Source organism: Mytilus galloprovincialis, chromosome 14 (assembly GCF_965363235.1).
Source record: "Mytilus galloprovincialis chromosome 14, xbMytGall1.hap1.1, whole genome shotgun sequence".
NCBI lineage: Eukaryota > Metazoa > Mollusca > Bivalvia > Mytilida > Mytilidae > Mytilus > Mytilus galloprovincialis.
Genome location: NC_134851.1, coordinates 42,415,103 through 42,548,201, shown reverse-complemented (window position 1 = coordinate 42,548,201; position 133,099 = coordinate 42,415,103). Strand labels below are relative to the sequence as shown.

At 32.2% G+C, this 133,099-nt stretch overlaps 5 protein-coding genes and 2 long non-coding RNA genes across 9 annotated transcripts; 2 read left to right on the top strand and 5 right to left on the bottom strand.

Annotated features, from left to right (window-relative positions):
* Nucleotides 1–8,855: 8,855 nt before the first annotated feature.
* On the bottom strand, nucleotides 8,856–10,448 carry LOC143058079 (uncharacterized). Its single transcript, XM_076231544.1, has one exon. The coding sequence runs from the start codon at nucleotides 10,383–10,385 to the stop codon at nucleotides 8,856–8,858; it is 1,530 nt and encodes a 509-aa protein (XP_076087659.1). The 5' UTR covers nucleotides 10,386–10,448.
* A 14,389-nt stretch (nucleotides 10,449–24,837) lies between these two features.
* LOC143058758 (protein meiotic P26-like) lies at nucleotides 24,838–27,124 on the bottom strand. The gene has a single exon (XM_076232205.1). It carries the CDS (start codon nucleotides 27,064–27,066, stop codon nucleotides 25,453–25,455), a length of 1,614 nt encoding a protein of 537 aa, XP_076088320.1. The 5' UTR covers nucleotides 27,067–27,124; the 3' UTR covers nucleotides 24,838–25,452.
* A 10,748-nt stretch (nucleotides 27,125–37,872) lies between these two features.
* LOC143058425 (uncharacterized) lies at nucleotides 37,873–42,637 on the bottom strand. The gene is made up of 3 exons (XR_012973056.1): nucleotides 42,504–42,637; nucleotides 39,771–39,864; nucleotides 37,873–38,385 (listed from the first exon to the last, which is right to left on the bottom strand). It is a non-coding gene; the product is annotated as an uncharacterized LOC143058425 (long non-coding RNA).
* A 4,168-nt stretch (nucleotides 42,638–46,805) lies between these two features.
* On the top strand, nucleotides 46,806–50,462 carry LOC143058424 (uncharacterized). The gene is made up of 3 exons (XR_012973055.1): nucleotides 46,806–46,931; nucleotides 48,981–49,068; nucleotides 49,700–50,462. It is a non-coding gene; the product is annotated as an uncharacterized LOC143058424 (long non-coding RNA).
* Nucleotides 50,463–57,074: 6,612 nt separating this feature from the next.
* Nucleotides 57,075–76,953, top strand: LOC143058238 (protein Wnt-10a-like). Of its 3 annotated transcripts, none has more exons than XM_076231711.1 (6): nucleotides 57,075–57,422; nucleotides 58,453–58,729; nucleotides 64,566–64,831; nucleotides 73,821–74,089; nucleotides 74,755–74,895; nucleotides 75,931–76,953. In XM_076231711.1, the coding sequence occupies exons 2-6, from the start codon at nucleotides 58,518–58,520 to the stop codon at nucleotides 76,243–76,245; spliced, it is 1,203 nt and encodes a 400-aa protein (XP_076087826.1). In that variant the 5' UTR covers nucleotides 57,075–57,422; nucleotides 58,453–58,517; the 3' UTR covers nucleotides 76,246–76,953. The 3 variants fall into 3 exon arrangements, with proteins under 3 accessions (XP_076087826.1, XP_076087825.1, XP_076087827.1); XM_076231710.1 differs by having other exon boundaries at nucleotides 57,076–57,422; nucleotides 74,755–74,901; XM_076231712.1 differs by lacking the exons at nucleotides 57,075–57,422; nucleotides 58,453–58,729 and adding an exon at nucleotides 64,060–64,181 and having other exon boundaries at nucleotides 74,755–74,901.
* A 7,741-nt stretch (nucleotides 76,954–84,694) lies between these two features.
* LOC143058078 (uncharacterized) lies at nucleotides 84,695–90,961 on the bottom strand. Its single transcript, XM_076231543.1, has 6 exons — nucleotides 90,928–90,961; nucleotides 88,466–88,563; nucleotides 87,833–87,913; nucleotides 87,062–87,152; nucleotides 85,611–85,661; nucleotides 84,695–84,906 (listed from the first exon to the last, which is right to left on the bottom strand). Exons 1-6 carry the CDS (start codon nucleotides 90,959–90,961, stop codon nucleotides 84,749–84,751), a joined length of 513 nt encoding a protein of 170 aa, XP_076087658.1. The 3' UTR covers nucleotides 84,695–84,748.
* Nucleotides 90,962–93,172: 2,211 nt separating this feature from the next.
* Nucleotides 93,173–127,709, bottom strand: LOC143058446 (uncharacterized). Its single transcript, XM_076231938.1, has 11 exons — nucleotides 127,589–127,709; nucleotides 125,744–125,797; nucleotides 116,786–116,913; nucleotides 115,151–115,225; nucleotides 109,100–109,217; nucleotides 107,581–107,681; nucleotides 106,837–106,914; nucleotides 105,310–105,400; nucleotides 95,358–95,405; nucleotides 94,626–94,790; nucleotides 93,173–93,452 (listed from the first exon to the last, which is right to left on the bottom strand). Exons 1-11 carry the CDS (start codon nucleotides 127,620–127,622, stop codon nucleotides 93,214–93,216), a joined length of 1,131 nt encoding a protein of 376 aa, XP_076088053.1. The 5' UTR covers nucleotides 127,623–127,709; the 3' UTR covers nucleotides 93,173–93,213.
* Between the last annotated feature and the right edge of the window lie 5,390 nt (nucleotides 127,710–133,099).

The following is a 133,099-nucleotide window of genomic DNA, read 5'->3' as shown; positions in this document are numbered from 1 at the left end:
TATTAATTTTACCTATTATGTCTGTTAGTTTTGCTCACACATTGTTGTCAATATAATGGAATTAAATGCGACTGTCACAGAAGTGATAGGTTAAGCTAGGTTTAAAAACAGATCTAATCCACCATTGATTTTCCCGTTTGAATGATTTTACACTAGTAAATTTGGGGCCCTTTATAGCTTGTTGTTCGGTGTGAGCCAAGGCTTCGTGTTGAAGGCCGTACATTGACCTATAATGGTTTACTTTTTTAAATTGTCATTTGGATGGAGAATTGTCTCATTGGCACTCACACCACATCTTCCTATATCTAATCCACCATTTTCTACATAAGGAAATGTTTGTACCGAGTCCGGAATCAATTCGTTTGATGTATTTAAGATTTTAATTTTGCCATTCGATAATAAAGGACTTTCCGTTTTGAATCTTCCTTAGTGTTCAGTATTTTTGCTATTTTGCTTCTTACAATAACATTTACACATTCTTCGAACGAATTTGTGTACATTTAAAATTTCATGACACAAAAATTGATAGCAATGCAAATAACGGTACATTATTGAATGTATTTTAGTTCGTGCTTGTTGATTGCTGAACGTCCAGCGGCAAATGTTCCATATATATTCTGGCTATGGGCAAATTAAATTGTTCAAGGGCTGTATAGCAAGTCAAGGTCTTTAAAAACTTCCATTTGTTGTTGTTAAACAAAAAAATAGTTAAAGTTTCGGCATAGGTTTTAGTAAATATTGAAGGCGGTGAGGTGACCAATAACTGACAATATCTTCTTCATTTGGATTCTGGGTAATATTTTTAAAAAGTGTACACCAAAACGTCGTGATTGGTTAATAATGTCATAAACAATGGAAATTCAACCAATGACGTGACGTTATTTTCATTTGGGGTACGAACAATGAAATTACCCATGATTCTTTAGATTCTGAAACGGCCAAATTGTCTCAATGGCAATCATACCAAATCTACTCATTTTTGTAATAGGAAAATGCTACACAGCGTTTAAAAGAACCTTTGAAATTCATTATCAGAATGAAAATCGATATAAAGGGATGTTAATAGTGTAACCTCTAATTTAAAGAGTAAGTTTTGATTGAAGAAATAGTGTCTGTTAATTTTTCATGTTCTGTTCTAAGCTAAACCGTGCTTGGTAGGATTAAACACCGTGTGCCCTCATACGATCGTACCCGTAGGACGTGTAGAAAAAAAAAATACATACATCGTTCTTCGGTCAGTAAATAACATGGGTTTATAGTGGTATTTTTAAGCAGAGTATTTTAAAAAAATATGAAATATAACCTTAAACTGAAACTATAGTGATTTCACGTCTTTTAATGTATAATTCCTGTCCTAAATTGAAAATAAATTGTTAAAGATTCAAACGAGATAAAAAAAAATGGAATTGCCTAAAATAGAATACGATCGGTTTATTTATTTCAAATACATTTAATTCGAAACTTATCAGTCATTCAAAGGGAGGTAAGCAAGTTATTAAAATTGCGAATAATAAGGCGTAATGACGTATAATAAGAAACTGCGAAGTTGGGGGTAATGAAAATGATTAAACCCCATTTAAAAGCAATTTAATTCGAAATCATTGAAAGTTCTATGCATATAAATTAATATTCCATTAGGATACATTTATTTATTAAATAAATCAAATTATATTTCTTAAGTTAAAATATCAGAAACATTTTATGCAATTAAATTTAAAATTTCTGTAATTTACGGAAAATGAAACAGGTGCGAGAAATGGAAACCAATTCAAGGGGTTAAGTATGGGTGAGAATTTGAAAGAAATTTGGGAAGTTATATTTGACTGAATTAAACATAATTGCTAATAAATATAAATACTTATAAAGGTATAAAGGTACCGAACAAACTCGTGAGACAAGAGTTAATGACAGATCCAAATTTTGAAGGAACTAACAAAAAAAAAAAAGAAAAGAAAAGGGGAGGCAATTCATTGGGAATAGCAGCTTCTTTTGTGCGTGCACAACGTATTGATTTGGCTGATCACGAGAATAAATTGAGAAAAAAAATTGACAGATATTTTAAATTGATACATCTCCATCGATTCGTGAGTTTTCTTGCTTTTTGTTACAAGACTTTGACATTTTCTTTAAAATTTAGCAATGTAAATCATTCTGGCATGATACGGGTTATGTTCTTCTCATATATGTTATGATGGTATGATACTAAACCCCTAACGGGAAGGATTGTGCCTGATGTTCATATGATGAAATCATAATCTTTCAGTCAGTTTAATTGAAGTCTGGAGCTGGCATGTCAGTTAACTGCTAGTAGTCTGTTGTTATTCATGTATTATTGTCATTTTGTTTATTTTCTTTGGTTACATCTTCTGACATCAGACTCGGACTTCTCTTGAACTGAATTTTAATGTGCGTATTGTTATGCGTTTACTTTTCTACATTGGCTAGAGGTATAGGGGGAGGGTTGAGATCTCACAAACATGTTTAACCCCGCCGCATTTTTGCGCCTGTCCCAAGTCAGGAGCCTCTGGCCTTTGTTAGTCTTGTATTATTTTAATTTTAGTTTCTTGTGTACAATTTGGAAATTAGTATGGCGTTCATTATCACTGGACTAGTATATATTTGTTTAGGGGCCAGCTGAAGGACGCCTGCGGGTGCGGGAATTTCTCGCTACATTGAAGACCTGTTGGTGACCCTCTGCTGTTGTTTTTTATTTGGTCGGGTTGTTGTCTCTTTGACACATTCCCCATTTCCATTCTCAATTTTATTAAGATTCTTATTTATATTTGTTAAGGGGCCAGCTGAAGAACGTATCCGGGTGCAGGAGTTTCCCGCTGCATTGAAGATCCATTGGTGGACTTCGACAGTTGTCTGCTCCATGGTTGGGTTGTTGTCTCTTTGTCACATTCCCCATTTCCATTCCCAATTTTATTTCGTTGTTAGGCATCAATTGTTTTACATATCAGGGAATTTGATATTTTTTTTTAAATTGAAAACAAGTCTGATTCAAAACATATGAAACACAGGTACAGCCATGAACATTTCACAATATTTTGCTATCACTCTACTAACCTTTTTGCCTCAAGGAAAGAACAATCTTAACAAAGACTGGTTCTGAAAATACGAAGAGAAATTCTCAAGCGAATAAAGGAAGTCAAACATGCAGTTTACCTCAACATACCCAATTCTAGAAGAAAATGATCGGATACTACCTTTTACAAATATTTGTTTTTAATTGAAGTCATTTTATTTTCAAAGATACTTCTCAGAGTTTTGTTGTAATTTTTCAATATATCTTTGTATAATGTTTAAAAATGTTTGTCCTCAGTCGTGTTTAAAGCGGGAGGTTTGGCATGCAACAAAACCAGGTTCAACCCACAATTTTTTTTTATTAAAAAGTTCTCCACCAAGTCAGGAAAATGGCTATTGTTATATTATATTATCGTTCGTTTCTGTTTGTGTTACATTTTAATGTTGTGTTTCTGTTGTGTCGTAGTTCTCCTCTTATAATTGGTGTGTTTGCCTCAGTTTTAGTTTGTAACCCGGATTTGTTTTCTTCTCAATCGATTTATGAATTTCGAACAGCAATATACTACTGTTGCCTTTATTTAAAGTACTCAAGAATATTGGCATCAGTTTTGTCAGTTAACAGACCATCCCAATTTCTGGTTGGGTGCGTGTTGCCTAGTCTTTGATGGGGTGTGTGTTGCTAAGTTTTCAGTTTTCTATGTCACGGTTTTGCCTTGTGTACTACATTTTTGTATTATAATTGTTTTTCTGTTTGTCTGTTTATCTTTTTATTTTTTGGCCATGGCGTTGTCATTTTTTTTTAGTTTGTATGTCTACCTAATATCTTTCGCCCCTCTTTTTCTGTTCCCAATAGTGAAATGTAAATTGATTCAGTAATCGCATGGCTGGAATGAATGTATCGTAGAATAGTTCATGCAATTTCTTCGGTATATTTTGTTGTTGTAGATTTTTGTGTCTTTTTTTTTTATCCGGACTTGAAAGAAAAAAAAAAAGACAGACAATCCACAGTCCGATAACAATTAGAACCCCTTCAAAAACCGAAAAGGGGATGAACTTATTGTTCATTAAATATCAGGCAGTATATGATTCCATTTTCTTACCGGGTCTCCTGTGGATTCATATACATTATATTTTCTCATTGTTGAAGGTTGTACGGTGATCTAAAATTGTTCTCATCTTCTTCAATTAGTGTTTATGGTTAGTCAAATCATTGACAATCATACCGAAATTCCTACTTTGTTGCGTTTATTTCAGTGTATGTTGCCTATTTTCATGTAACTATGTATAATCATATAGGACCCTCGAATAGCATCCATACTCAACGTGTGACTAATAGAAAAGGAATTATCTTTGATTGCACAAAAAATGATATATCAAATTCGAAACTATTCACTTTTTCAATGGAACTTTTCCAATAAGTTTCAAATTTCAATGACAACGATGACTCATTATAGAAGCATTTGACAAATTCCCTCTAGTTACCCAGCGACAAACCATTGATTAAATATATAAATTGACAACATCTTATTTGTAGCTGATAAAATCTATTTACATACGAAATTCATCGCCCTAAATATGATTTATGGTGTAAATTGTCATAATAAATTCGTTCTACCAATGCCGGTACAACGTGGTGTCTGCCCATTAACCATGGCGGTTTTCGCGCTCAATTTAATCACTTTCACGTAGCCATTTTGATTTTATTATCCTTATTTAAGTTTATGAAAAATTAACGAACACAAATTACAATATACATCTGCATTGGTTCCCAAAACTGTCTAGCATGATTATATAAGAATGGTATGCAATAAAGACGTGACAAAAAGCGGAACGCCGGGACCAAATTAAAAAGCAATGCCGTAAAATTAAATGTGTTTTCATTTGTAGAAGTTTAAAATTAATTCCTTTAATGTGTTTTAAATTATAAATATTTGAACTTTAGTGCGCTATTAGCAAACAAATAAACATACATTTTCAAATAATTGATAGAAATGAAATATTTAGTTAAACGACAACAACATTCCTATTTACGTTATTGAAAACGTCAATGCATCGATGGCTGTCTGCTGATCTATGTATATAAAGAAAGACAACTCTTGTGATTTCAATGCATGTACTTGTATATTTTAAATTGTACATTATGATGTTTGGTATTCTAGGTAAAAAAGTTTCGATTGTGATTTAAGCTTTGTGTGATAGGTCTAACAGATAACAAAAAACTAATATAATTATTTGATATAACATACAATTATTACATGAAATAAAGACTTGCCATGCACAGATTACATGCTTAATTTACAAAATACATCATATAATAATTTTTCTAATGTAACAAGAGATATGAGAGAGAATATATTGTAGCTGATCAATTAAGGTTGATAGATGATTTTAAAAAAAAAAAAAAAATTTCTTTTTCGGAGAAACATATACAATTGTTAAAAAGTCATTCCAAGTTTTAAATTCAGTTATATAAATTATATTGATAGAATGTATTGCAATCGACAAAAGGTTGATCTATTTTTCTTTTTGTAAGTATTTGACATAAGAGATAAATATAAGAAAAGTTACAACATGAATGATCTCCATAATGAAGCATAATCATACCATGTAATAGAACATGTACATAATAAGCAAATTATTAAAAAAATATATACCAGAAAAAAACCTTTTGAAATTACATACATTAGTAATATTAAAGAATTAGATTCAACTCTATAAATCATACACTCAAATTATTAAAAATTTACAGTATTTAAGAACAATATAAATGTAAATTAAGAATAAAAAAAAAGTGAATGAAAATATTGCTTGTGACCATTTAAAAGAGTAATCAAATAATGTTGTTTCACAAAGCATGAACATCAGTAAGAAAGGTTTTGTGTGTAAGGTGTGTAATGAATCTCTGTATAAAATGGAAAACAAAAAATGTAAATCGTTTTTGAAATAAAATGTTTTTCACTTTTGGAATTAATTATGGAAAAAATAATAATTAATTTGTGTACAAATGTACAAAGAAGAAAACGTAGCGTGTATATAATCACATTATTTTGAAGCGAAAAGTGGAAAGGGATATACGGAATATCGAAGATAATTCAAATTTTCCCATATCTTCATACCTGCCCATAGGGGTTTTACGTGCAAGATGGCTGTCATAATCCTACAAAACCTCCAAAGGGGCCTTCAAATATAGTTTAATGTTGTGTTTGGCTTCTTCATACTGTTACAAGCCTACAGCCAAAAAATGTAAAATTGTAGACGAATTTGCTCTTTCAATATTTCTATCATACATTGTAGGAGCATTCATGGAGAAAACCCTCCGCAAAAAGAGACAGTTGGCAGGTACGGATCTCTCCATTTTTGGCCGACAGCTTTGAAGGTATCCTATATGCTGAAAACCAGAACGAATTAGCATGAAAGGTAACAAAAATAAAAAAAAAATCACAACATAAACATTTCTTATTGTGACGGTTACCTTAAAACAGACGAGTATCACGCTTATGCAAATTGTATTGTGAGTGTTTATAAAAAAAACCCTCCAATATATTGTGCTGAATAAATCTTGAAAATAATATGAAATCGTTTTACTTAAATTCAATATAATACAATCTTAGTACACACAAAATATGCGATGACCACAAAATTCATACGGATTATGTAAGCCTAGTTTTTATTGAGAGCATACACTTATGTAAACATTTTAATGAAAGTGCAGAACAATTTAAAAAAAAAGCGAAAATTATTCCTCCTTACACTCAATCATATAAAATCTTAGTACACAAAAAATAGGCGATTACCCTTAAATTCATACGGATTGTGTAAGCCTAGTTTTTATTGAAAGCATACAATTATGTAAACGTTTTAATAAAAATGCCCACCACTAAAATAAAATAATTGAAAAGTAATCCTTCTTACACTCAATAAAATACAATCTTAGTATACAAAAATAGGCGATGACCACAAAATTCATAAGGATAATGTTAGCTTCGTGTTTTAGTTTTCTAGATATGTTTACTTTTCGGCTTTGATGCTACAAATAGTTGGAAGTCCCCGCCTTAAATATCAGCATGTTGATATGAGAGAGAATCTTTTTCATAACACAAACATATTAAGTGAATATTTACATAGAATTTAAAGAAGCAATCTGTTTACATTTACTTATAGATTATCCACAAATGCAAGCGTCTGTCTGAGTAGGAAGTTCAAAGAATACTTTTTTAAGATCACTGTAATGTTTTGGTCGGAGGGATAGTCCTAATGTGAAGGTAAGATTATACAAGAGGTATATAGCAGACAGCATACTAGTGTATGATACATGTAGAAATTGACAACTAAGACTATTTTACTATCAAACATTTAAATTATTACCCTGTGACAGTGAGAAATTCTTTTTATAATTTTTCAATTAGTGTTTAAATATGAACATTGCGTGCTAATGCGATTAAGGGATCTCTTAATGTTTTTTGCATCCCAATGTTCGAAAATTGAAGGGTACATTTGTTCTCAACACCAAATAGAAACATCTATAAAAATATTAAATGAATATTAAATAAGGCTTTTGCCAACTCTAACAATAACATACACAGCAGATATGTATAACAAGAATCTGTAAAATTTACAAATAAAATTCAAGGCGAAATTAAGTATATGATATATTCTAAACAAAGTACAGTAACACTTCTAAATATTTAGACAATTCTTTAACCAGGAAACAACATGAAATGGAACATTCATCTGGTCAACAAATTTTAATCAAATCCTATACATGTTGATACCAGTATATTTTTATACTTTCTGCAGTAAAAAAAAAGGCGTTATTTTTTTTTTTAAATCTTTTTAAATTGTATTTTCCTAGAATTTTCACTTTATCTCGCAAAATATTTACTTGATACGTATCATTTAAGATACTTTATGAATATAAAAATTGTTACCCATGGTCAAAATCATCCCTCGAGCCTGTTGGTTCTCGGGCTGATATTATGACTTAAGGTGGATAAGGGGTCTGATATGAAAAATGCCATGTGATAATCTATATATATCAAAACGTGTTAAACTTAAGCCTGACACATAGCATCCACTATAAATTCATTATATAAAAATACAAAATACAAGCATGAATTTCCCCATAAAGTGGAATAATAACGTTTGAAAGGTACAGGTAACGAAAAGGATATGAACCATCAAGAAAGACTTGTGAAATTTCCCCCTACTTTAAAAACCAGACAAGGAATGATGTAAAAAAGGGTGATGGGTTAAAAAATACATGTAAATCATAAATTGTTGTTTGCCTAACTTTATACAAAGACAGAATCCACAATGCTTCCGTATTCAGATTCTGACAGTTTTGTTCAATTCGTTCAATCAACTAAAATATCTGGTTTTGGTTGCATGTCGTCTACTTCTTATCTTTTTCGGTTTATGGAAAATCTGCTGCCTATTGTTTATTAGTTCTGTCTTTTTTTGTTGCCAGTCTGTTTTCTATTTTAGTGGGCGTTTCAGTTACTGTCTATTGTTTGATCTTGTTGACTGGAAACTACAATCTTCTCTTGCAGTCACAAATCTTGTTTTGTTTGCATTCGTGCATATGATCCTGATGTTTGTGGTTTAATACTGCCTGTTGTCTGTTTTGTATCTAAACTTGTTGTCATTTGAATACTACATGAAGTCATTTTTCCTGGTGGCTGGTTTTTCACATTTCTTTTTATTTTTCTTCTTTTTAGATACATTACTTAATGTAAGAACCTGATGATCACTGTCTGAATCGGAACTACTGGAGTTTAAAGTGGGGGTTTCGACTTTTAAACTTTTTTTAAATCGAGTACTACACGAAGTTATATTTCCTGTTGCTTCATGTTTTTTCTGTGCTGTTTTCTGTTCTGCTTTGCAATTGCTCCTTTATATTTCCTTTTAGTTTCCTTCTCGTCAAATGTGTTACTAAACGCTAGAACCTGATGATCACTGTCTGAATCGGAACCTCTGGAATTTGAAATGGGGGTTTCGACTTTAAAACTACTTTTTGTCAATCGAGTACTACATGAAGTTATTTTTCCTGTTGCTGCATGTATTTCCTGTGCTGTTTTCTGTTCAGGTGACTGCTTCGCTCCTTTATATTTCATTTTAGTATCCTTCTCTTTAAATGCGTTACTAAATGCTAGAACCTGATGATCACTGTCTGAATCGGAACTACTAGAATTTGAACTGGGGCTTTTGACCTTAAAACTAGACAATTCTAATGTCTTTGATTTTTTGCTACAGTTTAAGTCGCAAATATTTTCTAGCATTTTATATACTTCATCAACATTTTTTTTAAACTGAAAATTTATTTCAGAAACAGTTAGTTTTCTCTCTAAAGTGAGCAAGTGTTGATCGATTTGCCTTTTTACTTTCTGAACTTCAATCATCACTTGAACATTCGAAGCCTCTTTTACAGTTATTTCCAAAATTTGCTTTGTATTCAGAACAGTTTTCTTTTTATTTTCGAGATCGGTAATAGAGGATTCAAGTTTTGACTTTTCCTCTTCAAAATGCATTTGATATTGTTTTGTCTGATTTTGCTTCATTGCATCAACTTTTTCTTGAACATTCGTCCAGAAGTCGTTATATGTTTCCAGTTGAGAAATGTTGTGTGCTTCTAAATTTTTAAGTGACTCTTTTTCCAGTTGAATAACAATGTCTATATCTGTTAGTAAAGCGCTGACATCCTTTTTCGTCTTGTCTTCTGAAGTCGTTTCTCTGAATCTCAAGGCGGCATCATCTATTGTTAAAACGTTTTCACACTTTCGATGATTTACGGATACACATGTTGCACAGCATGGAATATCGTGATCACCGCAGAACAATTCAAGATCTTTACTTTTATGTTCAGGGCACATATTTTTGAAAGATTTCAGAACGATGCCCTTTCTTGAAATATCAACGATTTCATGGTTGGAACTTGATTTATTTATACGATGATAGTTTACACAAGTAGAACAAAGAGTATCCGAGCAATCAATACAAACAGAATTTGCTTCAGATTTTTTATTTGCGTCAAATCTTTCGCATGACATGCATATCTTTTCTGGCCTTTCTACTTTATGTTTTTCGATTAATCCCACAAGAAGAAAATTCAAAGGCAGTCGCTTTGCCCATAGTTCTGGTGTTATACTTAACTCAGGGGCGGGAAGTCTAGCCCTACAGACAGGACAGTCAATACTTGTTTTATCTTTTTCAAACGAGGAAGTAATATATGTCCCGATACAACTTTCACAAAAAGTATGTAAACAAGGTAGATACTTCGGAATATTAAACTGTTCTAGACAAATTGTACACGTTGTTATATCGTTGACCTCATTACAACAACTTACTTCAGCCGTTGCCATTTTATCCGCCGTTCCAATGTTCAATTTAGATCTGACGTGGTTTTTAATACACGAATTTATTGATTGATCACATGCTTCATTATATTATCACTCCTCCTACACACATATATATTTTTTTAAAGGAATACAAATATGGGAACGGAGATGTTGAAATCCGTTTTTTCCCCATCGAGAGATCAACGTTTACCTTGCAGTGAATACTACGGGATAATTTCATTTATAATATAATAATTGTATATAACTCGGCATGAAGGATACCGCATGATTATAAATATATATATATTTTGAAATTTTGAATACTAGTAAGCAATGAAATGATCATTAAAGTAATAGGAAGCATGTTAAAAAGAAAAAAAGTAAAAGCACAAAAATACTGAACTCCGAGGAAAATTCAAAACGGAAAGTCAAATGTCAAAATCAAATGATTAAACACATCAAACGAATGGAAAACAACTATCATATTCCTGACTTGGTACAGGCATTCTCAAATGTAGAAAATGGTGTATTGAACCTGATTTAATAGCGCTATACCTCTCACTTGTATGACAGTCGCCTCAAATTCCATAATTTCAAACTACTAACATAATGCACGACTTATACTCTCACTCTACATTACACAACAAAAGAAAAGTAAATAGCTTGATAAATTTGGGTATACATGCGCACAGACATATATCATCCCTAGTTGGTTGACCGTTATGCAATATCCGTTTCACAGATGATATCGGGTATGTTCCTTATGTCGCAACTACTATCCCGTTCCCTTTTTACGTGAGTGTCTTACCGAAATTAGACTATTTACAGGGTTTGCAATAACTTGAGCAAAATGACGGATGCCACATGTAAAGCAGGATATACTTACCCTTCAGGAGCACCTGCAATCACCCCAGTTTTTGTTGGGGTTCGTGTTGCTTAATCTTTAGTTTTCTATGTTGTGTCTTGTGTACTGTTGTTTGTCTGACAGTTTTTCTTTTTTTCTTTTTTAGCAATGGCATTGTCAGTTTATTCTCGATCTATGAGTTTGACTGTCCCTCTGTTTTCTCTTTTTCATATTCCTTTTTTAATACTGAATAGGAGATATAAGTACATATCTATCTATTTGAAAAATTTCCTAATTGGAATATATTTAGTATGAAACATGTATTCCTACTAATCGTAAACATTAATGTGTATTTTTTCGACCCGTTTAGTGCTTCGGTATATTTAATTCCGGTCTTGTACATACATGAGCAACATGATGGGTCCTACATGATGACCAAGATCTGTGTACCCTTCCGAAGCACCAATGATGACCCCAAGGTTTTTGTTTGATTAGTGTTTTTCATTCTGTAGTTTCTATGTATTTCTTGTTTACTGTTGTTTATTTATCTTTTTCATTTTAGCCATTACGTTGTCAGTTAATTTTAGATTTTGGGATATTTGTTGTACCTTGTAGTGCATCGTATCAAGTGTCTGTGTGAGTCTTATGATTTTCAAGAAGATTGTTATTCTTTATAAAGAATACGATACTTTTACGTCTTAATTATGTAGTTGATATCGTTCTCTGATATAACAATACAAACATAATGTTTAATCCAAAGGTTACCATTATATAATGTGTTATTGAGCTAGGGAAAGCGCGTTTGAAGTACAAAAAAAAAGAAAAAGAAAAGAAGTAGAGGCTAGTAAAACAAGTCATTTTCTCGTAAACTTTAGTTATGAGTGTCATGTACTTTGTAGGCGACATAGAAAGATGATAGATGTACATAGTAACAAAAAATTATTATACAAACTATTTGAAAATATCTTCACAAATAATAAAGTAAATGTATGATTCATGTTGAATAAAAATAAGGAAATGAGAATTTGTTGCAAAATGAAATTAATATAAACAGAGTTCAACTTTGAATACTTCTTATTAATATTATGAGAGAAATATCCAACTTAGAGTACAGGAGCAGGTACAGTAAAAAATATCTGCAGCTGTCTTTTAAATATTATTTTTTTTTTACAGAGAACTATAAATCTACATGAATTTGATTTCATATATTAGTAGCACTATATTTGAGTTCTGTCTGATAGCATTGACAACACGAACTTACAATACATCGTTCCTTAATGAAATATTATTTTAAAACCCCGTACTTTGCTTGCTCACTAGTAATGTTTCAAAATTTCACTTGTCAAGAAGTTTTCGGAGAGAGCTGAAAATTATACCTGTTTAACAGGTCGAGAACTCTAGATTTCTTTACGTCAGAATATATTTGCATAGTAATTTCCCAAACACAAGGCCAATACGGCCTTGGAAAACTGACCAATCGACTCAATGAGCTACAATACATTGTGGGCTACTACGAGTTTACTACAACCGAAAAACACGTGGAATTAGTGGAAGAACTGTCAACTAATATAGTGTCTGGGATTCTCAAAATGTATGTTTTTGTTCTGCGAATGTGATTATTGTAAAATATATAACATAATCTTTAATTTGCATGCTCAGAATAAAAAAGTATAGTTTACGGGCTTCACTATTCAACTTTTTTTTCGCCTTGTTGAAGTTGTTGAACAGGTTTTGTCCATTGTTATTCATTGTACCTGTTCAATAATTTTACGACCTGAAATCGGAAATAAAAAAAAATAATATTTATAATATGCATTGCCCAGCGTAGATCAGCGTATCCCTTTAATTAAGCAGTACACCCTGTTTGGTGTTATCATATCTCTTCTGTTCTGATTGATATATACGTTCAACTAAATTAATAGTACACATTGACGATTTTTCATTAAAAAACCTACCTGCTTAGGGATTTGAACAATTGTGGCCATTACACGCAGATCTGATAGTACTCAAAATTACTGGAAGCCATTTTATTGATTGATTTTTAAACATCCAGTGTCAAATATTTATGCAAGTTCAGGACAAAAAAACAAATTTTACAATAAATACAACTTGGAACTAGGTCCTGTTATAGCGTCCAGGACGAAGGTCTGGAAATTTAAAAATGCCATGCATTAGAAAATGAGGGATTATTGGATAGAAGCAGAAATTTTGCCTTTCAGTAGACCAACTACGATCTCCACATAGACTTGCATTCTTTCTACAACGAGGCATCGGATTTTAATGTCCCCATTGATGATTCTGACCAGACGTGACTGCGTATTTATACATCCTGCACAGCCAAACGGACGACCAACATTTGCAAGTCCGGTGAAGACCTAGTGGAAAGCTAGTTCAAAATTAACAACAACTATAATTAAAAAACTCATGTCTCTAAGTTGAGGTTCATTCAAGTTTTTCTTGGTAGAAGTGTAATGATCTGAACCAAAATTATAGTTTATAGTTTCTATATAAGGTACAATCGTAAAAACATATAAATTCTATCCAATATTCCATTCACTAAGGACGAGAGACTAGTGGACACATGACATTCGATAATTTAAGAGTTTTGACAACTTCACTGGCTTTCATCTACAGATAACGTTGTTTATTATTTTTTTTGATAAAAAAAAATATTTGTGAAAAAATTATGTGTAGGCACGTGCCTAAAGTGCCTAACGGCAGCTACGCCCCTGGCCGATGTGTAAAATTTATCAGGACCTGAACTAAAAGTAAGAACATCATAATATGCATTATGCTAAAAAATAAGTGTTATGAAAGCGGCAGGGCGGATCCAGCCATTTCAAAAAGGGGGATCCTAACCCAGGACAAAAGAAAGGGGGGTTCCAACTACATGTCCCCATTCAAATGCTTTGATCGTTCAAAAAAGGGGGTCCAACCCCCGGACCCCCCTCCCCCTTTGGATCCGCCACTGAGCGGGTACGGTATATAGCTTAATACATTTTCTATAGCTTCATCCATCGATAAAGTCCGATATTTGCTAATTTTATCACAAAATATACCTTTGAGGTTTTTTATCGTTCGGCTGCTGTCATGTTGACCTATGTGAAATATCTCCAATATTTAAAGCCTTTGGATCACATTTGGTGCCATATTACCTATTATTTTTATTAAAAAACGTGCTTTGTATATAAAATAAGAAGATGAGGTATGAGTGCCAAATGAGACATCTTTTATGGCTGATTATGCAATATTGGCTTTGCTTATTGTTGAAGGCCGTACGGTGAACTATAAATGTTAATTTCTGTGTCATTTTGGTCTCTTGTGGACAGTTGTCCCATTGGCAATCATATCACATCATTTTTGTTATATTATATCCAACGCTGCAATTTTCACAAAACATATCAAATTTTCCACCTCGTCGCACATACATATAAGGATAACATCCTTACAGCTTATTTCCTAATGCATGTAGAGCAAAACTTTGGTTAGCTTGCTTGCTTTGTTTGTATATTGTACAATCATATTAGGATAACAACAAATTAAATTCAAATATAAAATATACAAGTTAAACTATGCCTATATATATTGTTTAAACAACTATACACACAAAGCAAGCAAGCCAACCAAAGTTTTACTTTGCAAGCGTAATGATTTTATTCAATTTGGTGAATGTCCGAGCCCGTTAAAAAACGAAAACAAAATGAAACTACAGTTGCTAACTTCACTACCTTCAAAACAAAGGGAACAGTTTGGAAGTCTCTTCGCCTTTTTTACGAACACAAAATTTAAGGATCACACATTTGCCTTTAATCATCTATACGGAAATTGCTGTACTCGTGAATATTACATGTAGCACCGGCTGTTATCGACGGCTTACTTTACACTAGTAAGTTTGTCTTATGGGTAATTGTGTTTTTCGCTGTTGTTTCGTTGCTGTCTGGTGGACGAATACATGAAATATCTGTGCCATCATCAAACATATTAATGGCTATATATCGGGTAATTCAAACCCTTTTTTCTTCGCATAGAAACAACTCTTCGTTAATCTGAGCATGGAAGGATTACTTTGTACCACAAACTATAAATGAGGATACACAAAATGAAAAACTAAGCGAAATTGTGAATCCCGCATTGCACGAAAAAATGTGTTGTATTTCAATAAATAACACGTGTTCTCGGTTGATTGTAAACACGTAGTAGTCCATCATGCATTGTTACTCATTCAGTGGATTGGTAAAAAAACTAGGTAAAAATAAATTGCGTCACATGTAAATAAACAATTACATGTGCGAGAACATAAGTATGCTAATTTATGCATTTCCATATAAGGTAGTGGTCCCGACCTGTTTAATACCTCACAAATCTATCTGAATCTTCTAAAATATCAGTTACGAAAATGCATCTCTACATATGAACAAAAATATTCTACAAAACTTGTAAAAAGGAAGTATTTACTAAAGCCCTAATCAAAAATTGTTAATGAGCAAAAAACGTCATTAAACTATTATTTCTTTTTTGGACGTCTTTATCTGGTTTTTTTTATTTTGTCTATTCCAAATTACTGTCTTCACATAGTTTGATACTAAATCATGACAGATACTTTTCATTGCTATTTTTGTATCTGCTATATGATTGGCCCTTGGTCAACTTTGACACTTAATAAGTTCTTTCCACAGCAAATTTTACATTTTCTATATTCATGTGAACTGTAACAAGGACTGTAATGGGACTAGTGCATTTTTGTTTTGCCTTTTACCGAGACCATTTTTATTCTACACTTTAAAAATCACTTTCTGAATCTAAACTATGAAAGATTACACTTGGTTTTTTCTTCTTCAAAACTTGGCTAATTTAAAGTATGTGACTTTCTTTTACAGTTTTATGAGCAAATTTTGTCTTCAACTTTTTAAACCTTCGTTTTAAACTGAAACTTTATTTCGGAAATAGTAGTTTCACTTTGTAATCCGCGCTTAAGTTGACAAATGTGCTGTCTTACTTTCTGAATCTCGATAATGGGCGTTTGAAGCCTTTTTGTCGGCAACTTTTAAGATTTCCTGTGTATTTGCCAATAAATTCTTTTTATTGCCAAGGACCTCAATAGTTGATTCATTTTTTGCATGTTCTGTGTCAAAGTGTATATGATATTGTCTTGTTTATTTGTTTGTCATTTCTTCAATTTTTGGTTGGACGTTCGACCAAAATTTGATGTATGTTTTCAACTCAGGTTTTTTCTTCTTCTAACTTTTCAAAAGCCGTTCTTTCAGACTGAAAAACGCTATCCATGCCAATAAGTAAAGTGCTGACATCGTTTTTAACTTTTCCCTCCGAAGCCGTCTTTGTAAATTTATTGGCATCATCTTCTTTTATCAAGATTTTTTTCACACTTTCGATGGTTCCACGAGACACATGTAACGCTACATAGTAAATCATGATAATCGCAGAATAATTCTAGTTCTATACCCTTATGTTCTTTGCACACAATTTTGAAAGATTCAGAACAATGCCCTAGCTGTTCTTGAATGTCAATTATTTCATGTTTGAAACTTAACTTGTTAAAACAGTGCCAGTTTGGACAGATAAATAAGAGCGTATTAGAGAAATTAAGAACCACATAGATTGCTTCTATTACGTCAAATCGTTCGCATGACATGCATATTTTTACTAGCCTTTCTACTTCATGCTTTTAGATTAATCCGAGAAGGAAAACAATTTAAATGAAGGTGTTTTGCCTAATGTCTTGATAATTATCTCGCAATCAGGGGTGAACACACTAGCTTTATAAACCGGGCAAGGTATATAACTTTTGTATTTTTAAAACTCGAATAAATATATGTTGTGACACAACGTTCACAAAGTGTATGTAAACAAGGTAAAAACTTCGTAATATCAAATTGTTCAAGACAGATTGTACATGTGGTTATAATATTGTCCGCAATTCAAGAACTTACTTTTGTTATTGTTATGTGTAAATTCATAGAGGGAAAACGGTAGTATTACACTTTTCCCAGCATAAGGGTGGCCTTTTGTGTACCCAAGACAGGTGAAGGAAGTCAACTCAGGAGCGCTGTGATTGGATGTAAGGGTACAATATATTTTTGTATTTATCTATGAATAACTGCGGTGTGTAAATTTACAATATAAATTTTAAAACCTATTTCTAGAGAATTATTCGGAGAGGCTTCCAAAATTTCATAAATTTGGTGCAAAATGACGGTGGGCATGGATAACATAAACAAGCTCCGTTCGAAATTGGTCATGATACTATTTGGCTTCAATTTTTAGAAACCAGTAATAAAGTACTAACACCACACATACCTGTTTTATCCAAGTTTTTATTATAAAAACTGGTAAATTTAGAAATGTTAGTATTGTCGCCTATGGCAGAATAAATAGTACCGTTTTCCCTACACTCAAGATAGCAAGGGAAATCAAAATCAATCAGACTTAAGTCATATTACACTATTTTGAAGCATTTGATAAGAACATTTGATTTTTATCACAAAGAATAGAAATTTCTATCTGAGAACAGTACTGTGTTGAGAAAAGTGCTGAGTCATCATAATAAGTCAAATTAATGGTTACTGATATAAAACTTTATTCTAGGGTGTCAATATTAACTATATTGCACCAAACTATTGTTCTTTTGTATTTGTTTTCACCTTTCGCAAAGATTAATTCAATTGGAAAACCAGAATTCAAGTCACGACATATATTTTTAACTGAAATATTTGCCTTTTTTGCTGTGTAATTCCCGAAATGTATCAATTAGGTATTTCCCTTGGCACAATCTATTAAAATTGGATATTGTCTGGTTAAGTTTGTACTGTTTATATAGTAAGGCAGTATTTGGTCATACTATAAGCATTTTCACTGTTAGAATTGTTCATCTAAGAAAAAAGAGGCCCACTTGAGGCTAAATTTAGATAGAATTTATACTCTACTGTGTAAAGAATTGCTCACATTGTTGGCAATTCTTGCAGCAAATATTTCAATAGTGCTTCATTTTGTAGTTTCTATCTTTTATTATATCAGGCATATATAATTTGTCATTTTGTACTGTTTGAAAGGACTTTTGTTGGAATTTAATACTCCCAAGGGACAAAATTCAGCTTTGTTCATAGATTAATACAGGCAACAAAGGCAACTTTACAGCTGAGTATTTTGCAGATTCAATGTTTTAAGTGTCTAATATACTTGTTTTTATCATCTCAAGACAGAATAATGGATTTTATAACCAGCTCTGAAATTTTGAACCACAAAATGGCATATACTAAATCATGGAATGGAGATTCGTATGACAAATCTTGAATTTGTGCTTATGTAGTAAATTTTTGATAAAATGTATACAAATTGAATGGAACTGTCATATTTATCTGTTTAAATGGAAATGTTTATTATTCTTTTTTTATAAGATAAGATATAGTTGGATACAGGTTGTTTGTTAAGCCTTATCTGAAAGAAGTAGAGAAAGAGGTAAGTCAGCATGTAGGGGTGGGGACATAAAATTATCCATGTTTCTTAAAGTAATGGGGACATACAAGTATTAATTATAGTCAAGGTTTCCACAATAACCCAGTATTGCATTGATGGTGGCATAAGAATTCTTTATAGCTTTGTGTCACAGTATAGGGAAAACGGTAGTATTACATTTTCCCAGCATTAGGGTGGCCTTTTGTGTACCCAAGACAGGTGAAGGAAGTCAACTTAGGAGCGCTGTGATTGGATGTAAGGATACAATATATTTTTGTATTTATCTATGAATAACTGCAGTGTGTAAATTTATAATATAAATTTTAAAACCTATTGTAATATTTTCTAGAGAATTATTCGAAAAGGCTTCCAAAATTTCATAAATTTGGTGCAAAATAACGGTGGGCATGGATAACATAAACAAGCTTCGTTGGAAATTGGTCATGATACTATTTGGCTTCAATTTTTAGAATACAGTAATAAAGTAATAACACCACGCATAACTGTTTTATCCAAGTTTTTATTATAAAAACTGGTAAATTTAAAAAATGTTAGTATTGTCGCCTATGGCAGAATAAATAGTACTGTTTTCCCTATATATTAATACACAACTACCTAATTTAAAAACAATTACAAATATGAAAATGGATATGTTAAAATCCGTATTCAACTATCATTTTTTCAACCCGGTTACATACTTCTAAAATTTGAGTTGATAACGATACATATTAACATGTGATGAATATAAATATAATGATGATAACTTACGAAAATTATAAACACCACACATATCAAACAGTACACATTGATAAGTTGTACTTGTATGATGATTATTGAACATCAATGTAAATATTGATAAAAATTATATCATTGTTTTGTCGGTAACCTGCATGGTCAAACTAAGTGTGCCTTAGTAAAACTAAATTAACTTTGCATTCAAATGTATAAAATGTATGACAAAAGAACCGAATTTTCAAGGAAAATCAAAGTTAAAAAAGAGGATATATCTGAAAACCCAGTTTGTCTGTACAACTTTGTGTATTAATTTAAACATTCATAAAATAGTTTATAATGTCCAGAATTTGTCAGTTAAAATGGAAAAGAGTAGGAGTGATGTCTAAATGTTTGTATTTAAGCAAGTGGAAAATCATTTGTTTACCAACAATGCCAAACTAAACAAAAATAAAACCATTGCCGACTCTATAGAAACAAGGTCAACAGTTTTAAATCAGAACATATGCCTAAAAATTAATACAACAGTTAAACGTAAGGTAAAAATAAAATATTAAGTCAGCTTGTGCTTTTGAAATTGAAATTTAGCTTAAATAAACTAATTAAACATGACATAACTCAACAGTCCTTGAATGGATTGGAATTGTTATCACATTAAATTGCATTGATTTCTGCTTCGTTTTTGTCCTATATCGCATGGACCGACTTATACAATTACATGTAAAACTATCAATAATGAATCCAAGATCACTGATTGGGAATTCGTTATAACGGATAACGAATTGTCATCCAGGGATGTTGGATTGGGAAACCGAAAACACGCATCATTAATCAGAGATCACAGATTGGGAATCCCAGATACCGGATTATTTGTCACGGATAAATTTTAATTTTTGAGTATCTCTTTATGGCTTCCCTACTATTGCCAAGACTTGAAGCTAACATTTTTTTATTTTTACTATACAACGATTAACTCAATTCGATAATTTACTTGGTAATCAATTAACCCTGAAAATAGGAAATAGCAAAGCGAAAATAGAGAAAATGATGTAATGCTGAAACTTATTTTGTGTGTAGTTTCAAGTATAGAAAAAAAACCCTCAATACTATTGGGGTGCATAATGTGATTATGTACATACGATATACTCTGATATGTTTAGGAAAATCAAGTCAAAGGTTTGATGATGAGTTACAAATCTATAGTGCGGTCGTCCTTACGAATTAATCATTACTGAAAGGGACGAATAACGATCGGCCGACCGATAAATACAACGGATGGTGAAACCTACGGAAGTTAATTCGACAAACAAACGAAACAACAGACGATCTAACGAACAGACAGTCGGGAGCATAAAACAATCACTACGCCGTCTTAAGTTGGATGTGGAGATACTCCGTATTGAAACCCTTACTTTGATCTATGAGGTTTTACTTTTTTCCAAATTGTTACATTGATGGGCTCTCTCATTAGCACTCATACCACATCTTGTAAAGGTATTGTATGTTCTGCCTTATCTTTTGAATGATCTCATCCCTGTATAGACTTTTTTGCCTCAGCTATAAAAGATGTACAGGAAGTTCGGTTGCAACTAACATAGACTTTTAAAAAGGTCATTTCAGTTTCGTGCTCTATATGGTTTTATATTGTGGTATGCCAAACTTTTAGTTCATGATATTCTTATGTGTTGTGCCAAAACAAATCACGCTACATTTCCTTTGAATATTCCAACTAACAGGTATATTTAATTATACAGTCATGGTTACTACCTTAAAAAATAGAAACGCGACAGACGAATAAACGGACGCACATAAACTGATGTCCCTCTATTATTATTAATCTTGGCAGGCTTAAATATGAATAAACAAAACTGAATGTAGTTTTAACAACAAGGGAATGCAAACTGATTTATTTAAATGTTAAGTTCAGTAAAGATTTAAATAGTGCACGGAAAGCTCAATAACTATAATGCCAGATGTTGGCAATTGTTGTGCTAGTGAAGAAAAAAAGTTCATAACAGAAAAAACAAAAACTCCAAGGCAAATTCAAAAAGGGTGAAGTCCTGAAAAACTGTCAAAATTTAAACATGATTGATAAAACTTTTGATTTACTTGAAAATACATGTATATATATACGTTCATAATTCTTATGAAGCAAACAATATTGCGAGTTTGATCTGTTTAGTTTGTTGGCGAAGTGGGAAACCATTTTTTTTATTTCTACATAACGAAAGATCAAGCTTCACTTCTTAGAGAAATAAAACATAGCCTGATATTAGTGGTTCTTGGTAAATTGGTCTTTGAAAATGGCGTCGACCATACAAATGTAAGGTACACAAATTATATCTCAATCATAAATAGAACTTCTTTAAAACCCAAAGAATTTACAAAACCGATTGTTATATGTGCAATGTTTCACGGGTGTTGTTGAATCAAATGAAACTTATCGAAAACCATACGACTACTATGGTCGTTTTGCCCTTTAATATATGGTGATATTCTTCAACTATACATATTTTATATGTTAAATATGTACTAGAATATGGTGTGTACAAGTTATAATTTGTATTTTGACAAAAGGTTCCTGTACAAACTACATTTTTTACAAAATTTGACAAAATTCCACTTATAACTTTTAAATAATTTATGATATGGATTTTGGTAAGGAAAAAAGCTTGATACACACTTAAGAATTTTTATCAAAGTACCATATAGTAAACCTGATTAAAAAAATAAGTAATAAGTAATATTACGGATTACAAATCTGTCGAGGTTTGTGATTGGATAACAACACAGAGATTGTAGGTATATATTCAGGAAACTGCCGGGTATATACGACGTTTTTATCCCCAATTGGAACCTCAAAAACGTCATCATAACACCGGTTACTATGTGACGTAGTCGAAAGCTATCAGACTGTCAGAGGCTCACAGAGGGAAAATAATGACGTGCTTCAGTCAATAAAACATTTTTGATACAAAATCACGCAATTTACACTTTTAATACTTAAATTTAATGTTAAAAGTGTTATTATAAATTATTACATACACGATAAAATTATGTTCACAGCAAATTAGAAAATCCTTCACGTATGCCGAACATATCAGGTTGGGTTTTTCAATATATATGTGTTGTCAACAAATACCTGCACTGGAAAATAACATTAAGTCAGGGGTAATCCGTAATATATTTGTAATTCAGGTCTCAGAAAGGGTATATACTGTGACATTCCCGGCTTAGGGCTTATATCCCCTTCGCCTTCGGCTCAGGGGATATAAACTCTAAGCCGGGAATGTCACAGTATATACCCTGTCTGAGACCTGAATAACATATAATATTTTATCATTTGTTTGAAAAAGTGTGAATCATGGTTTCATTTATAGCACTTTTATAACATCTTTTGACTTTCTTATTTATGTTAAGAAGTGATGTACCCTCCTTTGCATTTGCATGGGGAAAAACCTGTCAACCTGTTTTGAAAGGTTTTTTTGACTACTTCACGAAGCGAAAGTTTAAGCTAATGAAACGTTGATGTGAATAAACGTGTCTTTCACAGCTTCAATTTGACTTTTAGACAAATAAATATCATTTAAAGTTCATACAGCTGTTCCAAAAAGTTCCCAAAATCTTCAGATTTAACAATTACGCATCAGATATTTCAAGGATCAGTAATAGGGCATGCACGATCATACTGAGGAATATTTCTTATGACACTGACCCGAAACAACAAGTTCTTATAATCGTTTTCTTGTTAAGATGCTCGCCATTTGTCTATTGACCACACATCACACGCTTCCCGGGAAGAATGATCAGTGTGTCTATGTCGGAGTCATACTCAATTTAGCAAAAAAAAAAGTGAAATAACAAAACTACCGCACCACGAGTAAAATTCAAAATGGAAAGTCCTTAATCAAATTTCAAAATGCAAAGCTCGCACACATCAAACAAATGGGTATCAACTGTCATAATCCTGACTTGGTACAGACATTTATGTAGGCATTGTAATGATGGATTAAACCTGCTTTTATAGCTATAAAAACTTATCAGACAGTCGAACAAAAATTCCTTGTCCTTGGCATGGTGAACACATGATTGGTCTTTCATGTAGCATCCTCTTTGATGTTCAACACTTTTTAGACAAATTTATCTTACTGGTCAACAGTGTCGGCCATTTTTCCACTGGTTAAATGACTAAAAGAGTGTACAAAAGCACCTTGGATTTATAACTTAGGCAATTTATATATTACAATTGACCCCGAAGTAATTAGCCGGTGTAGAGTGTTCAAGAAGACCGATGCCACAATTCACTCGCCTGCTCAAACAAGTGATAAAGATATTTTTTTTATTTTGTAAATAAGGTTTACTGTATAGTCTTTTTAAAAACTATTCTTAAATGTGTATCAATGCTTGTTTCCACTATCATCAATATTATAAATTATTGTACATGTTATCAGTGCATTCTGTACAGACACCTTTTGTACAAATTACAAAGTCAAATTACAAAGTATAATTTGAACAATCCTTTGGAACAAATTATAATTTGTACAAAATGATAAATTATACACAACAAATATATAAAGTTTTATAGAATGAATTACGACTCATTGGCGTCTATCGGTAATACAAATGGAATAGGTTTCATGTTTCGTCACTTCCCTTTTTATACGCCGCTTTCGAAGAATGGCGATTTATCGGTATATTGATGATTGGGAGTAGACCTGCTTCATAATCGATTGAAAAACTCAAACAATAATTCTAGCGTTGTCGTGCTGAGCATATCACTATCCGTACTTCAAAGTATTAGGAAGTATGTGTCTGACAGAATCGGAATATGCTCACTCGGGACAACTCACCACTGGTAAAGTGCTGACAAAATATGAAGTTATTCGATTCAGAAGTCATCTCCATGCATTTTATAGCTACCTATGCAGTAAGGGATTGTTCATTATTGAAAGCCGTTCGGTGTTGACCCTAATGGCATATGCTCCCTCGTGAAATGTTGTCTCATTTGCAATCACACATTTTCTTATTAAATTGCGAGTGAAAAATTGAACAAGATTTAATAAAACGAAAGGACAAAGTGTCCACCAAAATCAGTCACTAAGATGGTATGCTAATTTAAAGTTATTATGCAGGAACTTGTCTCTGTGAATGCAAAGATAATGAAGAATTCTGTTTTTTTTTTATCTGAAATGGTTCTCTATTTGTATAGTTCTTGATAATTATATCTTGTGTGATTTTATTTAGTATCATGTGATAACAATTATGATTAATATTGATACAACTTATTTTGTTTGAAAATTTTATTTTCCATTCCTCTGTCATCCGTTATGTCACAGGTTACATGTAACCTTTTTAATAACCTGATGCATATGAGAACCTCTTATTATATATTGAATTATAATCAACATCATAACATTCTAAAATTTATTATCATCACATATATTTAGCATCATCACTACATGTATCACTATCTCAACTTTAAAGGGAGATTTACTATCAATGCATTTACGTATAGGGGAGGAGGAGGATTGTCAATGCATCTACGTATAGGGGGAGGGATGAGGAGGATAATCAATGCGTCTACGTAAAGGAGGAGGAGCATTATCAATGCGTCTACGTAAAGGAGGAGAAGCATTATCAATTCATGTACGTAAAGGTGGAAGAGCATGATCAAAGCATGTTCGTGAAGGAGGAGGACCATTGTCAAAACATATTCGTAAAGGAGGAGCAACATTATCAATGCATGAACGTAAAGAGGGAGAAATGAGGAGGAAAATCCATGCGTCTACCTAAAGGCGGAGGGGTATTGTCAATGGGTCTACCTAAAAGAGGAGGAGGATTATCAATGGGTCTACCTAAAGGAGGAGGAGGATTATCAATGGGTCTACCTAAAGGAGCAGGAGGATTATCAATGGGTCTACCTAAAGTAGGAGGGGATTATCAATGGGTCTACCTAAAGAAGGAGGGGGATTATCAATGGGTCTACCTAAAGGAGGAGGAGGATTATCAATGGGTCAACCTAAAGGAGGAGGATTGTCAATGGATCTATGGCCACAGTCTACCTAAATAAATAGGAGGATTGTCAATGGGTCTACCCAAAGGAGGAGGATTATCAATGGGTCTACCTAAAGGAGGAGGAGGATTGTAAATGGGTCTAATTAAAGGAGGAGGATTATCAATGAGTCTACCTAAAGGAGGAAGAGGATTATCAATGGGTCTACCTAAAGGAGGAGGATGATTGTCAATGGGTCTAAACAAAGGAGGAGGAGGAGGAGGATTATCAATGGGTCTACCTAAAGGAGGAGGAGCATTATCAATGCATGTACCAAAAGGAGAAGGAGCATTATTAATACATGTACTTAAAGGAAGAGAAACACTAGTAGTACTATCACTGAATCCTTTTAAAGACCGAATATCACAATCACTCAGTATGTTTTTGAAATGACAAATTTCGTCCTCGGAATGGTCGTCTAACCTTTCAGATTTCATTTCATTATAAACAAAATTGGAACTTAAGTCAAAATTTTGTGTTGTTTTCTCGATGTTTATGATAATGTTATCTTCAAATATTTTCACAATGTCATCTAAACATCTTTGAAAATGAATCTTTATTTTGTACCTTTCTACAGAGGTTTCAAAATTTCTTAATTGTTTTTCGATATTTTTATGAAGTTTCTGAACTTCAATCATTAATTGAACATCCGAAGCCTCTTTCAATGTAACTTCCAGAATTTGCTTAGTATTTGTGACTTCTTTCTTTCTATTCTCAACATCACGAATGGTGAACTCCAGTTTACTTTTTTCACTGTTGAATACTTTCTGGCATTCTTTTATGGATTTGTTTTTAAGTTCCTCAATCCTCTGCTGCAAGTTTTGCCAGAAAAGTGTACATATTTGCATTTCATTATCATAATTGGCTTCCATGTCTACTAACGAACCCCTTTCAGATTCTAAAACGGTCTCAAAATCAGCTAATAAAGCACTGACCTTATCTTGTGTTTTGCTTACGGAGTTCGATGCTCGGAAATTCTTTGCAGCTTCCTCAATAGTCAAGACACTTTCACATTTTCTATGTTTCACCGAAACACATATTGAACAGCACGGAAAATCATGATCCACACAGAATAGTTCTAGCTCTTTATTTTTGTGCTCGGCGCACATATTCTTAAAAGCTTTCAAAACATAACCTTCTTTTGAAATGTCTGATATTGGAACAATTTCATGATTTGAACTTAATTTATTACTTTTGTGACATCGTGTACAATTTGCGCAAAGAGCATCAGAGCAATCAATACACACGGAGGACGCTTCTGATTTCGTATTAACATCAGATCGTTCGCAAGACATACATATCTTTTCGGTGCGTTCCACTTTATGTTTTTCGATTAATCCGACTATGAGAAAATTCAAGGGCATCTGTTTAGCCCATTCTTCGGGAGTTATTTTTTCCTCAGGAGCAGAAACTTTAGCCCTACAGACAGGACAATCAATACTTGTTTTGTCTTTTTCAAACGAGGAAGTAATATATGTCGAAATACAACTTTCACAAAATGTATGTAAACAAGGTAGATACTTCGGAATATTAAACTGTTCTAGACAAATTGTACACGTTGTTATATCGTTGTCCTCAATACAAGAACTTACAACAGCTGCTGCCATTTTATACGCTGAAATCAAGCTTTTCTTCTGTATGTTTGCTCAAAACATTCCTCACCGAGTGACCGGAATGACTAAAATTGTAAAACGAATACAAATATGGAAACAGATATGTTTAAATTTGTCATTTTTAGAATGTGTGACGTCCATATTATAAACAAAAAAGCAAAATTGTTTTTCAACCGCTCCTCCTTTTTTTCCCAAAATTCCCAATTTTTTGTTTTCTGTTTCTTTCAATATGAAAATACGTTTAGTATATTATGAACATTTATTACTGTAAATAAAGTATGTTTGCTTTTTACTATCAATTCTCAGTTTACTAATCAATCCACGGCGGTCATTGATATATTATATAGACCCTCTCTATTTAATATATACTAAGTGACCCGATGATTTTTTGTAAAAGATTTTATGACTGGAGAATTTCAGAAAAGGTATGAAAAGTCATAGGTACTTTGAGACATGAAAATTGTTTTTCTAGCCCGGCTCCTCATTTTTTTCCTCCAAAATTCCCATTTTTGTTTGTTTTTCTATAATGTTAGCGTTTATCTGTATATTATGAACATTCATTCCTATAAATAAAGTGTATTTGCTTTTTACTATCAATTCTCAGTTTCCTAATCGATCCACGGCGGTCATTGACATATTATATAGACCCTCTCTATGTAAAGAACTCTGTGACCGCCGTGGATAGTAAACTTGAAAATGATAGCAGATAGCAAATACACTTTATTCATAGTCTTTGTATGTTCAAAGTTCAGAATATTCCGAAAGTTCCGATATTTTTTATTTAAACAAAATGCTGTCTTATTTATAACGAATCCTCAATTCTTTTCCAAAAACTCTCTTATATTACTTATTCTCAATTTTCAAAACAAATTGAAACACTTTCTTATAATACTGTCCGAAGCCAACAGCTCTTGAGCCCATAATACAGTGGTTGTTGTTTGTTGCTATGTACATCATATTTTTAAATGTTGTTAAATTCTACGCCATGTGGTCATACCAAATCTGTTACTTTTTCAATGATCCTCAAATGTCCACCAAAATAATAAAACATCGTCGCTCGGGTTTACGAAAAGGAATGAAATCTTTCCGTTAATCATAGATAGAAAACCAATGAAATTGCAGCGATAAAAGATTCTTAGCGCAATCTTTGTGCTATCGTTAACTATGACTTACGAGAACTTTAAGAGGTGTTTCTTGTAACTGGCCCCTGGATTACACTTAAAGAAGGTGGGGGAATTAGGGTAGAGATATTTGACTTGTTATAGTAACCTACGGATTATTTAAAGATTTATTGCACAGCGTTTAGCACATGCAATGTAGAAAGCATGGAAAACTCGCAATACGTGGCATTACATTGGGTTAAACACCCCTTTTTTCAACTGGACAACTGTTTAGTTGTAAATCGCGAAAACTCAAACGGATAAATTATCATCATTTATACTAGATAAGAAAAAGGTATGATTTTTATGTTATAACTCCCATCTTATTGTCTAATACAATGCAGTATTGTTGGAAATGATTGATTGATTGACTGATTAATAACACCATTCTCAACAATAGTGTGCTATTTCGTGACGGTCAGTTTTTTTTTTGGTAAAGGAAGCCGGGGCGTCCGACAAAAAAAAACCAACCCACCGATCTTCGGTTGGAAAACCGACAATCCGGTTCAATTTGTGGGATTCGAACGACCTGCGTGTTGACAGGCTAGTGATACAGTAGTTGGACTACTCATACCACTCGGTCCTCGGATTTGAGAAGTACGGGTTACCATTTATTTTTATACCACGGTCAACACGATAGATTCGCGCAGTCATGATAACAATGCATGTATCAATATAAATAATATGATTCCTAAGTTTTATAAATGAGATTAACCTAACTTTAGCTTGCCACAAAAGTAGGTTCAACCCACCATTTTTCTTAAAATGTCCTGTACCAAGTCAGGAAAATGGCCATTATTATATTATAGTTCATTTCTGTGTGTGTGTTGCATTTTAGTGTTGTGTTTCTGTTGTGTCGTTGTTCTCCTCTTATATTTGATGTGTTTCCCTCAGTTTTAGTTGTAACCCGGATTTTTTTTTCTCAATCTATTTATGAATTTCGAACAGCGGTATACTACTGTTGCCTTTATTCATATACTAGTAAGACCCTGTTAAGGGAAAAACAATAAACTGTTATATATCATTAGATTGCAGAAGTGCAATAAAAGCAATGTCCATATTACAAGTACATGGAGTTATATGACACTGACAATTGTTGGTATATATATGGGCGTTTTTCAATAAAAACGTACTTTCTTGACCCAGCCACTTTAAAAAAAATGTGTTTGATCTTTGCGAGTAATTTTTTGTGCAGTCAGTACATTAAATTAGATATAACATTTTTAAGCAAAGAGACAGTTTATTTTTTAGAGAGATTGATAAGATATTGATTCCTGAATGGTCCAAAACAACCAAAATGGCATGTCCTTAGACCGCCTGTTCAACATTCATACTCTCAAATATCGTAAAAAAATGAAGAAATAAATATTAATTTTACTTAATATAAGTTTTTTAATAATTCAAAAGCATGTTTAGAGCCAACATATTTTAATAAACAGCTTTTAACATAGGATTTTTTATTTTAGAAGGTGTGTCCCTAACACAATGTCCACTACGAAACGAAGTCATTAAAACTTGCTTATAAACAGTTTTATAAAATCAATGTAATTTTTTGTTTGCAAGAGATATAAACATTAGGGTCTTACAAAAGAAGTGATGCTTTTATAACGGCAATTAAACTGTTGGTAAGAAAAATTGAGCACATCAAATGGACCAGAGTGATACCTTTTTTTTGTAAATGTCCACTACGAAACGGGTCAAATCTCCTTCAGTAACTGGTTTTAAAATTATGAAAAAAATATCAGTGTACAGCTCAATAACGCTTTGATGAATACAGTCAGTCTTGTTACTATTGCAATATTGGGGTTGTGAGAAAAAAAATAAAACATGTGAATACGTCCCCTACGAAACGGTCCCCTACGAAACAAGTTTGGGAGAAAAACGTTTCGTAGTGGACACTACCACTACAAATGTACCATGCAGTCTTTTTTTACTCTTTTTTCAATTATATTCGTGCAAAGCAAATAACAAAGGTTAGTTTCATGTAATTTTTTTTATGATGTTTTTATTAACATAGAATAGGGTTGATGTCAACTACGAAACTTTTTGTCCACTACGAAACGGTTTTGTCAACTACGAAACGCATTAAAATGTCCACTACGTAACATGAGTTGTACCTTCATATGTGAAGTACTGTCTAATCTTTATCAATAAAAAATGGTTCTCCAATTCAGAACAAAAGGAGATTTTTCTAGTATATAACGTAAACAAACTGGAATGTCTATAGGAAACATTTAAAATTGCAAAAATATGTGTGTTTAGAAGCAGTTTCGTAGGGGACAAAAGTCCCCTACGAAACAGTACACAAATTATGAAAATAATATCATTTTAAAGAGTATTTAAGATTGCACTTTTTGTTTACCAAAAGGTCTATAATAGAGGTATTCAAAATAACTCTTGAAAATAAATTTTAGACTAGTTGACTTTCCATTTTTTTTAGGTCTGAAAGGAACGCTTTTATTGAAAACGCCCATATATTAAAGTACAAAATTTAAAGATTAAATGATACACGTAGAACTGTAAAAACGTTGAGAATCTATCCTTTTATCTTTGCTAACAATTTGGCTTAACGATGTTTTATTAGTATATTTTTCTTCAAATAATTTATTGAAGAATAAACTTGAAAAACTAAAATGTTGCATATTTTATGCAACATACGAACGGCCAAAAGTATAAGGGTACTTTCATTAAAACAAAGATATAAATTTATAGAGGTTAAAGATTTTTCAGAAGGAAGTCATGAATCAAATAACTTGTAACCATTTTGTAAATAGTGTTACTTCAGAATTAAACGCGTTAATCTAACACCTGTTATTTATCGTTCGTTATAGTCAATATCATTGTTTACTTGGCTTTTGAAACTTCAGATAGATCATTCAACGTCTGATAGCCCAATATTGGATTTCTATTTCAAGTCGTAATAGTGTCTTATTAGTACGGCTAATAACCAAACAAATTAAATTATTAGTATTATATCTAGTAGTACGTACTGACCGATATGAGAGGGTCTGAATGGGGTACATAGAGTAGTGAGAAAAAAGAGCAAATTATGAAGAAAAGTTAGTGGAAAATTGAGAAAAATGGACCAAAGAAAATAAAGAACAAAGAAATTTTTATTAAGATTGCTAAAACAAAAAGAAAGATTGGTTTGGGCAAATCACATAAATAATTAATAGAGTAAAATTGACAAAATGATTTGATAAAACACATAAAGAAAGATCCCCTCCTGACCCTCATTTTATGATAGAAACGCGATACTATTGATCAGCCAATAACTACTAATTTTATTATATTTTTGTAAAAACATAAAAATGTAATTTGAAATGTAAAATCAAATTGGAAACTTGTTTTTTTTTATAATAATTTAAAATTTTATCAAGGTTGAAATTTCGAAAAAGTACAAATCCTTATTGCAAGCAAGAACCGAAGTATATGAACTCCGATAATAAACGCAGGACTTCGAAAAAGTTCGGAGAGTCGACAACCTTGCTTGTTGAAGTTGTTACAAAGCATGTGACTAAAGGGGGCTACATCTATTAACAGTCCACCAGCAGTGATGTCGACCCAGTGTTATTGCATGTTAATAAAAATATAATTTTATACGTTTTTTCAGACGCACTTTTCTGTCTTTATCTTTAACAGAAACTCTCATGCCTCAACCATTGAATTGCATATTGATCTATCACGACGGGTGCCATATGTGGAGCAGGATATGCTCACCCTTCCAGAGAACATAATATAACCCCAAGTTTTCAATGATGGTGTTCGTGTTTGCGCAGTCTTTAGTGTTCTATGTTGTGTTCTGTATACTATTGTTTTCCGTTGATTTGTTTCAGCTTTGGCTTTGTCAATTTTTTTCGATTTATAGCTTGAATGTACCTCTTGTATCTTTCGCCTCTTTTTTTAAAGCTCGTATCTGCCTTTCGACCAGACGTAGATACATTATACCACATCCTGCAAGTCAAACGGACACAATTCGTTTAAGAAAGAGTTTTATTTTTGTCCAAAGGGGGGGGGGGGGGTTCCAACTATATGTTTCCATTCAAATGCATTGATCGTCAAGAAAAAAAAAGGGGGTCCAACCCCCGGACCCCCCCTGGATCCGCCACTGTTTTTCCTAATTAATCAATTATCAATAGATTATGTATTCATATATGTAATAAATTCAAAGGGTTCGCTATGATAAAAAATATGTAACAATCTTCCATATATCCAGTCCTAAATGGCCGGATCGAAGCCATTTCTGTCTCTAATCCACTATTCTATTGTACTTGGATAAATAATTTTGAAATGTATCAACAATCTGTATCAAATTAAGAAAATATAAAAGACTTGATTGATTAATTTAATGAGATCTATGCACTTACAATTAAAATTTAATTTGAAAAAATATAGCACCTAACAAAGTAATGTGAGTCACAAGATGGGAAATTAGTTTTTAAAAAAGTCACTTGAAGTCGAAAAAAAATTCAATACAATGTGTATTTTTCGGTTAAAATAAACAGATCTTGTTCAAGTGAATTCGAAAGTTGTTCAAAATAATTATTTTACATTGAAAAGGATGAAAGACACCATTTATTTACATTAAACTTTAAAAGAACTTCTGACTAAATATTTAGAATATCTTTTCTATTGGAGTTTTTATAAAACGACAAACAATTTGATAATTAATTCAATAGGTAGGATGGTAATAGGCTCCAATTAGTACATTAAATCTTTGTCTGTCTAATCGTTCATTTTGAGAGCACTTGACCTTAGTTCAACTGGGTAAAAAAACGCCGAGAAGATTTTGCACATGATCAAATTTCCTGTCCCATTGATGTTACATTAAGATTGTTCACAATGAGTAAATCTACTTGGGCATGTGTAAAAGTGTAAAAACTGAATATGAAATACCGTTTCAATAGGTATCGTACAGTTTGGTCACTTTCACTTGTATCATCCGTGCAGTGATTTTTTTAATGAAAAAAATATCATTCAGTTGATATTAATTAACTTCAAAATGATAATAATATTAATAAACTCTATAATTAATTTGCGTTTGAAGCGTTGTTATGAAGTTACAATTATCAGGAACGCTGAAAACCAAACATTTGAAAGACAATGATGAAGACCTAAATACATGTACTTGGTTAGTTATATATGACGAAAAATTACATTACACAATTTATAAACAACTTTGTCTTTAGGGATTTGGAACCTTATTTTCAATTGGCCGTTTCAGAATCTAAAGCATCATGGGTAATTTCATTGTTCGTACCCCAAAGTGAAAATAACGTTACGTCATTGGTTTAATTTCCATTGTTGATAACGTTTTAAACCAATCAAAACGCTTTGGTGTACGCTTTTGAAAATATTACCCAGGATGCATTAGATTCTGAAACGGCGAATTGAGCATCAGAGCTGTGGAGAAAATAACCGATAGACAAACTAGGATATATCGTCTGCTGTTTAAGTTAAAGGCAATCATGTTAATAATAAAAAACGTGTTTCATGCACACAAAACATTTGCACAGTAAGCCATAAGTTCCCGGGATAACATCAGTCAAAGTTGAGGACATACTTCTACTAGTATAAATTTTTATTTAGGGGTCAGTTGAAGCACGCCTCCGCCTGCCGGAGTTTCTCGCTGCATTGAAGACCAATTGGTGGCCTTCGGCTGTTGTCTGCTCTTTGACACATTCCCCATTTCCATTCTCAATTTCATTTTAGATATTAACAATTTACAAAATTAAAGGCAGACGTAAACCAACTACTCAACTAATTAATATTTTTTTCTTTAAAGAGAAGATAAGACACTTGAGATCGTAACAACGCTCAATTGATTAACACTTGCAATAGCAGTCAACCAAAACTTGACCGTGGCTGAAATTCTACAAATATCATCTTTTCTAAAAAAAATCAAAGTGTAGTCGTGAAAAAGATGTAAGTGTATTTGACATCTTACATACTGTAGACAGAAATGTACACTGTCGTAAAAGGCAACGATTTTACGATAGCTAAGACCTATGTTTGTGTATAAACACTGTGCGGGACAAATTTGCCATTCCGGTATCGGCAAATCTGACTTTGTCGGTTTACAAGATATCAAAAAAAAATTTTGCCCAGTGATAGATTAATGAAAAATTAAAAAAATGCCATATGTCCCAACTTGTCACTGTTGTCACTCTTGTCACTGCAGCTGATTAAAAGTACATTTCCCATGGGAAATTTGATAATTCCCATGGGAATATTAGAATTTCCCATGGGAACATTGAAAGTTCCCATGGGAAAAATTACTTTTCCCATGGGAAGTTTAGAGTTCCCATAGGAACTTTAAAGTTCCCATGGGAACATAAGTAAATTGTTTGTTCCCATGGGAAGTTCTAAATTTCCCAAGGGAAACTTTAAATTTCCCAAGGGAATTTTTCTTCCCAAGGGAACTCCTTTTCTTCCCATGGGAAAATACTTTTCCCATGGGAACAATATTTTTTCCCATGGGAACAATTATTTTTCCCATGGGAACAATAATTTTTCCCTTGGGAACAATATGTTTTCCCATGGGAACAATAATTGTTCACATGGGAAGTGATATAACAAAAAAGAAAACATAAAAAATCCTCTCATTGCATGAGTGAAGCAATTTCACAAAACGGACTAAGTTATATGGGTACAAATATTTCTTTGAATCTTAATTGTAGAAATATATAATTGTGTGTTCTACGATTTTTGTCTTGGCATGCTTAATTGAAAGTAAATCACTATGTGTCAAAAATTTAACTACTATAAATTCAGAAATTATTGCTGTTTTTATTATTGTGAAAATAGTGACAGGGTTATAATCACAATAATATACACTTGCATATTGAAATTTTTTATGAACTAAACAGGATTATTCTAAATTTTGCACACAAAAAAATGATGAAATTGAGAAAAATCGCACTTACAATTGCTAGCAATAATTTCTGAATTTTCAGTATATAGTTTTGCATATATAGCTTTCACACCATTGCACACAGTGTCTTATGTTTATCCATTTGAATGTTTTTGTATTTTTTTCATGCAGACATTTAAATGTTGATAGGTCTTGCTCATTGTTGACGGCTGTTCAGTCACTGGCTGAAAATACCTTTATCTCTGGTTTTTAGTTGTCTCATTGGCAATCACATACCATATCCTTACTTAATTTCAACACTTCTTAATTTAAGTTATGTACATTTGAGAATATCATTTTCAAAAAGACAAAACATTACAATTGGTATAACAAATAAGGCACTTGTGTTTTAATATTTCATCTTTCACTGAGATAACACCATCAAGTAAAATGTGTGAAACAAAAACAGAAAGTTAAACAAACAGCAATAAAATAACTTAAGCAAGTGTCAATAAACCTGCACAAATAACATGAATAATATATCTAAGGTCATAAGCAAGTGACAATAAACATACAGCAATAAATAAATATATCTAAGGTCATAAGCATAAACATGCAGCAATATTATACATTGTATATCTAAGGTCATAAGCAAAAGACAATCAACATACAGCAATAGTATATCTAAGGTCATAAGCATAAACATGCAGCAATAATATATCTAAGGTCATAAGCATAAACATGCAGCAATATTATACATTGTATATCTAAGGTCATAAGCAAAGACAATCAACATACAGCAATAGTATATCTAAGTTCATAAGCATAAACATGCAGCAATAATATATCTAAGGTCATAAGCATAAACATGCAGCAATATTATACATTGTATATCTAAGGTCATAAGCAAAAGAAAATCAACATACAGCAATAGTATATCTAAGGTCATAAGCATAAACATGCAGCAATAATATATCTAAGGTCATAAGCATAAACATGCAGCAATATTATACATTGTATATCTAAGGTCATAAGCAAAAGACAATCAGCATACAGCAATAGTATATCTAAGGTCATAAGCATAAACATGCAGCAATTATATATCTAAGGTCATAAGCAAGTGACAATCAACATACAGCAATAATATATCTAAGGTCATAAGCATTTAAAAAAAACCATGCAGCAATAATATATCTATCTAAGGTCATAAGCAAGTGACAATCAACATACAGCAATAATGTATCTAAGGTCAAAAGTATAAACATGCAGCAATAATATATCTAATTTCATAAGCATAAACATACAGCAATAATATCTAAGGTCATAAGCATAAACATACAGCATTAATAATATATCTAAGGTCATAAGCAAGAGAAAATAAACAGGTCTTGTATAAGAATATTAACAGTATCCAGGACAAGTTTGCTATTCCGCTGAGTGCAAAAGTTGTCACCTTAATTTTTGGAGTTTAAGTCAAAATGAAGTTGATAACTTGATTGGTATTGGTTCTCTGATATTTGTCCTAAAAATGTTTGGCTCTAGCACTTTGAAAAAGTTATGCCCCTTTTTTCAACAATTTCCTCAGAGGAAAAAGAGTTTTCCTCAAGGGAAAAAGATTTCCCTTAGGGAATTTGCTGCATAATTATTTCCTTTGAGGAAATTCTTTTTCTTTTGAGGAAATTTGCCGCTTCAAATTTTCCTTTGAGGAAATTTCCTCTAAGGAAATCATTGTTCTTCAAATTTCCTCTAAGGAAATTTCTGAACATCAAATTTCCCTTAAGGAAATGTTTTTCCTCTATAAAAATTTCATAACAGTACAAACATTGACAAACAGTATAAATATATTTTCTCCTAGACTGAATTATTGATCATGTTGATACAAAAGATTATATAAGGCTTAAATTAAAATATTGTTTGTTTGCCCTTTACCGACCGACCCTATCAATTCGTTCCGCCTGAAAATCTTTTATTTGTATTTACCAGCAAGATTTTATTTTATTTTATTTTTTCGTTCCTACCAAAAATCTTATATTTGTATTTCCCGCTCAAAACTTTTTTACCGGAATCCTCGGGTTTTATCTTTACGTATAAGGTCCAGTCCGTTTGGTATCACCTGAGCGTTTGACATGAACACTTGCATTTGAAGTTTCAAAGCATTTGTTTGAAATCGATGTTGAACGCTTTCTGAAATCATGATATGAAGTACGTTACTCTGTACCTTTAAACTTAAAGAGCAGGGTTCATTTTAGACATTTACAAAAAAGTTCGTTTGATACAAAAGTATTAACGTGTGTACAAACTAATTTGTAAACGGACGTTGTATTCTATGTAGGGATGACCTTTTGTGATCCGCATATCAGAATGATTATGTTAACGTTGCCTCTAAATAATTTATATCTGACATGAACCAAAAGTGACAAAACCCTGTAAACTTTTGGACTTTTTCTACTAGTAATATATGTCTGCCCGGACATTATCTTACCAGTACAAAGTTATCTCTTATATATTTTTTTTTCAAAACTAATAGTCCCAGCGGAAAACTTATTTGCAAAAACAAAACGGACAAAAAAATGACATTATGCAGATTTTGTATCTATAAAATAAAATATTTTACCTACCTGCCTACCCATGACAAATAATATACCGAGCCAAGTTATTTTTTTGGGGAAAAAAGTAAAATATTTTACCTACCTACCTACCCTGTTTCAAAACATAGGGTCGGAAAAGGGCAAACAAACAATATTTTAATTTAGGCCTAAAATAAACACTTTTCATGTCAAATTAACTTGTCTTCTGTTTCAGCTGCTGTGTATATTTATTCTACCCCCTACATAACAGTTCAGTGCATAAATAATTCCATCCACAAGACATCTTCCTTCAATTGGTTGAATAAATTTTGGCAACTTGTTCTTCAAACATCTTCTCTGTATATTTGATATGATGGAGAGCCATGTACATAATATTATGTACATGAATGGATAACGCATGTGTTTATTTCGACAACAAACATGACAAAGATACTATTTTTTTCTTAATTTCTCCATAATCCATCAGTGAATATGTAGGTTGTTACATTTTACACCATTGTGTTCTTGTGCATCTTTGATAGTACTCCATTTTGTTTATAGCAATTTTGTAGAATTTTTTCTATTTCTTTTTCCAAAAAAACACACAATTGAGTTCATTTCACATTAATTAATCCAATTAGCACATTATGTAGAAAAGTATTAACAAATAAGTTTCCTCTTCAGTATAGACTTGCAGGACCTGACGATGATCATAAAAACCAAGATATCTGACCTATAAATACACAAAATAAAAAAAAAGTTATAAACATGATAAATGGAGAAAAAAACAGCAATATAAATAAGCTTATTTTATCATGTTTTAATTAAAGTCATAAGAAACCTCAAATAAAAAAAAAATATGTATAATAATTATGTTTTTTATAACTAAATGGATAGTTTTCATTATGCAACTTAAGTACATATACTTTTTTCTGAGGAAAATTCTTTAATTTGTCCACATTTAGAAGAAGTTTACTTATTTTTAATTGCTTGCTTCCAGGAAGCAATTCACCGATACATATTTTCCATATACATAGTGACCCGAGCGTAACCCTCCTTGTAAAAATCCGGTGACCACAATACGCATGGATCTGTCATTGAAATAAACAAATAGCTGATTATACATGTTAAACACGTGCTCAATACCCATGCTTTTTGTGATTTGTTTACTATAAGGTGACAATCGGTAAAACTCAGCTTCAAAACACGGCATTTAATGAGCAGCATTATTTGTTAAATCATAACAAACAGAGAGAAAAAAAAATTGACGATTTATATGATATACTTGTGAAAATAATGATAAAATCGTGCACAGAGGACTAAGTTTATGATGTATACATGCATTGGTTCAAAAGTTGGACAAACTTTATTTTTCATCACTCACTCGTTTCATATGACTTTAACATTTGAGAAACTTTCATTTGATATTCTTACTTGTCATGCTTTATATGAGTTCTCTAATTTCAGTGCTTTGTGTCCAAGATTTAATATTCGTTGTTTAGTGCCTTGCAGTGATATTTAAAGTTTAGCCACTTGCAAAAGTTGTTATAGAATGTTCATATGTTGTGTTATTTGAACAAATGTTCTATATTATGGTCAGGTAAGAGGTTGAGTGCTCACAGACATGATATTTTTTTATTAATTGTTATTGTTTTTGAACATGTTGAACTAAATTGGATTGTTTAAATCTTTTCATGTTGGGATCTTTATTGGCTGACCTATAAAGGAAGTGTTGTCTCATTATTGAAGGCCAGCCCATCATTGGCCTTTAATTTCTTGCATCCACTTCTTTGAACTCTGGTGGATAAGTCACTCATTTACCATACCACATCTTCTTATTTTTATAAGAGTTATCATTCAAAGGCAATTACTTTTATCATGTTTATTACTGTAATTTAGAAATTATCCAGAGGTTTTTAGTAATGCAATTAATGTGACTGGGTGAGTATCGCAAAAATAAGAAATCATATTTTGATAACAGAAACATATATATATCATGTATATATAATTGATGCAGATTTTTTTTGTAATCACAATAAGTTGTCCATTCCCTGAAAAATCACAATAATAAATGCAAGCAATAATTTCTGAATTTACAGTATATAGAAGTGGTCTTACCATTTAGGCCTTGTTGTATTCTGTTTATCTTGTTTTGTCGCTCATTTCTATTGAAACTGTTTATATTTTTCATTATTTTTCTATATTTCTTGTCCTATAAAACATAAAAAGGGTAAAAACTATTATTAAACATCAGTATTTTCTTTATATACAATAATATTTAATAAGAATGGAATATTTGTGCTATTTCATTTCACAAACTTTTTGTCAGTCATGACTTTCAAAGACTTTCACCCTGGTCAATAGTTTAAAAAACAAACATTCCCATACTTTTTCTTGGTGTTCGTACTAATTTTTCATTGGACAACAAAAACATGATTCAACTATTCTTCTATGATTTGTTTTGCTTGACTACGTTAAACTCTGAAATATTGTTTACAGTATAATCTGTATGTGTCTCACTCGTCAAAATTTCAAATTAATATATAAATAACCAATACGAATGCTATGCATGGCTCAGCTTGATACAAACGTACACTTTAAACCCTGAACAGTTGGAGCAAGTATGGACACAACATTCAATTCAAACTTTTCTACATTGGTTAGAGGTATAGGGGGAGGTTGAGATCTCACAAACATGTTTAACCCCGCCACATTTTGCGCCTGTCCCAAGTCAGGAGCCTCTGGCCTTTGTTAGTCTTGTTTTATTTTAATTTTAGTTTCTTGTGTACACTTTGGAAATTAGTATGGCGTTCATTATCACTGAACTAGTATATATTTGTTTAGGGGCCAGCTGAAGGACGCTTCCGGGTGCAGGAATTTTTCGCTACATTGAAGACCTGTTGGTGACCTTCTGCTGTTGTTTTTTTATTTGGTCGGGTTGTTGTCTCTTAGACAAATTCCCCATTTCCATTCTCAATTTTATGGATACAACTCTGAATTGTAAATTTGGATTGTGATTCAATAGTTGATGCAGCATAGGTTTCTTACATTGAATGAATGTGGTCCAAGTACTTAAAAATTTTAAATTGACAATTAACCTCTAAAATGGTCCAATATTCAAAATCTTAATACATAGTTAGATGCAGCATATCAACATGATCAAAGAACCCAAATAATTCATTATTTGATGAAATCAAATAAAGTTCATTTTTGGACCCTTTAGATCTCAATGTGGACCAATTTGATAATGGGCCAAAATATCAAAAATCTAAATGAATGGTTAGATTCAGCATATCAAAGAACCCCATATATTCATTTTTTTTTAAATCAAACAAAGTAAAATATTGGACCCCAATTTTGGACCAACTTGAAATTTGGGCCCATACTAAAAATCTAAGTAAACTTATTTTGATTTTAATAATATTTAAATTCTTGGTGTTCTTTAATCATGTCAATATGCTGAATCTGAATATTTAATTTTGGACCCTTTGAACCTTAAGATAGACCAATTTAAACAGGACCAAAAAACTAGGAATCTAAATACACAGTTAGATTTGGAATATATATATATATATATCAAAGAACCCCAATAATTCAATTTTCTATAAAATCAAACAAAAGTTTAATATTGGCCCCTTTTGGCCCCTAATTCATGTAATTCCTAAACTCTGGACAAAAACTCTGGACACAAACCCTGTGTTTGAGTTTCATAGATTTCTGTTAACTTATACTAAAAGTAATTATGGGAAAACCAAGTGTCTTCGGACTACGACGACTACATGATAAATAGAGAATGGGAATGGGGAATGTGTCAAAGACCCCCCTTTTTTGGACTATCAATGCATTTGAATGGGGACATGTAATTATCCCCCCCCCCTTTTTGTCCTGGGTTAGGAAACCCCTTTTTAAAATGACTGGATCCGCCCCTGAAGGGTCAATAATTAAGTTTGACAACTTCAGACATACTACTTTCATGACTTTACCAAAAAAAATTAACACATTTTATCCAATTTAATTTCATCCTTTACTTGCTATTTCATCCATAATATTTTAAAGAAAGAAATTTGGAAGGAGTATAATTTTAATTTGCAAGTTATACACTATCCAAACTAGAGACCTAATAGAGTAGATATATACTTGACTATAAATTTAAATCAAACTTGGGGTGACTGGGGACAAAGATTTAAGGGAATAGATGACAGTTTACCTACAATGATCTAGCTTCATGGCAATGGCATACATTACAGACTACATCATGTACATGGTCATTCTTAATTGTGTTTAAACTTTGGGAGTTCATTTTTTTAATGTTTAAAGCTAACAATTTCAACTACATACATTTATCAAGATTTGATTCTACATTTATATATAATTGTGTATGTCACATGTATGTACATGATGTATTTTAATGTAAAGCATCTGAAAACTCATTAGCCGTTTCATATTTATTTCAGTTCTTCAAAAGGCAAATTTATATGAGCCTATGCCTGAAAACAGAGATTTCTTATTAAGGAGAAAGCCCCGCCCCCCTTTTTGGTGTGAAATATTTTGTTGATTATATAGGGAATCATTGAAGCATGACTGGAGCAAGCATCCCCCTCTGTTCTCCCCCCCCCCCCCCCCCCCCCCCAAATTTAAAAAAAAAAAAAATGGAAATTTCTGGATCTGCCCATGTCAACCTTTCACTCAGGTCATTGGTGAAGAGTTGTCACACAAAATAAATGATATCAAATGTTCATATGTATGTGTTTTAGCTCGTGTAGGTGTAAGGAGGCAACCATTTGATTTGTAGGGCGAAAAGGGTGAATAATCTTGCCTTGTAAAACTTGTGCTATAAATAAAAATTAATACATTTCCATTTAAAAATCCGTCAGCCCAATCTCATCCAGTGAAATAGATTATTATCTGTTTTCGAAATTATATGGAAGTACTTAGTAGTCCAGACGCATTGCAAGGCATTTTTTCTAAGGAGACGTGTAGACTCATTTTATTGGGGGAATGGAACCAATAAATTGATAGGATCCGATATGATCTTCCCAGTACGGAGCACCTATTTTTTTTAGGTAATTATTATTAGTGTCGGTGATCAGAGAAAATATTGCATGCAAATTAATAAGCAGAGAAGAGACAATTATCAACTTGTGTATTATTCATTTTCTCGCAGTTATTTACGGTAAATTAACTATATGTATATATATCCCAAAACAGGTGTTCGGTTCTAGTACTATACAATTTAGTAAAACTGCTATATTTTGGGACCGAAAAGGGGTCTTACTGAACCTACTCCTTTATAAATATTAAGTAGGCATGCGTGGGTTCCATTTCATGAGACCTACACGGATTTTTTTATAAAATAGATTTAAAAATTATAAATACAGTTTTCAATTCTTTCCCGGCATAGATAAAAAAAAAATATGAAAATAAATAATCTTTTGAGAAATAATACGATATGGTTTAATTATTTCACTTCATTATAATGATAAATCCTTTAGATCTGAAATGTTTAATTAAAACGAATTTATCATTTTGATCTACCGATAAACTTTAAATTGAAGTGACATGGTCAGCTAAGTAACCTGATTAGTTGCATGGCTGATTACCATCTTACAGGTGACCCAGTAATTTTCCATATGACACTAGCGTGTACCCTCGGGGTGTGTATAACTTATTTTTTTGGGGAACATCCTGTCCACGTGTAATACTTAGCATATATTCCAACATTTGACATTAAACAAATTTTCTTTGTAGCATCGGAGGCAATTTCATGTTCAACCACACAGAAAATTTCACAAAAAAAATATGATAAAATCATAAGAAAAAGAATAAGAAATACTAACAAAAAAATTTGGCATTAATAAAACGGGGATTCGTGTATTCAAGAGCTTATTTTCAGTGGACAACAACAAATGGAAGTTTTTAACGACCTTGACTGGCTATAATATATATATATATATATAGCACTTGCACGGTCGTTCCAGTGGACATATTTCATACCAGATTACTTATTCTTTTTATATATATGACAATTATTGTTCAATCTGATACACGTACCTATAATGTACAGTATTTTTGAACAGCTTCAAATATATGGGGTCCGTAGTAATACCGCAAAGGACCTCCTTAGTGCACTAAGAACAAAATTGTGCACTAAGGACCTGATGGAATGATACAACTGTTACAAAGGACATGGCATATAAAAATAGACTTTGTAAAAATTCATGATTTTAAATTTTACAATTATACCTTTTTTAATTAGAAAGTTATCTAATGTGTATTCGACACGTGCCTCAAAAAAGTGATTGTCACCTTTTAAAATAGTGTAATAGGTAGAAATTCACATTCGCTCAACCTTGACCCGTTCATAATCTGCTAGTATACTGTTTAAACATGTATATATGGTATTTCAAATTGTTCTCTATTTTTTTCCCATTTGTTTGTTTCTGCCGTATTTATTCTGTCTGTTATAATTTTTACTTCTAAAGTAATAAAGTATTTTCAACTCTTTTCAGTTTGGGAATTTTTAATCCTTTTAATTTTAAAAAGACAAATAATTGTGAACACTTCACGGAAAAGTGAGGATTTATATTTGGTTGCTACAACGTCCAGTTGCCAATACTTCATTCATTTTTCTGATGTCAGAGACCATGCCCCACAGCAAGGTTTTATAAGGATAGAACATAGGCAAATGCAAATAGATTCTATTGACTATATCTTTGCTGCTTTGGTCTCTGCATGTATAATGATTCATGATGTTTTATGGGATACTTAACTTCTGTTCTACAAATTTTATATTAAAATATATTCTGATTTTTCATTTTTAATGAGATTTTAGTTTCTGTTAATAAGAGGCAGTACAAAAAACATGTTTTAATCATAATTAAGGTGAACCCAGACCCCCCCCCCCCCCCCCTGTCAACGTGACACCTAACCAAACCGCTTGAAAATCTTAAAATATTTTTTAATGTTATCTTTACTATATATTGAATAGGGTGACACGTTGTCGCTACATAATAACCAGATAAAATGGATCTTGTTTATACAAAAAATATTTCAAGATTGTGGTTTCTCAAACATATGGGAGTCACAAAATTTTGTTAATAAAGAATGGTTAAAAACTGTCATAAAGCAGAGATTGCTAGATCAATATATTCAGAACTGGAATTCCCTCATTCAAAATTCGTCAAAAGGTATAAACTACAAAATTTTTAAGAAAAACTTGGAATTGAAGAATATTTTAATATTTTGGACTTCAAAGACGCTATTGTTTTTTGTCGATTTCAAACGACTAATACTAAGTTGCCGATTTAAACAGGAAGATGGCAAAACGTAATCAGAGAAAACCGCTTTTGCAGTCTATGTAACAATCGACAAATAGGTGACGAATATCATTTTATATTTGAATGCAAATTTTTCAATCAAAAACGAAAAGAGTTTTTAACTGCATATTTTACAAAACGGCAAAATACAGTTAAATTCTCTGAACTTATGTCAAGTACAAGAAAACCAGTTCTGAAGAAGCTTTGTTTTTTTTTTTTTTTATAGAAAATATAAATACTTGTGTTTGTCGGCCCGTGATGTACTCCTGGCTTGTAACTTTTGTAACCTCTCTCGCTTGTTTTGTACATATTGTAAATATTTATTGTTGTATTTGTTATCTCTGTACCGATGTAATGCATTTGCTTTATGAGAATAAAGATATATATAGAAACTTCTTTAAATATACACAAGTCATAATTACATTGGCCAGAGGGTAACTTGATAATTAGAGGATCAAAGGATTTAATTAAGACAATCCAAGACTGCTACCTCTATATTTTATTATACATATCATTATTAGCCTCACTTAGGGTGATACAGCAATTGCAAAACGGGTAGATACGATCTGTAATCAAATAATTAAACTAATCAAAAGTTTATTTAGAGTAACCATATGCCGGATGAACAAAAAGTTTTCCATTTATTGAAAAACATATGGTTTTATATAACAAGAAAACTTCTCTAGTATTCTAAACATTTATCACGTACCCCCTCCCCCAAACCTCCGCTTCAAGCTCTAGATTCGCGCCTGCACATTGTGAATTATATTTCTTACATCAAGATGCTTATTACTTTATAAAATAAAATGGTATTCATCTTCAATTGTTGAAATAAAGATGAATTGTTAAAAAAAAGCATTGACATCAGTTTTAAAGTTATTGTTCATAGGAGACTGTAATGATTTATAGTCTCTTTTTAAAACGTAATATAATTTTACCTCTTGGAGTTTTTCTATATTACTTCTGTAATCGGATTTAGAAGAACCCCACGGACACCACATACACTCATGCATATGTCTTTCATTCAAGGTATAATGATAATATATATGTAAACTCTTATGTTGTTAAAAAGGAAACGAAATCTCAAAAGCATTTTTGTCTCAATTTGTATCTAAAAATAGGGTTCTTTAATTTTAATAAAAGCTTGCATAGCAATTTCCTTAAAAACGAAATATAACAAAGGCAAAGTTTTAAAACACAAAATTCATTTTTTTTTTATTTTTCTTTCATAAACTTGAAATTTTACCACGCTAAACCGTTAGGTTTATTCAACAACAACCATTAATTAATCTATAAGTAACGATAAAAAGACAATTGTGTATTGGATTAGGTTGATTGAACATGATGATTAGTGAATTTGCAATAAGCCGTTGGTCACGTGCCGAGTGGCACGCGTTGATTAAAAAGTCATTTAACTTCAAAATTACAATATCTATTGATACCTAACTTTACAGATATGAGGTATTTAATCATATCCTCCTATATATCCATATTCTCTGTGATCTTAAAACATCGTTTTAGTGTCCTTAGTTAATGCAAAAACTTTCTTCTTAGTCAGCGCCATTAAGAATTCCTTTGCGGTATTTCTACACACCGAAATATATGGCCTTACTATTGGTAAAATACCACAGTACTCAGTGTCACTAATAGTCAAAATTTTGTGCCGTGAAAACTGGAAATGAAGTTTAGCGGGACATAGGAAATTACAAAAATATTAGAATTGTTTACTTACATAGTGTAAGCGGGATGCGGGAATCTAAAAAAAATAAATAGTAACTATAAAGCGAGATCCGTGAACAGAACCCCCAAATGAGACCCCATTTTTGGTCTTTTTAGCTAGTTTCCTTCCCCTACATTACTTGTAAGTTGATCGTTTTTGTAAAGCAGCATTCGAGGTCTGACAGTATATTACCAAGAAATGCACAAAATATTGAAAAAGAAGGTTTAGAAAATTTAAATAATGGTATGCACACACACTCCCCTGTCAGCACAGACAATTGTATTTTTGTAAACGCGCCAAACTCATTTCTTCCACAGTGAGACAAGCTTTACAATGTTGATGGTGGTGAAAATCTAGTCCAAATTATTTGGCAAATAATTATGACGTCTTGCAAGGCTATTTTATTTCTGGAACGCTTTCCTCTGACGAAGCCGAAATGTGAAACCAAATCAACAAGAAGTCTAATACTTATAATAGAACTGAATATAAAATCGAAATGTAAATGGAGAATGTATCAAAAGACCAAAGAGCAGATAACAGCCAAAGGGCACCAATGGGTCTTCAATGCAACGAGAAAATCCCACAACCCGAGGAGGGGTTCCTAACCAAAGACAAATGGGGGGGGGGGGTCCAACTACATGTCCCCATTCAATACAATACAATACAATCTGCTTTATTTGAAAAACACTCCGTCACATTGACATGTGAAACAATTAAGAGGTAAATTACCAAATACAATCACATACAATTAAAAAAATAAATAAAACAACTTAGAAATAAAATATATGGAAAATTACTTTATATTATAATATTTTAACATTATAATATTTTAGTTAACTTTGAAATGAATTATATATATAGACACATTTTAAAAAAAAAAAAAAGTAATAAGTTAATATTTGTCAATGACAGTTAGTCCTTTCATTTTTGCTTAATTCTGATATTTCACAAAGTACTCTGGAATATGCTGATTTCTGATATTTTTTAACTAATAAAGAATTGCATTCAAATAAATAATGGAATTCATTGCCAATTGCAGTTAAACACAGATTGCATGTCCTTTTTTCTTTTGGAATGACTTATTACCATCTTCCCAGCTCTACTGGGATTTTACATTGCAGCGTCTTAGTTTTGAAATATATTTACGTTCGAATGGTGTTAATTTTAAAATTCAAATGCATTGATCGTCCAATAAAGAACAATGAAGAAAGGGGGTTCCAACATGTCCAACCCTCAGACCCTCCTGGATCCCTGCCTGTGAGGCATGCTTTAGCTTGCCATTAAACAAAAATGTATACTAGTTGAGTGATAATGGACGTCATATAAAACTCTTCGATATAAAAAAAGAAACTAAAATAAAAATCATACAAAGGTCACAAAGGCCTCCTGAAATTACAATTATATAAATCATCTCACATCTTTGCGCATTTCTTGAAATTGGTCATATTAATAAATGCATGCAATATTTTCAGAAAATTTCAATATATAGGCTTTTTTAAAAAAGTCAATCCTGTGCATGATTTATCAATGATTATACTTGCACAATTAACGCATGTTGTTCTCAAAACTAAGAGGTGTCTATGCTATTTATGACAATTTTCATGGTTCAGTGGTTATAGTTAAGTTTTTGTGTTTTGGTCTGTTTTTCTCATACTTTATGCAATAGGTCTACTATATTTGTTGTATGAAATGATTGTAAGGTGTACATGTCTAGTGGGATGATGTCATCTGACCTTGACCTCATTTTCATGGTTCAGTGGTCAAAGTTAAGTTTTTGAGTTTTGGTCTTTATCTATTAAATACTATAAGCCATAGGTCAACTGTATTTGGTGTATAGAAATATTTTATGATCTATATGTCAGCATGGTCAGTGGCGCAGGTTTTATTTGACCTTGATCTCATTTTCACGGTTCATTGATCAGTGTTTTTGTGATTTGGTCTATTTTTCTTAAACTATAAGTAATAGGTCAACTATAATTGTTGCATTGAAGCATTGTTAGCTGTATATGTCTGCCTGGCATGGTTCATCTGACATTGACCTCATTCTCATGGTTCATTAGTCTTTATTTATTTATCTTGGTTAATGTTAAGTTTATGTGACAGTTGTGATAAAGCTTTATACTTAGGACTATCAACATATTATCAATGATTAGTAAAAGAAGGCGAGACATTTCAGCGTGTGCACTCTTCTTATTAAACACACATTAATATACATCATGTACATTAAACAGCAAAAAAAAAATATTGATGCAAGATGCCATTCAATAATAACTTTTACTCTTTTATGTATAGGACAAGAACTATAGAAGATACAGAGAAATTATAAACAGCAGAAATGATAGGCAATTTAAAATTTGCAGAAGCAAACTAAACCTAAATGGTAAGGCCACTTTTATTTTTTTTTTTTAAAGTTGTTGAACTTGAAAGATGATAATCATGATTACTATAAAAATTAAAAGATGTGGTATATTAAATATGAAAACTATCATGGCTTTAAGAAAGCAATAGTAGGCCTGTGACGACCTTCAATAATGAGAAAATCCATACCCTATAGTCAAAGTAGGCAGCTATAAAAGACCCAAAGATGAAAAATTGAAACAATCCAACATGTCCAAACTGTAAAACTAATTGCCTAGTTTATTACAAAATAAATTACAAAAAATAAATATAACCGGTATGAAACAACAACAACAACAACCACTAAATTTTAGTGTCAGACTAAACTTACAAAAACTACAGGCTCTGAACTTTGGACAGGCACAATAGGAATATGGCAACCTATGATGTAAATTTCCTGCAAACACAGACTGGACTAATGTAAATCAACTAATTTTTCGTGAATACTTTATTTTGCGTTTTATACTTTCTAGTCTACATCACAGCTAATTATTTTTCCCAAGGTTCAAGTTTACTTAATGAATTTTAATAAAGAAAGATAAATATGAAAAACATTTATTGCTGTTTCTCTCTCCATTTATAACATTTTATTTGTTTATTTTGTGTATTTATAGGTTATCAGACATCTTGGTTTTCATGATCAATAGGTCATTACTGAAGAGGAAACTTAAAGTTGAAATTTATTTACAAAGTGCATAATTGGATTAATTTGAACTGGAATGTGTGCTTTCCTGCAAAAAAGAAACAGGAAATTTCATCATTATCACATGATAATGCCCATAAACAAAATGGAGTTCTATCATAGATACACAAAAACACTATTGCATAAAAGCAACAACATATTATATATATTATTCGAAAGAAAGGAGAATGCAGAACAAATACTATTTTGTTGTTGAAAAAAGGAACACCAGTTTTATCCACTCATTTACATCGCTCCCTCATATCAAATATACGGAAGAAGATCATTGAAGAACAATTTGCAAAAATGTTTTCTCTTAGAATTGAAGGAAAATGTTAAGTGAATGGAATAATGTATTCACTGAATTCTTACGTAGTGGATTGAATAACTGTACACAAGCTGAAACAGAAGACAATTTTAATTTAAAATAACACGAAAAGTGTATATTTTATTATTTAATCTGCAAATATATAAACAAATTCTTTAGAACACCACAAATGGTATGACATTCAAATTGGTTGCTTATTAATGTATTGCATTGAAACAATTACAAAGAAAACAGAATCATTTGCTACAAATTTTTTTTATAAATCATAGTTAAATTTTATAAAAAGTATGAACAATACCTAGATCTAAACAGTCAGACTTTATCAATTTTCAATGTCATTAAAATGTTGAGTCAAACATTTATGAAAGTTTTGAATATCATTTGCATCAACTATACAGTCTTGTAATAATTATATTCATATACTGTTTGTATACATGGTATAGAGAAGAAATGTTTAACAAGAACAAATAAGGGAAATTTGATGTTCAGAAATTTCCTTAGAGGAAATTTGAATAACAATGATTTCCTTAGAGGAAATTTGTTGTCTTGAAGGAAATCTTTTTCCCTTGAATAAACAATTTCCCTTGAGGAAAAAACAATTTGCCTTTGAGGAAAAATCTTTTTCCTTTAGGGAAATTTGATTTCCCTTGAGGAAAACAACTATTCCTCTAAGGAAATTGTTGAAAAAAGGGGCATAACTTTTTTAACAGTGGTGCTAGAGCCAAAAAATTTTAGGACAAATATCAGGGAACCAATACCAACCAAGTTATCAACTTCATTTTGATGTAACTCCAAAAATTAAGGTGAACAACTTTTGCACTCAGCGGAATTGCAAACTTGTCCCGGAGACAAATCTGCTTTTCTGAGATGTTTTACAAGGTTCCAAAAATGTGTTATGCCCTACAGCTTTCCATCCAGCTAAGGCAAAAGTATATTCTCTTTTATTCTCATATATCCAGTATTTGCAACAAATTGTAATTTTTCTGAAGAAAAAAATTCAAATGGAAAATAATGTTTGTATTGTAATATATTGTAATATAGTATGTTCCCATGGGAAGAAAAATTGTTCCTATGTGAAAAAAAATTGTTCCCATGGGAAGAAAAATTGTTCCCATGGGAAGAAGATTTGTTCCCATGGGAAGAAATATTGTTCCCATGGGAAGAAAAATTGTTCCCATGGGAAGAAAATTTGTTCCCATGGGAAGAATTAATTCCCATGGGAACTTTTTGTATTCATCTTTTCCCATGGGAACTTTAAAGTTCCTATGGGAACTCTAAACTTCCCATGGGAAAAGTATTTTTTCCCATGGGAACTTCCAATGTTCCCATGGGAAATTCTAATATTCCCATGGGAATTATCAAATTTCCCATGGGAAATGTACTTTTAATCAGCTGCAGTGACAAGAGTGACAACAGTGACAAGTTGGGACATATGGCATTTTTTCAGTTTTTCAATAATCTATCACTGGGCAAATTTTTTTTTTGATATCTTGTAAACCGACAAAGTCAGATTTGCCGATACCGGAATGGCAAATTTGTCCCGCACAGTGTTTATAGATAACTAAATATTTGCCAGACAAACAATGCGATTAGTTGACAAATATCTAAGGACATCCCATTTAAAAGTAGAATCATCAGCATAACAATTGTTTGAAGTTTATCTAAAGTTTACACTTACGGCTGATACCTTCACCAAATTTATATACAAGTACGGGATTCACCAATTTTATACCCATCTTACGTGTAGTCGTTAAATTTATATACAAGTACGGGTTTCATCAATTTTATACCCATCTTACGTGTAGTCGTTAAATTTATATACAAGTACGGGTTTCATCAATTTTATACCCATCCTACGTGTAGTCGTTAAATTTATATACAAGTACGGGTTTCATCAATTTTATACCCATCTTACGTGTAGTCGTTAAATTTATATACAAGTACGGGTTTCATCAATTTTATACCCATCTTACGTGTACGTGTTACATTTATATACAAGTACGGGTTTCATCAATTTTATACCCATCCTACGTGTACGTGTTAAATTTATATACAAGTACGGGTTTCATCAATTTTATACCCATCTTACGTGTAGTCGTTAAATTTATATTCAATTACGGGTTTCTCAAATTTTATACCCATCCTACGTGTAGGTGTTACATTTATATACAAGTACGGGATTCACCAATTTTATACCCATCTTACGTGTAGTCGTTAAATTTATATTCAATTACGGGTTTCTCAAATTTTATACCCATCCTACGTGTACGTGTTACATTTATATACAAGTACGGGATTCACCAATTTTATACCCATCTTACGTGTACGTGTTACATTTATATACAAGTACGGGTTTCATCAATTTTATACCCATCTTATGTGTAGTCGTTAAATTTATATACAAGTACGGGTTTTTCAAATTTTATACCCATCCTACGTGTACGTGTTACATTTATATACAAGTACGGGTTTCACCAATTTTATACCCAACTTACGTGTACGTGTTACATTTATATACAAGTACGGGTTTCATCAATTTTATACCAATCTTACGTGTAGTCGTTAAATTTATATGCAAGTACGGGTTTCATCAATTTTATACCCATCTTACGTGTAGTCGTTAAATTTATATTCAATTACGGGTTTCTCAAATTTTATACCCATCCTACGTGTACGTGTTACATTTATATACAAGTACGGGTTTCATCAATTTTATACCCAGCCTACGTGTACGTGTTACATTTATATACAAGTACGGGTTTCATCAATTTTATACCCATCTTACGTGTAGTCGTTAAATTTATATACAAGTACGGGTTTCATCAATTTTATACCCATCTTACGTGTAGTCGTTAAATTTATATTCAATTACGGGTTGCTCAAATTTTATACCCATCTTACGTGTAGTCGTTAAATTTATATACAAGTACTGGTTTCATCAATTTTATACCCATCTTACGTGTAGTCGTTAAATTTATATACAAGTACGGGTTTCACCAATTTTATACCCATCTTACGTGTAGTCGTTAAATTTATATTCAATTACGGGTTTCTCAAATTTTATACCCATCCTACGTGTACGTGTTACATTTATATACAAGTACGGGATTCACCAATTTTATACCCATCTTACGTGTAGTCGTTAAATTTATATTCAATTACGGGTTTCTCAAATTTTATACCCATCCTACGTGTACGTGTTACATTTATATACAAGTACGGGATTCACCAATTTTTTACCCATCTTACGTGTACGTGTTACAATTATATACAAGTACGGGTTTCACCAATTTTATACCCATCTTACGTGTAGTCGTTAAATTTATATTCAATTACGGGTTTCTCAAATTTTATACCCATCCCACGTGTACGTGTTAAATTTATATACAAGTACGGGTTTCACCAATTTTATACCCATCCTACGTGTACGTGTTAAATTTATATACAAGTACGGGTTTCTCAATTTTATACCCATCTTACGTGTACGTGTTACATTTATATACAAGTACGGGTTTCTCAAATTTTATACCCATCTTTGTACGTCTACGTGTTAAATTTATATACAAGTACGGGTTTCTCAAATGTTATACCCATCTTACGTGTACGTGTTAAATTGATATACAAGTACAGGTTTCATCAATTTTATACTCATCTCACGTGTTTTATACTAATAAATAGTTTCGGCTATAGAATGATATTATTATAGTCCAAGATTAAATAAGAAACTAAATTGAACTTTAAATTTGTCGTATTTATAGTGCTCTATACAGATGACTATGCGGTATGGGTTTTGCTCATTGTTGAAATTTGTTTGGCGAGGTATAGTTAGTACTTACATACACATCATTTGGACTGTAGTGGAAAGTTGCATTTTTTGGCAATCATACCACATCTCCTTATTCTTATATTTAGGGATTTTATAAATTCGATTCTTATCTTATTCATTTTGAGATTTGTCCCTTTTCGGACTATCCTGATCAGTATTGTACTTTTGATTACCATCACTAACATGGCCATGTCTTTATAAGACAATCGAATCGCGTCCTTCTAATCCCGACCCAAACGATATTGCACGAATGAAAATAATTGTGTGTCTACTTGGGAAAATTTGACTAAACTCATGTGTGCATGGACGTTTAAAACCGGAGTTTGCATTTTCTATTTAAATTTGAAAACGTACATGCAACTTGTAATTCTTGGCTACCTTTATATTTCGCTTATTTGACTATCCAAACTTTTAGTTCTGGCCGTTTCTGAGGAAGATCCAACAAATAGGTATAGAATCCAAACAAATATTTTATAAAGCGTTTAAAGATGCCATTGAATATCTATAATCGAATAGCATATCTATGCGTAACCGGTACACTTTTCAAAATACGACTCTTATATTCGTGTACTTTCCCGTACATTTGCGATCCACAAATGCTTATAATATTTTAAGGTATCATGTCAGGTTAAAAAAATAGAAATTCGCATTATGACAGTAGTTTTGTTTTACTGGCGACTTGTCAAAATGAGCCTGAAAGAGATTTTATTCACCGTAACTGTCAGAATCTGACAAATATTTTATCGTTTTTCTATTTAATCTTGAACATCTTGTCATCAATTATGAAGAAATAAAAGTGACGAATGAAATAATGCTAATTTGATCTTCCAACGTTGTTTTTAAACACGCTGTATATTATAAGAGTATGAGTTGACAGCACCAACTATATCCACTATGTTTACTTTACCATCCATATAAAACAAGATAAATAACAAATACGGACTAATTGAAGAACTTTCGCTTTCAAAACAACAATTTGACAATTGAAACATTTCATAATATCGAAAAATAAATAAGAAAGAAAAAAAAAATAATTAAAAATTCGTAACCTTTGATGTGGTTTCGGTCTGTATCGGAATACATTGAAGAATTGTTGAAAGGAAATCCCTTTTACACGATTCTTACGCACTTCATTTGTGTACGTAAAACATCATTAATTTCTTAATTAGCGGAACGTATTTTTCTATATATTAAAGAGATATCCCAACCACAAGTAAATCAATTATATCTTTTAACAATCTGTAAACCATGTAATAAAAAGTAATCTCCCGCATAAAAAACCGTCAGATAAGTGATTATACCCTCTTTATTGCTGTCAACCTGTTGTACCCGTCGTTTTGGTAGGCGCCGTGATGAGCTGTGAATAAAGGGAGCAGTGGGCTGAAAGGATGAATTCGGTTATAGGAGAGTTCAAAGCCACCTATGATGATGAAAAAATGTAGCAAAATTAATTGTATCAATGCGGAAAAGCAACTTCTTGAACATTTTGATCTTTTAACCAAAAAAAAAAAAGAAAGAAAATAGACGGATATATGGTACCTTCCTTTTTATATCTTGAAAAGAACCTTTTTTTATTATTCTGTTTGATGTGTTCTTCGGCTTTAGATATGAAATATCAATTAAAGCACTTGAATTTATTTCCCTACATATGACACGTTGTATTTTCGCCCCCTGGAAATATCAATGAAACTACTTTTATTTCTGTACATATTATAGGTAGTCATATTTTCGCCACTTGTTCTTACAATAGGTTTGAACGAATTTCTCAATTGTACATACCCGTAATTGCTTTAAGATATTTTATTTATCCGAAGTTAACCAGTTTCATTCGAAATATCTCGTCCAATCGTTCCTTTTACTCAAGAAGCTACGAAAATAATATTGAAATAACTTCAATAGTATTTTTAAACACGGTGTTTCAAGTTGAAGTCTTGAAATTAGATATGTTCTATTCCAGGGCATTTTATTTTTAGATAACTAGTATTTACAATTTGTCCTGTTGTGTTATAAAAGGGGGAAACATTGCGGACAAGAGGATGCCAGGTTCTCTGGTCTAAAACCAAATTTAGACAATACACAGAAATGCTTTTATCTTATAACCTTCAGCGTTCGCTTTAACCTAATTCAGAAAAGTTCGTTCTTCATTTCAAAATCCAGGGTATACCAATGGAAAGCAGCTTAAGATTAATGCGACAATAGTCTGAAAACTGAGTTACTATCTGCATTCATATGGCTAAATTGTTACCTTTTTTGGGATATTCACATCACATTTAGATGTTATAGACTACATTCAAGTTGTTAGCATCTCAAGCTTTCGCTTACTATAATGTTTGATACGATAACTTGTAATTGAAAACGAATAATTTTATTTAAATGTAGCTTAAATTAGCATACATATAACAAAATTCTGAAGAAATATCTGTGCAAGTACATTTTATTCACATTTTGGTAAAACCGAGCAACATAGAAAAAATATTACAGGTACAAATTATAGGTGTTTGTAGTAAACTGTTTTAAAGTAATTATTCATACATTTCGATAAAACTTAAGCTTACAGCACATTAGCAAATTTATGTAGAAAAAGTACAATAAAACTATAAAATTTACATTTTTATAGACAATTTTTAAAGATATATTCGTTAAATACATAATTAAGAAACAAATTGGCATAAACTACACAATTGTATTTATAAAATAAAAAGTTTACTATAAATGGAGAAAACCTATATTGTCAATGTAATAATTGAATCACAGTCTATACCAGGTAAAAACAAACAAAAACCCCAAAACAATAAAATTGACATGATGAAATTATATAACTATGAAATAAACATATACTATTCCCACAGGTGAAGATAATATTTCTAATTTTCTATTTCACGTTCTAGTACTTTTCAAATTATTTTCGTATCATTCAATCATCTTATTAATCTTATAACCACCCCTTTTTAGCTGTATCATACTATTTATCATTTAAATCTATCCTAGTTATACGGTATTTTATAGTACATAAAACGTCGCCTTTAGATGTTTGAAAAGTTGATATCAATAGTTTTGTTCTAATTGTATGTGTTTCTTTGGTCAATTTCTAAATCAATGTGTTTAAAAGAACCATGACGGAATCAATAGATTCACACCCCTTTTCTTCACCTGATTTGTATGAGAACAAAAGGGTGGGAGGTAGCTTATGTTACTCATCCGTGTGAAAGATTATCATATAGTGACAAAATACCAGTGAACACACGTACTTAGCGAATGATCCATAATCAAACAGCAATATATAAATGATAAGCTCCGGAGACTAGGTCGGAATATTTAAATAATTTCCGGATTTCAAACTGTATCAATCGGATCAAATTTGGTTTCAAACTGTCAATCTTGTTCAAGATAACACGAGATAGTGAAATAGTTTTAGCGAGTTTTACTAAACGTTGATATTTTAAAACTGTCCTTCTGTAAGGAAGTACAAAAATTGAAGTGAATTTTATTCATAAGAAATAAGTAAGTATCAAACTTGGTTTTATTGTGTTTATTTACTATTTTTTTTTTTAATGTGAACAATGATTTATTTGAGATATGCGATAAAGTTGTAAGAAATTCATTTACGCATGTAAATATGAGAATGCGTAAAAGTGTTGTGTCTTCATTCATGATGAAATTATTATATAAACCACAACTTGATAATATTAAAGAATCTTATTTTATTGTTTATAGATTAACACTGATGTAAAATTAACGATACCTAAAGAAACATTTTCACAAATATTGATAAAATTTAACGAGATAATCAAATACAAAAATGTAGACTCGTTTTTCTTTTTTTCTATTAAATTCTTTTTTTAAATGTTTCAGCTATTTGTATCTTTATTATGCATATGTAGATAGATAAGTTTTTGATGCATATCATGAAACAAATTTACATGCACAAGGCTATTAAACTGAAATTATTACAATCTTCAAACGTCGACTGGCATATTTTTTCGCTCTAAATATGTTTTATAGCGATGTAGGTTGATCGTTAGCATAGAGTGCAAATAGCTAACGTTAGGAATGATTAACCAGTGCTTAATTAATACACGTGAAATTTACACGCATTTTATTTCGTTCTTCATCAGAGTATATTAATTAAATGTAGGTTTTCATAACTGTATATTAATTAAGCATAGTAATTAGTACCAAACACAACGCTTTCATGACTTTGTGAGTCAATCGAATACTTCAGATTTCTTTTTTACTATGGAAAAAAAACCAAGGTTCATCCTCGTTTTGGGGGTGTTCAAACGAAAGGGGCCTTGCATCTATATTAATGGTGATCAAAACGATTTTTAATGTACATATGCACTCTTATATCACTTAAGATCATTAAACGAAAAGATAAAATAAAAATATCTTTGACGAACAATTGTCTAATATGATAAGGGAATGGCTAGTTTCTTTATTGGTAATTTTTTCCCCCGATTTTTAAATAGAATATGTAAACATTGTTAGGATATTGTAAACCATACTTTAACGATTATCTCATATTTTGTAGAAACTAAACCAACAGATATAAATGTTACTGTGAATATAAAAAGTGCAGTGAAAAACAAACGGATAATGGATAGTTCAATGGAAACAAATCAAGACGCTGGTTTTATGAATGACAGTGAAATCGACAGTTGTCAAACTTGTAATTATAAAAGGAGAAAGTGTTGTAAAATATGGAACTTCCGTTTAACAAGAAACAATGTTAAAACATATTATTTCAATTATTCAACGACGATCAACACAATCCTGTTTATTTTTTTATTTTGTTTATCTCATGTGAGGTAAGTACATTTACATATATTTGATTTACTCTTATTGTTCAATGGACGTGTAAAGTGGTTTTGGGTGTCCGTTCGTTTTTATAAGCTGAGACAACTTCATTTCTCTTCCTGGCAACTCTTATAACTTTTTGTCATTGCTAGGCTTTGGCTCAGAAAAAAATTGTATCTAGATAGAACATTTGATACTGCATCAACAACATTTCAACCATGACGTTTTATCTTTCCCAAACAAAACAACTCCTTCGACTGCAACACATCTACCTCTAAAACTGTTACACCATCACAACCAATACTAACAACGACAATAACAACAACACAAAAAACAATACCAAAAACAAACTACAGTAACTGTTGCTTCTTCTTCTACAGTTAAGGAATGACTGTAATATTTTTTCTGTCTATGAAGAAATAACATTAAAAATTTGGTGCACACTGAATAACGCGCGTAGCGGGTTATTTAACAGTGTGCACCACATTTTTTATGTGATTTCGAATAGACAGAAAAAATATTACAGTCATTTCTTATAATTTAATTCTAAATTCCATTTTAAACCGTAGAAAACCTTGAAAAAACGTTGATGACGTCACGGTCACATGACTAAATTATGTCTATGGTCTGATAACAAAATAACGTCGGCCAATCAGAAGACGCGTTACATCCAAAATTAAATTATTAACATATGACAACCACCTCTTCATCGATGTTTTTAATTTCCAACTAATAACAATGTACTTGTATATCTCTCCTCACAATCATCCCAACCACAAGTAGATTCTTCTATTTCTTTACACTCTACTTCTTTATTTAACAATTACTACTTATACAGTCAAAGCTGTATATAAAGGTCAACATTTGGGCAAGAAAACACTAACCTATTAAGAGAGTTGAACTTTGAATTGTGCTTAAAAAGCATAGGCAATACTACAGTGGGACAAGAAGAGGTTGACATATTAAGACAGCTTTTAGCGGTACTATATAGCAGGTTTGACCTTGAACTTTATAGCAAGTTTGACCTTCACCATTATAATAGGTTTGACTGTACTGCTTTTATTCTATTATACTTAAAGGTTCTTACATTTAGATACACATTTACAACATTTTATGGTCAAGTATGGCCGAAGATTATTAAATCATGCATCTATTCGTAGCTATTTCTGTGCTTGTTGTATTTTCAGTTCTTGTCAGTTTAGAAGGACGTTGGACGATGACCTAAAGTTGTTAACTTTTAAGTTAATTGTCTCTGGTGGAGACTTGTCTAGTTCGCGGTCATATACTATATAGCATCATCGTATTTTTACAATTTTAAAAACTTGACTGTTGCAAGATTTGAAAAATTTCCTTATATATTTTCACTTTTGCCAATATCTTACGTTTAAGAAAATAGGTCCATGTATCGAAATACATGTACCTATAAACATAAACAAATGCTAAGCAATCATTACGCAATGAACTGAAATAAAATTTGATGATTTCATCATGATCAAGCATTTCATATCGAGTTTGAAATTTTGTTTCACTTTAAATTAAAGTGAATTTTATAATGTAAAATTAATTAGTAAAATAAAAATTTAATAAAGTTGTGAAATGACCATGATTTGTCATATATATTATAGGAAACGTTATGATATGGCATTAATTTTTATAACATAATTGATTTTACCCACCTGCAGAGGTATATTTACCTATTCGACCCAAAAGTCTTTAAACTCTTTTGTTTTTTTATGTACATTTCATGTAAAATGTTTGTTATAGATTGTAAGTGCCAGCATGGTATGTTCTTGTCCCATTTCATTTGTTTCTAATTTTATAACATTTCTCAAAAGAAATTGATATTATTGCTCAAATGAGTATCGTTTAAAACGAATTAAAAAGTTTATGTTTCTAAATTTATACTTATACAATTAACGGAGTTAATAGGCTCACTTTTTTTTCGATAGTTATACACCTGAAATCTATTTTTACAACATAAATTCTAATTTGCTATCTTTTCAAATTGATACATTCGACACTTAATGTTAATGAATAATATTGCCTGCTCTCAAATGATAATTCAAATTTATATAACATCGGAAAATAATTTTAAAGATTTTTTTAAAATATATCTATCGACAAAGTGAAATATTTAAAAAGATTTTATTAAATGATATTTAAAAAAGTAATAGGCTTGAAATCATATTTAGCAGGTGGCTTATTTTGACGCACATTTGGAAATTCTGTATATAAGTCATAATAGGACAACCCAAGGTTAATATACGGGTAAACTTGTCCTACTCCAGTAATCGCACCCATCATGTAGGACACTTAGATCACTAAATAGAAGTATAAATCATACTCAGTATTTGTAAGCGACCTGTGTTGAAGACCCGTTTGTGGCTTTCGGCTTTTTTGTTACTCGTTGGTCGCGTAATTGCCTCTTTGACACATTCCCCATTGACTTTCTCAATTTCATAAGTGATTTCAAATAGAAACAGCAGAATAAAAGCGAAGAAAGATTAGCATTAAAGAATGTTATAAAATTAACTTTTATATCTGCATTCCGTCTTTGAATATTTACCCTTATCTTACTTTGTCTGCATTTTTAATTTGAAAATATGCACATCTAGAATGATAAAGTGATTTTCTTCATAGAAGATACTACAAAGAACGCAAAGATTTAGATAAGTGTCAAGTTTCCCGACCTTCAAAAAGAATAAAAAGTTTCATCAAAGTGCATAGTCATTAGACGACTGCGAAATTCGTTATGCTTTTAGTAATTAAGTAATCTTTAACAACTGAAACCGTTTTTGCAGTCTACTGGAAACTATGTCTGTAACTGGAACCAGTAGTATCATTAGAGTAAGGCCATGATAGTTTTGTATTTGTTTTGCGTAAACACTAATTTTCGAACCATACGAGCCAGTTTATAGGAAGAAAAACACACATGTTAATAAAACATGTCGTACACGTTTTGTTCTTTTTATGATATCAAAATCATTTTCAAACTAGAATTTCAAACAAGTGTCTCGTCGATTATATAATTTTACATGATTTAGTAGAGAAGGAGTAGTATGCAAAGCAAGGAAAGGGGGAACTCTGAAACTGAAAAGCGGATAATAAGGAGAGACAAGTCTTATAGTCTAAAAGATATAGTAAGTGTTGTCTTTCGTTTACATTTTTTTCTATTTGCCTAAGAGTGGGACTGGGAATACCCCACTCTCTTTTGCCACACTGCTCTTACGACAGTGGGATTAAGAACATTCATATGCTTAAAGTAAAAAATGTCTTAAATATCTTAAATTCTTGATTTTCTAAAATATTTTGCATTTGATTTTTCCACAGGCTTGCAATTCCCCGAATATTAAAAAACCTACCAGTCCAGCAAGTTCTCAGTAAACAACACAAGAACGTCTTTGGCCTAAATTTATTTAAAATGCAAAGGACTTCAAAGTCAGGAGGCGACTAAAACTGTCTATAAGATGAACATCGAGACGATTATCCGGTTCACAACTCACTAATGGCGCGTGTACGTTTTAGGACACTATCCTTATTTTGTTGTCTCATTGAACAAATATAATTTACACTATTGTTTAAATGAAAATTTAATTATCCTGAGTGTGTGTGTGGTAAAATAAGTACAATGTACATAAAGAATTTTATTTACCAGGTCAATGTAAAAAAGTGCAATACGTGTCTCAAATGTCTAGTTGACGTCTTAATTTAATTTCATTACATTTACAAAAAATCAAGTTACAAAAAATAGCAGTTTTGAAACTTAACCATACCACAATTTTAAGTTGAGAGAAGATTTATTATTTTTTAACCAAAAAAGTATTCTTAATCTCTTTTGGAAGAATTTGAAACTGTTTTTTTTTTAGAAATAATTGCCCATTTAAATGAATTAAAGCCGATTTTTGAACACAATACATGTAAACGGTTATTGTTATTGCCTTTTAACAAGTAAATACCCATAGTGTTATTTACATTTCCGAGTACTTGGTCGAAATCGATGCTTGTAATCCACGAGTCATCTTAGAAATCTATGCTTCCTTACTGCGCCTTTTATAGCTGACTACGCGGTATGGGCTTTGCTCATTGTTGAAGACCGTACGGTGACCTATCATAGTTGTTAATTTCTGTGTCATTTTGCTCTCTTGTGGAGAATTGTCTCATTGGCATTCATACCACATCTTCTTTTTCTATATTGACTATAATAAGTAACGTTCAAACTTCTTCAGGCAAAGTTGAAGTAAGGGAGATTTTGTAATTTTGGTAATGTTCCGTTTTCTTTGCAAAGTACTTAAATTATACGTACACTGTTAGCTTTGAACTTTCGGGTTTAACAGATACATTTTGTACATGTACTGTAAATAAAATTATTAACCATCTGTAATTCTTTGCTATGACCATGTGTAAAGTTAAAGGCATGGTGAAAGTTATAAAAAGCTTGAAAAAGTTGTGATGTCAAGTCTCATAGCTTTACTTATAAGTAGACGAACACCTAAAGCTCTATTCTTTCATATCCACTATACCCTCAATTCTCCGACTTTATCCCGGACGTCCTTTTTTCATTTTCTTCTATTATCATAATTGGCTTTTATCTTATTTTTATTAGTTTTCACTCAAATTATAATAACTATTTCTGCAACTTTAGCATGCATCAACATGCTTATTTCCGCTTAACTGCACGAAATTACTCAACATCTTCTAAATTTTTCCAAGTTTTAAAATTTTAAACATGTTTTACCATTTTACACCAAATCTCACGGGAATCACGGTATATTAAACAATCAGATACGGAAGTCACATGATATAGTCTCGCACATAATAGAAAAACAATTTATGGTTTACGGGTTGTGACCAGGGTCTAAGGCAAGAGAACCTTTATTACCCTGTATTACACGGTCCAAATGATTAAATACAATTTAAAACCTTTTTGTGATTTTGTCAATCAGCTTTATTTAATTTAATCAAAATACGAAAATAATGATAGAAATTCTATAGCTCTTTACGAAATGGGATACCATTAACAAGAGTCTTGGGTGATCTAAATGTTAGAACGAATAAAATGAAAAAAAGTAATAACATCAAATCTAGAAAATCCCTAAAGGTGTTTGTAGATACCATTGTAGACTTGAAAAAGCCTAGTCAGTGTTGGTAATTTGTTTTTATTATTTCTGTTATCATGTAGGTGATACCACAAACAAACAAACTGTAATAACAGAATTTGTTTTCATTCATATAACAATTACTTGTACATGTTCAAAGCGATCGATTTCATTAAATGATCACAACACCATATGATAATGTTTTTATACGAAACGCATGTTTGTAAACAGAAAGTGTCAATGTGTTTATATATGAAAAATGTCAGAAAAGGGAGTGGAAATTGTAGGTCGAGACGTCTTTAAACATCCCAATTCTGACTACAAGGTGACTGGTGTTAAGGATTCATGGAAAGTAATTTAAGCTTAGGTATGCATGGTTCTGAAACCAACTGAAGGCAACAATTCTGGTTCATTTATCCTGTTCACCGTGTTCTGATCTATCCTTAATCATATAAACGGTGTATCTGCAATGGTACTGTAGTCTGCAGTCTTTTAAAAAAAGATTCTTGAACGGCAAAAACACGAAGACATCTAGAAGTATCTACCGTCTTTTTTGAAAATAGAATGAAACGTGAATAAAATAGGAGATTCCACGTGTATTAGAAAAGTTATCATGTCCATGTTTTTTCTGTACTGAATTTCACATGATATTTGCCACTGGACGATGAAAACTTATTCATCCATCTAGTTTCATTTGTAAAAGTATATACGTTTGTAGTTGCTATATTTTTGTTATTTTATTTCATTTCAGGGGTATGAGCAATGACATATTACGATTAAATTTACCGCCAAAAGAACCGGTGATAGACCCAAATACTGTCTGTAAAAATTATCCAGACTTGTCTCCTGAACAATATAATTTATGTTCTAAATACCCGGATGTGACAGCATCTGCGATTCAGGGAATACAAGTTGCAATACACGAGTGCCAATTTCAATTGCGGTATCATCGTTGGAATTGTTCTAGTTTAGAAAAAAAGAATAAAAATCCTCATGCTAGTCCATTTCTTGGAAGAGGTGAGTATATGTTTTACTTGACAGTGGTATAATCCATTTCTTAAAGGAGGTGATTAATTTTAAATACGTCATTTGCTATATGATTTCAAATGCAATTTCTGTATGTCAGATATCAATTGCTGTAGAAACTTCAGTGTATAGGGCAGATTATTTTTTGCTTGAAATTAGGATTTAGTACAGGTCTACTGAAAACCAAAAGCTCAGGTTGTTAAACTTGAATGTCAATGTAAAGCTTAGATGCAAAGAGGAGAAAGGTTATATTTAAAAGTATGTCACGCACTGACGATTGGTTCTTCATATTTCCTAGCGAGGAGTCATATACGGCCATGAATATAAGACAGGTGGGCGCTTTCATTTTGCAAGGGTTGAATTGATACCGGTTTCCGATTCATCTATTTTAAGTAAGTTAAAAATGAATAGACAGGTTAATTTGGTGGGCCGTTGGTTGGCTCTAATTCATTATTGTTGACCTTACATCCTGTATCAAATATTTCAAACATATTCAGAGGGTATAGGTGCCATTATGTAAACAACAAAATGCATTTTTAGTGGACAAACAAACAAAAAGGGGAACAAAACTTGGTTTACGTAAATTATAAATCAAATGTTTCTTGCTAAATGTTGGAAAATGGTATTTTAAATAGAATATTTCCATGGAACCAAAATAATAAGAAGAATAAAACGACATTTACATCTTCTATCTTAAGAATAAAACGACATTTACATCTTCCATCTTCAGAATAAAACGACATTTACATCTTCCATCTTCAGAATAAAACGACATTTACATCTTCCATCTTCGGAATAAAACGACATTTACATCTTCCATCTTCGGAATAAAACGACATTTACATCTTCCATCTTAGGAATAAAACGACATTTACATCTTCCATCTTCAGAATAAAACGATATTTACATCTTCCATCTTAAGAATAAAACGACATTTACATCTTCCATCTTAAGAATAAAACGACATTTACATCTTCCATCTTAAGAGTAAAACGACATTTACATCTTCCATCTTAAGAATAAAACGACATTTACATCTTCTATCTTAAGAATAAAACATCTTCTATCTTAAGAATAAAACGACATTTACATCTTCTATCTTAAGAGTAAAACGACATTTACATCTTCTATCTTAAGAATAAAACGACATTTACATCTTCCATCTTAAGAATAAAACGACATTTACATCTTCCATCTTAAGAATAAAACGACATTTACATCTTCCATCTTAAGAATAAAACGACATTTACATCTTCTATCTTAAGAGTAAAACGACATTTACATCTTCCATCTTAAGAATAAAACGACATTTACATCTTCTATCTTAAGAGTAAAACAACATTTACATCTTCTATCTATCTATTTTCTATAATTCATTTAATCTGTTTACATTTTTTTTTATATACATGGACTTCAGGAACACTTTGATGGTAAATAATTCTAGAATAATATAGTCGTTCTTTTGTTGGCACTCATACCACATCTATTATTTATCTTTAACTATAAAACTAGAATTTGACGAGATTAGAGTATGATAAAAAGATTTTTTTATTATTTTTAAGTTTAGTTTCTTGTGTACATTTTGGAGTTTAGTATGGCGTTCATTATCACTAAACTAGTATATATATTTCTTTAGGGGCCAGCTGAAGAACGCCTCCCTGTGCGGGAATTTCTCGCTACATGGAAGACCTGTTGGTTACCTTCTGCTGTTGTCTGTTCTATGGTCGGGTTGTTGTTTCTTTGACACATTCCCCATTTCCATTCTCAAGTTTATCAAAGAATTCTCCTTTTCGAATATGAATCAATCATTTTGATACAGTAAACTAAGTTTTAATTCACGATAATATAAACATAAAATCATACATCATAAATGTCAGCTTTTAATTTTCGCATACAAGTATGAAAACATTTCCATCGCCAATTTTAAATATTTCAAATGGAAGTGTTAATTTCAACAAGTTTTATAAATCAACTTACATGTACTTGTCATACATAAACATTTAAATATATCGTTACACCAAAATTTAAAATTCAATTGAAAATTCTATTATTACTCATCAGTGATCGTGGCTGTGACCTTCGGCAGTTGGAGAAGGGAGTTTGTAATGTCCAAGCTTCATAAAAAAACAGCAGGTGATCAATGAAGTTTGAAAAAAGGGAGGGGACATCTTTTCCAATCAAACGGGGACGTTCGCCCTTTTAGCCTCACAGATATCAGCATTTACAGATCATTTTTTTTTTCGGATTTTCATTTAAAACGATTAGCCAAACTTTGCAATGGTATTTGTAAGCACACTTAAATAATGTCGTTACGGATGTAGACAGAGGACGAACTACGTGTAGTAAGCGATATCGTAAATTAATCCTAAAAGCGAATCAAAGATGAGTAAAAAGGCGGTTGAAGGTGTGTCTTTCGATTGAAAGTTGGAACCAGTCATTATCTATCTATATTTCAATGTTTCATCAAATGGATGTTTTAGAGTGCAATGGCCATATGAGTACTAGGGACCTGTTCACAGCCTTTAAGACTTGAGATCTATATTTATTATCCACCACTAGAATTTATCTCCTCGAGAACTTGATGGCCTTTGGCTTTTTTCTGCTCTTTTTCAGGTTGTTGTCTCTATGACAAAATCCCTGTTTCCATTTTCTATTTTATATCACACTACTATCAAGGTTTAAGGATCATAAAGAAACCTATGTTATAGCCATCTTCGCTAGCCAAGTGTATATCGACCCACACTGACTCCTATCCTCCAACCCTTGGCTTGCGAAGATGTATATATAATAGTTTGCCGCGTGTTTCTGACTAAACTCAGGACAGTGACCTGCAGTTGGCAACATGTAATTTTGGGGCACTTTATAGCTTGTTGTTCGGTGTGAGCCAAGGCTCCGTGTTAAAGGTCGTACTTTGACCTATAATGGTTTACTTTTAAAGATTGTTATTTGGATGGAGAGTTGTCTCATTGGCACTCACACCACATCTTCATATATCTATGGACGTCATTTGGTCTCTGGCGAGGATGTTTCATTGACCTTCATATTACATCTCATATCAGAATTATCTTACACTAAGTGTGAAAACGAACAACCGGAAATGTAAAATCTGAAAAATCAAATCGTCATTTAGTTCTTACGGCAATATTTTGTACTTTTAACAGCTTACATTTAAGAAATATGAATATGATTTAAATAAATGAATGAACAAATAACTACATAATAAGTAAATAATAAGACCAAGTCTAAAGATGAAAAGATATACAGATTTAAAACAAAATCAATCACAGACGGAGTATGTTAAAGGTGCATGCATATTTTACATAGTAAAAAGTCAGAAGAAAAAGGATAATTAATAACTATACATTGGAGATAGACAGCCTACACCATGGTCAGATAAAATAAACAAATTGACAAAGCATACATAGGGGAAGGGTTGAGACCTCGCAAAACATGTTTAATCCTGCCGTATATTTGCGCCTGTTCAAAGTCAGAAACCTCTGGCTTATGTTAATCATGTACGATTTTTAATCGTTAGTTCATTTATAAGTTTTGGAGTTTAGTATGGCCTCTACATTCATTAAACTGGTACACATTTTTGTTACGATGCCAACTGAAGCACGCCTTCGGGTGCGGTATTTTCGACGGTGTTGAAGACCCATTGATGGCCTTCGGTTGTTACAAATTATCTCCTCTTTGGTCGAGTTGTTGTCTCTTTGACATTTTCCCCAATTGTAACCCTCCTGCAAATAAAAAAATAATAAGATCAACAGATATTCAAAGCATGTGCCTGACTAAGACCTCAAAAATTCTTTCTGGGAGTCGAAATTCCAAATTTCGTCGATTACTTAGTAATAATGAGTTCCTTTTTTGTGTGTGGGTATTAGTGAAGCAAATTAGTAAAACTGATTCGATTTTAAAATAAATTGAAATAATTGCAGCTCATAAAATTCCAATAAAATGTTCATAAACATATTGCTTCTTTTAATATTTTAAATAACTTAACGCTTTATCAATAATTGAAAACTATTTTTAACGAATTCCCTGTATGATAAAGTAATAAAATTCCGGATTTTCTGAATTTCCAGAAATAATTAAATTAGCTGCGAAATTCTTTAGTCTGGGATTTTTTTATAATGATCAGACACAAAACGCTTTTTTTCGAGTACACGAATTTAATAAAATATGTAATTGCAAATAATGAACCATGAAATCAATCATGCCAATACAAATAAGGACATGCATGATTGCCAATGCAAAATGTATGCCGTATTATTGCTGCAAGAAGGGCCGACATGACATATGTGAACATTAAAACGAAAAATAAAAATCAAAGACCTGATTTTCGACATAACAGTAAACGAAAAACAAAATATGTAGTCCTAACTTTATGACCAACTTTAAGAGAAGTCCAAATTTAGGACCACTTTGTGAAACCCACTTACGACTAAGATATGTCGTAAGACCATCCTAAGACAGCTTCGTGAAACTGGGTCCAGGCTTCTAACTTGGGAGAGGCATGATAATGGAGAACTGACTATAATATACCACATAAATATTGTTTCAAATGTATAAGTTGCATTATTGCAAGAGAAAAACTAATCGGTGTTTAAAGCGGTATACCGTTTACGAGTTTTTAATTGATGGATTGATTTCTATTTGCTTAGCGTCCAAAAGATTTCTGGATCTGCAATTCTTACATGCATAAACGAACCTTTAGAAAACATGCCCTATATACCCTTCACTTGTTTCAGACCGTATGTTGACCTATAATATATGATTTTGTGTGTGTTTGGTTGTTGTGTCATATAGATGTATATTTATTATACCATCTCCTTAAATACAGACTTAGTTTTCTAAATTGAATTGATTCATTATTTTCATTTTGGGGCTTTTTAGAGCTTACTATACGGTATGAGTTTTTCTCGTTTTTCAAGGCTGTATTATATATACAGTAATGCTTCTTAGTATGGCGTTCATTATCACTGGACTAGTATATATTTGTTCAGGGGCCAGCTGAAGGACGCCTCCGGGTGCGGGAATTTCTCGCTACATTGAAGACCTGTTGGTGACCCTCTGCTGTTGTTTTTTATTTGGTCGGGTTGTTGTCTCTTTGACACATTCCCCATTTCCATTCTCAATTTTATTCTATCTATATTTACTTTGTATATAATACATTTGTATAAGTTCAAATATCTTGAAATCATATAGTTTAATATATACATGTAAGATCATTTCTATACTCATTCTGTCATCTGTAATTATAATAAGCTCCTGTAGCGCAGTTACTGCGTCTGAGTTCGATTAACAAAGTTTGAAAATTTGAAGTATGGTTGCCTATAATTGCTTACGTCCACTTCATTTGAACTTTGGAAGACACATTATAGTTGTCTCAATGTCGATCTTACCACATCTCCTTATTTTCGTATTGAAAATAGAAACTGAATGATTTTTTAAGGTCGCAGTCTATATTTTCTACAACATTGCAAACATGTCGTTTGTTTGTTTTTTCGTCTCATTAACATACGGGCTCTTATCTCTTTTGATGTAAATATTGACAAACATTACAGGGGTAAAAATGTAGTACAGAATGTCATTTAAGTTTAAAATATAAAATTTAAGGTATGTTTAAGGTCATATAAATACAAAGTCGCTCATTTATAAAAATTGGATGAGTACTTTTACAGATGTAGAAAAACGACATTAGATAAACTTTTCTCAGGAATTATAATTGGGGTTTCGAATTTGCATTTTTCTTCCATTTAATTAAATACGAAAGAAAATCGGGGAACATTAACTTCACCAGTTGAAATGGACACCCGATGTCTTTTTCACTTACATTGGCTTTCGATCAAGATTTAGGGGACGTTAAGGGTTATCCTGTTTGCAATTAGCTAAATGCAAAATTATCAATACAACCTGACCTTAGCAGAGTAATATAATTAGGGAAGCCAAATGCAAAGTTTGATTTAATTACGTCATATATTTAATAAATGAGTGAAAAAGTTTGAAGTGACCTCTTTCGAACCTCTTCAGATCACTTGTTAAATGATTAGCTTGTTAATAGGGTTGAAGTTTAACAAAACCATTTGGGTATCAACTTAGCATGAAAGATAGTTAAATATATGTTTACCTTCAACTAAATTCTGATACCTGTCGAGATGCCTTTGATCTTTTGTCGATAAAGGTAACAAAACTTAAAATCAATTAAATCAAGAACCGCAACTATGCAAGAGATATTTTGAATGAAATTGTACGAATGATTAAATGAACAATTTACGCTTTAAACATCTATTTTTGTTATTTACTTTCTTCTTTCTATTCAATAACATTTCTATTGCTTGTTTTATTTAATTTACACCATGACATAGGTACGTCGTGTAAAGTTTTTTTTTAATTATTGGTTAATGTTTAAACTAATAATTCACACGTGTGTTATACATACAAATTGTTGAAATTGAGAAGCTAGTATTTGTTACAAAGAAACTAATGATTCATTTGAGAAAATAAGGATACAATTAGAAATAAATTAACTGAGAATAACCGCCCACTTTGGTTATACCTATGGATACTTGAGTAAACGTTGATTCATGACAAACGATTTTTAGGGAAAAACAGAAAACCACACTGTGGTTTTGCGTACTAATACTTTTTTGCGTAGTTAATTTTCCTATCATTAAAGGTAATACGTTTAATTGTGGACTTTTCGTTTATCATGTTTAAAGAAGTCATAATGTTGTTTTTTTATTTTAAATTTCCAACAATCATTTTAGCTGTGGTTTGATAGATAATTTGATTTGTATGCTGATAATACTAAAATATATATCATATAACGGTATAAAATTGAAAATAAAAGTACATAGTTTCTCAGCGTAGAATAACTACAAGTATTATCAATAAAAATATAAAGTATATACTGATCCTTGTTTAAATACAATCGAATTAGATTGAGAAACGCAACAATTTACCTGCAATGGTAAAATGGTCATTTTTTTCTTTCCTTGATTATGTATGTACTTACATGTACATGTATCTGCTACAATTGTTGGACGATAGAGCAATTATGCCTTGTTTCAAAGGTCGAAAAAAATAAAATAATATACCCTTCATTTTTCATTAAAAAAAAAAACCCACAAATAAATTAAGATACTATAATAATAAAGACTTAAGTACAGTTACATCTGGAATTAACTATTGTTGGATTGGGGAGACTTGCGAGACAACTTTACAAATCTTTTTTTCTAATTTGTTCTTGCATCGCATCGCGTCTCAAAAAATCTTGTCCACATGAACATGTACAAAAACTGGCTTTATTGATTTTTCCAGGTCTACTTTTCCGTAGAAGAATTTACAAAACCAGTTCATAGTTTGTATTCGTCAATGGGAAATTTATTTAAACTTTTACAAACTTAAAGTTACAATTCTGATTCATGTCTTTAACTCAATAAAAATCGAATAAACAATAGAAAATCAATTGATGAAATATTTGGTCTCCACATATCTTCCCATATCAATGAACTGTATTCATTTAGAGACAATTTACGAGCCATTCAGTGATTACGATCATCGTTTCTGCGGGACTACATATTGGATTACTTCCGTTTGTGGTCGTCATTTTCGCATCATCGTTATCAATATTGGCTCATATTCTAATAAAGCTTTGATCTACGACGCAGAAAGTTATAAAATTATCTAGGGTTTGTTTGACGAAAATTTAGAGTTATCATTTAGACAGATCGTGGAATTTAAACTTGACCTTGGTAACCGAAGATGACCTTTTATTCAAATAATTTTCATCCTTCATTAGAAACGAACTTTGGGAAGAGATGCACCTAATAAGATAATGAGATTTGTCATTTGGATTAAGCGACGACCATAATAAATTTTAGACTCCATTTATAGTTTTTTATAACTTATGTGGCCCTTTAACATGTTAATTGAATTGAACTATCTGTTTACATGTACAAATTAAAGTAACTTGAAATCAAAACTGTATAAGACATCGAACGAAACACCAACTCCTGTATTTTCTGAACAAATTTGAAATTTAATCCATAGTATTTTATAACGTATGTGGCCCTTTAACATGTTAATTGAATTTGATCTATATATCTGTTTAGAAGACTAACTTGTATAGAAAAAAAATATATAAAACACCAACTATATGCAATAAATTATATATTTTTCTACAAGAAAATGATAAAAGAATAAAATTTCAACTTAATCATAAAAATTATGTAAAAAAAATCGAGTCACATCACTTTTATTATGACAAAAAGCTTCTTTAAAAGAAAGCAATACGTGTAATTGAAACCGCTAAAAACGTCAAACGTAGTCGTAAGGACCAATTCTGTCCTTTTGCGTCGTAAGCTACAGTTAACTCACGGAAAAATGTGTCCAGCAACACTTTACAAAAAGTTTGACAAAACTCTACCAAACTGGTACAAATTCTGATACAGTAGACGAAGGTGTGCGCTTGCTATTTTTATTATTGATCTTAATAATGTTTTTGAGGTTTCTCATACTTAAACACAAGACTTCATCATTGCTGTTTATTTTCATTTGGATGCAGCAGACGACAGGTATCTTATAATTTTTCGCCACAAAAAGCCAAAATGCCATTAGATATAATTTAACTATTTTGAAGAATGTTATAAAAGGATTGATAACCTTGTCGAGTGAAACATACGCATATGGAAGTTTTTGTTCAATACTTTAATGAGGTCTTTTAAAAAACATGTCCCCTATTAAGGAGGTAGACCTTGGTCCAGGGAGATAACTCTTGAAATCAGTTAAGCGTTTGTAAAAGTCAAGTTCATCAATGTATTTTAAGCATTTACCTGAAACAGATTGAAAATAATCTATGTAACCTAGAAGCTTAGAATAAATTCTTAAAAAATGGTTGACATAAACGTACTGATGATTTTAAGAGTTATTTCCCTTAACCTAGGTCTACCTCCTTAAATAATTCATTTTTTTGTAGGATATAGAGAGACAGCTTTTGCGTATGCAGTATCAGCAGCAGGAGTCGTTCACCAAGTGGCAGTAGCCTGCAGTTTGGGTAAATTAAAATCATGCGGATGTGACGTCAGTCAGCAGGGTAAAATGAAAAATAAATGGGAGTGGGGAGGATGCAGTCATAATATAGCCTTTGGAGAAGATTATTCGAGAAAGTTTTTAGATTCTAAAGAAAGAAAAGCGAAAGATATTCATGCAAAAATTAATATCCATAATAACAGAGCTGGAAGACTGGTAAGTAAAAACGTAGTCGAAAAACACCCGAATAGTTTCGTATCTTTTGAAGTAATTTTGATTGATTTATAAGTTGATTTTTGTTTGCTCAACATCCAGCAGCAAATTTCATGCATACGTAGGACGAAGAAACTTTGCAAAAAATCCAGTATATAAGATCTACAAAGTAGTCATATTTAAATTGAGGGCGAAATGTTCGAGGGTCACTGGAAAAAATGGTTTGTTGGCTATGAAGACCTTTTGCCTGAAACTGGCAAAAAACACCCTATGCAACCCGCTAAGAAATAAAGTGTTAAAATCATTTTCAAATTAATATACTATTCAAGAGAATTCTCAGATACAGAAATATACCTCTCGATGCTCTGCGGCTTGAAGTACATTTGAAAGTTGATTTAGACCATATAAGCCGCACTAGCATAAAATTGTTCGTTACCTTTTACATGCCTAGTTATTCTTTCTGTTATACATCAATTATTGACGGAAATGATAATTTCCCAAGCCTTCGACCAGATCTAAATCAGGATTACAAATGTTTATATAGAACCCAACAGCAGACGTTCCGCAACAAACAACACTCCCAATTTGTAAAGTCCAATTTTCATATTAATTGCGTACTTTATTCTGCTCTTCTGTTCAGTTGATAGATATCAATTTTGATATTTCAGGCTGTAATTAGAAATGTTCGACGAAAATGTAAATGCCACGGGATGTCAGGAAGTTGTGAAATGCAGACATGTTGGAAATCAACACCGGACTTCCGGGATGTAGGAGATAGATTAATAAAGAAGTATGAATCCGCGAGAAAGGTAAAGGTAAAAACATTTTTTTAAATGAATATAATCATGTTATTTTTCATCACTGTTCAAAACATACATGTACGGGTAAATTCATAGCATTGAAATATTCCACCTACACGGTTTTTACTTTTAAAAATGAACAACCTGTTTTGAAACCTCATACAACTTTGGAGTAAATCATGCATATTTTTAAGTGATGGCATTTATTTCTATTGCTACTTTGAAGATGCTACAAGATGGAACTTGTACTGAATAAGGCATGCTAACCACACTATCGGACAAAAACACCTTAAAAATGGTAAAATTTTCTTTTGGTGGACAGAACGACAAACCTGAAAAAAATTGGGCGAGTGCTTTTGTTCAAAAAGGGTAAACATGAAGTTTTTGCTTATGTAGCTGTACCAGTCGTTTGCTTATGTCGCGTTAAACTATTTGAATTAGGAGAAAAGTCAGGAATTAGGATTATGGCGACTATAATGTACAAATTATAAATATTGCCTGTTACATGTACATGTATCTGTGACTGCAACATATTAGTTACATGTATGCAGTGAACTCGTATCAACCGAGTCTCGCTGTTCGGTTTTTAAGTGTTGATATAGGTTTAACACAAACGTATGTCGGATAACCTTTCTTCTGAGTTACATGATATAAATGCGATTAGAATAGTTACTGAAATTTGAAATTCTCAGTTAAAGAACACCATCCGTATCAAAAATTATTACTTTATCCGTTAATGTATATAGAAAAAATATCAAGTAATTCATTACCAAAGTATTTCAATAATCAATTAAAAAGAATGATTGAAAAAGCAATGTAAATAATGGTTATGAATGAATAAATTCTTAAAAAAGTATTAAATTAAATACTAAGTCTTATAAAAAAGACCTCGCTGACGTCATATTATACTTTGATGTTTCCAGTTTTCTTTGTTTTTCCCCATACAACTCGATTATAAGCCAGTGGGCTATACACGAACATATAGCGTTTTTTGTGGAATTATTGCTTTGATTTTTCTAATGTGTTTTCATTAATTTTTTTCAGGTAAATATTTTGAATAAAGCAAAAACAAAATTCAGAAGAATTCGACGCCGAACGAAGAAATCAGATTTGATGTTTTATGAAAGATCTCCAAACTACTGTGATCCAAATCCGTTAGTAGATTCACCTGGGACATCCGGGCGATTCTGTAATAAAACAAGTTCCGGTGTGGATAATTGTGAGACTCTCTGTTGTGGACGGGGATATAACACGTTAAGAGTGAAACGTTCCGAACGATGTGATTGCAAATTTCATTGGTGTTGCTACGTTGTATGTCAAACATGTACTTATAATGAATGGGTCACAGTTTGTAAATAAATCACTTCATAAACTAAATATGTGTATACCAGTGTTCATGCTAGTGGTCAACTCTAAGATATCAAAATCATATTTTAGAATTCAGGTGCTAACATATGACTGATCTGTTGGAGCTTGAATTATTCATAGGAAAGTGTTTCTAAACAAACTATTTCACTATAAGCAATAATTTGTGACTAAAATTTACATACATGTAAGTATAGAAATGCTTATGGATGTAAATTAAAATGACCAATTGCATGCCGGGTTAATGCCGATCAGATTTACGGCATTTACGGAAGTAAGCGATACGGACGTTTTATGAGATTCAAAATTTAATGATAGAGTGTGACTGTGTAAATGTTGAAAAGGACAGCCATTGTTGAAAGAAAAAAAAACCTCTCTTTTTTTAGTCTGTTGCTTTCATAAACAATTGATTATATACACAATGACAGACGAATTTGAATAAAATCAAATAAAAAACGGGTACAGAACTGATCAGAAACCCGTAGTCAGCCAAAAATGATTAAGTTTGTTACTTAATCAGACGATGTGAATCTCTTGACGCACCTGTTAGGTGTTAATTATATTTTAAATAGTCGTTACATTCCAAGATTGAATGAAAGATAGATAAAACATGAATAGTCTGAATTTGTATTTTGTACATTAAATATTTCATAATTTAAAAATTATCTGATATGTAAAATAAAAAGGAATGTAAAAAATGTTTCATTTGTTTACATGTTTGTGTTTTCTTTAATACAAGTTTGCCTTCCCGACATCTAAAAAAAGAACTCTACTGAAATATGGTTTTTGTTGTTATCAAGATGTGTTATAGTGATCGTTGAACCATTCAAAAGATGATGAATTGGCGTTAAACATCAAGCAGCAAACATTTCATGAATATCATGAAGAGAACATGTTAATGTACTGTAATAACTATGAACCTTGCTTTATACTATGCCGATATGCCGACATAAAAAAAAGAAGATACAGTATGATTGCCAATGACGCAACTCCACAAGAGACTAAAATGACACCGAAATTAACAAGTATAGGTCACCCTACAGCCTTCAACAATGAGCAAAGCCCATACCGCATACTCAGCTATAAAAGACCCCGAAATGACAATGTAAAACAATTCAAACGAAAAACAATAACGGCCTTATTTTTTTAAAAAATTGAACGAAAAACAAATATGTAACACTTAAACAAACGACAACCACTGAATTACAGGCTCCTAGCACGTTGAAATTCAGCTCAATGGCGAGCTGAATTTCAACGTGCTAGTTGAGCGGGATTGTAAAGTTCCCAAGATACACGTAACGGTCAGAGGAAGACAATTAAGACACTCTCCACATACACACGAATCTGACTCCGAGTCTATATTTTTTTTTCTCAAAGTCAATACATGTAATAGTAGTTGCGGAACTCAAAAAATCACTTAACACTTAACGTTGACCAATGACTCATGAAAATTAGACCAAAGTTATGACTCGGTGAAGCTTTTAGTAAAACAATACACCTCACAACATTCATCCGAGCTAATGAATATAAAAAAGAAGATGTGGTATGATTGCCAATGAGACAACTCTACACAAGAGATAAAAATGACACAGAAATTAACAACCATAGGTCACCTTACGGCCTTGAACAATAATCAAAGCCCATACCGCATAGTCAGTTATAAAAGGCCCCGAAATGACAAAATTCAAACAATTCAAACGGGAAAACTAACGGCTTAATTTATGTACAAAAAATGAATATGTTACATATAAACAAACAACAACCACTGGATAACAGGCTCTGGACTCGGGACAAGCACTAACATACATAATGTGGCGGGATCCCAAACATTTCCCTAACATTGGACAGTGGTATAACAGTACAACATAAAAAAGAACTATAAAAATCAGTTGACAAAGGCTTAACTCATCAGATGGATACAAATAGAAATACATCGTTTAGTTTTATAGCTGAAATGAAATAACAATTAAAGATAAAAATGAATGGTATACAATCCAGTTATCAAACATTCTGAAATTTAAAGCTTCATACGATCAGTTTAACACTGGCACAACTGGATCCCCCTTAACCCTTCTTTGTCCCCCCTAAAAAGAGATGAAATAGACTCGCAATTATGCAAGGTAATAATTTTGATAAATATAGTAAATAACAAATAATTGATTTCTAGTTATCATGTTTGTCAGATGTCAAGTCATACACAGTTCTTGTTCAAATTTGACAGGAAAACAATAAACTTTATTTGTACTATTGCTAATCAGACAGCCATCCACGTCAGATCAAATAACGCAAAAGTTAGCATTTATAGATCACCGTGCGTCCTTCAATAATGAGAAAAGCCGACCGCATGTTAGCTCTTTTAAAGGCTCGGCTTGAAACATGTAAAACAGTCCAAACAAGAAAACGTGCGACCTGATTTGTATGCAAAATAATAGACGAGAGTATAAATATCATTTACAACAACAAATGACAACCACCCAATTACAGACTCTTGTTTTGTGACAGGCACATACATAATTTAGTACGGTACTCGTGTTTTGGAGCGTCCAACAAAAGACAGGTGTCAACACTCAAAACGATAACAACCTGCAGAACACAAATAACAAAAAAAAAAATCCATTATGATATACAACAACCAAAAACGAACGCATTTTACGATCCCAACTTATGACATGCACATATATAATGTGGCGGGGTTATAAAAGTTTGCGCGCGCCCCACCTTTTCCTAACCAGGGACAGTAGTGTAAAATGAAAACATTAGAATATTCTATAATATTAAAGTCATGCTTTGACTTCACGTTTGACCTCTTTACTAAATGAGGGCCCTCATGGGGTTTTTGATTATGTGATTACTTGGCCGTTTTTTTAATGATTATTTGATTATTAAGCCAAATATTTCATGATTATTTGATTACCTAGGACTGTATTTTTAGTTTATGATTATTTGATTACTAAAGATAAGCAAATATTTAATGATTATGTGATTATATTGGCAAAAAAATGGTGATTATGTGATTACTAGGACCCCCCATGAGGGGCCTCCTAAATTAATTGTATGTGTACTGCACTGATTTATAATTTAGTCTGGAAAAACATGATTTCATTAGTTGTAATGGGCTTTATGAATTGTGAGTACTCTCAGTTTACACATATTTATTTATAGTGGATTGGGAAACAAGTTATACAAATTCCGTTCCACTGTGGTGGTGCGAGTGCTGCCTTGTACATGTAGCGGCATTAGTCTGCTCTTTTTCTAAATCTACAAGTTTGTCATTTACGTGCAAGAGATTTAAATTTGCTCTCGCTTAACACAGCTCAGTCATTTATCGTCGTTCTCAAGTCCATGCTCTTAAATCGTGTCAATGGAGAGCCGAACATTCAGTCCCTGAAATTTTCTCCCCGGAACGGTGTTCGAACCAGGATCTTAAAGTTTGTGTTTGTAATCCGATGTGCTAACCATTACACCACGAATCTCTTAAATCAATGACGTTTTTAACCAATCATGCACGATTCTTTGGTATAACCTTTTTGAAAATATCACCCAGAATGCATAGAATTTGAACAGGCGAATTCCCAATCATTAGTTGTACACATATCATCCGAACAAGTAAAAGCTATTGAGTAACATGTATCACTGTGTCAATCATGCACTTCCTTTTTAGCTCACCTTTCCCAAAGGGCCAAGCGAGCTTTTCTCATCACTGGGCGTCCGTCGTCGTTAACTTTTACAAAAATCTTCTCCTCTGAAACTACTGGGCCAAATATTACCAAACTTGGCCACAGTCATTATTGGAGTATCTAGTTTGAAAAATGTGTCCGGTGACCTAGTCAACCAAACAAGATGGCCGCCATGGCTTAAAATATAACATAGGGGTAAAATGTAGATTTTGGCTTATAACTCCGAAACCAAAGCATTTAAAGCAAATCTGACATGAAGTAAAATTGTTAATCAAGTGAACATCTATCTGCTCTGAAATTTTCAGATGAATCAGACAACTGGTTGTTGGGTTGCTGCCCCTGAATTGGTAATTTTAAAGAAATTTAGCCGCTTTTGGTTATTATCTTGATTACTATTATAGATAGAGATAAACTGTAAACAGAAATAATGTTCAGCAAAGTAAGATCTACAAATAAGTTAAATGATCAAAATGGTCAGATGACCCCTTAAAAAGTAATTGCCCTTTATAGTAATGTTTTACCAAATCTTCATAAATTTTTGTAATCTTTTACAAAAATCTTCTCCTCTGAAACTACAGGGCCAAATTTGTCCAAACTTGGTCACAATCATCATTGTGGTATCTAGTTTAATAAACAGCTGCGCCATGAGTGCATGATACGCCCGTCGTCATATCCAACTATAGCAGTCATCACGTGACTTTGATGACGTCACACATCACCCGTATTAAGCCCAAGTAAACTGTATAGAAATGCACAGGGGCTTTCAAGAATCGATAAAATAAAGTACTTTAAGTTCATGATACAAAAAGTGTGGGAATATACAGTAATTCCTCATATATTAAGAAATATATGTATGCCTTTTGAAAAAGTTTAAATTTTGGTCTTCTCCCTTCCAAATGCTTTTGAAAATTTGTCTTGTTGCCTCGATAAGCTAACACTGTTAATCATCCAACTCCGATAAATATTGGATTTTCTGTCGTGTTAAACCTAAAATTGCGATTTGTTACATTGAAAATCAATTAACCGTTGGATGCTCGCGTTTTCAGTCATTGTCTTACCTTAAAGCAGCATTGAATCAAACATTGGTTCCTTTTGATAAAGCTGTTACATGCTGTTTATTTTATAAAATTTTGAAAAAAAAATGGCGACCAAATAATTTTCAAACGAGGACGATGTTCGACACTTACTTTGTACATGCACATAATTCAATTTAATTTCACTGTTTACATTGCAATTAAATATGACATGTTATGGTCACTATAATGATAGCCAAGGGCATAGCTAGATAAAAGAGATACTAATTAAGTCATTACATCAACGTGATTAAAGATTGAAAACAAACATGGCACCTAATTACGATGTAAATTTTGACAATACCTAATAAATAATAATAATACCAATGTAGATTAGTGTTGTCCGATTTTAAATGAAATTCATTACGATATTATTTTATATTTATAAAAGAAGATCTCGAATGGATATTAAATAACCGAGGTGAAATAAATATATTGTTTAATTTTCTTTAAATCATTCATCGGGTAACCAGTAAATTTTACATAATCCTAATTAAACCAGTCACATGCAGAGTTATCGAACGTAATTATGACTGGAATAGTTGCATATGCTTGTGTGAAAGTTTTATGCAATAATCATAAATAGTTTCTGAGGAAGTTTTAAGCAATAACCATATATTCTATTTGAGATACAGAAGGACATATGACCCCCCCCCCTTTTCCTCTTTAAAAAAAACAACTAAATATCACTAAAATAAAATTTTGAATCAAAACCAAAAAGTATACAGATCTTTAGATTAATATAACAAAGAAGTGTGTAAAGTTTTAAGCAATAATTATAATTTTTTTTTGAGATACGGCGCAACATGTAAAAAAAACGTCCCCCGTTTTTACAAAATACTAAATAACTGAAAAATAAAATTTTGAATCATCACCAAAAAGTATACAGATCTTTAAATTAATATAACTAAGAAGTGTGTAAAGTTTTAAGCAATAATCATAAATCGTTTTGAGATACGGCGCGACATGTAAAAAAACCCTCCCCCTTTTTTTACAACATACCCAATAACTTAAAAATGAAATTTTGAATCATCACCAAAAATTATACAGATCTTAAGATTAATATAACTAAGAATTGTGTAAAGTTTTAAGCAATAATCGAAAATCGTTTTTGATGTGAAAAAAACACCCACCTGTTTTAGTTACAAAGTGCCGTAACACAAAAAGTTTTTATCTTATTTTCACCAAAAAGTATACAGATTATTTGACCATTGTAAGAAACAACTATAATAAGTTTCATGAAATTTGGATAGATCGTTCTCAAGTTACGGTGCGACATGTTTACGCCGGACAGACGGATAGACGGACAGACGGACGGACACCGGACATTTGTATAACATAATACGTCCCGTCAAAATTTTGACGGGCGTATAAAAAATGTGTGCAGTGACCCAGCCAACAAACCAAGATGGCCGCCATGGCTAAAAATAGAACATAGGGGTAAAATGTAGATTTTGGCTTATCACTCTGAAACCAAAGCATTTAGAGCAAATCTGATAAGAGGTTTAATCTGCCCTGAAATTTTCAGATGAATTGGACAACAAGTTGTTGGGTTGCTGCCCCCAATTTGTAATTGTTAAAGAAATTTTGCCGTTTTTTGTTATTATCTTGAATACTTTTATAGATAGAGATAAACTGTAAAGAGCAGTAAGGAGTAATTGCCCTTTATAGTCAATTTTAAACAGTTTCTATGAATTTGGTTAATTTTTGTAAATTTTTACAAAATAATTTCCTCTGTTACTAATGGGCAAAGTTCATTATAGATAAAGATAATTGTATGTAGCAAGAACGTTCAGTAAAGTAAGAACCTTGAAAACACATCACCATCACCAAAACACAAATTTGTCATGAATCCATCTGTGTCCTTTGTTTAATATGCACATAGACCAAGGTGAGCGACACATGCTCTTAAGAGCCTCTAGTTTTATTATTCATTCAGAATTTGTTCACGAATAAACATGTATATTAACATTTTAAAATACGACTTTCAATTCAATAATTTACAGCTTTATCTATTTTTTCTAATACGGAAACTTTGAGTTATCTCGCTTAGTATGAACATGGATTTATAGTTCATTTGCATATCACTTTTATAAATGATATATGTATTTAATACTTGCAACTAGTTCCAATCAAATCAAACCATCCATATTATATTTCAGTTGAGTGCAACGAGTTCTTTTAAACGACCTTGACTACCCATGAACGCGACTTGAAAAAAGTAATATGGTCACTTATGTCTTCTTTCGATCGGTGATAAAAAAAAAATAGGGCACCCGTTTGGCTCTGCAGGATGTACAAGTACACAGCCACGTCCAGTCAGAAAAAGGTGGTTAAATCAGATGCCTCGCGTAGAGTGAGTTACACGTTGTCTTTGCAATACCAACCCTTGCAACAACACTTCAAGGGGTCCGTAAGTGGAATGTTATACAACACAATTTCTGTACCTATCCAATATACCTTAATTTTTCATTGAAAATCGATTTTTCCTCAACCTCCATCCCGGACGGCCTCTATTTGTTTTCCCAAATAAATATGCACACAATACTTGCGTCTGGACGTAAAATAACCAAAAAATCATGTGTCAAAGAGACAATAACCTGACCATAGAAAAAACAACAGCAGAAGTCACCAACAGGTCTTCAATGTAGCGAGAAATTCCCGCACCCGGAGGCGTCCTTCGGCCGGCCCCTAAACAAATATATACTAGTCCAGACTGAGTGATAATGAACGCCATATTAAATTCCAAATTAAACTATTATTAAAATAATACCAGAATAACAAAGGCCAGAGGCTCCCGACTTGGGACAGGCGCAAAAATGCGGCGGGGTTAAACATGTTTGTGAGATCTCAATCCTATAGTCCATTTACAGTATGAAGTACCCTTATGCCATGCATATGGAAACTTCTTTAAAACTACTAGTATGTCCAGCGCCTTTCACCACTGCGCCGAATATAGTCTTAAGTCATTAAAAAATAGATTTCGTTTAGGTAATAAGATAACGTATTGAGATGCCTAGTTTAATAGATATAAGAAGATATGGTATGAGTTCCAATGAGTCAACTCTCCATCAAAGTCACAACAATTGAAATGAAACCATTATAGGTCAAGTACGGTCTTTAACACGGTTTTTATAGTTCTTAACTTGTTTCCCTGATTCGAATACAAAATAGAACTATGTATATCTACCCTTGTCAAATTTACTACAAACATACCATAGCCAATTACATAAATGTAAACCATGTATTACTTGCACGTTACAACCCTTATATATATTTTATAAGCAAAGAAGAATGGTACCTAACTTAAGAAAATATGAACTATTATTTATAGCTTATGTAAGCTACGATAATAAATGCTGCAACCCAGCGTTGATTTCATACCGTATGTGTTGTTTTCATACGAAATGAAAACATATGAGGAAATGAAAATTCGTCATTCAGGCATTAGCAGTTTATAGCAGATAAAACTGAGAATGGAAATGGGGAATATGCTTAAAACCCCGCACCGGGAGGCAGCTTCAGTCGGCCCCTGAATAAAAATGCGTTCTAGTTTAGTGAAAATGGACGTCACATTAAACTCCGAAACACATTAATGAGCTATTATTAAAAGTACATATACGATTAAATAAGGCAAGAGACTTTGGACTAGCACAAAACGCCTAAATGTATGAATTCAATTAAACTCTATACTGTAAATGTGAAATACATAAAATTTTATTAGTAAACTTCCAATGGATCTTCATTTTATCCCAAAATTGTATTCGGATCACGCGTAGGAATTTGACCGGTCTTTATACAGTTGTAACATGGTTCAACACAGTATCGGTCAGCTACAGGAGCAGTACACATGTTGATTGACATGAGGTATGCACAGTCAACATCCGGGTGATTTCTACATACATCTGAAAGTCATAAATGAATATTCTTGTTAGTCTTACTCCATCACTTTTATTTTCAAGTGACCTACTCCTATTGTACGCATGTGGAGCAGGATCTGCTTACCCTTCTGGAGTACCTGATATCACTTTCACTCTTTGTTGGGGTTCGTGTCTTTATTTGTATTTGTTGTGTTATATATATATATTGGTTTATTTGTTGGTGTTTTTTCCTTTTTTAGACGTGGGGCTGTCAGTGTATTTTTGAGCTACGCGTTTGAATGTCTCTCTGGTATCTTTTGTCTCTCTTTCCCAAACGCCATTGTGTATTACCGAAGAAACATTAACTGTTAAATTATCATCTGTCGCAGTTACATATCATTACAAAAAGTGAACATCTGCTGATGTTATTTATATATACATATTTGAATATTAAGAACATTCATTTCTGAATCCATTCAGTTTTGTGATATATTTATATTTATTCCCCTCTCCCCCTTTAGAGCTATTTTCCTCATGCTTGTAGTTTAAAGGTTTGATTGGATGGTTGCTGTGTTTGTATATATGTTTGCTTTGACATTGTAATTATAATTGACATTTGCAATCAATCAATGAATAGACAGGCTTCATTCTATTGCAGATGTCAATCTTACTTGCGCTAGTTAAAACATTTATATAAACAAAGCAAGCAAGACAACCGAACAATTAAACTACATTAAATACACATTTACCTGTCATAGTATTTATTACTGTGGTGGATGTTACTGTAGTCGGAATTTCATCTGAAACAAATATGAGAAATCCAATATATATTCCTGTTACAACACTGATCAACACTGTCTATTCTTATCCAATAATTTTATTCAAGAAAAGATTTCGGACGCACCAAACATCAGTGGTGGATCAAGGGGAAACTGTTGCGCGTTTGATATGGAACATATTGTTAGAACTCCATTTATCATGGGTTGGAACAACATCTCCCCTTGTATAAAAATGGACGGATCTGCCTTTGACAATATATTTATAGATATAAAGGCTTTTAGTGCTGCTTTTTTTCTATCTACATAGAAAGAGTTAAATAACAGTACTCTTTTAAATAAGTGGAATCATTTGTAAAAGTTCATTTGCCAATTTCCGTCTTTGTAATGGTTTTGTTGGGTTTGTTTTTCTCTGAAGGGAAATAGGAGCCTGTAGAGGACAAACACCACAGATAGATAGATCATTGTTTATTGAGCGATATCAGAAAATGTCATTTATTTCGTATGTACATTGCACGTTGATGATAAACCTCTGATTGTAAAATAGGTTATTTGGCGATGAAAATTCGTATCAGTTTTAAATCGATTAAGGCGACCAAAATATGCTCTCTCTATTAGGTTTGTATAGACAGGGATACAGTTTGTAATGCCGGTATCTTTGTGGTGTTTCCCTTTGTAAATTTACCGTAAACAACTGACTAATTTTTCGCAGAAACTTTATTTCGTGCATTGATCTTTCTAGCCCATTTCGCGGCGATTTAAATCTCGACTTTTAAATTTTCTTGAGGTATTTGATATAGAAAAGATCAAAGTTTTGCCTTATTGCGACGATTTATATTCGCGTTGTTTTTCTACATTTGTTTTACAAAAAAAATCAAAATCGCTGGCGAAAATTAGATGGTTAACAGTATATGATGGATGAATCATTGTCGGTTTTTACCGGGTTTGTAATAACACCATGGGTGCCACATGTAGAGCAGGATCTGCTTACCCTTCTGGAGCACCTGAGATTATCCCCCCGTTATTGATGGGGTCTGTGTTGTGTCTTATGTACTATTGTTTTTCTATTAAACTTTTGATCTATGAGTTTGAATGTCTCTCTGGTATCTTTCACCCCTCTTTTAATCAACGCAATTTTCTGCACTATAAGGCGTATCGTGCCGGTCAGTTTCTATTGAAACAGGAAGCCAGAGATCTCAGAAAGAACCACTGACTTTCGACAGGAAGCCTGCCAATCCTAGTCAGCTAAGATAAGAGTCGCACGCACCTGCCGCGTGAAGTCTTCGAACATACACTCCTAGTGTTGACAGGCTAGTGATACAGTATGAACTACCTAGACTACTCGGCGACCGAAAATTGAAATACAGTCGCTAATTGGGAAAATGAACTATTTTCATTAATTGTTCAACATTTTTTAAAAGTACCCAAGTAATGGTCGTTGCACAATGTAGTGTTGCAGCACTTTGATGTTAAACTAACTAGGCGATATTGTATAGTTGGTAAGCCTTTACATATCTAAAATAAAAAAAATAATAAAAAAAAATTCTAGTATACCAATTAAAAATGTATAATTTGAACTGTTGAAAGTCAGTAAAGAAAACTAATATTTTTGCGTAAAGCAATGGTGAATGAGCTTATATACTAAAGTCAAACTTTTTAAATACTACAAGAACAAACGCTCAATTGGCCCGAAACCACAAGTAATTCCTCTATCAGCTTATTATAACGTTTTGTCAAATAAAACATATTTTATTGTCTAATTTTGTGTGTGTGTAATGTACAGTACAAGTCCAAAATTATATCCAACTTTCAGAAAAATTGCTTGTTTACATCATACAAATGTGGTAAATGCACATCCATACCGTATTGTCAAGACAAGAGATGTTAAAAAATGTGTAAATATTCCTTTTTTGCATCTGACCTTATCACTCTTTCCATATCAAAATTAGTTAAAATAAATCATCCAAAAGTTTATTTCAGCTCTCATTTTTCATATCCAGTCCAGTAAAACTAGGAAATGTACTGTATTGGAAGGGGGGAAGAGAAAAATATACACTATCATTAAAGGGATTCATATTCATGCACAACGAAACGCGGGATCATCTATTGGTCTAAGGCCAATTTAAGCAAGCAATTTTTACAAATTATTTCGTATCACCCTTTTCAAACAACTAATAAAAATACATAATATTTACTGTTCTCTGTTTACAGCCTAGATCATAACTGATAAACGGTCCAGATCCACCAACAACTACTTCTGCACCAACAGAACATATCTTAAATAAAAAGAAATATATAAAGTTTATTAGATAAATCATGCAGTGTACAATGCTTTAAAGGGCATTATAAGTAGCTGTCGAACTCATGTTTACCAATTTGACTCAAATTCTAATAATAATTATATTTCATTTTTAACATATTAAAATGTATATCTAAATTATAAAATGTCTTAAATAAACAATTCACAGTGTAATTATTCGATAATATGTGTCATGTGTTTGTTAGTCTAGACGCCATCTTATTAACCATCAAGGAAAGGACCTTACATACAATGTATATGGTAATTAAGGCAAAAGAGGGGTTAACTTGTAATCCATTGGAAAATTTCGGACCAATTTTGCGCCTCTACAAAGTTAGCTAGTTTAGACCGATGTTTTTAGTTGTTGTTTGCTCTCTTTGTTAAAAAGTAATTATTTTTTTCGGATAAGATAGTTGGCTGTCTTTATATAAGTTTTAAATTCTAGATAAAACTTATTTTGTGAAATATGGAAGACAATTGGTATATGTTTTTGAAAAGAACTAAATTGATTTCTAAGACCAATATTTACCTCATTTGGATGACAATCTACTGTATTGTGACAATCTTTGGGATTCCTGATGCTGTCACATAAGTAGCATTTCGTGATGTTTAGATGGTCACTCGGTACTGCAAGAAGTATGGAAAAATCGCAAAAATGAACAACCTTGCTTCTTTGATTATCTTATTTTTGCCAAGTATCTGAAAGAACTCCAACTGATATGAAAATTTATAAAAAGGATGTTGTAGGATAGACAATGAGATAACTTTTCATTACAGATCAAATGACATAGAAATACACAACAATAGTTCACTGTTCGGCCTTCAACTATAAGCGAAGCCCATGCTTTCTAGCCAGTTTTAAAAGAGATGACAAATGTAAAACAATTCAATCGAGAAAATTAATGGCCTTTTACATGTATGTAGAAAGTAATGAACGAAAAACAAATATGATAAACAACAACAAACGACAACTACTGAATTACAGGAAGTATAGCTCCTCACATTGATGTCTTTATCAATCTTTATTTTAATTTATTGGTTCGTGTGTTCTTAATGAAAATAAATTAAAAAAAGAGCTATACATTTTGACATACTTACTTCTGGAGATTATATGTTTTCCATGTACAACATGTACTGTCAAATATAATAAAACTGCAAATAAATAAAATAATCATGGTTTTTCTTATTCTTACCAATTTTTAGAAATTTATCAAATACAGTAAAAAAACTCATCACAGATGTCAAGATTCAAGACTCATCCGTGACTCTGGAAACCAAAAGGTAAAAAAGACAAAAAGAGTACGGAGTTTAAAAGCATAAACTATTTTTGAAATGGTATACTTTGAAAAAAAATCGTAAATATTTCTTTTAAAAAGTTTGATCACACGGTCGAAAGTTAAACTGCCACATTATATATAAAAACATAGAAAGAAAACAATTTCCTCTGAATTCATTAAACAGCTCATAGATGATCATTTTCATTTGAATAAAAGTAATCAAATGTATTTCGTTTTTTTTTTAACTTTTTTGCTACTTTCGTCTTCATCTGTTTTCTAAACATATTTAGAATCATATTCAAAACAATGTAGCTGTGGCCATTGATTGGCAACCTTAAATTATCCCATTGACTGAGGCAGATTAGGTGAACGTGTGTCTGTAACGACCACTGCTCACTCCTTACTTATTATAGAATTTAAACTGTGGGGTCACCAAAGGTTCTTAACGCCTTAATATTAAAATAGTTCGAAAAATTAATCAGGAATAACTTTATGTTTTGATTTATATTATTGATATAAATCAAAACATCGTGTTATTCCTGATTAGTTTTTCTAATTTCTTTATTTAGGTGTTGAGAACCTTTTGTGACCCCACAGTTTAACTGCCTTTAACAAGTACATAGTGAGAAGCGGTTGTTACAGACAAACGTTCACATAATCTGCCCCAGTCAGTGGGATAATTTAAGGTTGTCAATCAATGGCCACAGCTACACTGTTTTGAATATGATTCTAAGATATATCAATTAAGTATTCGATAGAACTAACCCCAATCGTTCTATAATTGGTCATTGTTATGTTTTTTTTAGAAACTTATGCCAACTCTGAAGTACTGAAACATGGATTGGGTTAACGTGATATGTTATCTTTATCGATAGTAATTTTTTTTCTCAAGAAATCTGTTATTGTGAAAATGGTCGATTACATGTAATCGTAATTTAATCGACTACAAAAACAAATGATTTTGTCATCGATTATATTTCGATTACTTGAAAGTAAAATAGCTTGATGAAATATAGCCTAATTTAAAGGGGCAGTAGCTACGAGATATATACAATATATATAATGTATGATTTTTTATTTGTTCAATCATAAATGAAAGTGAAATAGTGAAATAATAATTCCCTTTAAGCCGCCATTATAGTTCAATTTTATCAAATAAAACTAAGAAACATTGATGATGAGTTATTCCCTTGCAAGTGAATAATTCGACTTCATTTAATTTTTAGCCATGTGAAATTTAAAACCCTTAGCTAGAGATGGTGCGTGTTCGGTTATTTAAATTGAAATTGAAACACAAAAAAAACCCGTTCTTATACAGGTAAAAAACGACGATTAACATATAATTGTAATATATAATATGAAATTAGAAAGACCTAGAAAAATCTTATTTGTACGGGTCAGCTTACTTTTTATATACAGCTAGTGTCCCTCTAAGCGAAAAATGACTACCCTGTGTGTCTTCTTCTATTGAAATAACCGATAAAGTAGAATATATAAATATAGCTTGAGACTGTTGCGGCAGCCTTATGTTCAGCCAGACTCCCTGTCAAATTTTACTGTAATTATGTCGATGTTTGAAAATACTACAAAATATTTTTATATTAAAAATAAGAAAACTGATAAAAAAAAGCAAAAAGTCGTTGGAAAACAATACGTCCTGAACCACACATTAACAATTATCTAAAGCAAGAAAAGGAAAATTTCCTAATCTTACCACAAATCTGAAGTTTAATCCACAATGAAGTCATCTTTGTAAATATGACTGGTTCTAGTTGTCTCCTTGTCATGATGGTTTTATTTGTATGAAAGAACAATTATATTGATAAGTCAGGCTATTACGTGACCAATGCAGGCCATGAGATAAATAGGGCATTGGCACATAAATCATTTACCTGGGTTAATGCAATTTGGGATCAAGACTTACCTCAAAAGAATCGAAAATGGAGTCGAATAAAGCATTTTTAAGGTTAATTTTAAAATAGATGAAGTTCAACAAACGTATAAAATAGAAAGAAAACCAATCAGTTTTAATAGGGTTAACACTTTGAATGCAATGACATTGGTATGGTTTAGAAAGTAGGCTGTTTGTTTGTACACCCACTTTTAGTTTCAAGTTCTTCGTTTACTGTTAACTAACGCGTATACATTGACATTTGATGAACATCACATATACTTTTTTTATTGATATTGTCAGAAAACATTGTTTGTAAAGTCTATGGGAATAATGAGACATAGTTTGTCTTCACTGTTTGACCAAATAGGGTGTAATGACTGATGGAGGGTGTAATGACTGATATATGGATACCTTACTGCACGATATAAAACACCACAAAAAGGAAGTTGCAATAATGATGCTCAGCGCATTTAATGTAGACATTTGGACTCATTTATCCTAAGAGTAAGCTGAATAAAGTTCCATTTGTCTATTTTCGAATTTGACACAGAATTTCAACATTAACACTTGACCCCATTTGCATCAGAAGGTTAATTAACGTCAGTGACATAATTACTGGAGCTCACATTAGCATTACGATATATGCTCACATTTACCATAGGGGGTCAACCTCGGGTGTAACATGTGTATAAAAGGAGTGTACATCAGTTTCAAGAAGACTGCGGCATGCTACAATTGCGTTCACTTCTGTTAGTAACTTATAATTACCAGAGGAGACCAAAAAATTACGTGGCGATGGACGCAAATCGTAAAATAAACGTACATCTGATATTGTATGAATACCCGTTGTATAAATGGAACAAACCTTGTTTGACCTAAATGTTTTTTCTTACATTTCCTACGAGGTTGACAATAACTCAAAAGTGTTTTGGTAAGTTATTATGTGATTTACATTCGGAAGACTATTGAATGTATTGTATATAATGGTAAAGCTTAATTCAATGTTTTTATCTATTATACATGTAATAAGTCTTGACAAGCATCCGGAATAAACTCTCTTACCACTCTCTTTTAATTAAACAACATGCTGCAAGAAAGACAAACATGATTAAGGGTTCAACTGAAGTCTTCACAAACCGTTTTGAACAGAAACGGACATTTTGTACCAAAATATATCATTACCTATGTGCATCGATTGTGTCCATTTATTTATGGCTGTATATTTTTGTCCTTTTTGGATTATAGCTCTTCATCTGTTTTGATAAATTTTAGATTTTCAAATATTTTGGTCTCAGCATCACTGAAAAGACATAGATTGTCGAAATGCGCATCTGTTGCAGAAAAAGTGATAACGTTTATGTTTTAATAGCAAACGTTTATCTTAACTGTATGAAACTCAGTGTATGGTCAAACTCAGCAAAGAACAGTCTGACTTCCATTTAATTGATAAACTCAACAGTCCTTATCGTTATCTTGATGATATTGTTACATTAAATTATTCAGCATTCTCTTACTTTACTGCTCGTATTTACCCAAAGGAAGTTACTTTGAATAAATTTAATATCCAGATCAGTAGCTGTGCCTCCTAGACTTATATTTCAGTATGTCACCAGAAATGCTACACAAAAATTCAAGACAAAAGGGATGATTTTTTTCACTAAATTTTTTCTCTTTTTGGACGGTGATCTTCTCTAAAGGTGTTTATATATCCCAATTCGTTCAATATGTTATATAGATAAGATGGATAATTATAGATTCTTGCAAAAGAAAAAATGAGCCCGGAGTACAACTTTTGCTCCGATTTAAAGGACTGGTGTGCAAAGCATGCATTTCACAATTCAAAGGTCAGTAGAGGACCAAACTCATGTTTGAATTTTTTTACAGCATTTTTGATGTTGTCATGACATAAGATAATGCTATAATTTTTTTTAAAAACTGAATATAATCGATTGTATCTATGACTGTGATGCGACTGTCAAATCATTAATATAAAAATACACATGTTAGTAAGGAGTGACGTGATAGAAGAACAATTTTTGGTCTCAGAACATTCAAAAGCCAAACGAAAAACAAGACTTTTTATTTACTAAAATTTCATATGAATCATCATTTTTTTCCAAAAATGGTTTTAGGATCAGGCGTCAGAAAATTACCGGCTATTACCGGATCAGTCGTCAGAATATGACCGGTTTTTACTGGATCAGGCGTCATAATAAGGCCGGTCTTTGTACAATGATTACATGATTCGGCACAGTATTTATCAGCGATTAGCGAAGTACAAAACCCACTGATAGACATAAGTTCTGCACAGCTAATACCGGTACCTGGCTTGTCTCTACATTGACCTGCAAGATACAAATGCAATACTTGTCAGGCTTTTTTTAATACATTGATGCCTAACAATTTTATGCAAATCTACATGAAGCAAATTATTCATTTCAAAAGAATTTTAAATACAAATGCTAACAAAGCTTCGATAGTTTCATTGTATTAATTTTTTTATAGAAATAAATAAAAAAAGATTTTACATGGTAATTCAATATGACTAGATATGTATTTTTTACCATGTCTATATGCAGTTATTATGGATATTTTGGTTGGTTCTTGACTTTATGCAGCTGAAATTTATATCCATATATATATTAATATTCAGTTACAGCAGTAAAACAAATTTTCCAAAATATCAATAGAAACTCTGGAATATTATATCAGGTCCACGAGTAACTGCAAAGCCCAATATTTTCGAGTTTCGTGTCGTCATTTTCAACATCGGGTCTGGTCAGAAATGACACGAGGAAATAGTAATAGAGTGGTATTTTAATCACATACGAAACCTTTGTAGTTATTGCAACGAAAGTAACGAATTAATCCAATAATAATTATAATATTTGTTTCGTGTTGTTGTTGTTGTTGCATCATTTTATGAGTATGCTTGTTAGCCTTTACCACACTGTTTTACGTTGCAATGAGTTCCAGACGATATTCTACGACGTTTAACAGAGATGTTATGTTTGTAATGTCAACGTGTTAATTCAGATCATAATTTATACATGAGTAAGTCTCATGAATTAGACAGTACTATTTTGAACTTTCAAAGACTGAAAAGCATTTTGCACAAGAAGGTTGACACGGCTCTTGCATTGAAATTGCATTGGAAGTTCATATTCACAGGCTGGTAAAATATTCGTTTTTTTTTCAATTTTGCCATATCAAAAATTAAAAAAAACAAGGTAAATAAAAAAAAAAACGTAAACAAAAATACTTGGCTCCAATCTAAAAATTAAAAAAAAAACTAACAAAAACAAACGTTATCAACAAACGGAAGAAATGAAAAACGAATGTCATACTCCTGACTTATGACTCGTGTTTTTCTGATTAAACCTTCCAGTTGTTGCAAGTCGCTTATAATTCTTTTATATTGATACTTCGGTAACCCAAACAGCCATACTATGTAAAGATAATAAAAATAATAATAATATGAATCCATATATATGTTATTATATATATCACTTAAATACCTGTAGCATGTGAAGTCGTTTGAGCCGTTATAGACGTAGCAGTGGTAGTAGTTTTTGTTGTTGAAGTATGTGTAGTAGGTGTAGTAGATGTGGTAGAAGTTGTAGGTATAGTAGTGGTTACCATAGTAGTTTTCAGAGTGGGTGCGAATGTAGTTGCAATTGGAGCTGAAATAAAAATTTAAAAAAGAAACATATTCTGGTTACAACAGTGTTTAAACTAACATAAAGAGTTAATTCAAGAAAAAACTGTTTTATTATACTGTCAAGAAATCAATTTGAAATTCTAGATTTAAAATTTGCATTTAATTGTTTTTTTTTCAAATTCTGTTTCCTGTTAATTACGCTTTCGGTAAATTTTCGATATGATTAGTTTATATATGCAATCACTAGCATTTTCCAGTAAGATGATATATAATATTTGTATTTTGAAAATTTTTCTTCTTTCTAAACATATTAATGTCTGATAAGAACTGTTTTTGTTGTAATAAGTCTGCAAGTTATTGTCAACAAAACATGAATCGGAATTGTCTAATTCAAGAAAATATTTGAAATACGCCACACATATGAAATTTTCATGACAATCCTTTGAAAAATTTATACTATGTAGTCTCCGATTATATTTATAACCTTCTGTGATATACAAGTAAATATGTATGATATGCCTATAAACTGCATGTATTGCTTTTGGTTTGAAATAAACTATAAATATGATGTATGCTGCAGTGTACTTACGGCATGTAAAGGTTGCTGGTCGAACAATATGGTTTGTGTGATCTTCATCTGTAAAACAGAATTATCATGACTACTCTAAGACACAAATTAAAAGACCCAGGTTGTATGTGTTACCTTGACTTGTATCGTCCTATAAGATTTGCGAGATGTGAACAATTTTATAATTTAGTACCTCATTTATAACGACAATTAGACGTAATCTTTAGATAGCAAGGTTATTGATCTTAAATATGTAAGTGTTGTTTATTGGAGGCTTATTGTGTGCACTAAGTATAGATTATCGAGTTTTCTACACATTGATATCGTAAAATAACACCCGTGAGCCACAATGTGAACCTATTTGGCTTAGTGGGCGCAGCAGATGAGTTAAACAAAATCACATTGTGTCGAGTATCTGCTATTTTACGATAGCTATACGAAGAAACCTTAATTATCTGTTTATCGTTCTATAAGAGGTTTCCCAATTTGCTACGGTACCATCCGTATCCGAACTGGGAGCCGTCATTAATCTTTTGAAATTGATTTATATATGCCCTTAATGTCAATGTATGTTTCATGAATCATTATTAAACGTATTTAGACGAAGTTAAGCTACAACTTGGTATAACTTTCATGTTGATATGTTTCCTATTCATATCAAACACTATTGCGTGTACTCGTTTGTGCTTTCAACAAACCGTTACAAGTAACCGTTGCAACGAACGGTTGTAAATTAAGATTTATTTCCCCTGAAATTGCTTCTACAAAAAGAAGCTTAACCAAAATCACATTCATCTGTTAAACTGATATACACTGAAATGCAATCAAGTTTAGCGTTTGATAGTTCATTGATAACATTCTGGCTTATCACAAACACACATCTTGTATAACGTCTCATTTCATTGGCCGAAAGATTCAAATACAACAACAATCGTAATGTGAACGTGAATTAACACAGGTGACTGATACGGAATGTACTATGTTACTTCGAACGTAAAAACAAGGATTTGTATAGTTTATTTTAGTCAAAAGAATTAAATAAATGTTTTGGGAATTTCAAATAGTGGTGTCGAAATATTATACTGCAGCAACACAATTATCTTGAACCGTATTATGAAAAATATACGGATAAAATAAAATACATGTGCCGCTTTTATACGGATGATTAAGGAACCACTTTTAATTTCTTTCAATGTCGTAGTTACTTATAATACTGATCCATTACAATCATTTATGATGGGCTGCACATTCCTCTTTTAGTGTTTTCATGCTTTAAAACGAACACACAGAACGTTGCACAGTAGCTAAGCTATTGCACATGCAACTATTCCAGTCATAATTACGTGTGATAACTCTGCATGTTACTGGTTTAATTAGGATTATGTAAAATTTACTGTTTACCCGATGAATGATTTAAAGAAAATTAAACAATAAATCTATTTCACCTTGGTTATTTAATATCCATTCGAGGTTTTTTTTTATAAATATAAAATAATATCGTAATAAATTGCATCGAGAACACTAATTAATCTACATTGGTATTATTATTATTTATTATCTAGGTATTGTCAAAACTTACATCGTGATTAGGTGCCATGTTTATTTTCGATCTTTGATCACGTTGATGTTATGACTTAATTAGTATCTCCTTTATCTAGCTATGCCCTTGGCTATCATTATAGAGACTATCACATGTCATATTTAATTGCAATGTAAACAGTGAAATTAAATTGAATTATGTGCATGTACAAAATAAGTGTCGAACATCGTCCACGTTTGAAAATTATTTGGTCGCCATTTTTTTCTTCAAAATTTTATAAAATAAACAGCATGTAACAGCTTTATCAAAAGGAACCAATGTTGGATTATATGCTGTTTTAAGGTAAGACAATGACTGAAAACGCGAGCATCCAACGGTTATTTGATTTTCAATGGAACAATCTTACAAAATATATTTTACCAAGTCGACCCACGCTGTCAATGAGGTCGCCATCTTGAAAAATAATACCAAATTTTCTGAAAATGACTGATTTTCAAATCAATTTGGAAGGGACATAATAAAAAATTAAACTATTGCATATACGATATTTCAAATATTTATGAATATAGTAATAAGCACATATTCCCACAATTATTCCATCTGTTTTGTTTAAATCGCAATTCTAGGTTTAACACGACAGAAAATCCAATATGTATTGGAGTTGGGTGATTAACAGTGTGAACTTATCGAGACAACAAGACAAATTTTCAAAAGCATTTGGAAGGGAGGAGACCAAAATTTAAACTATTTCAAAAGGCATAAATATATTTCTTAATATATGAGGAATTACTATATAGTCCCACACTGTCTGTACATGTATCATGAACTTAAAGAACGTTATTCTGTCGATTCTTGAAAGCCCCTGTGCATTTCTATACACTTTTCTTGGGCTTCATACGGGTGAGGTGTGACGTCGTCAAAGTCACGTGATGACTGCTATAGTTGGATATGGTCAAATGAATTCAGTGAAGGCATGTTGGTGTAAAAAGGATTGGAAACGTTTACATCAGTAATTTTCTTTTGCATGTGTGCAACTAAACAAATAACATTAACTAACTACAATAAAAACACACTTGTGAGAAATATCGAACCCTTCCGGAGCACCTGAGATCACCCCTAGTTTTTGGTGGGGTTCGTGTTGTTTATTCTTGAGTTTTCTATGTTGTGTCGTGTGTACTATTGTTTTTCTGTTTGTCTTTTTCATTTTTAGCCATGGCGTTGTCAGTTTGTTTTGGATTTATGAGTTTGACTGTCCCTTTGGTATCTTTCGTCCCTCTTTTATAAGGAACACTATAAATAATATACTATTTGATTTTAATTGGATGAAAACTTATCTTTTAATTTCATACCGTAAGAAAAGTGATTTGATTAACATTGTTAAACTATCCGCAAACGTGACCTGTAGTATGCATGCGTATTTAAAATGAAATAAAAATCATACATGTATGATATCATACATGTATGATAAACTGATACACGAAATATTAAGAATTTAAGGATAACTAAACGCATGTACAAGAAGGGAATCACCGTTTTATAAATACATCTAATGAATAAACACGCTTTTAAAATCTTATTGTTTTCTATGTAACTATTTAAATATTTACAACATATAATTTACGTTCGTTTTTCAGCCGAGAATAGTAAAACAGTTGATTATAAAATTCATGAAGTATACCACTGGACTTTATAAAGTTCATTTCCTCCCACGAACTGTGCTATGGTTTGCCATCTCGATTTTTCTCTACACAAAGAATGGTTGGTTACATGTTCTGAATTTTTTGTGTAGAATTTCGGGATTTTTCTTCAAAATCAAGTAAACTGAATCAGAAAAAATCACACTATCCTTAATCGAATACCAGAAACTTGCAAAAGGTATGAAAAGGCAGAATGAGCAACTTGGCAAAAAAAAAAAGGCAGGATAGTGATTTATGTAAAACAAGAATGTGTCCCCAGTACACGGATGCCCCACTCCCACTATCATTTTCTATGTTCAATGGACCGTGAAATTGGGGGTCAAAACTCTAATTTGGTGTTAAAATTAAAAAGATAATATCATAAGGAACCTGTATACTAAGTTTCAGGTTGATTGGACTTCAACTTCATCAAAAACTACCTCGACCAAAAACTTTAACCCGAAGCGGGACAGACGGACGAACGGACGAACGAACGGACGCACAGACCAGAAAACATAATGCCCCTCTACTATCGTAGTTGGGGCATAAAAAAAACTAATATAAAAAGGCAGGACTGAATAGACGGGAAAATGTAAAGACAGGACAGAGATTACAACTCAAAAAAAGAACTAAATGTTTCCTCGAAGTCCCCCTCCCCAATCAAAATAAAATGGTGGACCTCTTAATCCAGAACCAACTGAGAGGAAACAGTGGAATTAAATTTTTCGACGTGAAAACTGTTAAGATTTTTAAAGTTTAAAATTTTACTATTGCACAAAACTATAAAAACAATGAATTTTACATGCACGTTTTTAAAAGCTAGAATGGCTATGGGATAATCAAGAACATAATCATGTACGTGAATACGGCGATGGAAGGTTATAACAACCTTTACCGGCTACGTGAATACTGATCAGTCCATTCAACTTTATAGTACGCTTGTTCTATTAACGCAGATATGAGGTTGAAGGTTTGAATTGACCAAAGGAAATGACCGTTTCTTTACGAGTTTATCTAATAAAGTGTGTTTGACTGATACGTCGCACTACTTTGTGCTTACCTTGGCCGCAGTTAAGTGTAATAGTTTAAAATAAAAAAAGTTAGTTTTTTTCGGGGGGTATACTTTTATAAAAGATAATTAAAAAGAGTTATTTTGAAATACAAATTTAAAAAAAAAAAAGCCAAGGTTGACAATGCTTTTTTCGAGGGGTACCAATCTGTTCTATCACCCTCTCAGCTGTGTGTTATTTAATTAATTATACTGAATGTCCCATCATTATTGTCTTTTACAAATGAATTTTATCTAAAAATATTTTCACGTACTTAACAACGTAACGGGTATTAGAAAAATCAACAGTAGTGAAGTAAATAGACAATAATGATGCATTGACTTGACATATCAACGATAAAAGGAGTCGGCCCGAAACAGGAAAAAAGATCGGCTATCAAGAACAAAAATATTTTCAATTGTTGTTATTGTATTGTTGTTATTTATTTGATTTAAATTTTTTGGGGAAATCCTCCTATTAATAGACCTCATATCTGGCGGAGAAATAAATATCACAATGAACATGATGATATGTTCATAACATGTGAAATAAATCGATGGTGAACGAAATCGTTTCAGTATGGAATAGAATATCAACAATAAGCATTACACATATTGATTTATAGGTGTAAAAAATATATTAACAGGTGAAATATGTTTTTCCAACAATTGTAAAAGAAATAAGTTTGAGTCGTTCCACGCTTCGTTGTATAGTACATTGGAAACAAGGACAGGTTGAAGAGTTCGTCATGGATATGTAAATATAGTTCTGGCTCTACTTTTCAAATATTCATGAGGAAAAGGGATACCAGGTTAGTGACTGTAAATGACATAGCAGTATACAGTCAACGCATTTTGACTTCTCAAATAAAATGAGTGCAGTATAAGATGTTTTATTTTTTTTATTTGAAAGTCAGAATATAGAATCCGAGCCAAAACGTAGAACTTAGGGCATTGTCTTTAATAACTAAATCTAAATTCAATTCATTGTCCTTTAAATTACCTGTTTTTGATTGGTCCAGCCGAGAGGGTAACATTCAAAATAATTGTCACCCACTCAGCCATGTGATAGAGTAAATTAAAACCCTCGTATTAGCCAATCAACATATGGCATTTTAACGTGAAGTATAATAATACAACATATCTCATAATAATCAAATATCATTGATATATTTTTTTTTCTACCTGGATGTCTTATCTAAACACTGAAAAATATCATTTCCTAGGTACATAAAAGTTAGTAAATGCTCATTTGTGAACAGCTAGGCACATGTTTTATCATTGTGTAATTCTTTAAAATTAGTACAAAAACTGTTTACTATTTCCAATAAATAAATAATTTTCTCTGTTCGGTAACTAAAGGACAACTTACTGTAAAATGGGTCTCATCTATGTGATAAGCATGATATCATATCATATCAATTCGGAGATCAACTTGCTTGTTTGTAATAAATAATCAGGAGGAGTTATTTGCATTCTATGATATAATTTAGTATTGTAGGTTTATTCTAGTTGTCCAAATTCATTATCTATAATACAATTCTTATATGGGGTTCGTGTTGCTTATTCTTTAAAATTGAGAATGGAAATTGGGAGTGTGTCAAAGAGACAACAACCCTACCATAGAAAAACAACAGCAGAAGGTCACCAACAGGTCTTCAATGTAACGTGAAATTCCCGCACCTGGAGGCGTCCTTCAGCTGGCCCCTAAATTTAGTTTTCAATGATGTTTCATGTGTACTATTGTTTGTCTATTTTTGTCTTTTTAATTTCTAGCCATGGGGTTGTCAGTTTAGTTTCGATTTATGAGTTTGACTGTCCCTCTGGTATCTTTCGTCCCTCTTTTATATTTTTCTGAAATTTGGCAAAAATCGTCATTCACACGTATGAGAAATTTTACGAACGTTAAAAGTAAGAACAAAGGATCAATTAATAAATACACTAATCAAGACAGAAGCCTTTGTTAGATTAGTGTAGATTGTTTTTTTTTAAATTGAAGTTCATTTATATTTTTTGGAGTAAATATAGTATGACGTCCATTTTCACTGAACAAGAACACATTCAAAGTTTGTTCGGGGGCCATCTGAGGTCAACTCCTGCTGCGGGATTTTCTTACTGCATTGAAGATCCATTGGTAAGCCCTGAACTTCTCTAGCCGTAAGAGGAGTTCCTATAGGAAATTGCATTGTCAATATTTACAGAAATGCAACCTATATAGGGTGAAAAAGAGGAACATTCAGAATTTAACCAAATGTGCTTTTTTTCACAGATTTTAAAGAAATTAACTCAAATAAGAAGTTTTATAAATATTTAATGAAGATTGATAGAATCCTGGGCCTTAAATATGATGACTCAGCATAAATTCACAGTTTACAGTATGCATAGTTTACTTAAAGTCCTGGATACAAAATTAAATCATAATATTTGCATATTTGTAAGTTAAATTGTTAAGAAGTGCTTATATTTACTCTTCGCATTCATTGAAACTCATAGATCCTTCCTGAATATTATTTATGGGGTATTTGTGTCCTTTCGATAACCCAAAAGTAAGCCGCAACACCTAAATCTGTTTTTTTGTCACCACGGCATAATAAATACAAACTAGAAAAACAAAAATATCTCAATAAACTTACAATAGTATGTTCTATCCTGAATATGTACTAAATATTCCAAATTGCTAGAAACAGCAGAATGATTTAGAAAATTTGAGGCCCCAGGGGCAAAAAACATAGAAAAATTGGCTACCCCCTGGGTCATAAAACAAATAATTTAACTTGTAAATGCTATGATTTTATGATTTAAAAGTTCTTGATATAGAAAACAATAACTATGCTTGGAAGTTATGCAAAAATCAGATGTTTTAATTTATATCTCAGACTGGTATCTGCATACATACAACTATTGCAAATATGGCTTTGTTTGAACACTTCTAGTATATATAGTAGCTAAATTGTGTCAGATATATGGTTACAGATGATACTGTTGTGACAAGAATTCTAAATTGACCATTTGGGGCAGAAAATGTGTTCTTTAATTGACAAATAGGCATACAGTAAGATGTGGACTGGAGATAGAGGCTGGATTGGATACTTTATATAATCTTGAATGTTGTAATGATTGACTGCTAAACATTACATTTATGATATTCTGATATGCTTTCAATATGTTATCAAAACAGTTTTTAACAGGTTCTAGGCATTTTTTATAAGAAAATATGCCAATAGGGTAAGCTTGCAATAATTCAAGTCTTGTTTTCAAATTCTTTAAAAATTGAAATAGGGGAGGGGGTATCAAATGTATAGTAAAGAAAAACTTAGAGTATACACAGTGATTTCTTTAAGACTTTAATTCTGATAAATGAGTATTAATGTGAGAAAAACTGATTTTAGAGAGTTTTCTATTTGAATAAATGTCTGTATAGGTTGCACTTTGTAAATACAGCTGTTTCTCAAAACACGCCTCTTTTGGGGAGTAATTGAATATTCATAGAAAAATAATTTTGTTTACATACTGGTTCCCAGTTATCCTGTCTGTGTTCCATATCGCAGAGACAGAAATTGGGAATGTTACCAGTAAATAAACACGTGCATATTGTTTACATTGAAATCTGTGGTAACCTTTCATTCGAGGTAGGGGTAGTTAAGAAAATTAGTGTAAGTTTAAACTCTGAGAAGTTCAGGGCATATAAACGTTGAAAATATGCCGCACAGCCCTATATTTTGACCTTTGAAAACAATTGTGGTGCATATGAACTTTCAATTCTAGGATAAGATTTTTTTTAAAACTTCATAGTAAAAGTGGTACAGTTTTAGCCGTAAAAGGAGTTCCTATGGTAAATTGCATTGTCAATATTTACAGAAATGCAACTTATAAGTGCTACATCAGTAACAAAAATAGTAGTTATATAACTTTTAAAGGTACATTTTCTTTAAATACCATTCCTTAAGTAAAAAGAAAAAAAAAAAGGAGAAAAAACCAAAGAAAACTTATACAGGATCCCATAAAAAATCTACGAAAACAAACAAGAACAAAATAATTATATATACAAAAATTTGTACGATAATTAAACATACACAAAGAGAACAAGAACTGCCATAAAAACAAAACAAACACGTGAATACATTACATAACATCTTTAAAAAGTTAACTGTTTTTGGTTGTTGTTTTTTTCAAATATCTATTTCAATGTTTCCCTTTAGTTATCTTATAGATTTTGTCAGTTTAGCTAGAGTATAAATCAGTTATGAACATTTTAAGTCAAGGAGTGATCATTTGGATTTTAGAGTTGGGGTGACTAAGTTACGCTGGATCTGAAGATGTTATTTTTTTTCAAAATTAAAAACTAGGGGCGCTCACGCTTACATTAGTTTTACCTCATATTTGCAAAAAAACTCCTTGGTCTGATCCTTGATAAGATTTAAAAAGATTCCTATCCCCTATAATTTCAAATTCTATATTTGCCCTTTTTCCTAAATATATGTACTAAAATTTCGAAATGATATTGTCTTGTTTATCAAAATCTCTTGTACGATTGTTGTCCTGGGTCTAAATATTTTATATTCTTCGCCTTAATTCATTGATCAATTAGATTTTCAACTGTTTTGATTAAACCGTAAATTATATATATTTCAAGTTAATTTTTAAAATATGTCTACCACTCAACATGGTTTTACAAAACCCAAAATGTATATATAATTTATGAAAAAGACATATCAAAGGAAAGAAGATCAAAGCCGATATCCATCAAATATTGAATAAATTTTTCGTTACAAGTTACGTCAAGTTTATAGGTCAATTATCTTTCGTTCGTAAGATGTTGAGAAACTTCTATATCAAGAGTCTTTTCCCCCGCTCTAAGACAGATTACGATTGAAGAAAGCAAGCTTGAAAACGTCTCCTCTGACATTGTGACGTCGCCGAGAACTTCTCCGCTGACATTTTGACGTCGCGTGCTCTCGTCTCAAATTCGTGATACGGGAATTACGGAACGACCGAGCAGGGTGATACAGACATAGGGAAGGACGATAAAGTCACGTTATCATTCAATTTACAGCACACTGCATCGCTCGGCACTGTTACTGGTATCATTGGTCATGTAGTCATCTCTCAAAAAAATATTTTATTTTAATATTTTCGATTAATAGTAATTAACCACTATTCAGTCATATTTCAGACTGATACATAATGCACTGTCTCGACATTTCGCTTACAGTTAACTAAGATCTTTTGAGTGTATCTTCAGACTGCTCAGAAGCTGCTATTTACATATAACCATCAAAATTATACTACATTTTCTTAAATGCTATTTAGCAGTACTGAATTGACTACAAGATTATGGTCTGAACAACACTAAATCGCTACCACAGTGGATATGTCTGAAACTTGACTGAAAACCCGATCTTGACTAAAAATGATGTAATGTTCAAACTTTTCTGATGCTGTTCAGATCAATATTATCGGTTAAGACTGAAATTCAATCACCATTGACATTTGTTTAGACAAGCTATTCGTATCTTGTAATACATTTATCCCCCGCCCTGCTTTTTGTAACAAAATCAAATATGATAATAGATTGCAACCTGGTTACATTGTATTGATTCTAGTCGATAAATGATACGAAATTGCTTTACTGTCAAAAGGCAGCATCGTAACTTTATTATGCCTATTCAATTGCTTTAATTTCATGGACAAAATTAAAATTATAATTACCTTTATAATGGTCGTTACACAATGTAGTGTTGCAACATTTTGATTGCAACTGTACTTGACGTTTGTTTACAGTTGGTAAGTTTTTGCATGGCTAAAACGATAAATTATATCGACACTAAACTAATCAATTAAAAACAATTACCACTTACAGTTCGTCCCATTAGAACATTATATATATAGCACGTAGCTGAGAATCCAAGGTTGACAATGCTTTTTTCGAGAGGAACTAATCTGCTCTATCACCCTATCAGCTATATGTTATTTGATTTATAATACTGAATGTCCTTTTAATTCTAATTTTATTTTAAAAGTATTGTGTATGATGTCACGTCCATAACAACGTTACGGGTGTTAGAAAAAACATCAAAAGTTAAGTGAGGCAAGATGTTTTATTTTTTTTTAAATTTTTATATTCAAATAATAAAATCTAAACTAAAACGTAGAACTTAGGTATTGTGTTTAACTACTTGATGTAAATTCAATCCATTTTCATTTAAATTATCCATTTTGAATTGGTCTAGACGAGAGGGTGACATTAAAAAAATGTCACCCGCTCAGCTATGTGATAGAATAAATTAACACCATCGTATTAGCCAATCAAAATAAGGCATTTATACGTGAAGTATAATAAAATAAGTTGTTATCGTATAACGTGCTAGTTTTGCAGATGTAACACATTTGAAGTATTACAGGTTTATATCACTAAAATTATGACATCTTAATACGTTGACAGAGTTGTTTCCCAAACACGAAATGCAAACAGATTTTTTTAATCTTAATTTATTGTCTAAAATGCACTACGAAATAACTGTGTTATCGGGCCTAAGATCTACGTCAATTTCCATACATGTAGCAAAATCATGCTGTAAACGGGGCCTCCTCTCCTATTGATATAAGATTAATCTCATTATGGTATTTTATGTATTGTCAATAATAATTATGATATTAGAGTAGCAAAACGAAATAAATTAAGGTGTTGTTCAATGGAAAATGTTGTAGCTGAATGTGTTAGTATAACAAAATATGAAATTTAAATCTTGTAGTGTATTACAATTAGGATTTCAAAAAGATAAAGGGTAATAACCTCGCTTTGGTTTAACCTATGATAAAAAATTGTAAATTTTAAGTAATGGCTTGTCAGGACTATTGCAAATATATACACGATATAAATTATATTCTGGGCCTTAGTTTTCAAAATTCTCACCGTCTGGTTCTTGTAATCCAGTAAAATCATCACATAAAACGTACATTGTCTCATTGGCAATCATACCACATCTTCTTTTTTTTTATGTTAAAGAGATACAGAAGATACAAAAAATATCATTCAAATGAGTCGCTTTTGAGTGTATCTATGTCGAACTCCTTTTAGAACTAATGCAATTCTTTCAGTTTCTGTTATCCCCTCGAACCGATTAGTGACATGAAGTGATTTGAACATTGGCAAATTACTTTGCCATATTTAATTGCTTTAATTAAAAAAATCCTTGTGTATAAAACGTAGCTTATGAACTTTTAAAAGATATTTACCGTTCTTTGTTTACATTGTAAGTCATATCGGATATATATACCATTACTTGTAACTGCTTGTGCTTCTACACTACATATCTTAAATAGAACTAGAATAATAATGCTTATGTTATGTATTTTGTAGTTTTACGTGCTTTTAGCAAGTGTTGAAATGAAAGCTAAAAGGACAACCTTATATCATCCTCAACTTGTTGTCGTTAAAATTATGCTTGTTTCACCGTTTTAATTTGGACGTGTATATTTAGTTCTAGTATATTTGATGAGTTTATTTATGTTGATGCGTCCTTGACAATTAGAAATTGTTCAGTAATATATTAGATCTATTTTTGTTAACTGAAATTATGTACTAAACTTGTAAAACGATAATATAGTGGTTCGAATTTTTATTATATCCCACTGGTAAGTTTCTATAGTTGCTTAAACGTAATTATTTTATTTTGGGTTATTTGTATTATAATATAAATGGTTTACGTTAATTAACTTGCGACCAATCGGAATTATTGACTATACTAGTCATCTTATACGCTAATACATTTTTGCAGACGTATACTGAAATGTCAAGTCGTTTTGTTTGATCATATACCCTCATTTTAATATGAATATCGAAAACAGAAATAGTATTCTGAATTAACAAAAAGAGATACAGTCAACGTTTAATATGTGTGCGAAACAATTAGGATATTGCAGTTTTGGTAGTAGGCAAAATATTGATATAAAAGAACAATATAAGATATCATAGTTTACCTCATTTGGAGGGCAATCTACTATAGTATGACATTTTTTAGGATCCCTGATATTTTCACACGAATAGCATGTCGTGAAATTTAAACGATGATCATTTGGTACTGAAAAAAGTATGGAAAGTAACTAAAGAGTATAATGAAAACCATGTACATGTATTGCATACTGTAATACAATGATAATACGTCCTTGCACATGTTAAAACCGTTATAATGTTTACGATGTGAAACCAGACATATCTCGTAATGCAAGGAATATATATTAGGCCACAACCATGAAAAGGGACGAAAGATACCAGATGGACAGTAAAAGTAATAGATCGAAAATAAACCGACAACGACATGACTAAAAAGAAAGATAAAATAATACACAAACACTACAAAGAAAACTAAAACAACACGAAGCCCACCAAAAACTGGCGGATGATTTCAGGTGCTCCGAAAGTGTCAGCAGATCATAAAAGAATCTGAAGTAAACCTGTATTAGATTGTTAATTATAAATTCTATAGACTGCATTATAAAAATAATGCTAAGTTCTGTATGGCCTGTTCCAAATCAGAAGCCTTATTTTCAGTGGTTGACGTTGGCTCCTGTGTGTTGCAATTTTTTATTCATTCATTTGTTTTCCATAAATCTTGCCGTTTGCTTTCTAAACTGCATTGTTTTACATTTGCCATATTGAGGCCTTTTAATATAAAGTTTCCATTGTGATATGAGTTTTGTTTTTAAATTATTTAATATTGTACGATGACCTATAGTTGCAAAGTGTTATATCATTTAGTTTATGATGTAGATTTATCCCTTTGAGATTTTCACTTCATTATTTATCTATCCTGGTAAGGCAGTACATAGATAATATTGCTCACGTCTTTCATCTATATGAAAGTGAATGACAAAAATAACTGAACTCTTCATAAATTGTATCACAAAAACTGGATTTTCTCAGATCCTTATATTGACAACCATTCAAATCAGCATGTGTTCCATACTATGACAAGATCATGTTGTTTGTTTAAAAAACCTTTAAGACTTTTCGTTTCGGTTTTTAATTGATTTTTACTTTGGTTTGGTTTTCGTTTGGTTTTCAATTTTTTTTTTAGCGGCACTGATGTATCATATGCATACATACAGCGAGTCCTGAAAACTAAAATATACGTCTGCACTCGTCGATTAATTTCTTAAACCACTGGATCAAGGCTCCTGCTACTGGAAATATCGTATCAAGGGGTTTCATATTCCAGGAGACAGTACTGTGCTATCCCGTCCCGATATAAAAAGAGTATTGCAACAGTAATTTTAAGTTAGATCTAGAATCGTTCAAAAACTAGTATTATTAGTGATTGAATTCTTGCAGGTTTTGATTTGTCGCACAAAGGAATATTGAGTAATTCAAACTACTGCGGTTAAATAGGGTTTTGTATAGTATGCATGCTTCAGGATACAGCCATGAAGTTTAGAATTCTTTGAATATGGTTTATTAATGTATTCTTGTTTATTTTTACTTTTAAAATTCATTACTTACGATTGCATAGTTTTCCATTACAATATGATGACGAACAACACTCAGAGCAATGAACAAGTTTTGTATGATCATGTCTTCTACTTGACTGATCTTTCAGACAAGTCTGTAAGTGACAGGTCTGAAAATGATAAAGAAATATATATTGACAAAGTACATATATTTGTAAATAGATTATCTTAGCCGTATTTGGCACATTTTTGTTGGAATGTTTGGTCCTCAACGCTGTATAACTATATATATGTACTTATTTTGGCTTTCTGACTATTTTGATCTTAACGTCAGTGAGGAGTGTTATGTAGACGAATCGCATGGCTGGCGTATCAAAATATAAATAAAGGCAACAGTAGTATACCGATGTTCAAACTCATAAATCCATGGACAAAAAACAAAATCCGGGTAACAATTATAAGCCTGGTACCTTTGATAAAAAAACTTATCTGCTAGTGAGACTGATTTTGGAAAACTTAATACATAATCACACTGAATATCATGGACATACCGGCAAAGTAATTATTTTAAATTTGTATAGTTTTAACCTTTATTAAACTAGGGATCAGTAGTATAATTCTCAATGAGGCAATTATCCACTCGAGTTCAAAAGAAATTGATAAAGGCTATAAAAGGCAAGGGCCTTCAGAAAAGAGAAAACCAATACCTTAGTTTCCGAAAAATTCATAGTTTTGTAAACAGGAAATTTATAAATATGACCATATAATTGATATTCATATTCTTTACTTGGCACAGTTATTTCCTATGAGATATGTCAACAGTTTTATTTATTTTTCGCCGAGGGCTTAAATCTTCATAAAACATGTCCAAGTATTGTCTTTTTATAATGAACCAAACGTAAAACAAAGGTAATCATCATTTCAATGGATGAAATGAAATAGCATTGACATAGTTTGTGAGGACCAAATGGATAAATTGTTTTTCTTCTGCTTCAGGTAAAGTTTAATACTTTTATACCTTGAGATTTTTTTTATTTTAAAACGCAACATAATGTTATATAAATCCCCTTTTTGAATTAAATATAAAACTCTCTTTATAAGTATTTAAATTCAGACCATTAAACATTAAATGCTTACTTTTTTTTGATGATTTTATACGTATTGTGTTTCTCCGAAAATGTATATATCAGCAGTCTGGCATTGTTTTTAAAGAAAAAAAAAATCCCTCAAATGCCAGGTATATATAATAAATAAATATTATTTTACCTACATCCTTACCCCCATTGTTTTTGTTTATTCTATATATGTGTACCATTAGAAAATGTACGAAAATTTGCATAATTCTTAAAAGAGGGACGAAAGATACCAAAGGGACAGTCAAAAAAATGTTTTGTTTTAATATTTGCTTTTTCTTCTTAAATTAATCAATAGGCTCTTTTCTCAGGGAAAATGCCTCAGGGGATTGTACACTTCATTAGTGCAGTTATTAAGAGTTCACTTTCATAATTAACGGACAATGAAAAGGCATTCATGTATAGCATTTCATAGTGCATGGAAAACCATGTACTATGAAATTTAGAGGGCAAAAAACTGACTTTTCATTGGACGAGAAGGGGTGAGTATGTTCTAATTTTTAATTGTTCAGAATGATCATACAACTCTCTTTCATCTTAATTTTTAATTTGCATATATAACTGGATTTATTTCACTTGGCTGGGCGGAGTTTAACCGGATCGCTTATTCAATCCATCTATTGACAGGAGTTTTGGGGATAAACTCATGAATGAAGTGTCCAGTAATTGGTCCCATATCATACACTCAGTATTGTTTATCCGTTTAGTGACACTGATAGGTGATTAGAAATCAATAATAATTATAACGGCAATCATCCTTATCGCACATATCTTCAATTGTACGACTTACCCCCCCCCCCCCGGCAGAGCTATAGAAAAACAGTACACAAACGGGTGCTACATCCCAACTCCTTTGTTCTAACAGGGATGATCTGAGCCGGATCACCCCTACCAGATCACCCCAGTTTGAGTTACTTTGTTATGCATGCTTTCCTTTGTTCTGTAACATTTTGGCCGGAATGTCAAATCCACTATAAAACTTATAATTAATTATACTGACAAGACTATCTATCAAAATTCACGTAGAAAAAATCCAGATATGCTGGGATTCGAACTCAAGACCTTTAGCATATCAAGCCACGACACATTTTTTTTTTTTTATCTTTATTAGACAAGCCACGACACATACCATTATCCACTCGAGTTCAAAAGAAATTGATAAAGGCTATAAAAGGCAAGGGCCTTCAGAAAAGAGAAAACCAATACCTTAGTTTCCGAAAAATTCATAGTTTTGTAAACAGGAAATTTATAAATATGACCATATAATTGATATTCATATTCTTTACTTGGCACAGTTATTTCCTATGAGATATGTCAACAGTTTTATTTATTTCGCCGAGGGCTTAAATCTTCATAAAACATGTCCAAGTATTGTCTGACCAATTTAGAACATATTCACACTTTCGAGTGACCTTACAAAATTAGCCTTTTCCATTGTAATATTCCAACCTTAATAAGAGTTCACTTTTTATAATGAACCAAACGTAAAACAAAGGTAATCATCATTTCAATGGATGAAATGAAATAGCATTGACATAGTTTGTGAGGACCAAATGGATAAATTGTTTTTCTTCTGCTTCAGGTAAAGTTTAATACTTTTATACCTTGAGATTTTTTTTATTTTAAAACGCAACATAATGTTATATAAATCCCCTTTTTGAATTAAATATAAAACTCTCTTTATAAGTATTTAAATTCAGACCATTAAACATTAAATGCTTACTTTTTTTTTGATGATTTTATACGTATTGTGTTTCTCCGAAAATGTATATATCAACAGTCTGGCATTGTTTTTAAAGAAAAAAAAATCCCTCAAATGCCAGGTATATATAATAAATAAATATTATTTTACCTACATCCTTACCCCCATTGTTTTTGTTTATTCTATATATGTGTACCATTAGAAAATGTACGAAAATTTGCATAATTCTTAAATGTTTTGTTTTAATATTTGCTTTTTCTTCTTAAATTAATCAATAGGCTCTTTTCTCAGGGAAAATGCCTCAGGGGATTGTACACTTCATTAGTGCAGTTATTAAGAGTTCACTTTCATAATTAACGGACAATGAAAAGGCAGTCATGTATAGCATTTCATAGTGCATGGAAAACCATGTACTATGAAATTTAGAGGGCAAAAAACTGACTTTTCATTGGACGAGAAGGGGTGAGTATGTTCTAATTTTTAATTGTTCAGAATGATCATACAACTCTCTTCCATCTTAATTTTTAATTTGCATATATAACTGGATTTATTTCACTTGGCTGGGCGGAGTTTAACCGGATCGCTTATTCAATCCATCTATTGACAGGAGTTTTGGGGATAAACTCATGAATGAAGTGTCCAGTAATTGGTCCCATATCATACACTCAGTATTGTTTATCCGTTTAGTGACACTGATAGGTGATTAGAAATCAATAATAATTATAACGGCAATCATCCTTATCGCACATATCTTCAATTGTACGACTTACCCCCCCCCCCCCCCCCCCGCAGAGCTATAGAAAAACAGTACACAAACGGGTGTTACATCCCAACTCCTTTGTTCTAACAGGGATGATCTGAGCCGGATCACCCCTACCAGATCACCCCAGTTTGAGTTACTTTGTTATGCATGCTTTCCTTTGCTCTGTAACATTTTGGCCGGAATGTCAAATCCACTATAAAACTTATAATTAATTATACTGACAAGACTATCTATCAAAATTCACGTAGAAAAATCCAGATATGCTGGGATTCGAACTCAAGACCTTTAGCATATCAAGCCACGACACATTTTTTTTTTTATCTTTATTAGACAAGCCACGACACATACCACTACACCAGGACTACTGGATACGAACCAACCGTAATTTAACATACTTAAAGGAAGCAAAATCTTTTTATAAGTGGGGCGAGTTGTCAGACCTCATATAGTAATATATAAAGTATATTGTTATGGTTGTGTGGCGTTCTAAACTAGATTTTATGAAGTGGTTTTTCGTCTAATCCAAAACAGCTGGGATGTAAAATAGTTATCCCAGTCGGACTTGGTGTTAGTGTTAGATCACCCTCTGGCCTCCGGCCATCGGGGTGATCTTACACTGATACACCGCGTCCTTGTGGGATAACTATTATTAAACGGACTCTTTTTAGACGATACACGGACTCTTTTTGTTGTTACACGGACACTTTTTATGAATAGAATCACTCGTGCATGATCAGTGAGTTCATGGGCACTTTAACTTTCAATTAGATTTGAACTTTTTGGTTCACCGACTTATTTCCTGTCTTTTTATTGAACAAAATATTAACGTTAGCATCAATATCTTTTTTCAAACATTTCCAGGTAAATACTATTCATATCAGTGCACTAAGGGATTATACATTTAACTTCAAAAAGGGGGGGGGGGGGTCATGGTTTTCTCCTAAAATAGATATTTTGATCCCAAAATTTATTAGAAAAAAAATATTATGGTCAAGCAGATGACAAATACATGTTTTGCATGATTCCTGATTTTCCGAATACCGTTAATAGTGCTAATTTAAACAAAAACATTTGGGTGATTGCGTTGATAAGTAAATAGTTAATATTACTCAAAAAAGAACATACCGCTCCCTTTATGAAGCAGAATATTCGGTCAATAAATGTTTTCTTCAATATAAGGACATGAATAGTATTTTGGACAATGCAGAAAGTAAAGAAATGATGATACTGACGTGTATATTTAAATAAAAATAAGATAGGAAATATAAGTAAATAAAAATCAAATCAAATATCAAAAGATAAAGTCCCTATCAACTCACCAATGCACGATTGATCCTATAAACATAAAGTGTTCATGTAATACACATCCAAATAAGCAGCAAATCTAGAACAAAATCATTCAACTTATGTCATCAATTTTGGGCGGTAAGCTGCGATTGGATCATAATGTAACACGTGTTTAATCCCGATCAACACTTGCAGATCTAGAGACGAACATGAATTTAAAAAAAATCAAAGTATATGTCTGAATTAATAAAATATTAAGACAAAATCCATTTTTTCATAAACATTTCATTCACTAATGAAGTAGGAAATTTATTCTTTTGATACATTTATATTGTTTATATCAGTGGCGGATCCAGGTCCAAATCCAGGACAAAACAGGGGGGGGGGGGTTAACTTTATTTCCCCATTTAAATGCATTGATCATCAAAAAGGGGTGTTTCAACCCCCGGGACCCCCCACCACTGAATATTAAATTCATATATTAGGCAACAACGCGCGATTTCTACGATCTTTTAAAGGGGGGATGGGGGGAATGGAATGGCACATCCTGCATTATTTCATCAAAAATAAAAATCACAGCCTGTTTATTTTAAAATGAATTAGCCCACATACCCCCTCCACCCCTCCACCCCTCCACCCCTCACCGCTTTCCGTTGCATCCATAAAAATCAAACATTATCCTACTTTCCACTAAAATATTTCTTTAATATACTACTTTTTTTACGAAGTTGCATTCTAAAAAGTCTTAAATGTGTACAACATTCATCTTTTACTTGAAATGGTTCTTTTTTTTTTATCAAATAATTAGATTCCTGATTTTTTTTCTTGAAAAATAATCTCGGTTGAAGGGAAATGAAAAAAAATGTGTTTATACTAAAATAACTTACATTTACTGCTTGATCATATTTATGGCTAGCAAAAAAATATTATTACTTTCTTTAAACGTCGTACAAGTCAGATAAAAAAAACAAAAGAAACAGACCGGTAACGACCAGCCGAAATTTTTCTGCACTTGTAGTCAGGTCAAGGTCCGAGGCGAAAGCCGAGGACCTTGACCTGACTACAAGTGCAGAAAAACTATCCGGCAACGGTTGTTACCGGCCTGTTTCTTTGTTACCTTTGTATTTTATCTAATACATAGACTGTCCTTATGCAAATTAAAACGTAAGCTCCGCCCGATCAGTTGAAATAACATTGGTAATATATTACACGACTTACATCGGGAGCACGACATCCACCTACATAATAATCTGTTCCCTTCTCCAGATCATAGATATGTTCTAAATAGCAGAACTGGAAAAGATAATGTACGCCATTTTCATTAATACAAATTAGAAAAGTTGTGTGTATGATGAAATCTAACAACATCTTTTACAATGTGTCCAACACTAAATAAATGTATACTGAAGGCCGTACGGTGACCTATAGTTGTTAATGTTTGTGTCATATTGGTCTCTTGTGGACAGTTGTTTCATTGGCAATCATACCACATCTTCTTTTTAATATTAAGGATAAACAATCATTTGATCAGTTAGGTTTTATTTCATTGGGGATTTGTTTCAAATAAAAACATCGAAACGAGACCTTAAGTTCAGGTACTGGACTATACAAAAAAAAAGCCAACACTAAATCATATGACATTTCACTGCCTTGTCACGGTCACCAAGAAACCAGGTTTAATCAATCATTTTCTACATAAGGAAATGACTGTACCAAGTCAGGAATATGATAGGTGCTATTGAGTCGTTTGATGTGTTTGAGATTTTGATTTTGTCATTAGTTCTTATATGGCGTGCTTCTTTCGCTTTGTGAACAAACCCATGCTCTAAATCCAAATAAAATTTGTTTGCACATGCGTATATTGACTCCTTCAGAATATTGAATTTGATCAAGTTATCATGCACTTACTATATTTCCTTAACTTTAAAACACTTAAATGGTGCACATGAAGTTACTAATTCGTTTATTATGACTGTAATGTGTTACATTCCGAAATTAACATATTTGACCTAGATTTCATGCTGGCTGTTCAAACTCCTCCCTCTGAAAAATCACAGTGAAAGTGGTTTGCTTCTTTACAAACACAAAAGGGAGGTTCATAGAAGAGCCTACACAAACGCTTTTACACTTATACTTATCGGACATAGAAATTACCTTAATTGTCCTATTCAGAATCGAAATAATCGATGCAAGCTATACTTTATTGTAGTTTTAACATGGGTAGGCATTATATTCGTGTTATTTTAGCCCTCACCATCGCTCGGGCAAAAATAATCACGAATATAATGCCTACCCATGTTAAAACTACACCAAAGTATAGCTTGCATCAATTATTTCTAAAAATAAAAGACTTTCAATTTTGAATTTTCCTTAGAGTTATTTTTCTGTTATCTTTATTTTTAGAATAGGAAAACTATTTTGATATCAAGAAGGTATTAGGTACGTGTATTTGCATAACATTTATGAAAGTATACAATATTTAATTCATCCATTACAATTTTGAATTTGTGTTCTTCTTAAAGATCCTTCTAGCGATTCAAAATAACAATATTTTAAAAGACAAATATGAAATTCGATCAAGTATGACTCGTAATCATGCAATGTTAATACATAAATTTAAATCTCTCTATCTGTATTTTGGTGCGCGTTTGAATGTTTGTGTTTCTAATGGAGGAAATATTTGCTAAATATGTACATCCTGCTGAAAACATTTTGTAATTCTTGATTATTACAATGTATCATGTGTATGACATCGTAACTATCCGTTGGTTTACAACATTTTGTTAAGCTGTAGACATGAACTTTTAAACAAATCAACCTGGATTAAACAAGTTTATTAAATTAATATCTCACTTCACCGGGGGAGCATCTCTGTATATCAGTGCAGTCAGACAAGTGTTTAGCTGGAGCACCCTCATCACTTAGTCCACAAACAAAGCAAGTAATTCCGTCAACATTTGTACTGTTTGACCCGGAGAATTCTGCAAAATTATTTATTACATACTCATAGTTATAGGAAGAATGCGGAAAAGCAATTTCTTATACTACTCGAACTTTTTTCACCTTATTTTGGAATGTTAATTCAAACGTCGATAACAAGAAACTTTTTTTTTACCAAAGCATTACATCTGCACTTGTTGGCATAAAATACTGTCATTTCCTAGTCAATTGAAAACAAGTTTCTAAATTGAATAAGGGTCTATAGTATCAGTTCACTGACGTCATACAACACTGGATTTTGTCAATACATTGTGTTTTAAGAAGCACAAAAAAAAAAACACTTCAAATATCACCTGAAAAAACATGTAAAAAGCTGGTAAAGAAAATAAACTATTTCAAGAATGAAAATATTGAAAATATTTAATACATTGCTTTGAGTAATTGAATCTAATTGTCAATGAGTATACGTTATATTTATATTACCTAGAACATACCCCTATTCGTACTTATACACCAAACAGCAAGCAATACACATTTGCGTATTACAATCATGAAAATCAACCTTACGTCAATTGATATCTTATAGTGTGTCTTTCTATGTTGTGAAGTTACATTATTGTTTCATGTAAGGGTAACAGTTTTCCTCCTTCAAAACGTTTAAACCTGCTGCATTTGTTTGCATCTGTCCTAAGTCAGGAGCTTGATGTTTAGTGATTGGCGTATGTTGATGTGATTCATAAGTGTTTCTCGTTTCTCGTTTTTAGCTCACCTTTCCTAAAAGGAAATGTGAGCTTTTGCCATCACTTGGCGTCCGTCGTCGTCCGTCCGTCGTCGTCGTCGTCCGTCCGTCGTCGTCGTCGTCCGTCCGTCGTCGTCGTCGTCGTCGTCGTCGTCGTAAACTATTTCAAAGATCTTCTTCTCTGAAACTTCTGAACCAATTCAAACCAAACTTCATCTGATTGATTCCTAGGGTATCTAGAATAAAGTTTGTGTTTTAATTCCCATTTCATCAAAAAACATGGCCGCCATGGCTAAAAATAGAACATAGGGGTAAAATGCAGTTTTTAGCTTATAACTCAAAAACCAAAGCATTTAGAGCAAATCTGACATGGGGTAAAAATTGTTTATCAGGTCAAGATCTATCTGCCCTGAAATTTTTAGATGAATCGGACAACCCGTTGTTGGGTTGCTGCCCCTGAATTGGTAATTTTAAGGAAATTTTGCTGTTTTTGGTTATTATCTTGAATATTATTATAGATGTAGATAAACTGTAAACAGCAATAATGTAATGCTTGGGGTATACAATGTTTTTTTTATACTTTCATCATAAATTATATCATGAACATGAGACAAACGAGACATTTCAGTGTGTCCATTCTTGTTTTTGCTTTTGAAGAAGATATGACAGAATCGAAGAACCATTTTATAAATTGAAAACCCAAAATAATCATAGATTGAAGATTTAAGAAAAAAAAATTTAAGGTGAGCGATTCAGGCTCTTGAGAGCCTCTTGTTTATATATAGATTAGACCGTTGGTTTTCTCGTTTGAATGATTGTACACTAGTAATTTTCGGGGCCCTTTATGGATTGCTGTGCGGTGTGAGCTATAATGGTTTACTTTTACAAGTTATGACTTGGAGGGAGAGTTCTCTGATTGGTACTCTTATATCTATAAAAACAAAGAACATAAGCAAAAGCGAACGACAAGGATGCAAAAACTTACCATAGAAAAAAACCCACAGTGACGGGAAATACATTTTTGTATGAGAACCTAGGTAGGTCAAATGGAGCATACCAAAATATACATAATAAACAACAGCCACAATTTACATAGACCAATAAAACAATACTTAAACAATGATTTAAGATGATAACCGCCGTCAGTTGTACCTGGAATTTATTCTTTTTGACCACCATGTATTATCTGAGAAGATGAGACCGAATATTTTTTAAAAAGGTCTCGGTATCCTTCGATGAACTGTTTATATGAAGTACTACATGTTCTTTGATATAAGCATGGTTCATCGATCTTGAGCTCAGATACCACTGTGTATCATCGCCACCGGAAATTGGGTACTAACGAAGCGGAGAGAAATAGCAAAAAAAGTAAACAAGTTAAGAATTCATTCAATTTAAAGCATTTCCACTCATTTGATGAGGGTGCCGCTTAAAAAATGATTTTTTGATATATAATTCTTTAAAATATTAGGCTGATAAGTACAAAATTAATACAAGATTTTGTGTAATACTCCAAAACTTGCCACTTAGTACCGGGAATTTTGAGGTCGATCGTCTTCTGTCGCCCCATTCTCAAGATATTTAACTGTTTTTCATTATTTTTCCAGACACGTTTTTAGATTATTATAGTGTGACATCATATTTACTGAAATTTGTTGTCAAAAAGATGTATTTTAAAGAATATAGACCATAAAAAATAAAGTCTAGGGTACGACAACTTGCTAGTGTTGACAAATTTACTGTATGGCAACTTGCTAATTTTAGAATAGTTATTTACCGTCCTTTTAAAGAAAATACAGTATTAAGTTCAAATATCTAAGGTGTTTTTTTGGTGGGGTACCTTTTTATGTTAAACTGTTTTTGTCCTTTTCAAGGTTTAAATTTGTTTAAAATTGTTATTTGACTGATAAATTTTAAAAACTATCAACTGTTTTCGACCCATTGTCTGTAATCTGTTTTGTTAAAATTTGCAATGTTGTTAACTGTTTATTTGAAATTGAGATTCCTGTTATCTGTTACTTAATACTTAAAATGTTCACTGTTTTTGACATTATTTTCTCTGTTAACTGGTCTTAACAGTTATTTACAAGAATCACATTACAATTTGCTGTCCATCTCTTTCTTTACGTTGCTTCCGCAAAGGAGGGACATAAACAGCATATATGTAACTGTACATGTCTTTAAAAAATATTTGAGTATAGTAAATCCTTGATAAAATTGAGAATGGAAATGAGGAAAATGTCAAAGAAACAGAAGGCCGACCAAATAGAAGAAACAGCCCAACGCAGCGAGAACATTATGCACTAGGGTGGGGTGTCAATTCACAGATAGGAAAAAACTTAGAATTGACACTCATAATTTTTAAACACCCTCTTTCCCGTCCTTCCTAATAAATAAGGCTTAATGTTTGAGTTATGCATGTGTATATTTATGGAAAGAGAATCGTCCATAGATTTGATTTCCAATAGTAATAATGGTGAAATATAATCTCTTTTTTTTTGTGTGAACATGGCAACAATCAGCATTTATTTGATACCATATATTGCAAAATAGAGGATTGAACATGTCACAAAGATCTCAAAAATTTGGTCCAAAGGAAATTTCAATCAATAAGAGTTATACCTTTCCTGAAACCATAGACATATATCTATCAAGAGGTTAAAAAAAATCGTATGCATTTCTGCTGTGTTTCCATAAAATTGAATTGAAAAGATCGAGCCTCATATCTTTGTTGAAAAAACAATACAAAATTTCTAAATCTATGGCGGTACGGATAGGAACGGATGGACGGTCAAACTGAAAAATGGCTTATAAAACATGCTAAAAACAATCTAAATGTTCATATAAACCCACTAGGAAGGCTATATTATTATTCAACTATCTACAAATCAATTCAATTGTACAAAATTTATTTAGAAAATTCACCATGGCTAAAATGCGAAACTAAACTTGTAACTGTGTATTGGTATACCTGAAACTGTCTCCTAAGTGAGCAATCATTTAACTACAAAAAGGGGGTAGAAGTTCAATGTTTGTTTCTTGAAACATATAATTGAACCAAAATTTTTAAAAAGAAATAAATACAAGACTATAAAGCAAAGGTTACGGACTCAAGTTGGGTCATGCAGGTGCAACAAATGCGACAGTGTTAAACATGTTAAGGGATATCTCATGCCCCTCTTTATACGTCTAACCAATGTAGTTATTTCTGGCTTCTATTTGTAATGTATCTAAATAGTTATCAAAGGTACCAGGATTATAATTTTGTACGCCAGACGCGCGTTTCGTCTACATAAGACTCATCAGTGACGCTCATATCAAAATATTTATAAAGCCAAACAAGTACAAAGTTGAAGAGCATTTAGGATCCAAAATTCCAAAAAGTTGTGCCAAATACGGCTAAGGTAATCTATGCCTGGGATAAGAAAATCCTTAGTTTTTTTCAAAAATTAAAAGTTTGGGAAACAGGAAATTTATAAAAATGACCACATTATTGATATTCATGTCAACACCGAAGTGTTGACTACTGGGCTGGTGATACCCTCGGGGACGAAACGTCCACCAGCAGTGGCATCGACCAAGTGGTGTAAATAGTTATCAAAGGTACCAGGATTATAATTTTGTACGCCAGACGCGCGTTTCGTCTACATAAGACTCATCAGTGACGCTCATATCAAAATATTTATAAAGCCAAACAAGTACAAAGTTAAAAAGCATTGAGGATCCAAAATTCCAAAAAGTTGTGCCAAATACGGCTAAGGTAATCTATGCCTGGGATAAGAAAATCCTTAGTTTTTTTCAAAAATTCAAAGTTTGGGAAACAGGAAATTTATAAAAATGACCACATTATTGATATTCATGTCAACACCGAAGTGTTGACTACTGGGCTGGTGATACCCTCGGGGACGAAACGTCTACCAGCACTGGCATCGACCACGTGAAAAGGAAAGGCCACTTCTTATCCAGCTGAAACCCTGGTCAGTCCTATGACGAAAATAATTCAGATGTATATGGAATGTTTGATAAGTTATATTGACCAAAAGTACCTGGACGGAATTTTCAAAAATAAAGTAACTTTTCAATTTGCAATGCGTAAAATAACTGAACAGTGTGGCCTGGTAGAAGAGGTCGAAAAATGAGGACTTGGTTCTCAAATTGATGTCAAATTTGCTAGTCTAAGACTTCAGAAATGTAACGATGGACCAAGGCTTTTTTATATCAGCTCAGAGTTCTTAATTGGGACTTTGAGATGAAAGGGTGCTTCAACTTGTGACACCTTACATGTTACTTTCTGATTTATACACTGGTTTTGATGATTTAATTTCTTGTTAGTAAACCTTCGTAATTCCTTTTAATAAAATCATGTAAGCAATGAGTCGTATGAATACCCTGACTGAGTGTAACCATAATTTATAAGAGCCACCGCCATAAAAATTATAATGTTCGCGCCCTATAGTATTCACTCATTCTATCTGTTTGTTACACTTTCCTACGTCATGACGATAACCCAAGTTTGCTACGACTGATTGACATAAAACACTTACTCAACAATATACATAACCAGAAGAAGCCTCGTTTTGCTGTTTAAAACATTTTTGATTCATTTTTGGAGTCAATCACTCTGTCTGATTTTCCATCCGTTCAATTGTCTGTCCATGTGTCAATAAAAAAAATATGGTACTTGCGTGTGTATTCTGAAAATTAGTCAGCTTTATAAAAGATTCCTTATGGAGCTTGGCATTTCTGCGACTTTGTACAGTGGTTTTCAAATTTTTTTAATACATTGAAGATATGCACTTCCCCTTTTCATTGCTTTCGGGTTCGTTTGGAAAAAAGGGTAAATTAAAGTTGCAGTTAACTCTTATCAGCATTTAAAATTTGTTGTTAACTGTTTTTGCCAAAATCGAGGTGTTGTTAACATGTTAACGGACCCCCTACCCCCTTCTAATTATGCATTAGATAAAATGCATTAGATAGAAATACCATTTGCTTGACAGCGTTTAAGATGTATACAAATTATATATTTTCAAAAAGAAACTGACAAGAAAATTAATTCGAAATGCAATTCACGATTTGTTTCTCCTAACTTTCTGTGAAAACAAAGTATTTTCTTAATTTTCTTTTTACAAACGAATCATGTCAGAAATTAAACAATTAAACAATTTAATGTGTCTGTCCGAATTCTGTGGTTGACGTTGCTTCATCTCTATCTTATTTATTTTTTTATAAATTGTTTTGTTATGAGTTAGGCCGTTAGTTTTCTTGAGTCCTTTCACATTTTTCGGTCGATGCTTTTTATAGCCGACTATAAGGTACTAGTTTTCGTTGTTGAAGGCCGTACGATAGCATATAATTGCTTACATACACTTTATCTGATCCTGATATCATACCACATCTCCACTGTTTTTATCTAAAAACAGCTAGCACCAACAAAAGATGAATGGACGGTTTATTTTATTGAACTTACAAAATTTCACCCTAACAACAAATAAGACAACAGTCGTTAGTAGTATAACGATCTATGGATGTATTTAGGATAATATGGTTGAAAAAAAAACTTTTTGTACAAAATCGAAAGGCAAAGAGGCCTTCTGAACTGAATCAACGGAATATATGTCATAATAGTTGATAAGCAAGACATTTTGTATATTTGTAAGCCTATAAAGCTTTGATATCAACAAAATATCATCACTTGATATTATCTAAACAGTGATTAATTTCCTCTTAAAATTATAATATATTGCAAGACGCCATACAGACAAAAGTTGTTATTTTGCAATTCGCCGTACAACAAACAAACACTGTTTTTGTCCATATTCTTTAAAACAAAACATGTTTTGACAACAAATTTCAGTAAATATGATGCCACACGATAATAATCTAAGAACGTGTCTGGAAAAATAATGAAAAACAGTTAAATATCTTGAGAATGGGGCGACAGAGGACGATCGACCTCGTTTTTTTCAGGTACTAAGTGGCAAGTTTTGGAGTATTACACAAAATCTTGTATTAATCTTGAATGTACTTATCGACCTAATAATTTAAAGAATTATATATTAGAAAATCATTTCTTAAGTGGCACCCTCATCAAATGAGTGGAAATGCTTTAAATTGAATGAATTCTTAACTTGTTTACATTTTTTTTTCTATTTCTCTCCTCTTCGCTAGTACCCAATTTCCGGTGGCGATGATACACAGTGGATACTAGCGACGTTTTGCGGCTGCAAGCTTTTGAATAACGAATGAGTTGGAAAATGTTCATCCCATATACAGGTGACATTGATATATTGCTACTATGGTGGCGGACATTGATAATTTAAAAATTAAAACCGTCTTGTTTGTCGTAGATTCAAATGTTCATGGTAAGGATATGTCACACGATTAAACGAGACATCTACTTACAAGCGAGCATGAGATGAGTATTAAATCATGCCCATGCTACGTCAATCTTTAAAGACCCAAATGTTGCATAACACTTATCCTTCTTCTTTGACAAATGTGTTGTTGTCCCAGCAGATAAAGCCCCAAACAACAATGTTTTTGTGTGTCAAACTCATTACATTAACTGCTTGATAACGAATTAGGTATTGACAATTCACTTGGAAACTCAACGTATACCCTCTGGACACATACCAAAGAGGAAATCCTGGAAAATCATAGGACTGTTCTATGCTCTTTTGGAATTTCAACCAAAGATGAAAAACTGGATATTCAATCACTGTATTTGATACCTAAACTACACAATTGTCTTTACAAACAACAGTATATTGCTGGGTCTTCCAAGAGTTCCACGAAACTTTTTTTTCTAAATTATTAAGATCCATGTTATCAGCAATCAAAGCCGGTTTCACAGTTCTTGTGAAACTGCATATTCTAGAGGTGGCGTGAATCAGATGTGGATACTAAAAAAGTCCAAAGATATGTTAGAGAATATACAATTTAACTCTCTGTCATCTTGCAATAGTATTCAAACATTTGACTTTCTACAGTTTACACAAGTATTCCACATTCCAAACTAAAAGACAAATTGAAAGAGTTTGTATTGCTTTTAAAAAGAATGTCCAAAGTATCTTGTCTTAGGGAGGGATGAATCCTACTTTGTAAAGGATCACTCTGATTCAAACAAAAAATTCTCTGAAACTGACATTATCAAGCTGCTTGATTTTTTAATTGACAACATATTTGTTACGTTCGGAGGACGTATTTTTCTACAGACTGTCGGCATTCCAATGGGAACCAATTGTGGCCCTCTTCTTGCCGACTTGTTTCTTTATTATTATGAGGCTGACTTCATACAGGAATGTCTTAGGAAGAAAGATAAGAAGTTAGCAACATCCTTTAACGCTACTTTCCGCTTTATAGATGATGTTCTCTCAATAAATAATTCAAAATTTGGTGACTATGTAGAACAGATTTATCCCATCAAACTAGAGAAGGGATACAACAAATACAGTTTAGTCGGCATCATATCTTGACTTACATCTAGAAATTGACAATGAGGGTCGGTTGAAAACAAAACTTTACGACAAAAGAGATGATTTCAGCTTTCCAATTGTGAACTTTTCATTTCTAAGTAGCATCATTCCAGCAGCACCTGTATACGGGTTATATATATCCAAATTGATACAATATTCCCGTGCTTGTATTTCCTATCATGATATTTTTCTTGATATAGGGTTGCTGCTCACGAGGAAGCTATTAAACAAGAGTTCCATCTGGTGAAGTTGAAATCATCCCTTCATAAATTTTACGGACGCCATCACGAGTTGGTTGACAGTTATGGAATAACTGTTTCACAGATGATATCGAATATGTTCCTTACGTCGTAACTTCAATTCCCGTCTCTTTCATGAATGTGAATTACCGAATTAGACTATTTACCGGATTTGTTATAACATGAGCAACACGACGGGTGCCACATTTGGAGTAGGATCTTCTTACCCTTCCGGAGCACCTTGGTGGGGTTTGTGTTGCTTACTCTTTCGTTGTCTATGTTGTGTCATGTGTACTATTGTTTGTCTGTTTGTCTTTTTCATTTTTAGCCATGGCGTTGTCTGTTGTATTTCGATTTGTGAGTTTGACTTCCCTCTGTTATCTTTCGTCCCTATTTTAAAGTAAACTATTATACTTACTTCTTGCCATTATGTGTTTTCCATAAACAACATTTAATGTCAAATATACTAAAGCTGCAAAAAACAACAGTAAAAACTTCAGTAAAAAACGTACAAAAACCGCGTGCCCAAATAAATCCATTAATACCACAACTCGATCGGATAAGTTTTTTCAAGGTTCTCATTTTCTGAGCACATAATTATACAAAGAGGTATGGCCATTTTCCCGTGGATTCTTTTCATTCGATAAGTCAGGAAAATCATGGTTTAAATATGCTAATTATAGTACATGAACATATGTCACATTATCTATTGTCATACCTTGAAAAGGTATTCCTACAAAAAACAAGGCTAAGACTATTGCTGTTTTTATACTGATTTTGTTTAATTGTAAACATCCTTTATGCGCGTAAGGTACCATACCACGTAACTTGTCAAGAAGTCAAATCATATCGAACAAATTCAACTGAGATGTTGATTTTCTCATTCTGAATGCATGTATATCTGTTTGTCCTGATCTTTTAAGGTTTTATCGTCTATAAGATAAAATAAGATATATTTTAACCGGAGAACATCTTACATCAGTTGGTCATAGAACATCTTGTGTTACTAACACATGTTAGATAGCCTTTTCTGACATTTTAACAAATCGGCCCTTCGTTGTGATACAGATGCAACAGCTTCTTGATGTTTTACCTACAATCACGATTTGTAGTGTAATAAATTTGTTCTGTAGTGTTGTCTTATTTTTTGATGACTTGGGTATCAGTACAGGGACGGTGGTAAAAATTTCAGTACTAGTATCTACACAGGTAGTGAATTGGCGACAGAACTGAGTGTTGCTGACTGCATTTATTATATATTATACCATGTTCAAAAAAGGTTCGAACAATTGTTTGTGTTGTTTTGAACCTTGTATACAATGGCTTTATTTTATGTTATGTGTATATTACACACGCAACATTTAGGATTCATTGCTATAGATTCGATTCTCCTGTTTTTGGTTATGTACAGGCACTTACTTCAGTTTGACAGCAGTTGTTCCTTGCATTTATGTTATAAATGTAAACACATGAATTTAAAATAAGTCAAGACAGTCATAGGAATGCACACAATAAGCGATACATTATCTTTTTCTTTAATAAAATGATGTATACTACATTGTATATAGTCAAAATGAACCAGAATGACTCTATGAATTAAACAAACATCCTAAAAAATATGAGAGAAACATTAAAATTTAATATAACAACACACAAAATGCAAAAAGACTGAGCGAGATTCGAACTCTATCTTGAAAAGCAATCTCTTATTAGTAGTTCTATACTTTTTTTTTCATCTTTATTAAGTAGTTCTATGCTCTACTGATTGAGCCACGGCGATACTTGACAAAATGTCTTAATAAGGAGCTATATCGATACAATTTAGCGATGTTACAATTTTTTCATTAAAAAGTTGACAAGTTGATTTTTATATAATAAGGACACACTAAACCAATTTCATTTTTTGATGGAAGAGGTAGTATAAATCGCCATAGTCTCGAAAAACATACCCTTTTTTTTTTGGTTTGACATGTCCTTCTGGGGGAGATTCCACCTAAAAACACCATAAATTCAGCATAGTGTGGGACTTTCATCCTTTTTTAGGGTTAAATTAAATATTTATCACACATATCATAATATATGTGAATAGAGATATTGATCAAAAAGCATTTTTATTTTTTTTTTTTATAGTAAATTTCATTCTGTCGGCACTTTTTGAAATTGGCCCTTCTGTAAAAAAAAAAAACACGACAAATTGACCCTACCTTTTTCCGAATATACTGTAATCATTAAAAAAACCACATTGTATATCTTCATATCTTACCATAAATTATAAGTTTTATCCGCATAGAAGTCATATTTACAAATAGAACTAAATATTTAGATAAATGTCATTTTACTTATCATGATGGTTAATTTAGAACAAGTCTATTGATAAGACAGTCCATTACGTGACTATTGCAGGCCATGCTATAACCAGGACATTGGCTCATCATTGTTTTACCTATGTTTATACAGAATGCTATGAAGGTATTTTACAGCTGACTATGCGGTATGGGCTTTGCTCATTGTTGAAGGCCATACGGTGACCTATAGGTGCTAATTTCTGTGTCATTTATTTTGGTCTCTTGTGGAGTGATGTCTCATTGACAATCATACCACATCTTCTTTTTTTTTTTTATATATAAAAACGATGAAAATGACGTAGAATCTACTAAGTTTATAACTTCAATACATTGATTCAGTGATATAGATACAATGGATAAGCATTGATTCTTGAAAAAGAAACCATGAGCCCGGAGGACGAATGGTTTGTTTTTCATGAATCAAGGCTTATCCATTGTATCTATAACTTAAACTATTGTGTCCATTCCAGCGACGGATTTAGGAAGCGTTGATTCTAGAAAAAGAATCCACGGTAAATGAATAGGCTGACGTCACCACAATGGTTTAAAACCATTTACTCTAAATGGAAGAGTGGATATCAATAGTTGGTCTAGTACTATGATGTTCATGGGATTCTCTATTTTTTTTATTTTATTTTTTATCTTGACCAGGTTTTTGTAATCGACTTTGGATATTTGAACAGCGGTGAACTACTTTCACCCTAATTCATAACGTACAAAAAGGGAGTTTGAAGTTTCTATGTAGTGAGATAACAATACACGTTGATATATCTCCTTGCGTCAACTAAAGGTAATACCGCAGTCCCACTAGGCCACGATCGCACTACGATCTGTGAAAAAATTAAAATTTTGACGATCGTAGTGCGATCGTGTAGATCGTAGTAAGGTCGTAGTATGGTCGTGGTGAGGTCTTCATGATCGTAATGAGCGTGGCCAACTTTTAACATGTTCAAAAATAATGGTGCGGTCGTGGCGAAATCAGGTCGTAGTAGAAGCGTAGTGAGCGCGCAGTAAGGTCGTGGTAAGATCGCAAAGGTCGCTGTACCATCGTAGCGACAGCGCGATTCTAGTCGGGGAGACTGCGCTACGATCTCACTGCAACTTTACTACGACCTCACAACGACCGTTCCGTTGTTACCGCGACCAAAACACGCTTCCACTACGACTATGCCACGTTTATACCACGCTGTTCAAGACCATGTACGATTTTAGCACGCCCAGGTCGTCCTCATTACGCTGTCCTTACGACCCGACTACGTTCATACTACGATCATCATGCTCCTTGTCATTGACATATAAAATTTATAAAAGCTCTCCAGCTTTTGTTTGTCTGTATGTAATTTGGACCTCTTGTCCTTTTATCTTTAACGACTTAATCATTATTGACACATCTGTGTCATTCCTTCTATCGTTTACTTAAGCATCGTCATTTGATTTTGATGGACCAGCAATAAGTTGGAATTCAGGTTGGATTGGTCGGTCCGACATAATTTATATCTTCTGCATCATGGTTCGCTACTATCAGACCCTTTCTGTCTTTACCGCTATCATTACCCTTACGTAGATTTTCGTTTCATGACTGCGTTGTTTCCGATAAACTCTACGTATCAATGAGAAAAAGAAGGAATGATACAGTATTTATATGGAACACGATGTTGACGTGATTGCTGGGATTGTAACTTACGATCGCGGTATGAACGTGGTATGATCGTAGTATGTGGTAAGAGCGTGCTATAATCGCAGTAGAAGCGTGGTAAGATCGTGTTGCAATCGGATAAATTGTGTTATGGTCGTAGTGAGGACGTGCTGAGTATAGAAAGATCGTGATAATCGTAGTGGGTCACAGAATAAGCGGGGCGAGAACATGGTATAATCGTAGCAGAATCATTTTAGAGGCGTAATGAGGGCTTAGTAGCAACGTGAATGGAATGAAAATTTACATTTGCATGCCGCTCATACTGCGAACTCATTACGATCGATCTAAATATATTTTAGATAACGGTTAGCGTGGTGTGATCGTGGTCTAGTGGGACTGGGGCTTACAGATGACTAAGTTTATTCAGGCATAATGAAATTTACTTCACAGCTATCCACCGACAAAACAATAAACCAAACATCTAACGGACCACATGTAATGTTCATTAATAAGCTGAAGATGTTAGAACATATCAATCTCTCAACGGTATAATACATTACTAAATTTCACACGGTGAAGAAAAGTGTGTTGTTGAATGAATGTAACAATGTATTAGATTTTAGCGAGAGAAATTTATGTATTACTGAAAAATTATTACACCAGGGTTTTCGATATCACAAACTGGTCAAAACATTTACTAAATTTTATCACCGGTATAAGGAAATAATTCGTAAATATAACTCAACATGCAGACATCTTATACGTTCAGGTATTTCACATCCAAAATTTTATGGAAATATTCTTTATAAAGCACAAAAATGTCAGTATTCTCCTCAGAAACTAACAAAACCTTTAAATAGACTTATTAAAAGGGGATATAGTTACGATACTGTTGTCAGGTCATTAAAGATTGCATATTTTGGCTTTAACATTGATTCACTGATAGGGTCTTTGCATCGGAACTAAACACATTTATTTCTAAAAAAACAGTTGTTGGCATGACACGGGTTATGTTCTTCTCATATATTTTATGATAGTATGATACTAAACCCCTAACGGGAGGGATTGTACCTGATATTCATATGATGAAGACATAATCTTTCAATCAGTTTAATTGAGGTCTGGAGCTGGCATGTCAGTTAACTGCTAGTAGTCTGTTGTTATTTATGTATTATTGTCATTTTATTTATTTTCTTTTGTTACATCTTTTGACATTAGACTCGGACTTCTCTTGAACTGAATTTTAATGTGCGTATTGTTATTGTTTTACTTTTCTACATTGGCTAGAGGTATAGGGGGAGGGTTGAGATCTCATAAACATGTTTAACCCCGCCGCAATTTTGTGCCTGTCCCAAGTCAGGAGCCTCTGGCCTTTGTTAGTCTTGTATTATTTTAAATTTTAGTTTCTTGTGTATAATTCGGAGTTTAGTATGACGTCCATTATCACTGTACTATTATGCATATTTTAGGGGCCAGCTGAAGGACACCTACGGGTGCGGGAATTCTCGCTACATTGAAGACCCATTGGTTGCCTTCGGCTGTTGTTTGCTCTATGGTCGGGTGGTTGTCGCTTTGACATATTCACCATTTCCTTTCTCAATTTTAAATATCTCCAAATATTTCATAAATAGAAGTTGAAATCTGTGTTTGAAGAAGAAAAATATCATCAGATATACCGGGTTCATAATTATATATATTTACATATTTAAAATAAACAAAACTAGATATAATACTATAATTAAGAAACTAACGTTCATAAAAAGTAAAATAACAAAAATACCGAACTCCGAGGAAAATTCTAAAAAATGGCTAAATCAAAAGTTCAAACACTTCAAACGAATGAATACTAATTGTCATATCCCTGACTTGGTCCAGGCATTTCTTTTGTACATAATGGTGGATTGAAGCTAGCTAAACCTCTCACATATATGACAGTCGCACAAAATTCCATTATATAACAACGATGTGTTACAATAAAAAACAGACATAATAGGTAAAAAATACCTCTGACAAAGTTGACAGATGCTGAATTTTACCATGCTTTGCAGGTATTTTTTAATTATAGCTCCTAATGTTTTATGTATTTAAAACAGCCTTCTTTTCAAATGTTAAGGTTGAGAATTCCTGATAAAGGTAAACCAAGAAAAGCGCTTCGGACGTACGAAATGTATAAAAGAGGGACGAAAGATACCAAAGGGACAGTCAAACTCATAGATCTAAAACAAACTGACAACGCCATGGCTAAAAATGAAAAAGACAAACAGAAAAACAATAGTACACATGACACAGCATAGAAAACTAAAGAATAAACAACACGAACCCCACCAAAAACTAGGGGTGATCTCAGGTGCTCCGGAAGGGTAGGCAGATCCTGCTCCACATGTGGCACCCGTCGTGTTGCTTATGTGATTACAAATCCGGTAAATAGTCTAATTCGGTAGGTCACATTCATGAAAGGGAAGGGGATTGTAGTTACGACGTAAGGAACATATCCGATATCATTTGTGAAACGGTTATTCCATAACGGTCAACCAACTCGTGATGGCGTCCGTAAAATTTACGAAGGGATGATTTCAACTTCACCATTTGGAACTCTTGGTTTAATAGCTTCCTTGTGAGCAGTAACCCTCTATCAAGAAAATCATGATAGGAAATGCAAGCACGGGAATATCGTATCAATTGGGAGATATATACCCCGTATGCAGGTGCTGCTGGAATGTTGTCTCGAATGAAAGGAAAATTAAATATAAAGTGTTATCTATATATTATGTAAATCTACACATGTTTTCCAAATATTGTTTAATTTTACTTATATATGACAAAAGGATTTTGACGTATACCCCAACATATTATGATTGTTGAGACATAACATGAATGAAACAAGCACATATTTACTTTTGACGACTATAAAAAATCGAAAACATCGAAAAATTAACGCATATATTGTATCACACTTTCAAATATTACATCACAATAACGCTTAACATTTAATTTTCCTTTCGTTCGAGACAAATTTATAAAAATGCCTAAACATGAACGCAGAGAAAGACAATACCCGGTATTTAATTAAAAATCCTTGCTAAGGGCACAAGAATTGTTATGTGGCAAACTCCTCTGCAGTTCCAGCTCCGATCCGTATACTACTCTAATGGATGGAGTAAAGGAAAAAAGTTCCAGAACGAAAACGATTACTTTACGGAGTTTGGTTACATTTGTATATGGATAATCCGATGCCTCTTTCACTTAGAACACAATGCTATTGACACTTTAAAAACCACCTGCAATGAATCTTTCAAGGGTATGTTAAAAAGTAAAATATATGTTTTTATCAAACAAACTTTTGCTAGTTTTCTCGTTTGAATTGTTTTACATTGTCTAATCGGGGCTTTTTATAGCTGACTATGCGGTATGGGCTTTGCTCATTGTTGAAGGCCGTACGGTGACCTATTATAGTTGTTAATGTCAGTGTCATTTTGGTCTCTTGTGGACAGTTGTCTCATTGGCAATCATACCATATTTTTCTTTTATATATTCGATTTTTCAGGTGTACTTATTTCCTGCACCTTTCATTCAGTTTCACCTTTCTTTTGGTTTTGAAAATTTATTTCCGTCTTCAGAATGTATGAAATATTTGTCACTGGAAATTTAAGATAGACCTATCAAATGCTCACTCTTATCAAAACCTGTCAGTTCAAATTATCAACCTGTATGAGGCTTTGTGTTGAGTTTTAAACAAAGAAAATAATTGTCAAAAAGTACCAACGATATAAAGAATATATAGATAAGTAGGCAA

What these genes read in the sequence shown, in the direction of transcription:
- LOC143058758 (XM_076232205.1), bottom strand. Translation starts at nt 27,066, where the DNA reads ATGGCAGCAGCTGTTGTAAGTTCTTGTATTGAGGACAACGATATAACA.
- LOC143058079 (XM_076231544.1), bottom strand. Translation starts at nt 10,385, where the DNA reads ATGGCAACGGCTGAAGTAAGTTGTTGTAATGAGGTCAACGATATAACA.
- LOC143058446 (XM_076231938.1), bottom strand. Translation starts at nt 127,622, where the DNA reads ATGACTTCTATGCGGATAAAACTTATAATTTATG. An exon ending in GATAAAACTTATAATTTATG is followed by an intron (nt 125,798 to 127,588) that starts GTAAGATATGAA and finishes TGTTTTTTGCAG; the next exon opens with CTTTAGTATATTTGACATTA. An exon ending in GTGGATGTCGTGCTCCCGAT is followed by an intron (nt 109,218 to 115,150) that starts GTAAGTCGTGTA and finishes TATCATTTTCAG; the next exon opens with ACCTGTCACTTACAGACTTG.
- LOC143058078 (XM_076231543.1), bottom strand. Translation starts at nt 90,961, where the DNA reads ATGACTTCATTGTGGATTAAACTTCAGATTTGTG. An exon ending in TAGATTGTCATCCAAATGAG is followed by an intron (nt 87,914 to 88,465) that starts GTAAATATTGGT and finishes TTTTTATTTAAG; the next exon opens with ATATGTTCTGTTGGTGCAGA. An exon ending in TAGGCTGTAAACAGAGAACA is followed by an intron (nt 87,153 to 87,832) that starts GTAAATATTATG and finishes TTTTTATTTTAG; the next exon opens with ATATGTAAAGGCTTACCAAC.
- LOC143058238 (XM_076231710.1), top strand. Translation starts at nt 58,518, where the DNA reads ATGGATAGTTCAATGGAAACAAATCAAGACGCTGGTTTTATGAATGAC. An exon ending in TTTTGTTTATCTCATGTGAG is followed by an intron (nt 58,730 to 64,565) that starts GTAAGTACATTT and finishes ATTTCATTTCAG; the next exon opens with GGGTATGAGCAATGACATAT. An exon ending in ATAACAGAGCTGGAAGACTG is followed by an intron (nt 74,090 to 74,754) that starts GTAAGTAAAAAC and finishes TTGATATTTCAG; the next exon opens with GCTGTAATTAGAAATGTTCG.